At 41.2% G+C, this 140,105-nt stretch overlaps 2 protein-coding genes across 7 annotated transcripts in view; both read left to right on the top strand.

The window, feature by feature from the left end:
• The window catches only part of dcaf5 (ddb1 and cul4 associated factor 5), a 19,663-nt gene extending 14,553 nt beyond the window's left edge, over nucleotides 1–5,110 (top strand). The window contains exons 7-9 of the mRNA XM_034195001.1: nucleotides 752–818; nucleotides 1,760–1,887; nucleotides 3,034–5,110. Of these exons, the coding sequence (XP_034050892.1) occupies nucleotides 752–818; nucleotides 1,760–1,887; nucleotides 3,034–4,350 (1,512 nt within the window). The 3' untranslated portion in view covers nucleotides 4,351–5,110. The remainder of the gene's footprint in view (nucleotides 1–751; nucleotides 819–1,759; nucleotides 1,888–3,033) is intronic.
• Nucleotides 5,111–36,500: 31,390 nt separating this feature from the next.
• On the top strand, nucleotides 36,501–139,726 carry actn1 (actinin, alpha 1). Of its 6 annotated transcripts, none has more exons than XM_034194993.1 (22): nucleotides 36,501–36,794; nucleotides 94,940–95,054; nucleotides 96,874–96,993; nucleotides 103,724–103,810; nucleotides 104,355–104,442; nucleotides 107,543–107,621; nucleotides 109,574–109,655; nucleotides 111,824–111,909; nucleotides 117,568–117,660; nucleotides 121,407–121,637; nucleotides 125,488–125,635; nucleotides 125,760–125,910; nucleotides 129,064–129,172; nucleotides 129,542–129,682; nucleotides 130,012–130,194; nucleotides 130,747–130,881; nucleotides 131,226–131,405; nucleotides 132,408–132,554; nucleotides 134,144–134,224; nucleotides 134,513–134,578; nucleotides 134,907–135,065; nucleotides 139,160–139,726. In XM_034194993.1, exons 1-22 carry the CDS (start codon nucleotides 36,696–36,698, stop codon nucleotides 139,316–139,318), a joined length of 2,739 nt encoding a protein of 912 aa, XP_034050884.1. In that variant the 5' UTR covers nucleotides 36,501–36,695; the 3' UTR covers nucleotides 139,319–139,726. The 6 variants fall into 6 exon arrangements, with proteins under 6 accessions (XP_034050884.1, XP_034050888.1, XP_034050887.1 ...); XM_034194992.1 differs by lacking the exon at nucleotides 111,824–111,909 and adding an exon at nucleotides 110,713–110,798 and having other exon boundaries at nucleotides 36,696–36,794; XM_034194995.1 differs by lacking the exons at nucleotides 36,501–36,794; nucleotides 111,824–111,909 and adding exons at nucleotides 78,626–78,718; nucleotides 110,713–110,798.
• Nucleotides 139,727–140,105: the final 379 nt, after the last annotated feature.

Here is a 140,105-nt window from a genome sequence, read left to right as displayed (position 1 = left end):
ACTGTTAAAAATAAAGAGCAAAACTTAAAATCAGCAGGAAATGTCAATGCTTTAAAATTTATTTCACTGATTTATTCGAAATGTGGTTCCAGATGATCCAGAGACTTTAAAAACGTTTAGTCATTGTAAATCTGTTAAGAGGCAGATAAAAAAGAGAAGGATAAAATGTAGAGTGAGGATGGAGGTAATTAGGGAAGAGAAACACTCGTTTATGTTGGTGGTGTTCATTTACTAGAATTTACTTGTGAACATCCACAATTAGGTTTGTAACACTTGTAAATGTGTAGCAAAATAGATTTGTTTGTATGCATTTACCGGACAGTAACCATTTGGGAGGAAGGGAGATGAGGTACAACCAAAAAAAATGCTTTATCAAACAACCAAGTGTCCTAATCTGGGAAATAACTACTTGTTTTGAGTCATACAAAATAAATAAATAAATAAAATTTAAAAAGCAACTTCCTGTTGTATTTCTTTTTCACTTCCACTTTAAAACACAGTTGTGTACATGAATCAAGACTTTCCCTGGTTTGGACTCAGTAAAAACTATATTTAGTGGTGGGTTTAAATGGAACCATCTGCTTACAAAGTCTAATAAAGCTGTGATGTGGAGTCTGAGCTCTGTTTGGGTTTGTGATGCATCTTCAATTGCACACTTTATGTGCCTGTGCAATGATAACATCTGGTAGTATGCTGACTCCTCTAGGGTTAAATATGTTAACATCCTTTTATTTTTCTCTTTGCCACTTAGTATATCCTGTCCGGGTCGGATGACTTCAACCTCTACATGTGGAAAATCCCAAAGGATCCAGAAGCAGGTAAGTTGTTGCACATCGACTGTGGTGTGTGTGCATGTGCTGATGATATACAGAGTGGCGATACGCAGATGTGGGTTTCCACATGGTCAGGGTAGATAGACACTTTATTGCGCAGAGTTCGGTGAAGTGAGTGTCCCACGGCAACAGTAACACTGTTTGCTTAAGTTCACATTGTTCAGCAGCAACTCAGGGCTTATAGATGGATGTATTAAAAAAAAAAATCTACACTGCTTTTAGAGTTGTGGCTACATCACTTTCCAAGGTTAAAGATTTTGGCAAAACAAAGCCTATTATTCACAGATGATCGTCAGCCCAGACTGTGGTTTGCCCCCTTATTCATCTGGTCACCAATATAATATCCAGACATGAGTCAGTGTTGGCTGTTGTGTATCAGGATCTGTCTTCGTTCTATTTTACACTTATGAGCACGGTGACTTAGTGGTTAGCACTGTTGCTTCAGAGCAAGAAGGTCATGGGATCGATTCCCTCTTGGGGCTTTTCTGAGTGGAGTTTGCATGTTCTCCCCGTGCTTGCATGGGTTCCCTCCAGGTGCTCCGGCTTCCTCCCACATCCAAAGACATGCAGGTTAGGTAGACTGGAAAGTTTAAATTGGGTGTGCGGGTGTGAATGTGTTTGTTTGTCTATATGTGGTCCTGCGACAGACTGGCATCCTGTCCAGGGTGTACCCCTGTACACCATCTCACACCCTGTGACTGGTAGGATAAGCTCTACTCCAGCTCCGTGACCCTTTATTGGAGCGAGCGGTTGAAGAGTGATATATTTTTAAAATTGTTTGTCATCTTGACTATTTAAAAGCCTATGTGACATTTTCCCCACTTGCCTGTTACTGTGAAATGGTGGTGGTGGGGTTGCTTTTGATCTACCGTATTCTGTTTGTAAGTTTCATTTTAAAGAACCTTTAGCCTCTGTCTTTCCTCCAGGAGGCCCCGGTCGTGTGGTGAATGGTGCTTTCATGGTCCTGAAAGGTCACCGCTCCATAGTGAACCAGGTTCGCTTCAACCCTCACAGCTACATGATCTGCTCCTCCGGAGTGGAAAAGGTCATCAAGGTGAGTATTGCAATTTTTAATTCAAAAGTAAGATAAATTATTGCGAAGATTCAGTGAAATTGTTCCATAATTGGACAACCCACTTGTCCTCAGATGTTGTCATTGTACACGCAACCCTTCAGGGAGACATTGATTTCCAATGACACCACTCAGTCGCTGACTGAGCTTTGTGGAGTCGGGCAAAGGAAACATGGATTTTCCCCAATCAGGGACTGTCGTCTGAAGCACACTGTGGCAACCAGTCGACAATATGGTTCTGCTGATGCTCTATTTTTGACACTAAACCCAGACTATGGTACACTGCTAAGGTTATGTTCTTTGTATTACCAACAACACGTTAAGGTTTTTTCCTGATGGAATGACAAATGAAATGCACATTAGCTCCATTTTATAAAAATCAGTTCAGTTTTCTGAGCAAGGATGGCTTGCTGTGCTGTTCTGTTCTGAGCCTGTTAAATCTTTATATTAAAAGCACAAGTGTAAGTGCATATAATTGTAAATACATTAAAAATACATGGATGACACAAGAAAGTGAAAACACTTATTTTCATTGTGGTCCATTTAAAAGTCAAATGACAAAATAGAAGTAATAATAAAATAAAAAGAATAATAATAATAATAATAATAGTGTATATGATAACAACAACCTAAACAATTTATAAATACATTAAATTAAATTAACAGTAAATTAACATTAAACATTACATAATTAACAGGAAATAAAGGGTTGAGTTCCTCTTCTAAAAATTGTTGAGGTCTAAGGTTCTAAAAACATTCTGGCCTCACACGCCATTCCAACTCATTGCTTAATTTATTACCACCCTTGAAAAACGTCAGCTACCTATTTTATAAACGCTACCCAATCTAGGGCCCGTGGATCCCCACGGGCAACACGCTGGTATAGTACATTTAGTCGGGGTCACTTTTGGATTGTTTGGCAAGAAGTGAAACTTTTTTCTTTCTCTTCCTCTTTTCCATTCATTTTTAATTCCACCTTTCCATGTTCATATTTGTCCCACTTTAAATTGTTGCCTTGATATTTCTCTCCATCACTCTGTTTCCCTTTGTTTTTTCCTAAATTATTCTTTCTATGCCCTCATCCGTCTCTTTTTTTTTTCTTTTTTCTCTCCATTCTCTCGTTCTCAGGTGTGGAGCCCTTACCAGCAGCCTGATAGTCTGGGTGACCTGGAGGGCCTTGTGGAGGACAAGTCACGTAGCCTCTACACACACGAGGAGTACATCAGCCTAGTGCTCAACAGCGGCAGCGGCTTATCACATGACTATGTCAGCCAGTCCATCCAGGAGGACCCGCGAATGATGGCTTTCTTTGACTCGCTGGTGCGGCGAGAAATTGAGGGCTGGAGTTCAGACTCTGACAGTGATCTCAGTGAGGAGGCCATCATGCAGCTCCACGCCCGAGGACGTCGTACCACGCGGGTCACCCCACCTGCCCCCACCTCAGCCTCGGCTGCAGGGAACCACAGTGACGCTGACAACTCCTCATCTTCTTCCCTGGCTGGACCTGAAGCCTCGGGAGGAGAAGAGCAAGCCGGAGCGGAGGGAGGAGGTCAACCAAGAAGAAGAGGAAGGCATCAGTTTGGCTTCTTGGTGAACGAGGACTCTGACTCAAGCGAATTTTGGCTCGACCCCATGCCCCGACCTCGTTCTCCGAGCCCCAGGGACAACGCCACGCTATCCAGCCCCTCCTCCTCCCCTTCACTTCCTGCTGTAGCGTCTAGCTCCTCCACATCCACCTCTCCTTCCAGCAGCGACGATGAGGAGCGTCGCAGTGCAGTGAGGCGGCGGAACGTGATGAGGCGGCGACGCATGCACGTGGTCTCCCGAGCCGGGGACCGGCCTGAGTCCTTACAGACTTTGTTTTCAGCAATTGACTCCTGCACTTACCCATCAATCTCCATTGATGACCTGTCTTCTTCCACGTCAGACGAAGACCAAAATGGTCCCAAAATCAAGCCCGATCCCAGCCTCCCTGAAAACGAGGAGAAATGTCTGAGCCCTTCAGACTTTGTGTGTCCCAGCCCTGTCATGTCTTCTGAGAGCCAAGACAATGAGGAGGACAGTGAGAGAGTGGAGCTAGAAACACATCCAGCTGTGTCTCCCCTTCCTGCAGATACAGCCAGGACAGAGTCCCAGAGCAGAGGAAAGGCTGACCCGGAGCCTGCTGTGGACGGATCAGACAGCGCAGACGAGTGCAGCACCTCCCTGGCTGTGGACACCAGCTCCCCAAACCACCGTAGCCCTGGAGTGAACGGGCAGCACAGGACTGTGGCACCAGTCGGAGGTTACGTGTGTGGTAGCGCCTGCATTTCCTCCGATTCAGAGGAAGAGACTTGCGTTACACCTGAAGGCACCGGGTCACAGAGCGCTCTGAAACGGAAACACGTGGGATCAGAAGAAGCAGAGTCGCGCTCCTCACCCCTGGAAAAGAAGCTGAAAACATAATAGCACATCTTTTTCAGCCTAGACAGAGATTAACAGACTCCATGAAGGGTGTGGACTTTTTTGTTTGTTTGTTTGTTTTTAAATGGGTTTTTACAACTCAGCTTTTTTTTTTTTTTTTTTTTTTTTTTCTTTTTCTTCATTTTGCATCTCTCTTGTAGCCGTATAACACATTTGGACTCACGCAGCTTAACAGCAGAAGACATAAAACAACTCAAGTGTTGCTAATTGGTTGTTTCAGAACAAATCCACTGAACAGTGTCGTCTGTCTCGAGGTCAAACCACAGATGACATTAAACGATGGGAAATAAAACATAAGCTAAAAATGTGTTGGTAATTGTATTTGAAGTGTCGTGCATTGGCTAGTTATTTTCACGCAGCATCACACAGGATTTGGATCCTCTTCAACAAAACAAAAAGCCCTTACGGAGGGTTTTATTTTTCTTTTTGGGGGCCGGTAACTGATGCTTGTATTTTTGTTCCACACCAAGGTTAAATCAGTTTTTGTCATTTTTAAATGATTTTGTGTTCTAGTTGAAATTGCCTAGAGGTGCCTGAAGAATTGACTGTTTCCACAGAAAGCCATCTGAGTTCCATTTGTTTAAGATGTGCAGTGAAATGATGGCTTTCATTGTCTTGACAGATTGGATTCCCCCCCCCAACTCCCTTGTTATCGAGCCCCTGGCTACCGTTTGAAGCAGCACTTGCTTTTGTTTTCATGCAATTAAAGAATAATTTGTTCTCTATTGACAACACTACAACTTATTGATGCACCTTTTGTAACGACACTAAACTTTGATTCATGACATGATAGTGGGGAAATTTTAATGGGTGATTCTCATTTGTAGTTTTGTTGCTGCCACTACTAAATGCTAAGTTGCCATGGCAACACAGCCTTGGCGGATGCAAAAGAAATATGAGGTTCCTTTCACTGGTCATATTCCTGTGGAACTATTGTCTACCAGAGTGGAATATTTTATCAATGAAGCCAAAAGACAAATCTACTTTCATTCAAAGTGTAGTCCCTTAACATTTTACACAAAATTGACAAAATTTGAAAATGTAATTATCATAAAGCACCTTTATATCTGTAGTATATCACAAATTTGCAGCCACTTTTATTTTTAGGAAAGTTTCTTTTTTGGGGGGGATTCCATGGCAAATATAGGGAGATCTTGCAGATGACATGCAATCTGCAAAATCTCCCTATATTTGCCATGTTTGAAGATTGTGCTGCATTTGACACAAACTGGCAACTCATAATTTCTGACTTACAACTACAAAAAAATAAAATGGTGATAAAATAGTGTCACCACTGACAAATTTTGGCAAACCAATTAAAAAATTGTAACTATAATGTTGGTATTGACAGCTGACACAGCAGACCTGTGAGTGTTGTCTTATCTGTCCAGCAGATGTCCAGCAAAGCCTTTATGACAGTAACAAAAGTCTTCATTGATGAAACTTTTGCCAGGTTTAATGTCTTTTTATGCAGCTCTACAGGAAATAATTTAGCTTGTTTTGTAGTGAAATTAAAAATAATGTTTTTAGGATTTTTGTTTAAATGTCTTTTCTTTTATTAGAAACAAGTATCACAGGTGCAGTCTTCTTGCAGGGACTTTGAAGTCCTCTAAGCTGAATCAGCATGACAAGCAGAATTCTTAAGAGTAGCTGGTAATTTTTACTCACCCACAAGTGTGTGAGTAAAAATTCAAAATTACCCAAACCAAAGCTGTAAATTTCAGTTTCCCGAAAGTAGACGTAGTATTGGAGCCATTTAATAGCCTTAGATGGACAAGTATCTTTTCAGCAGTTAATTGGGCCACGCCCACTCAGACTGCATTCACATTCCTCAACAGTGTAATGAATGTGCATGAAGCGCATGATGTCATATGTCAGGGAGACTGCAACAGCGACAGTCTTCTTTCTGACACTTGGTAAGCTATATTCTTCTGCCAGACAAAGCTCTCAGACAGCACAGCATGATGGGGAAAGTTTTAAAATAATACACAAGGCACACAGCACAGTGTTGTCATAGGCTGTCAGGGAAATGATCATCTGAAAGCCCCTGAGTCAAATTTACTGCTGTGTTGTCAAAATAATTTCCTCTGCTTGGTGCGGCTCAGAGCTCTTGCGTGTGACCGCCACTTATCGGCAGGAAGTAGACACCCTCCATTTAAGCGCCGCACTTCCATTGCGATGAGTGTCCACACAATCGCATGCTTCAGGGATGTTTACATTTGAAGTGCGTCTGTTAGGTTACATAACTTTAATATCAATTTACAGGCTGTAGGTGGCGTAGTGTAAAACTTAAAAGTTTATTTTTTTACAATGTTTAAATCTGTATGTCAAAATCTTGCTCTGAATTGAGCGATGTTTGTTCCCTTACTGCTCCCAGATCTTTTGACCAGTTTTCACCAAACTTCATGTGTGGCTTACAGCCCGTGAAGAGTTTATTTCAGCAATGGTCAAAGTTACTGAGTTTAGATTAAATTTAGATTTTACATATGAAGAGGGCTTCTATAATTGGCCTGGCAAGATCAAATTTATCAAAGGTCAATCATTGGGGTCAGTGTCACTGATGTCAAAGGTCACAAATTTAAGTTTTTCCCACCGATTTGTGCCGTAAATGATACACACACATGAAGGTGGGTTACAGAATTGACCAGCAAGGTCACATTTTTCAAAGGTCAGTATTTGGGACCGGGTCATATTTTGTTGACCTCCTCCCAGGTACATTTGCTGATTTCTACCAAACTTGGTATGTCAATTAAGGTTGATCCTAAAATGACCCTTTTAATTTAAAAAAAAATCATTTTGGTAGAGGTCAAGGTAAAGTAATCTGATTTTCAGCCTGACTTGATTCAAGAATTGCCCTGGCAGTGTCAGCCAGAGGTCAATCATTTGTGATTTAGAAAGTGAGTTGTTACACCTTTCACAGCTGCTAACTGAAATGATCAGTTTTCAGTGAACATTTTATCATTGAATAGACATTTAAAAATGCTGTGGTGGAAATACATGAAAAACATTAAAAAGTGAGTTTTATCTGAGCAACTATTTATAGAAATTAATTAAAAATCACATTTAGATATTCCATCAGGATTTACATTACCAACTTTAAAATGGGAAATATTGAGTTTTCCTAGATAGTGTTCAAAATGATACACTGTTATTTGCGCATTGTAGTTTATGAAAAATATAATTCATGAAAATTGTGGTGAAAAACGATACATACGAATGTTCATTTAATGTCCACAAATAGTTGGAGAAAAAAGTTTTAGTTTGGCACAGAATTTTAATGTCTTTATAACTGTGATGATAACTACTTGAAAGCATCTTTTGAAAGGACAAATGTTCACTAGGAACTTAACAATGGTCTTAAAATCTTTATTTAACGGGAACGTTGAAAGGTCATGTATGGCCTTTAGCAGGAACTCCCATCCTCTTGGCCAGTCTTCACTCTGGATATTGATGACTTCCACTGAAAGAAGTCTTTATTTTATGACTGCCTTCTTCATATGGTATAAGAGAGTACACAGTGAACTAGTACATTTTTAAGTCAGATTGACCTGAGTCTCCAGTCCAATGCTTCTAAGGGTAAGTCAACACTGACTGTTGAATTTTCTCACAAAACTCCACTGAGATTTTTGCACTTTGTAAAACAATCTTCAGTTGTGATGTAGATATTCTTCATCTTGCATGTGGCCCTTTTAGTTTTAAGGGACGTAGCCCAAACTCCAACATGTACAGTATTTGTATCCCACACATGGCATAGATTTTACAGTATTCAGAGCTACAGTATTTAGGAATTCCACTCCCAAAATGACTGAAATACTTTGGGAACTTGCCAGAGCCCCAGCTTCCAAATGTGCCAACATGTCACATGACCTGCACTTCAGGAAGCAGGCCTGACTTTCTTTGCTTAAGTGACTCTTCAGAGCGTTTCCTCTGATTTTTGTGGTACAATGATGTTGGCTAAACAAAAGCAGTGATACACAAACCTCCAGTCCACTCAAACGAAACTACAGTGATGAGAGCAGGTGACCATAATATTAACACTTCACTAATAGATTTGTCATTCAACTGCAGAAAAATTTCTGACATCCAACATGTTTAAGAAAACATCTACATAAGTATTCACACCCTTTGCTCAATACTTTGTTGATGCACTTTTGGCAGCACATTACAGCCTCAAGTCTTCTTGAATATGATGCCACAAGCTTGGTGCACCTATTTTTGGACAGTTTTGTCCGTTCCTCTTTGCAGCACCTCTCAAGCTCCATCAGGTTGGATGGGGAGCATCGGTGCACAGCCATTTTCAGATCTCCCCTTACCAAAAAATAGTACTGATAAGTATATAAAAAGTAAAGTGGAAGTATACTTGAAACATACTTGCATGTACTACTTTTTGGTAAGGGTCTCCACAGATGTTCAGTCAGATTCAGGTCTGGGCTCTGGTTGGGCCACTCAAGGTCATTCATAGAGTTGTCCTGAAGCCACTCCTGTGTGCTTAGGGTCATTAGGTCTGCTGAAAGATGAACCGTCACCCCAGTCTGAGGTCAAGAGCACTCTGCAGCAGGTTTTCATCCAGGATGTCTCTGTACATTGCTGCATCCATCTTTCCCTCAATCCTGACTAGTCTCCCAGTTCCTGCTGCTGAAAAACATCCCCACAGCATGATGCTGCCACCACCATGCTTCACTGTAGGGATGGTGCCTGGTTTCCTCCAAATATGACACCTGACATTCACGCCAGAGAGTTCAATCTTTGTCTCATCAGACCAGAGAATTTTGTTTCTAGTGATCTGAGAGTCTTTCAAGTGCCTTTTGGCAAACTCCAGGTGGGCTGCCATGTGCCTTTTACTAAGGACTTGGCACACTCTCTGTCCTGCAGAGGAAGCTCATGTGCTCCTTGTGTGTCTCTGTTCTCCCCTCCAGCCAGCTCCGTCGTCAGGCCCTCAGTCTCTCTGCTTGGTCCCTTCTGATGCAGAGAGCCTTAAAAAGGTCGATCTTTTTGCCGTTATTTTAATTCCTTATTTTAATTTAATTAAAATTTCTGTATTTATTTATAGGACAAATCACATTCATGTACATGATGTGAAAGTGACAGGACTAATCAGAAAGATAATTTACACCCTTCCAGCAAACAAAATAAAATGTTCCATTCAAACAAACAAACAAAATCACTCAGTTTTTGGTGCACACAGAAACCTCTGTCATTCAGTGTCATATTATCTGTTTCCTTCACTGGTGCTGGTCTCATGAAGAGACTCATCATTTGAAGTGTTTTTGTTTTTATGGAGGTTTTTTTCAGTCTTTATACTCGTATCACAAGTCAAACACTGAAAATAATGAAACGGTAGTAAATATCTAATTTATTATGATCATTGTTTTTCTTATGATAATCACAGAGGATTAGTGGTTAGCACTGTTGCCTCACAGCAAGAAGGTCATGGGATCAGTTCCCACCTGTGGCCTTTCTGTGTGGAGTTTGCATGTTCTCCCCGTGTTTGTGTGGGTTCCCTCCAGGAGCTCCGGCTTCCTCTCACATCCAAAGACATGCAGGTCAAGTGAACTGGAAACTTTAAATCATCTGTAGGTGTGTGCGCAGGTGTGAATGTCTTTGTCTGTATGTGGCCCTACGACAGACTGGCGTCCTGTCCAGGGTGTACCCCGCCTCACACCTTACGACTGCTGGGATTGACTCCAGCCCCAGCGACCTGATATTGGAAAAGCGATTGATGAGTACGTGTGAATGTTTTATTTCATTGGTTGATAGTATTCATTCATTCATACATTTTCTATACCTGCTTACTCCAATTAACAGTCACAGGGGGCCCTGGACAGGATGCCAGTCTATCACAGGGCCACATACAGACAAACACACACATTCACACCCTCAATCACAACTACAGCTGAGTAATTGTTGAGTATTAGTGACTATATTTAGATTAGTTGTGGTTCTGCTTGATGACACAGGTTCACTGCAGTGCTGCGTTCACTGGACTGGTCATTCTCATCACAGTTTCCTGTTCAAACCACAGCACCTGCAGGCAGCAGGCTGTTTTTAATGTCCTCAAACTGAGGGAGGATTTGTACGACTCTAAATCACTGTGTGAACACTGGACCAGGATGGACCCCGAGACAAATCTCCAACATCTTCTTGCTGAACACCAGTGATAGAGAGTACTGAGAACCAGAGCAAGTGCCACTGAATCGAATTTTTCTTAGAAATTTACAGAATTTCTTTACATAATCAGATCATTTTAGTTTCTTCTTGCAATTTTATAAGTTTAAACCAGCTAACTGTTTCATCCTGGGATTTACTGTCAAAAAATGCAAGACATGCCAGTTTAAATTTTAGATATTGCAAAGTTCAGAAGCACTTCAAATTTTGTCCAGATTTTTTTTAAATTACAGAACATTTCAAATGTACATTTTCATCAAATGCCACCTTGGAGATAGAAGAGAAAGAGAAATTGCAGATGTCCTTTGGTTGTTTTCAGTCACAGTAACTGCAGAAACAGGTGAAGCCACCTTAGAGGCAGGAACTGGTGAGGTGCCCCAACCTTGGGAGGTCTCAGGAGGTGATGTGATCAATAGAGGAAGACTTGATGTGGCTGCAGTGGGCTGATGATCAATCAGTGGTCAGTGTGTTCATCCGTTCACTCACTGCAGGCTGAATAAAGGTCTGCTGGGTTTGGAACTCCTGAAAAGTTTCACTCATCATTTGCTCTCAGTGTTCTGTCAACCAACTGGTTATGATGTTTGTCTTTCTGCTGCCCTGTTTTGTTCAGTGTCACCACAGTGGAGCCAGTGAACACCCCCACTGAGATTGGACACAAGATTTACACCGGATCACAGGGGTGGGACCAAGTCACCATCAAGTCACTCTCAAGTCATGAATCAGCAAGTCCCAAGTCATAATGACCACCAATTATTTGCAAGCTGACTTGAGACTTGACTTGGGACTTAGAGTTACTGGTCTCAGACTGTCAACATGCCTTTTATCCTAATCCAGTTTAAGGACCAAAATAATCAAGAGAGAGATCATGACATCAAGCTCAGAGTCAATGTTCATTGATTTTATTGCTACAAATAAAAAAATAAAGACATTTGTCCACCTATTTACATTATTTTGGCTTCACAAAAACAATATATTTGGCATTTTTCCAGAGGCTGGATGTCTGTTGGTCAGATGAACCTGATGGAAAAAACACAAACAGAAGATGTTCAGAATCACAGACAGTGAAATCTGGGGCAGATTTTTTTATATCACATAACATTTCAGATGTACATTTCATCAAAATGTCATTTAATAGTTCGTGCTACAGCTTTTACTACTAATCCTTCACTTTTACATTGTATTATAACTGAGTAAATACTGCAGGTTGTCAATCACAATTTGACAGTTGCTGCTTTAAAACTTCACTCCGTAACAGACACTATTAATAATAATAATAATAATAATAATAATAATATTAATAATAATAATAATAATCCAATCAGACAGTGAAAAAAAAATCACTCAGGTGTTCTTTGCAAAGTGCTTATTCCAGAATAAAAAGTGTTACATAAACTGACCTGGAGCTTGTCCATGGTCTGTCCCAGGCTGGGAAAACCTGCTGGCTGCTCTCTGCCACTTCCTGTTCAGGAGTTTCATTCTAGAGGTAAAAACAATAACATTTGCCTTCAGTTTTTTCATCAACAAGGTTGAATTCCTTCTGAAATGTGCTGGTTTTACTTACCGTGACAGTGCAGTGACAGCAACTACAGCAGATCGAAATCGAGCGAGGGGACTGAGCCTGGAGATCCAGTGAGGTGAAGGTCGTGACACCATTTCAGCGAGGAGATGTCCTACCTCTTGTTCATGCGCCTGGTGTTTTTTGACCTCATACTGCAGGAAGCTCTTCTGATGAGCCAGAGCTTTCTTGCGGCTCTCAGCACGGAGATAACGCTCATACAAACGCTGCATCTGCAAACCAAAAACAGAACTGGTCATTGTTTTGTTCCTCTGACAAATAAACGTGAGAAACTATAGTTTCATTTTAAAGACTCAACATAACTGCTAAAAACATAACTATTAAAAAGTTTTTGGATTCCACATGAACTGCAAATACTCTGTGAGCTGCTGTTTTAACTGGTGGGACACACAGCGGATCAGCCCCCTGAGACCCACCAGCAGGAACCGACTGCTGAACAAACAAAGACATATAAGACGGCAGCACAGCCCATCAACATCTAACAAGTCTTTAGCAGCCAGTGAAGAGAGGGCACTGGGGTATTGACAAATTTCCAGATTCTAATCAAAACTGGAGCCGTCAGATTTTGAATCATTTGTAGACATTTCATGCTGTTGTGCCGTAAACCAGAAAACGGTGCATCAGAATAATTAATTCTGGAGGACACAAAAGCACAAATCAAGGTCTCAGTATCTGTCAGAGATGGGATTAGTCTAATTCCTGCAATTTTAGGAAAATAATGGGCGGTTTTAGCAGTCTCTCAAAACACACTGATGGGGGGATGTAAAAAAACAGTGAGTGTGCTGAATGTGTGACAGCTTACCTGGTCACTGTTGGAACTCTGATTCTGTTCCTTCTTCTCAATCCGCTCCTGCATCTCCATCACTCTGTCCTTCAGCATGTGTACCCCCTCCTTCAGCTGTAACAGCTCTCTGCCTTGGAGGTCCGAGTGTTCTCGCTCCTCCTCCAAATCCCAGCTGACTTGCTCGTTCTGCTCCTTCAGTGTCTCTATCAAAGCACAAAGTTGGATTTTGGCCTCCTGCTCCCTGTTCAACTCGTCTTTCCACTTTTTCTCCTCCTCTTCCCACCTCCTTCTACTCTGCAGTAGATCAGCCCTTGTTTTTTCCACCATGTCTGCTTGTTCCTCCCGCTGCCTTCGCTCCTGTTCTAACTGGGCCTTCAGGTCATCCAGCTGCCTGCACAAACTGTCTCTCTCTTGACCCAGTTGTCTAACACCATCACTAAACTTGGACTGAATGTCAACTATGTGACATTCACCTTCAGTCAGGTGACCCTTCAGCTGACGCATCTGATGGATCATCTGATCCTTTTCACGAGCTGAATGTTGCCGTTCATATTCCAGCTCTTTCTTCGTTTCGGCAAACAAGATCAAGTGGATAACGTAACGGAAACAGAATACATTACATTACATACATTATGTAACGGCGTTACATAATTAGGATACAAAAAAAGGTAACTGCATTCCGCTACAGTTACAGAAAAAAAGCCGTATTCAGATTACAGGTATATTTAGTAAAAATGGGGATTACTTCGCAGGATTACAATTTTAATGCATTTTATGATATTATCTGCATATAATTTTTTTTTTTTTCTTTGAAACGAAAACGTCCCTTCATGGACAGCGACATGACGTCTCCTAACAGGGCAAAATATTGATGAAGTACTCGGATGTTAATGCATTTTCAATGGAGATCCGCGACTGGACACACTCAGAAAAATGCTCGCAAAATACGTGTTAAAAATGCCATTTTGACCTGGATATTGAGCCAGTAAAATTAAATTACATTAAATTATGTCAGAAAAGTATTAAACTTAGTCTGACACACACACACACATTCCCAAATATTAGTGTTGAAAGTTCCTCGGATCTGCGCTGTTCCAGCTGCTGAGCTGAGGCGTCCTGCTGCAGCAGCTGTTCAACGCATTATAATACATTTATATACATATTATATTTTTACACAATTATCCTTTATTGACCGAGTTTCATTCATGAAGTCAGTGGGGTGTGTACACATCTCTATGTGTGAGTGTGACTGTGAGCGGCACAGTGCACGTCATTATAATCTCATTATTTTAAGGTGCAAATTAAACAACAACAAAAAAAATCCCCAGTCTTGTTGAACAATTTTAATCACTAACGACAAGTATTTTATCTAGACATTGGTCTAGCAGTGGAAAATATCAACTAGACATAAGTGAAGAGTTAATGGTCCGTGTCATCGGGCGACACAGGTACGGCAGGAGACATACAGCTGTTTATCATCCAAATGTCAGGGACAAAGTGACAAGAAGAACCAAAACCACTTATTTATGGAAGGAAATATTGTCTCCCTTCTTCCTCCGTTTCTGGCTTTGCTAACATGCGCAGATTTCCAGCATATTCCACCTATTTCTTGAACTTCTATGCACGCAGAGCACTAACTTGCCCGGAATTAAAATGGCGACCACGCCTCCTTACTGACAGTATTTACTGAATGGTTTTCATTATGCTCTTGTTCTTATTTTGAAAGTTCAATAAGTGGACTGATATTTTAAACATGGTGCGAATTTACTGAACAAGTAGTAGACTTTTTTTTTTGTTTTGTATATTGTTCTGCAAGCCACTTTTAATTACACATTCATCCGCACACGCCTGAGTTTTCATTATCCTTCATTTGTTTGGCATTTTTTGTTGAATATTTAGCAGGTGAAGACTGGGTGTGTTTAAAAAAATATTGTGGGTGCTCTTAATTCATAATGTGAAGTAAAACATTGCATTGCCATGTAAAAGAAACAGTTTTATTTTTGCTTAATAAACTGTACTATGTAGTCAAGACTATTTATATTTAGTTTCTTTTGTCTGTATTAGCATATTTGATATTGGAGTAATCCAGAAGTAATTGAAAGTAATCAAATTACATTACTTTAATATTATGGTACTTGGATTACGTTACTGATTACATTTTTCAACAGGTAACTAGTAACTGTATTGGAATAAATTTTTAAAGTAACCCTCCCAACCCTGGTGGCAGATGTGCTGCAAAAACAAATCCATTATATATTAAACTATCCTGAGATATCAAATAAGTCATTGTTTCTTCTAATCTATTGTTTTTTACTGAGCTGACTCAAAATATTTTTTCTCTGTGTTATTTTGAGCACTGGTTACTATGGCACCATTTTTTTTTAGTGCATCACAAATTTAGTTAATTATGGGATATGCAGTGCATCTGGAAAGTACAGAGTGGTGGACAAATGGTTAGTGCACTTTGTTTCAGTGCAGAAGGTTCCTGGTTCAAACCTCACCTCAAATTTCTCCATGTATCATGGAGTTGCATCAGGAAGGTCATCCGATGTAAAACTTCTGCCAGTTTAACATGCAGATCCACCTGGGGTTTGCTGTGGTGACTCCAAGGGAAACCAAGGGAGCAGCTGAAAGGTCTTACGTACATTAATCCTTTGAAAGTCACACTATTTTGTGAAATTATTACACTATTTATTGCCATATTTTCACCCCTGTTTGTTTGTTTGATTTTCTGTCTGCTGGTGAACAGCCTGTAACCCACATTTTTTTTTATGCCTGTAGGAAATTTTTTACAGAGGATTCATGTCGTGATAAGCAACAACTCAGTCAATTTTCAATGTTAAACTTAGGAAAAATCTTGGAACACTGGAAAAATTCCAATCCTTTAACATTGAAGAAATTTTCAGGAATTCGTACCTCTGTTAAAATAGATTGGGTTTCTTTCAGATTTGAGAGTTCTATGTAGGATGGTATCATTTATCGACTGACAAAGTTTCATCCCAATGTGATCCAGATTGTGGATTTTGTGGACATTTGAATTTAATATTGAAAAGCCCATTTGGCATACGTTGCATTATTTCTCAATCAAAAGTGCCTCAATCTCTCTCATTTGTATCAATGAGGTGCAAACACGCACTCTCAATGAATAGACTAAAAGTGCCCTGACACTTGCATGACTTTGAGCCATGCACTTGCACACACTCTGCCATGCAGGAGCGTTAACTCATTGTAAACCGCTGTAAACTGTGTGCAGCTTCATGCAAAGTGTGCAAAGAAAATTTTGAAATGTTCAAAATCTCCATCATGCACACAAACTTCACATGAACATTGCGCAAACAATTCAAAAACAGTGTGTGTGTGAGTGCGAGTGATTGCGTCAGCGCACCACATCAAAGCGCAGCTTGTCTGAACGATTATAATGAGATGTTAAATCTATCATAAATGTACTTTTACGGAGCTGGTCACAAGAAGGAATGAACATGCAACTGGTTTACCAAGCCATTAACAATATAAACATGACAAATAATTACTTTTTTAGACGGTTTCAAATGCTTTCTCCATCTCATTAAGCGCATGAGAGAGGGAGAGAAAAGCGGCTGCTGGAACGGTCCTCTGTGATTCCTGAAGCAATTAGAGGAGTTTTCAACAGCCAACTCAGAGAGAAAATGATTAATCCACTATTAAATAATTATTTTATATACGCAGGGTCCAGCGCACAACGCGGGACATACAGTGGAACAAAGTATGGCGTCCAGCTGGGAACACAGTGCGTGGGATCATCACAAAGAAGTGCATGCAAATGCGCGGATCAAAGTCATGCAAGTGTCAGGGCACCTTAAGTTTGATCCTCATCTGATCCGTATTGAGGATATTTGATTTTAACATTGAAAAATGCTTTTGACCTATATATTGTATTATATTTTATCTTATGAAAAGTCACTTCTAATAGGACTTTCACCTTGAAACATTTTTTCCAAGGTAAAAATTTTTGGAATTGGAAACTATTGTTGGCGGAGGTTTGCGTTCTACGAGTGCGTCACTCTACCTGTATTTTTAATTTTTACAGGAATAAAGTTTTGAAATAAAATTATCAAATTAAATATTATTTGACGATGTCTTAATTTTGTTTTCAAGTTAATTTCTTTAGACTTTGTGAACAATAAATCTTGACTGTAATGTCTCTGAGTTACTTCAACTTGAAGTCATTTGTAAGTTTGATCAGATTACTTGTTTGTCTTTGAGGGTTGTTAGTGATGGATGTTGTTGTTTTCCTCCTCATGTCTGTGTGGACGCGTGCAGTCGGCACACATTAGTGTTAATCTCTGTCATTTCTTGCTGTTCTCTGTCCTGCAGAGGAAGCTCATGTGCTCCTTGTGTGTCTCTGTTCTCCCCTCCAGCCGGCTCCGTGGTCAGGCCCTCAGTCTCTCTGCTTGGTCCCCCTCTGAGCAGTTCTCTGGGGCTCGGACACACTGGTCTGCCTGCTGACCTCCTGCTCTCCTCATGGAGCCTCGGTGGTCTGGGAGGTGGGCGGTACAGAGGTGACAGAGGGGGTCCTGAGCAGGAGAGGAGCAGATTCTACAGCAGCAGCAGCCCCCTGAACCTGAGCCGGGAGCACTGGATGGAAGGAGAGCAGTTCTCCTGTAAGGTCCTCCATCAAGGGAACTGTCAGAGTCAGTTGCTCCTCAGGAGCCAGTGTGAGGGTTAGAGGAGCAGCCTGAAGGTCAGGACAGGAGCTCTGTACAAACGAGCTGTCACTGTGCTGAAACACTGTCATGTTGATGTTTGGATAATAAAGATTGAACTGATAAACAACATGATGATGTGTGCTGGTCTCACATTTAATAAAAATAACTCAGAATTTATTCAGTTTTCTCTTTTCTGGTGCACAGAGCCTTAAAAAGGCAGATTTTTGTGTCGATGTGTCAGAATCAACCAGACATAGAACTGCCACTTTCCCAGTTAACTAAATTAAATGTTTTATTAAACTCAGTTCAAGCAAACTTAAAAAAAATCACAACATCAAAGGTATTTTTTCAGTTTTAAAATAGTTCAAGCAAAATTTAAAACTGGAGACATTTGTCACGAAATGCCCCGTGCGCAGTACTATTTTCCATGTAAAGTGCAGTAATATGTACATGTGTGAGGTAGGTATTTGGTTGAACCCTCATGTGTTTGATGTAAACTGTGATACACAGTGGAAAAATTGGAGATTGACATTATATTTATTTAGAAGATGTGGCCAACAGTAACCATAAAAAGTTGGTAGCCTTTGAACAAATGCAACTATTGGTAATTGTTTAAAAGTAGAACAAGGTCACCGGCCTTTGAACCCATGCAAAGTACTCCTCCAAGGCATGTACCCACCAAATATGAAGTTTTTGTAAGTAATAGGTGCCGAGGTACATTGTGGCAAACAAATTTCAGGTGAAGGATTTGTCAGTTGTGACCATTGGTGACCTTGAAAAGTAGGTCAAGGCCACCGACCTTCGAACCCATGCGAAGTACTCCTCCAAGGAATGTACTCATCAAATGTGAAGTTTCTTCGAGCAATGTGTGCTGAGCATTGTTGTGGTGAAGGATTTGACAATTGTGGCCATTGGTGACCTTGAACCTCTTGCAAAGTACTCCTCCAAGGCAAATACCCATCACATATGAAGTTTCTGTGAGCAAAAGGTGCCGAGCTATGTTGCCGTGAAGGATTTGAAAGTTGTGACCACTGGTGACCTTCAAAAGTAGATCAAGGTCACCTGCCTTTGAACCCATGCAAAGTGCTCCTCTAAGGCATGTACCCACCAAATATGAAGTTTCTGCGAGCAATAGGTGCGAAGCTAGATTGTGGCGAAGGATTTGACAGTTACCACTGGTGACCTTGAAAAGTAGGTCAAGGTCACCAGCTTTCAAACCCATGCAAAGTACTCCTCCACGGCATGTACCCACCAAATATGAAGTTTTTGTGAGCAATAAGTGCCGAGCTACATTGCGGCGAACGAATTGCGGCCTGCCGGACGGACAGACAGACAACCCGGATGCTACATGCTGCGTCTTGCGGCGCATAAAAATCACTACATCAAAGGTACAAAATTCAGAGAATAACAATCATCAGAAACAAAAATCACAAAAACAAGATACGGCATAATCCTACACATTTTACAGCTTTAACAGTGTTGCTGTTGCTTTATGACTTCAGAAATGTCTGATGAAATGTAAAGACTTGTCTTCTGAAAATGTGATGGAGTAATTTACTTTGTAACAAATGACATAAACCTTTTTTTTTTTCCAGTTTCAGGAAAATGAGTTGGCCCCAATTTGGCTTATTTTCAGGTTTGACAATTATGATAAAAACTAAAATGTTTAAGTGAACACAGTATTTTTTCTTTCTCTCTTTTGGTCAAAATGGTTACTTTGAGAACATGAACCAGCTTTTGCTAGATACATGAGCAGCAACTTCAGAACATTTTTGAATAATTGAACAAATTGGGCGAAAAAAAAAATGTCCTGGGGCACCATTATTGTCCAGGTTTTGACAGAAAATCACCATGGTGTCTAAAAACTGATGAAACGCTTACTGAGTGTTGTTAGAAGGAACACAGTTGTAAACATACTACTGTCCCAGTTTTTTTGAAACATGTTGCAGGCATCCATTTCAAAATGAGCAAATATTTGCAAAAAACCCCCAAAGTTTATCAGTTTGAACATTAAATACATGTATCTTGTCTTTGTGGTGTGTTCAATTGAATATAGGTTGAAGAGGATTTGCAAATCATTGTATTTTGTTTTTATTTACATTTCACACAGCGTCCCAACTTCATTGGAATTGGGATTGTAAAAATATAAACTTGATAGTTTTTACAGGAGGACTTTATGGTAATTCAGCTCCAACTGTGTTCGTACTGCATAATGACTTTATGGACTGAAGGCATCTTGTGATGTAAATCATAGAAACATCATTATCAGTAAATATCATTCTTGCAGCCATAATGTTCAGATTATTGATGTGATTATGATGTCTGTGCTTGCTGACTCGAGTCTGTGTTCAGTGGTGTGTGTCTGTGTGTGTAATGGCCCAGAGGCTCTGACTGAGGGAGGTTTTTGTATGACTAAATCGCTGTGGGAGTTCTGGGATAAAAACAGCAAGAATGTTGACAGAGGTCAGTTTCAGTTTGTACAGCGGTCAAAAAGCTAACGTTACTCCAATTTTGGTCAAAAGTGATGCAAATTATTAGTTGAGTTTTTATAATGAATAGTTTGAACTGTGTATCGTGCTTAGTTATGTTATGGGTTAGCATATGTCACATGTCATAGAATCCAATGGTCATTGACCTTATTTGACCTTTACTTTGGAAACCAAGCATTCAACACTGTCAAAACTATTCCATTTATTAATCCTATTAACTCAACCAATAATTTGCATCACTTTTTACCAAAATTGGAGCAAGTTTAAATTTTCACCCTGCTGTTTTTACCCCATAACTCCATAACATTCAGTCACAGACAGTCCAAACTATACCTTTTTGGAATCTTTATGATCAGACAAATAATGTGGTGCAGTTTTCAATTTTACTGAAGCATTTTTAAATTTTGATCCCTAAAGAGTTGCTCTGTCTGGTCATTCTACCATACAGGCCTGATTGGTGGATTGCTGCAGAGATGGTTGTCCTTCTGGGAGGTTCTCCTCTCTCCACAGAGGAATGCTGGAGCTTTGGCAGAGTGACCATCAGGTTCTTGGTCACCTCCCTGTCTAAGGCCCTTCTCCCCCAGATCACTCCATTTAGACAGGGGGCCAGCTCTAGGAAGAGTCCTGCTGGCAGGGTTGGGTAGTGTTGGGAAAGTGTAGGTACACGGACCCACAACAGGGGGCGCAAATGAACGGACAATGGAATAGGTCAAATAACAACACTTTACTGTTGTGAATGTGCACAACAAATACAACAGATTGCAACAATAGACAATAGTCAATTCACAAGGTGTCGTGTGGGCAGGCTCGAAGATAGGAGACGCCTGTCCAAAGCAGAACTGGAACCACACGATTTCCTCCGCCACCAGACCCCGGGAATACTGGAGCCGCCAAGTCCCGAACTCCCAGGTGGCCACTGCCTCCGCGTGTCGGATCTGGTACTGCTGGCGAGGAACAAAAAGCAAGTGAATGAGGATGCATTTGCACCCAGGAATCAGCACGGCAGGAAAGCTACCTCCACCTCTCGTTGGAAAAACAGTCCAAAAGATAATGCACAAAAGTCACAAAGGATATTGTCAAGCAGACAGCTGAGGTACGTTACCTTCCAGGTAGAACGATATCTCGGCAAAGAGGTGGAGACGTCGTCCTGCTGATATACTCCTGCCGATCAGATGATTGGTAACAGCTGTTGCAGGTGATGCGTGACAGCTGTCACCCTGGCTGCTCCTGTGAGGCGGCTGCGCCCTCTGGTGCCTGGAGCCCGCACTCCAGACAGGGCGCCCTCTGGTGGTGGGCCAGCAGTACCTCCTCTTCTGGCGGCCCACACAACAGGACCCCCCCCTCAACGGGCGCCTCCTGGCGCCCGACCAGGCTTGTCCGGGTGGCGGCGGTAGAAATTGGCCAGGAGGGCCGGGTCCAGGATGAAGCTCCTCTTCACCCAGGAGCGTTCTTCAGGTCCGTACCCCTCCCAGTCCACCAAATACTGGAAGCCCCGGCCCATCCTACGGACATCTAAGAGCCAGCGCACAGTCCAAGCCGGCCCGCCATCGATGATCCGGGCAGGAGGTGGTGCCGGACCGGGAGTACAGAGGGGTGAGGTGTGATGGGGCTTGATCCGGGACACGTGGAAAACGGGATGGATCCGCAGTGAGGCCGGAAGCTGAAGCCTCACTGCGGCTGGACTGATGACCTTGATGATCTTGAACGGACCGATATACCGGTCCTGCAGTTTAGGGGAGTCCACTTGAAGGGGTATGTCCTTGGTAGACAACCACACTGCCTGCCCTGGCCGGTACGTAGGGGCCGGGGTCCGCCGACGGTCTGCATGGGCCTTCGTCCTCATCCGGGCCCTCAGCAAGGCAGAACGGGCGGCACGCCACACCCGACGGCACTTCCGTAGGTGGGCCTGGACCGAGGGCACACCGACCTCTCCCTCAACCACCGGAAACAAAGGAGGTTGGTACCCCAGACACACCTCGAAAGGGGAGAGGCCGGTGGCTGCCGACACCTGGCTGTTATGGGCATACTCGATCCAGGCCAGATGGGTACTCCAGGCCGCCGCGTGCGCGGCTGTCACACAACGCAGGGCCTGCTCCACCTCCTGATTGGCCCGTTCTGCTTGCCCGTTGGTCTGGGGATGATACCCGGATGAGAGACTCACCGTGGCCCCCAGTTCCCGGCAGAAGCTCCTCCAGACTTGCGAGGAGAACTGGGGACTGCGATCGGAGACGATGTCTGTTGGAATCCCATGCAACCGGACGACGTGGTGGACCAGGAGGTCCGCTTTCTCCTGGGCCGTCGGGAGCTTCGGGAGGGCCACGAAGTGGGCCGCCTTGGAGAATCGGTCCACTATCGTGAGGATGGTGGTGTTGCCCTGGGACGGCGGGAGGCCCGTGACAAAATCCAGGCCGATGTGGGACCAGGGACGATGGGGCACGGGCAGCGGCTGGAGCAGTCCCGAAGCCCTGCGATGGTCAGCCTTGCCCCTGGCGCAGGTGGTGCAGGCCTGGATATAATCCCGGACGTCGGCCTCTAGGGACGCCCACCAGAAGCGCTGCCGGACAACTGCCACGGTTCTTCGCACCCCTGGATGACAGGAGAGCTTAGAGCCGTGACAGAAGTCCAAGACTGCAGCCCTAGCTTCTGGTGGGACGTAGAGTCTGTTCTTCGGCCCAGTTCCGGGGTCCGGGCTTCGTGCCAGGGCCTCCCGGACGGTTCTCTCTACGTCCCAGGTGAGGGTGGCCACGATAGTGGACTCCGGGATGATGGGTTCCGGTGGATCCGACAACTCCGTTTTGACTTCATCTTCATGTACCCGGGACAAGGCATCCGATCTCTGGTTCTTGGTCCCGGGACGGTAGGTGATCCGGAAATCAAAACGGCCGAAGAACAGTGACCAGCGGGCTTGCCTGGGGTTCAGCCGCTTGGCGGTCCTGATATACTCCAGGTTCCGGTGGTCAGTGAAAACCGTGAATGGCACGGACGTTCCCTCCAACAGATGTCTCCACTCTTCAAGAGCCTCTTTCACCGCAAGGAGTTCTTGATTGCCGACGTCATAGTTCCGTTCGGCCGGGGTCAACCTGCGGGAAAAATAGGCACACGGGTGAAGGACCTTATCGGTCTTCCCGCTCTGGGAAAGCACAGCTCCTATCCCTGATTCCGAGGCGTCCACTTCAACCACTAACTGGCAACTAGGATCGGGCTGCACCAGAACGGGTGCAGACGAGAAGCGCCGTTTCAACTCCTTGAACGTGGCATCGCAACGATCCGACCAGGTGAAGGGGACTTTTGGTGAGGTCAGGGCTGTCAGGGGGCTAACTACCTGACTGTAGCCCTTAATGAACCTCCTGTAGAAATTAGCAAAGCCGAGGAACTGTTGCAGCTTCCTACGGCTAGTGGGTTGGGGCCAGTCTCTCACCGCTGCAACCTTGGCCGGATCAGGCGCGACGGAGTTGGGGGAGATGATAAACCCGAGGAAGGACAAAGAAGTGCGGTGAAACTCGCACTTCTCGCCCTTCACAAACAGTCGGTTCTCCAACAACAGCTGCAGGACCTGACGTACATGCCGAACATGGGTCTCAGGGTCCGGAGAGAAAATGAGTATATCATCCAGATATACGAAGACGAATCGGTGCAGGAAATCCCGCAAGACATCATTAACCATTGCTTGGAACGTCGCGGGGGCGTTTGTAAGACCGAACGGCATGACCAGGTACTCAAAGTGACCTAACGGGGTGTTAAATGCTGTCTTCCACTCGTCTCCCTTCCGGATCCGAACCAGGTGATACGCATTTCTAAGATCGAGCTTGGTGAACATTTGGGCTCCATGCAGGGGCATGAACACTGAATCCAACAAGGGCAATGGGTATCGGTTACGAACCGTGATTTCGTTCAGCCCCCTGTAATCAATGCATGGACGTAGTCCGCCATCCTTTTTTCCCACAAAAAAGAAACCTGCACCCATCGGGGAGGTGGAATTCCGGATCAACCCGGCAGCTAAAGAGTCCCGGATGTAGGTCTCCATTGATTCGCGCTCAGGTCGTGAGAGGTTGTACAACCTGCTGGACGGGAACTCAACGCCCGGAACCAAATCAATGGCACAATCGTACGGACGGTGGGGGGGAAGGGTGAGCGCCAGATCCTTACTGAATACATCCACAAGGTCATGGTACTCCACTGGCACCGTCCCTAGATTGGGCGGGACTCTGACCTCCTCCTTAGCCTGGGAACCGGGAGGAACCGAGGAACCTAAACATACCCGATGGCAGGTCTCGCTCCACTGAACCACTACCCCGGATGGCCAATCGATCCGGGGATTGTGTTTTAACATCCAGGGGAACCCTAAAATCACACGGGAGGTAGCAGGAGTCACAAAAAACTCGATCTCCTCCCAGTGATTTCCTGACACCACCAGAGTTACAGGTGGTGTCTTATGTGTGATTGGAGGGAGTAGGGAGCCATCTAGTGCCCGCACCTGCGCAGGCGAGGTAAGCGCCACCAGAGAGAACCCTATCTCCCTGGCCCATCTGCTGTCTAACAGATTCCCTTCAGAGCCCGTGTCCACCAGTGCTGGGACCTTCAGGGTTAAATCCTCATAAAGGATTGTAACTGGGAGTCGTGTGGCAATGTGGGTGTGTCCCACGTGAATGTCTCGACCCACCCCTAGCCCAGTTTCTAGGGGCGGGCGTTGGTGTTTAACCGCTCGGGGCAGTCTCTTACCTGATGCTCTATCGAGCCACAAACAAAACACGCTCCGCGGGCCAGCCTCCTCTGTCTATCTGGTGCCCTAAATGTGGCCCTGCTCGTGTCCATAGCTTCGTCAGCAGGGGGAGCTGTAACCACACGGAGCGCAGGGGCCGTGGAGCGTGGGGAGGGCGGAACGCGGTCGGAACCGGAAGGGAGAGGGACGGCGCGTGCCCGGCCACGCCCTTCGTCTCGTTCCCGACTGCGTTCTTCTAATCGATTGTCTAATCGTATAACGAGATCAATAAGCCCATCTAAATCCCGCGGTTCGTCCTTAGCCACCAGGTGCTCCTTTAGAACCAATGACACTCCGTTTACAAAGGCGGCGCGGAGGGCAGTGCTATTCCAGCCGGACCTCGCAGCCGCGATGCAGAAGTTGACTGCATAGGCAGCTGCGCTCCGGCGCCCCTGTCTCATTGACAGCAGCACGGCTGAAGCGGTCTCTCCTCTATTCGGGTGATCGAACACTGTTCTGAACTCCCTCACAAACCCATCATATGTCAGAAGGAGCCGTGAATTTTGCTCCCAGAGCGCTGTAGCCCAAGCGCGTGCCTCACCACGAAGCAGGTTTATTACATAAGCTATCTTGCTGGCATCAGTCGCGTACATGACAGGACGTTGTGCGAAGACGAGCAAACACTGCATAAGGAAGTCCGCGCACGTCTCCACACAACCTCCGTACAGCTCTGGAGGGCTTATGTATGCTTCCGGGGAAGGTGGGGGGGGGGGGTCGTTGAACGACCTGTGGAACGTCACTTGTACGCACAGGGTCGACAGGAGGGAGAGCCGCAGCAGCGCCCTGAGGGCGCGCTTCCACCTGCGCGGCGAGAGCCTCCACCCTGCGGTTAAGGAGGACGTTCTGCTCGGTCATTAAATCCAACCGAGCCGTGAAAGCAGTGAGGATCCGCTGCAACTCACCGATCATTCCTCCTGCGGACGCCTGTGCGCCCTGTTCTTCCATTGGCCGTTCAACAGCCGGTTGACGCCCCTCGGGATCCATGACGATGGCCGAGATATCCTGTTGGGAAAGTGTAGGTACACGGACCCACAACAGGGGGCGCAAATGAACGGACAATGGAATAGGTCAAATAACAACACTTTACTGTTGTGAATGTGCACAACAAATACAACAGATTGCAACAATAGACAATAGTCAATTCACAAGGTGTCGTGTGGGCAGGCTCGAAGATAGGAGACGCCTGTCCAAAGCAGAACCGGAACCACACGATTTCCTCCGCCACCAGACCCCGGCAATACTGGAGCCGCCAAGTCCCGAACTCCCAGGTGGCCACTGCCTCCGCGTGTCGGATCTGGTACTGCTGGCGAGGAACAAAAAGCAAGTGAATGAGGATGCATTTGCACCCAGGAATCAGCATGGCAGGAAAGCTACCTCCACCTCTCGTTGGAAAAACAGTCCAAAAGATAATGCACAAAAGTCACAAAGGATATTGTCAAGCAGACAGCTGAGGTACGTTACCTTCCAGGTAGAACGATATCTCGGCAAAGAGGTGGAGACGTCATCCTGCTGATATACTCCTGCCATCAGATGATTGGTAACAGCTGTTGCAGGTGATGCGTGACAGCTGTCACCCTGGCTGCTCCTGTGAGGCGGCTGCGCCCTCTGGTGCCTGGAGCCCGCACTCCAGACAGGGCGCCCTCTGGTGGTGGGCCAGCAGTACCTCCTCTTCTGGCGGCCCACACAACAGGGTAGGATTACTTTGAAGGAATACATGTGGATTACATGTATGTATGTGCATACATTTGGATTACTTGTAATCTGATTACTTTTGGATTACATTTCAAAGTAATCCTACCCAACCTTGCCTGCTGGATCCCAACTTCTTCCATTTACTGATAACAGAGGACACTGTGCTTATTGGGACCTTCAAAGCAGCAGAAATGTTTCTGCACCCTTCCGCAGATTTGTACCGCAAGACAATCCTGTCTCAGAGGTCTACAGACAATTCCTCTGACTTCATGCTTGGTTTGTGCTCTGACGTGCACTGTCAACTATGGGTTTTGGTTTGTGGGCTTTTCTTTTTTTATATGATGACTGCTGATTCATTTGATTATACTTCTGTGCAGGAATTACAATCTTTTCAGTATGAGCACCATATACAGGATATGGAATATGAGATAGATCCAGATAATCATTTCTATTCTTTTAGAAACAGTAATTGTCAGTATTACACAGATGAACAATATAACAACCTCATTTCAAATGATGGGAAATTATCAGTAATCCACTTTAACAATAGGAGTATGTACAAAAATTTGGGGAATATCAAAGATTATTTAAACAATTTTGTTATCCCTTTAATTGCCATATTGGAAACTTGGCTTGCAGACGTTGATGATAGGAATTACGAATTGGAAGGGTAGGAATTTAAGCATTTGAGGCAAAATAGAGGAGGGGGAGTAGCACTGTATGTTGACAAAAGGCTTAAATACAAAATTAAAGATAATTTGACAATGGCCGTGGAAAATCTGTTGGAATGCATGACAACTGAAATATGCATGGAAAAAGGTAAAAATATAATTATTAGTTGCATATACAGAACTCCAGGCTCTAAAATTGAAGAGTTTCAAAAATGGATTGAGAAATTCTTTTCACAGATGTATAACATAGGAGTATTTGTTTGTGGAGATATAAATATAGATGGATTATATATAGACTGGATTAAAAATGACTTACAAAACCGGATACAAGTTTGTTAAATTCAGGGATTGCTGCTCTTCGTATCTGGACATTGTTTGTGGGCTTCCTCAGGGTTCTGTTTTGGGACCAAAATTATTTATTTTGTACATTAATGATTTATGTAAAGTTTTGGATCTGTTTAAGGCAGTTCTGTTTGCAGATGATACAACCCTGGTTTTTCAGGAGAAAATTTGCAGAAATTATTGTCTGATTTACATACTGGAATGATAAACTTAAAGAGATGGATATCACTAAATTTGTCTAAAACTAAAATAATGTTATTTGGGAATTACAATAAAGACGTACAAATTCAGTTAAATATACAAGGGGTAATCATAGAGCATGTCAAAGAAAATAAGTTCTTAGGTGTTATTATTGATGAAAGAATTAATTGAAAAGCTCCTATTCAACATATTCAAAAGAAAGTGTCAAAAAGTATTGCAGTATTAAATAAGGTAAAGCATGTTCTTGATTGCAAAACACTTCATACTCTGTATTGTTCATTGGTTGCACCCTATTTGGCTTACTGTACTGAAGTGTGGGGTAATACTTATAAAACTACACTGCAATCATTATTTATTCTCCAAAAAAGAGCATTAAGAACAATTCACAATGTAGGTTATCAAGCTCACACCAATTCATTGTTTATTAAATCTAAAATATTAAAACTTGAACGATATGATTACGTTTAAGACTGTGCAATTAATGTATAAAGTGAAAAATAAGCAACTGCTCCTCAGAATTCAAGAATGTTTCAAGGAGAGAGAGAGGGAAAATATAATTTAAGGGGCTTGTATCATTTTGAAATTGCTGGCGCTCGGACGACCAGGAAAGGTTTCTGTGTTTCTACTTGTGGCCCAAAAATATGGAATAATCTGACGAAGTAACTCAAGCGATGTCCAAATGTCAAACGGCAATATAAGGAACTGATGTTTTCTGAATATGTGACAATTGTGTTGTGTGGGCCGCCAGAAGAGGAGGTACTGCTGGCCCACCACCAGAGGGAGCCCTGCCTGAAGTGCGGGCTTCAGGCACGAGAGGGCGCTGCCGCCACGGACACAGCCGGGAGTGACAGCTGTTACTCATTATGTCCTGACAGCTGTCACTCATTCTTCATCATCTCACTCCATAAAACCCAAACGTCATCTCCACCTCATCGCCGAGATATCGTACTTCACTGGAGGTAATGTCCTCAGCCGTTTGTGTTGCAATATATCTGTATATTGTGAGTGTTTGCAGGAGTACCAGTCCCTCTTTCTGTGGAAGCTGAGTGAGTGCAGGACGACACTCTTTTCCCCTGAGGAATCACTGCGGTACTCTTCAGCATATTGAGTGAGAGGTGGAGGTGGCATTCCCACCGTTGTTGTTACTGGGTGTACACACACCCACACTTGACTGTCTTTGTTCTTCGCCAGCAGTACCAGATCCGACAGTCGGGGACGGTGATCACCTGGGAATTCGGGACTTGGCGGCTCCAGTATTCACCAGGTTCGGTGGTGGCGGAAATCGTGTGGTTCCGGCTCTTCTCAGGACAGACGTCTTCTATCCTCGAGCCTGCCCACACGTCACCTTTGTGGATTGACTGTAATCACATTCTGAGATTGTCTGTATGTTCGTTGTGCACCTTCACAACATTAAATTGTTACTTTTTGGCTCATCTATTGACCATTCATTTGCGCCCCCTGTTGTGGGTCCGTGTCACTACACTTTCACAACAAATTGTCTGAATTCTCTGAAAATACAATTCATGTTGAAGGACTGTTAGTTAAAGTATGGACAACGAAGTTATTGATTTTGTGTATGTATATATATATATATATATAGAGAGAGAGAGAGATTATGCGATGTGTGCCTATGATGAGGAATTTGAGTTTATTGATTATTTTAAGATATCTGTGTTTTGCTGTTCTGCTCACTTTGTTTGTTTTGTGGTTTTGTTGCGATAAGTATAAGTTGCTGATGTAAAAGGGGTTGGGGTATATAAGCTTTGCTTCTACCTACACCCTTTCGGCTGCATGGGTTGACTGACTGAGAAATCAGTTCTATCTATTTTGTTTTATTTATTTTGTTGCTAAGTTCTTTTTTCCTTGAACCGAATAAACGTGAAACTTGAAACTTATATATGGACAGGTATGTGCCTTTCCAAATCATGTCCAGTCAGCTGAATTTACCCCAGATAGATTCCAATTAAGCTGAAACATCTCAAGGATGATCATTGGAAACAGGATGCACCTGAGCTTCATTTAGAGCTTCATGGTAAAGGCTGTGAATAGTTATGTACATATGATTGCTTAGTTTTTAATTTTCTAAAAAAAAAAAAAAACTTTTTTCACATTGTTATTATGGGGTATTGTGTGTAGAATTTTGAGGGTAACAAAAAAAAAAAAAAAGAATTTGATCCATTTTGGAATAAGGCTGTAGTAACAAAATGTGGAAAAAGTAAAGCGCTGTGAATACTTTCAGGATGCACTGCATCAGTCAATAAATACAAACTGTATGGCACTGCATGATAAATCTGTCTGCTGTAGGCAGTTCTCAAAAGCTGGGTGACCCTTCAAGAAGGAGAGTAATGAGGGAAGCCATCAAGACACCCATGACAAATCTGAAGGAGGTATAGGCTTCTGTGGATGTGATTGGTGAAACTCTGGATAGGACAGCTTTTGTCTGTTGCATCATCAATTATATATAGTTGTGAAGTTGAAGGGCTATTCTAAATCTGAACCTTCCATGTGCTTTCTGGAAAACTGTAACTGAAATTTCAAACCTTCTTTCATTTAAAGAAAATCCTTCTCTTCCTGTGTCACTGGTTGTGCAACACAAAAGTTACATGATGCCCCCCCCCCCCCCCCCCCTTTTTTTTTTTCAGTCACAGCCACAGAATCCTGTAACTCCTCAGAGTTGTCACAGCTGGTGGCTTCCCCATGAGTCTCCTAATTGTACAGCTCCTCACTTTTTGCAATCTGCCTATTCCAGACAGATTTACCATACAGTACTATGCTCTTTGTATTTATTAAAGCAAATGTGTGGGATTTAGTATCCTCTAGTGGTGAGGTTGTGGATGCCATTATGTCATTTCAGATCAAAGTTTGGTTTCCCTTCACTTTGTTTTGTTGCTTTTGCGTGCTTGCCTTCTCTTGTGATAAGTAATATGTACAAACCTCTAATTCACAAAAATGATGGTTCTCCAACTTGTTAGCCTAGCTGTGCTAGATATCAGTAAACATTGTCCTGGGGAACAACCACTGATTCATCTTCTTTTTTCTGCAGTCTTTAGGTCGCACGGCATAATGCAAAAGGCGGAGTAAATATGTCCCAATTGGGCTACTATATTAATATGGTGGTGCGACATGGTGGCCTCCATGAGGGGGCCCGCTCCCCTGTCGATATGAAGGCCTCATTCTGTCATGAAAACACACTGATTCATTGCTACAGGTAATTATATAGAAATGACCAGATGATGGCGAATGCAATACTCCATTTCTGCTTATAAATGCCTCTAAATCCTACACACTGTAGCTTTAATGATTGATGTCTGTAAAAGTTATAATTTACTGTAAATTCATCAATGTGCTGTTATTACCACTCATTTTGTCTTTTATTTTTCTATACAAAATCATTTTTGTTGTTGTTTAATAACAATGTGCACATTTTATTAAACATTCTGATTTTCATTCATGTGCATTTATTTCTGAATATATTTTTCAGTCTTTCTTGGAGTTCCAGTCATGCTGAGCGGGTCGGAATAACTCATGCACATAAATTAATTAAATGTCTGTATATTAAACAATGAAAAAGTCTATCATTTTCTCAGCACGGCCCATCCGGCAGCTGTTTGGTGCTCCTCGGTTGCACCCTCCTCCTTTAACTGAGGACTTTGCAATGAGCTGGCAGTCTGCTCTCTGCCCGTGACATCACTTTCCCAAACATTCACCCTTGGAAGTTTGTCCATATATGGAAGAGTGCTCAGCTTTGTTCTGCCTGCTGGGGCTATCCTGTGTCAGTATCTCTCCTGGTGTGTGTCTGTGACAGGGAGAGAGAGTCGGTTTACCTTACAAGGCTCACAGACCTACAGATGTTTAGAGGAGCTGTGATGTGACTCACCTTTCCTTCTCAATGTGACTAGAAGTCTGTCGAGTGCACGTGTGATGCAGGAAAACTGTTAGGAATGTGTCAAAAAGTGTGCAGAAAATGCAGCAGACGGACTGTCCCAGGGGGTCAGTGACACCTGAACACAAAAACACACGGCTCCACAGAATGAGGAGACAAGACCTAAAGAGAGCTCATATACATGTGCCGTGGACACAACATTAGACATCACAGGGCAAGAATGTTCAAGGATGAGGCCAAAGGAAAACCTGTTTTCCATGTTGTCCCACCTTCCACTGGACGTCATTATCAAGTCGTCTGATTGATATGAAACAGTTTTTTTTTCTGTCTGAAGCAGTTGTTTCATTCAGCGTATTGATTAAGTGGTTGATATTTGAAAGAACACAACACAGTGGAATCACAACACTCTCCAGGAATCTTTCAGTTGCGTCTTCATTTGAAAGTGACCCTGCCACAGGTACAAGCCCACTGACATTGTGGAGGACCCCTGCCTCTGGTGCTGATGCCTGTGTGGACTTCTCATCTTCTTTATACGAGGGCTGTCAGTAAAGTATAGGTCCTTTTTAAAAAAAAAAAATTAAGCTGGTTTTCAGTGAAAATTTTAACGGCTGATGAGAGATTTTGAGGTGATTCTGTCGCTTTAAGGACTCCTTAAAGCGAAGTCCTTAAAGCGACAGAATCACCTCAAAATCTCTCATCAGCCGTTAAAATTTTCACTGAAAACCAGCTTAATTTTTCGAACCGTGTCCACTTCGATGTGTCTCACAGGTTTAGAAAAAATTTTGATCAAACAAAGCGCCAGTCTCTCAGCAACTTCTCAGACAAAGGAATTCCGACGAGGGGCTGGACGACTCCTCCCACAAGGAGTGCTCACAGGCGAATGACGTCACCGACAGGCGTGGAAAAACTCATGCATGCGCATGAGGGTTCAAGCATGTCTGACGTAAAACATATGAATGAAATCCATATAGTTTTTGAAAAAATAAAAAGGACCTATACTTTATTGACAGACCTCGTATTATGTTGTTTGATTTTCTGTTTTCTGTTTCTTCAGCTTTATAAAACTTTGTAAAAACCTTGTAACTGTTAGAATGGCCTAAGCAGTGGGTCGCCCCTTTGAGTCTGGTCTGCTTGTGGTTTCTTCCTCAACATCATAAGAGGGAGTTTTTCCTTACCACTGTCGCCTGTATGCTTGCTCTACGGCAGGGGTCACCAACCCTGTTCCTGGAGGGCACCTGCCCTGCATGTTTTCTAACTCTCCCTGATCCACTTCCAGGCATTTAACTCTCAGGTGTGCTCAGGCAATCAACTACGACTGCGTTTTAGGGCCACATAGAATTTTTTTTTTTTTTAGACTTCGAGAATAAAGTCGTAATTTTAAGACTTTGAGAATAAAGTCGTAATTTTACGAGAAAAAAGTCGTAATATTATGAGAATAAAGTTGTAATTTTATGAGAATAGTCGTAATATTACGAGAATAACTTCGTAATTTTACGAGAATAAAGTCATAATATTACGAGAATAAAGTCATAATATAATATTTTGACTTTTTTCTTATAATATTACAACTTTTTTTTCGTAAAATTACGACTTTATTCTCCTAATATTACCACTTTTTTTCTTGTAATATTACGACTTTATTCTCGTAATATTACCACTTTTTTCTCGTAATATTATGACTTTATTCTCGAAGTCCAAAAAAAAAAAGAAGAAAAAAAAAAAAAAAGAAATTCAATGTGGCCCTAAAACTCTGTCGTAATCAACAGCTGGAAGACACCACTTAAAAAAAACAACAAAAAAAAAAACAGGTGTGACTTGAGTAGGTTGATGTGGAAAACATGCAGGGCAGGGGCTCTCCAGGAACAGGGTTAGTGACCCCTGCTCTAGGGATTGGTAAGGTTAGACTTTACTTGTGTGAAGCGCCTTGATGCAGTTTTGTTGTAATTTGGCACAGTATAAATAAAATAAACTGAATTGAAAATTGAACTGAATGTTTTGGTGCTTTAATGTGTGTGTGTGTGTGTGTGTGTGTGGGGGGGGGGGGGGGGGGGGGGGGGGTCATTTTCTTTCAACTTAAAGTTCACATCTTAAAAATTTCATCAGAATCTTTCACTTTTAAAGTCATCATACTATAGTTTGAGCAATATTTGTCTGTTTCCTTACTCCTCCCAAGTCCTCTGGATGATTTGCACCATACTTGATATGTGGATGGTGGTTGACCCCAGAATTTCCGTTCTTGAACGGTTTGCTAACTTTGTATGACAAAGGTCAAAACTTAGATTTTTCACTCTATGTCCACCAAATTTAGCACACATATGAAGGTTGATTCCAGAATTATACAAGATCAAATTTACTAAAGGTCAAGCATTGGGATTAATAATTTCATTCCAATTTACACCGAAGTTGGCATGCATACGGAGACGGGTTACAAAATCCCAGTGAACACAAGACATAATTTCAACATTGAAAACTGGTTATCTGTCTGAACAGCTTTTCACCCACTTTTAAACCACCGAAAATGCGGCTACATTATCACCATGTCACAAAATGCAAATTTATTTTATCAAATGGGTGATTCATTCAGTTCAAGCTTTAAACATATATAAATAGACAATGAAAAAAAACTTTCACTTTTGGACCATTTTTGAACGTCTTTTCAACGGTGGGCGTAGATGTTTTTTAAAGGTCTTTTCAATGTAAAAATGGGATTGAACAGGAAGGTGATATTTGCCAAAGGAGAATCACTGGTGCCAAGGTCATATCTGCGTGTTGACCTACTCCTCCCAGATCCTTTTGGTTATTTCTACCATACTTGATATGGTCTTGAATTAGGACCTTGTTGTTCTGGAAACAAGCACACCGCTTAGCCACCACACTGTCCTTGGTATATCAATGAAGGTTGACCCTGAAAATACCCTTGAAGAATTCATCTTTAGTAAAGGTTAAAGTCAGCTTTGCCGACAGTCACTCACTGCATCCAAGGTCATATCTGCATGTCTGTTTTTCCTTGACCTACTACTCCCAGAACTTTTTGTTGATTTCTACCAAACTTGGTATGTCAATGAAGGTTGACCCTAAAATTACCCTAAAACGATTTATTTGAACAAAGGTCAAGGTAAAACAGTTTGATTTTTCAACTCCATTTGGGCCAAATGTGGCACAAACTTAGGTGGATTCCAGAACTGCCCTGGCAACTCCAGCCAGAGGTAAATCATTTTGATGAAGGTCAGGGTCACAGGGGTCAAATGTCAGATTGCCATAGCCTTTGCTATTTTCATGCCCGTGGGTACTATTACCCAGTAGCATCTAAAAACAAAACAAACAAGACAATACACAGAGTTCCACACCAATACCTTACCTGTTAAATACTGAGTATGCCATTTAATTCCTTGCATTCCAGTGATACCAGAATTTATGGCCACGAGAGTTCTTGACGAAACTCTGTTGTACCTTTATTAATGATAAATGTCCACCAGGTGGAAATATTGTTCCATTTCAAGAACACTGAATATAGACTGATGTGGGACGCCAACAATGACCAACCTGTTGCTTATATTAGTAGATATGTGGCCTTGGCTTTATCCTTGACTAAATCACAACCCTGCCATCATGTCTAATCCATGTTTCAGTTTAACTTTTCAAGGTCACCCAAAGTGGTCATGTGGCCAAGAAGATGCTGATATGACATATTAGTTTTTCATGGTAACCATATGTGTATCTGTAATCAATTTCTTTGAGTAGCTATGCTGTGCAAATACCCGCTTTATATAAGCACTGGACCAAAATTTTGTCCTTGACTTTTAATAGATATTTCTCAAAATCATATACTTTGTCCTCGATTGATGATTAATTGTTCCACCAAGTTTGGTCTAAATTGAATCCAAACTCCTTACGTCATGTCCCTTCTTATGCTTGGTAGTAGCTGAGTGAGTGACAACAATAAAGGATTTATATTGTATGTATTCTTGCCATTTTGTACGTACAACATGGACAGAAAAACAATACCCTCTGTATATGCTACCACCATTATAACCACTCAGAGTTAACCAGTGCACATATCTCCAAGGGGAACAGTGGTATTATCAGGGAGCAGGGGTGCAGAAAAGGGGAGAATAAGGAGAAGGGGTTCATGATTGACAGGGGCCCTAAGAGGCCCTTAATACAATTATAATACTGACAAAATAATATTGGGGGGCGGGGGGAGGATTTCTTTTCATGGGCCCCAAAATCCCTGGCCGTGCCCCTGTCAAAGAGTGACTAAACATCTGTTTCATGAAATCCTACCTCTGTTGCTAATCGTACTTCTCAGGCAGGAAAGAGAGAATAACTGGAGAGACTGCAGACCTTAACTTTCAGTAGCATTTGAGATTTTACTTTTAGCATTTACTTTAGCATTTGAGATTGTACTTTTTGAGATTTTTTTTTACACAAATACGTTTAAAAACATCATCACGTTACGTGCGCCCTCTGTTGGTAAGTGGAAGCAGTGCTTAGGATAAGTGGAATGAAACTATTCTGAACACTTGGGTTTGTTTTTTCTTTATTTTGTTGAAGGTTGAAGCCTTATTTACAGACACGTCTTTTTTTTTTTTTTTTTTTTGCAGTTCTCATTCTTTTTGTTTTTTTCCCCCCCAAAACTTTAATTTACAGACACGTCGAGTTAAACAGTTTTGGATCAGTCAACCTTGGTTAAGCCGCCAAACAGACAGCAGAGGCAGCCAATTAGCTTCGAGGAGGCGGGCTCTACAGAGAGGTGGAGACCAATCAGATTTCTCCGTTGGTTATCGATTTAATTTGTTTGAAGTGAATTTTTTTTTTTGGCGACGGTCGCCTCCTCTGCCGCACAGTGACTCCTGCTGAAGAGACAGAGGAGGAGGAGGAAGAGGAGGAGGACAGTGTCAGGAGAAGAAAAGGAAGAGTTTGAAGGAGAGAGAGAGAGAGAGAGAGAGAGAGAGAGAGAAACCGGGGGTGGACCAGCAGTTTCATCCACGCAGCGTCTTGAGCGCGTGTGTGAGAGGAGACGGTGTTCTGCCACTGCACGGAGCGTCCGCGCGCACAGCTGCACGAACACTTCTGGAATATGGAACACTATGATGGAGACAACGATTATATGCACCAGGAAGACGACTGGGATCGAGACCTTCTTTTGGATCCCGCGTGGGAAAAGCAGCAGAGAAAGGTGAGCCAGTCCAGGTGCGCCTTGCCGGGTCGATTTATTTATTTTAAACACATGATCGTTTATCTCTATCGCTGATTGGTCCGATCGCTTCCGTAATCACCTGTGCGCCGCTGTCCTTTTTTTTTTTTCAAAAGTGCAGTTCTGCCGAGAAAAAAAAGGAAGGAAAGAAAGAACTTTTGTGGCATCACGTCGCGCCGATAAGCAGCAGCTGGGTCACCATCCACGCCACTGTGCGCGCGCTGGGACGCCCACTTCAGCGCAACAGATGGCAGTCGATCACTCGAGTGGGCACGCTGCGTGCGTGAGCGTGCGCAGCACCTCCAGTCATCTTGTGACGCGACGTGGAGCCGAGGATGGATTGCTTGCGAGAGTTAACAGAAAAAGCGCACTTCACGCACGGATCCCGCTTCTTTATTTCGCCGTTAAACATGTGCGTAATTCTTGTTGGCGCGCGTGCTGATCTGTGACGCGCCCCGCGTATCCACACGCGCCTCACCGAGCTGCTTATGAATGGTGTGTTTAGACGAGGGGGTGCTGCGTTTCCCTTCTTTTCTTTCGCTCCCCACACTTTTTTTTTCCTGGTTTGAAAAAAAGGGGGAAGAAAAGCGCTGTGGAATCTGAGTAAGCGCTGTGTGGTTTGGGCTGGGCTTGGATGGGAGCAAGCGTGCCCAAAAATGGTAATAATCGGCCCCTCTCTCGCCGCTGTTGGAAAACTTTCCCCCCAGTTTCTCTCCCTTCTGCATTGCTCGACTCCTCGTTTCCTGGATTATGTCACAGCGGGTCAGGCTGCTACCTGCCCAAAGGTTAAAAAGTGTCAGAGTTGTGCAGAGGAGTCCTGCAGCAGGACCTCACGGCACTGCCATGTATGAAAACCACTCACACACCAGAACCAGTTCGTTTTTTTTTTTTTTTACGGAAGGAGCCAGGACAGAGTAAACATGATTATATGCTGGTGCCTTTCCACAAGGTCTGTGATAAAAGCCTCTGTTGACACGTGATGAGTGTGTGTGTGTGTGTGTGTGTGTGCACAAACGGCTCCACGGCTATTCGCAGGGTGCCTGCCACTGCTGAGACTGACCCATTCTGGAATTTTGCACATTTGGGCTGGTAAATTGAAGGACGCATTTTAAAAAAATGAAAAAGAAAAGAATGAAGTTACACTAAGTGGTGATGCAGATTTCATTTTGGCAGATTCCAAAACACAGGATGAGATGTTGATATCCTTGTGCAAGCGCACACAGACAGATATCTGGTGGACTTGTTGGTGGATTGCAGACTTGGAGAAGATTGGGAGAAAGTTGAATTTATAATGGCGCGCATCATCAGTTCTCCTCTGGCTTATGACATGTTTTGGCTTTCAACACACCCTCACCAGAGGCGGCCAACTACAGGCTGATCAGACCTGAGCTTGCGTCCCATGCCAAATTAGCCATGAGCGTAGCCTTGTTGGCAAATGGCAGACATCTCATGGGACTATGCGTGGCAGGGGTATAAAATTATTTGTAACATTCATTCTAAAGGCTTTTTTCCAGAGAGAGAGAGAGACACACTACAAAGGTCACCCACAGTGGGACTCAAACTTGGGAATATTGCACACCGTATTCTGCGGCATGTGGTAGACCCCTTAACTTGTTAGTCATGAGAGCCAGGGCAGCACTTTGCAACCGAAGACTTTGCTGTTGACAACACGACTGATAACTGAGGCAGTTAACTGCAAAGCCCACGTGTCTAGCCTTCTAAATTGAACAAGCAGAAGGGAAAGTTTCTGTGTCTAAGTTAACAACTTGACACACCACAGCTAATGCCCGTAAAACGAGAATGAACTCTAACTGAGGCTAAGCATCCCCTGCCAGGGATTTGGACCACGGCACTCAACTGACCTGCTGTTGGCTTGATCAGTGCTAGTGTCTAGTTCTACCTTGATGCTGGCCTATGGGTGAGCAAGGCCTGTACTGTTTTGGTGAGCCCAGCTGGGCTCATTTGATGGCAGTGTGTGTAACCCAAACAAAACGGGCCTGCTTCCCTCAAAGGGCCAGTGAAGTAGGCCTTGGTCACTTATCAGCACATAGGCTCGTTTCACTTGCAGGCTTGGCCAGCCAGTTCAAAACTTGATCACTCTGGTAGCCAAGTTAAGGTATATTCATTTAATTATTTCTGTGTCGCTGATCTAACCACACCATCACATTAGGATTTGGGTAAATGGAATATCGGAAGTTCTGTTTTCAAATGTTAAACCAAATATTGTTTATTTGTTGTTGTTGTTGTTGTTGGCTTTAATGTGGTTGGTTAGGGTAAGGGATACAGCCAGTTGACTGGCACATACACACACACACACACACATGCTCTACAGCTTTCCAGGGATAATAAATTCCAATAATCATTCAGTGAAGTGGGTGGTCCTTAGAGGGTCTTGGTCAGCAGTGTGTTATGAAGGGCAAACATGGGTCAGGTTTTTCTTCTACCTTTTCACAGGTTTCTGGAAACTCTAATGAAAAACTGTCAGAAAATTTAACTTTACAGTGGTAACAGCTAAAAATGACATTTTGTAACCACTGAGGCTCGACAGCAGATCTTGGGCTTGAATTCATTTTTCAATGAATTTCATTTATGTAGCGCCAAATCACAACAAAACTGTCTCAAGGCGCTTCACACAAGTATGCTCTAACCTACCAACCCCTAGATCAAGCACACAGGCGACAGTGGTAAGGGGAAAAACTCCCTCTGATTATTTGAGGCAGAAACCTCAAGCAGATCAGACTCAAAGGGGTGACCTTCTGCTTGGGCCATGCTACTGACACAATTGACAATACAAATATGCATGAAATTTTGGGAGTCCATGATGTATAGGATAGGAGGCTTGCAGAAGAAGACACCCACTGCCATCTCTGGGTGGAGCCGCACCTCAAACAGAGAGAAAAAACAGAAACAGGCGGCAGAAAGATGACAAATAAGGTGTAATTTGTCAGCATTAAGGTGACAAATTATACCTTGTGGAATTACTGCGAGACCCCAAGTCTCTATTTGATCACAGTCAACATTTCTTCCTGAAAATGACTACAGACGGCATCTTGACCCCCATGCATGAACGGGCCTCTTGAGTTTTATCAACAGGTCAGCAAATGTGTTCAAGAAGAGTTACCTAAGTGTCAGAATGAGCTGAATACTTATCTTGGGGCTGGCTGATATGGCTAAAAATTGATATTGTGGGATGGTAATGGTATATATCATCAGATCTTTGTTTGAAGATTTCAGCATAAAGGATTCTGAAGCAGTAAAGTACTGCTATGGCAGCTATTGCTCATCTGTGTTACTGGGACATATTTAATATAATATGGATGGGTTTTCAAGCATTTATTCTGTAACACTGGAATAAATGGAAACAGACAATACAAAAACCTCTGCTCCAGCCTACACACACTGTACAACACTCGAATTACAAAATAGACTAATGATCTTTGGTTACTGTGTTGCAGGAATAGGCCTGCATAGTATTAAAACAGGGCTCTTATGGTGCTGTTGCTTTTTAAAGTTTCTTTTTCCAACTCAGCAAAGGTGCCCAAATTCTTTCCTTTGAAGGGCCATTAATTAAACTGGATGGAGAACTATTGGCCAGAAATAATCTTGTGTGAATTACATGTATACACCAGCATTACAATTTAATGCATATCTATCTATAAAGCAAGAAACGTCTGTGTGTGGGTATGTAGCTCACCTATCTCTCTGACTGTTTTTCATATCAACTTCAAGCTTTCAGATATGTCTTGTGCATTGCACGATGATGTGCATCCTTTATTATGAAAATTTTGGTGATTAATTTTCAAAACCTTTATTTTGAAACCTTTATTTTGATTAACATTGTAACGTTTGTACTTCCAAGATGATATGGCTCGTTGATATTACTTGTAGCAAAGTTAAACATCATCAGATAGTTCATGTTGCTCATACTGTTTCACAATAAAATGTTTAATGCCAGCATCCCAGCAAATACTTTTACCGACTTAGATTAACTTGATACTTGACAACACTGAGGAGACATTAGTTAAAATCCGGTCCCACTGTTGGTACAATGTTTCATTAAGTACATAAGCTGAATAAAATATTTTATTAAATGGCTGCAGACACTATGTGTGCTCTGATTGGCTGATTACCGGTCGGATATTTTCCCATATCGGACCGGTTACCACGACAATCGCTTTGAAACGCGTATTTTCATTACAAACCAGGAAGATGAAAACACGATTAGAAAAATCAAGTCGGACATAAATGTACTCCATAAATATCTAAACAGCGTTGGGAAAAACACAGATTGAAAGCTTACGAGTTAACGACTGGACCATCTGTTAAGCTAATGGAGGTGAAGAAAGGGAACGGGTCTGACTACGAGCACATCACCATCAGCAGCACCTTTCATATTTGCGCGATACTGTAAGTTTGCGTGTTTATATGTAAAATAGCCATATATTAAACAAATTATTAACCTCGCTTGCTTGGTCTGTATGGGGATGTCAGACCTCTGAGTTTTTCGCACGGACTGTGCGCTAACCCCTTGGTCTGATATTTCCCTGTACAGACCTTTCGCTCTGTTAATAATCCTTTAATATTTTCCCACAATTTGCACAACGTTTCATTAAGTACATAAACTGAATAAAATCTTATATTTGCTGTGAGTTCAAGTTTAAATAAACTGTATTCAGGAGGTGGGGTACTGATTTGCTGTTTCAAATATTCTAAATGTTCTGTTTAATTTTGTCTGACTTTTCCAATAACCTGTTTAATAGGAATCCTTTTATTTTCATATAATTGATAATAAAACTGTTTTTTTTTAAATATGAAATAGTATATTCAAATTATACTACAACATAAGTATGCCTCTTTCTACATCCCACCTTCAAACACAGCCTTGTACGACCATCCATGAGAAATTTACTTTGCTCCCAATTTTCTATAGGAATACAAACTTCCTGCGAACACTGCACTAGTTTTATAGAAAACTAACATTCCAAATCGAAGCTACATGTTCAAGATAATAAGATTAAAAAACTACTCTTTACCCTTCCAAAGACTAGTTGATTAATTTTCAGAGAATTTGTCGACTGCTGTGACACGCCAAAACAGGCACGAGGACCATATGTGGCCTGCGGGCGCACGTTGTGTAGCCCTGCTTAGACATGTTGCAGCCACAAAACAGGAGAAGAAACTTGCACTGCAGTGTGATGTTGATGTATTTTTATGCTTTACAACGTAACTGTCATGAAGCAATCGAGAAGTGTTGATTTTCTTTGATTAACTGCTTTGTCTTAGTGGAAGACGGTCGCTCTGTCCATTGACACCGTAACTTGACCACCCCTACGTTCCTTCTGTCGCACACTGTTGGGCTGTTGTCACAATTTAAACAAGTAAAAAAACAAACAAACAAAAAAACAGGAGAAGCCAAAAGAAATAAATTTCTTTCTTGGTAGAGGTCTCACAGACTGGACGCTGCTCTGCTCTGATGTTTTCCGCTTTGTTTGCTCGCACAGACAAGAAAACGTTAGCTTGGCATCATCAAAATCCATATCACATGACAAATTCACATTTAGCATTTATACCTCTAAAAACCTGACAAATGCCTGTGATCTTGTTGGTCGAGAAGGAAAACGTGGCCCCTGACAGGCCCTCTCAGCCCTGAAGGAGACTAAACTGTCACACATGCTTCCACATGCATATGTGCACAGACACAACCACAGCCCACATTCCTCGCAGGCAGGTTTCAGCAGTCGGCTCTGCTACTGATGAACAGATATGTGAAGTGTTTCCATGTTTTCTGTATCATTTTCTTTCAAACAAAGCAGTATTTTGCAAATAGTAGAACATCATGTTCGTACAGACAAATGTCAGTTGTTGTATGTGTGTAACTACTGCTGCATCATTTTGTAGCCTGAAGATTTAAAACCAGCTGGGACAGAAGGGTGGTGAAGTAATTTGTTTTTTATGTAACCGTAAATCCATTTGATTTCATGACTTATTTGTACAGTGAGAGAAAAAAGGCACCATGGTGATCAAAGTACTCTTTTGATGGTTTCCATTTCGCAGCACTCCATGACGCACACGGGCGCAGCATGTCGGTGGTTGCTTGAAATTTTTTGAATCCGCTGCAAGTCTTAACCTGACCCCTGAGCACTGAGGAGCTGGTCTCATCTCACTGTGGAATCTTAATGTCTTTGCAGCCCCAGGTGTCTGCACGGTGCACTGAGCCCGTGCAACTCTTACACGTTTCCTGATAATAGTTTTTCTTTTTTCTTACGTCCTGCAGTGGTTTCAGAGGGTATTGTCTGGGATAAATGGTGAACTGGTCTGTTAAACCTGGGTGGATTGGGTCTGATTTGTCCTTATAAGGGTATGAGAGAGCTGTCAGTCAGCTCGGCCTGTAAACCTCTCACTTCTCGTCTCCCACGCCCTGATCTCTGTTTCCAAACACTCCCAAACCCACACCCACATTCCCCTGCTCAGACTGTACTTGCCACGTTAGATAAGATCATCTGATTTCACCATTTGCTCATTTTTGCCAAAGGCTTTGTCTGGTCTTGTAACTGCATTTTCTGAGTTCTGAGGGAACGAAAACAGATTAATTATATATCCGTGTCACCTACTGGCCAAAGAGATGGATTTTTACACCTGCATGTGATGCTGTGATGGAGCCATCATCTTTGCTTGTCTTTTTGTGTGTATATGTGGTGTACACTACAAATCTGTTTTGATCCAGTTTACATTAAATCTGGTGAAATGGTTGAAGGTGATCCTGGTTATAATAGCTTAAGAAGTACTGGTCAAAGGGCAAGATAACTCAACAAGATCAAAGTTTTTGTTAAACTTATATATGCCGGTGTATATGTTATCCACATGCAAATGCCTGGGTGCGTTGTACAATTTTGGTGTCAAATTATTCCCAACATGCAAAACTACAGTATTTCACTGTATGTTCACTGTTTATGTTGGTGAGTTACACCAACGTAAACAGAAATACAATCAACTTTGATACTTTGCATTCTGTCAGATTTATAATTCATAATTCATTTATTTGTGAGATTGAACAGGTGTACAATAGTACCATAGTTACCAGAGTATAAGTTGCACCTGTTAAAAATGCCTCTTTAAGAGGAAACCCGTATACAAGTCACACTGGTGTATTGGTAGGACCTTTTTCTGTGTCATCAACTCTTTAATTTGGGATTTTTGTGCATTATTGTAGTGTACTGTAGTAGTGCATCTGGAATGTATTCACAGCAGTTCACTTGTTCCACATTTTGTTGTGTTACAGCCTTGTCCTGGGTCACTCAGGGACATTCACAGAGTTGTCCCGAAGCCACTCCTTTGATATCTTGGCTGTGTGCTTAGGGTCATTGTCCTGCTGAAAGATGAACTGTCACCCCAGTCTGAGGTCAAGAGCGCTCTGGAGCAGGTTTTCATCCAGGATGTCTCTATACATTGCTGCATTCATCTTTCCCTCAATCCTGACTAGTCTCCCAGTTCCTGCCACTGAAAAACATCCTCACAGCATGATGCTGCCACCACCATGCTTCACTGTAGGGATGGTGCCTGGTTTCCTCCAAACATGATGCCTGTCATTCACTCCAGAGATTTCTTTGCCTCATCAGACCAGAGAATTTTGTTTCTCATAGTCTGAAAGTCCTTCAGGTGCGTTTTGGAATTTTTATCCATTTTGGAAAAAGGCTGTGTGACATAAAATGTGGAAAAAGTTAAGCGCTGTGAATACTTTCCAGATGCACTGAGTGCGTGAGTGTGTGTTTACACACTCTGTCTGTCTGTCTCTGTCTGTCTGTCTGTCTACACACAATATATAAGAGAATATTTTGCATTAGTTGCACTGAATGTTTGACTGTCAGGAGCATTTTCAGTGAATCATCGCTTCAGGCCAGTCAGCTCTGCAGCAAAATGTCACTTTCCTGACAGATATGCAAGAATTGTTTAAGTTCAGTTGTTTCTCCAGTTGATCAAACCTGCAGTCAGTGCTCCCTGGGCTGGGCTGTCACTGTTACTGGTGGCATAAACAGAGCATCATGACCTACGTTTAAGTGAGATATCACAGCTGCTAGAGAAATGAAATATTTTGTATCTGCAAAAGCAATTCTTTCAGGATTTTTGTTTTTTTTTTCCTTTTCATTTGTTATCAGGCACTTCTTATCAAGACCAAGGACATGTCTGGTTTTGTTCTAAATATCCAGAAATTCTTCAAAGTACACCTGCTGGCAGATTCCGTGTGTGAGACTGGTGCAACTGACTCGACACAGACGACACAGTAACATTTTAATTTAAACAAACAAAAACAGCTGCTTTTCCATCGCTCCAGTCATTTGCTGGATTGCATAATTGGACGCAAATGTCAGCTGTAGCCTGTGAGCCAGCTCACAAGGGGCTTCCCATCATCACATTCTTCTGTTCCCATTGGACACCTGCTGCAGACCTAAAGAAAATGGTCATAGATGAGCTGTGGCAAAAGCTGAATGTCAAGAGTTAATTTCCCCCATCTGGTTGGTTGCTTGGCCTTCCACCATGGTGAAGCCCTCATGTGCCAAAATGTTTCATCACATCACTCCATAAAATATAAACATGCTGAAGTGTGACGCAGTCATTCCCCCGTTCCGTTCAGTAAATATCTGCATGTATTGTGGTCTTTTCCTCTCTTCAGACTGGGGTTGTATGATAAAACGTTTTTAGCAAGTTGTTATAGGTCAGCAGAGGTCTTAAAAATAGACATGAGTAAATAGCCCAGATTACCCCACAAACATTTCTTCTATACAACCTGAAACTATTCTCAACTCTCTTTCTGTGTTTCATTGATTTGCTAGTGCGGTGCCCGTAAGAGGTTTGTATTCCTATAGAAAATTGGGAGCTTAAGTAGATTTTTCAAGGATGGTCGTATGAGGCTGTGTTCGAAGGTGGGATGTACAAAGAGGTCTACTTAGTCTTACATAGTTTTGACAGACAGTGTGCGTTTAAGACATGGTTGACATTGAGATACAAAGAGACACTTATTTTAAGAAAAAAGGCTTGACATTGATCCATCATGGTCAGATATAGTACGTACATAAAGACAAGATATTTAATGTTCAAACTGATAGACTTTTTTGTTTTTGTGCAAATATTTGCTCATATTGAAATGGATGCCTGCAACACATTTCAAAAAAGCTGGGACAGGGGCAACAAAAGATGGAAAGTTGATGAATGTTCAAAGAACACCTGTTTAGAACATTCCACAGGTGAATAGGTTAATTGGAAACAGGTGAGTGTCATGATTGGGTATAAAAGGAGCATCCCCAAAAGGCTCAGCCATTCACAAGCAAAGATGGGGCAAGGATCACCACTTTGTGAACAACTACATGAAAAAATAGTCCAACAGTTTAAGAACAATGTTTCTCGATGTTCAATTGCAAGGAATTTGGGGATTCCATCATCTACAGTCCATAATATAATCAGAAGATTCAGAGAATCTGAAGAAGTTTCTACATGAAACTTGGCTTTCTGCAAGGCCGAAAACCAACATTGAATGCCCGTGACCTTCGATCCCTTAGGCGGCACTGCATTAAAAACCGACATCATTGTGTAAAGGATCTTACCACGTGGGCTCAGGAACACTTCAGAAAACCATTGTCAGTTAACACAGTTCGTCGATAAATCTACAAGTGCAAGTTAAAACTCTACCATGCAAAGCAAAAGCCATACATCAACAACATCCAGAAAGGCCGCCGCCTCCTCTGGGCCCGAGGTCATTTGAAATGGACAGATGCAAAGTGAAAAGTGTGCTGTGGTCTGATGAGTCCACATTTCAAATTGTTTTTGGAAATTATAGACGTCATGTCCTGCGGACAAAAGAGGAAAAAGACTATCCAGATTGTTACCAGCGCAAAGTTCAAATGCCAACATCTGTGATGGTATGGGGGTGTGTTAGTGCCATGGCATTTGCAACTTACACATCTATGATGGCACCATCAATGCTGAAAGGTACATCCAGGTGTTGGAGCAACATATGCTGCCATCCAAGCAATGTCTTTTTCAGGGACGTCCCTGCTTATTTCAGCAAGACAATGCCAAGCCACATTCTGCACGTGTTACAACAGCGTGGCATCATAGTAAAAGAGTGCAGGTACTAGACTGGCCTGCCTGCAGTCCAGACCTGTCACCCATTGAAAATGTGTGGTACATTATGAAGCGCAAAATATGACAATGGAAACCCCGGACTGTTGAACAAGTGAAGTCGTGCATCAAGCAAGAATGGGAAAGAATTCCACCTACAAAGTTGCAACAATTAGTGTCCTCAGTTCCCAACCGCTTATTGAGTGTTGTTAGAAGGAAAGGTGATGTAACACAGTGGTAAACATACCATTATCCCAGCTTTTTTGAAACGTGTTGCAGGCATCCATTTCTAAATGTGCAAATATTTGCACAAAAACAATAAAGTTTATCAGTTTGAACATTAAATATCTTGCCTTTGTGGTGTATTCTTCAGGTTGAAGAAGATTTGCAAATCATTGTATTCTGTTTTTATTTACATTTTACACAATGTCCCAGCATCATTGGAATTGGGGTTGTACAAATTGTGGGAAATTCGTCGTGTTTAGCAAAAACGTATTTTAGCTAACATGTCCTCAGTGCTATCAAGTTAAACTCAGTCGCAAGGAACACTGACATTATACCTTTCACAGCAAAAGTATTTGATGGGATGCTGGTATTAAATGTTTTATTGTGAAATGGTGCGAGCAACATGAATGATTAAAATCAGATCAAATCAATTTTATTTATATAGCGCCAAATCACAACAAACGGTTGCCCCAAGGCGCTTTATATTGTAAGGCAAAGCCATACAATAATTACGGAAAAACCCCAACGGTCAAAACGACCCCCTGTGAGCAAGCACTTGGCGACAGTGGGAAGGAAAAACTCCCTTTTAACAGGAAGAAACCTCCAGCAGAACCAGGCTCAGGGAGGGGCAGTCTTCTGCTGGGACTGGTTGGGGCTGAGGGAGAGAACCAGGAAAAAGACATGCTGTGGAGGGGAGCACAGATCAATCACTAATGATTAAATGCAGAGTGGTGCATACAGAGCAAAAAGAGAAAGAAACACTCAATGCATCATGGGAACCCCCCCAGCAGTCCAAGTCTATAGCAGCATAACTAAGGGATGGTTCAGGGTCACCTGATCCAGCCCTAACTATAAGCTTTAGCAAAAAGGAACGTCTTAAGCCTAATCTTAAAAGTAGAGAGGGTGTCTGTCTCCCTGATCCGAATTGGGAGCTGGTTCCAGAGGAGAGGAGCCTGAAAGCTGAAGGCTCTGCCTCCCATTTCACTCTTACAAACCCTAGGAACTACAAGTAAGCCTGCAGTCTGAGAGCGAAGCGCTCTATTGGGGTGATATGGTACTATGAGGTCCCTAAGATAAGATGGGACCTGATTATTCAAAACCTTATAAGTAAGAAGAAGAATTTTAAATTCTATTCTAGAATTAACAGGAAGCCAATGAAGAGAGGCCAATATGGGTGAGATATGCGCTCTCCTTCTAGTCCCTGTCAGTACTCTAGCTGCAGCATTTTGAATTAACTGAAGGCTTTTCAGGGAACTTTTAGGACAACCTGATGATAATGAATTACAATAATCCAGCCTAGAGGAAATAAATGCATGAATTAGTTTTTCATCATCACTCTGAGACAAGACCTTTCTAATGTTAGAGATATTGCGCAAATGCAAAAAAGCAGTCCTACATATTTGTTTAATATGCGCATTGAATGACATATCCTGATCAAAAATGACTCCAAGATTTCTCACAGTATTACTAGAGGTCAGGGTAATGTTGTCCAGAGTAAAGATCTGGTTAGACACCATGTTTCTAAGATTTGTGGGGCCAAGTACAATAACTTCAGTTTTATCTGAGTTTAAAAGCAGGAAATTAGAGGTCATCCATGTCTTTATGTCTGTAAGACAATCCTGCAGTTTAGCTAATTGGTGTGTGTCCTCTGGCTTCATGGATAGATAAGCTGGGTATCATCTGCGTAACAATGAAAATTTAAGCAATGCTGTCTAATAATACTGCCTAAGGGAAGCATGTATAAAGTGAATAAAATTGGTCCTAGCACAGAACCTTGTGGAACTCCATAATTAACCTTAGTCTGTGAAGAAGATTCCCCATTTACATGAACAAATTGTAATCTATTAGATAAATATGATTCAAATCACCGCAGCGCAGTGCCTTTAATACCTATGGCATGCTCTAATCTCTGTAATAAAATTTTATGGTCAACAGTATCAGAAGCAGCACTGAGGTCTAACAGAACAAGCACAGAGATGAGTCCACTGTCTGAGGCCATAAGAAGATCATTTGTAACCTTCACTAATGCTGTTTCTGTACTATGATGAATTCTAAACCCTGACTGAAACTCTTCAAATAGACCATTCCTCTGCAGATGATCAGTTAGCTGTTTTACAACTACCCTTTCAAGAATTTTTGAGAGAAAAGGAAGGTTGGAGATTGGCCTATAATTAGCTAAGATAGCTGGGTCAAGTGATGGCTTTTTAAGTAATGGTTTAATTACTGCCACCTTAAAAGCCTGTGGTACATAGCCAACTAATAAAGATAGATTGATCATATTTAAGATCGAAACATTAATTAATGGTAGGGCTTCCTTGAGCAGCCTGGTAGGAATGGGGTCTAATAGACATGTTGATGGTTTGGAGGAAGTAACTAATGAAAATAACTGACAGAACAATCGGAGAGAAAGAGTCTAACCAAATACCGGCATCACTGAAAGCAGCCAAAGAGAACGATATGTCTTTGGGATGGTTATGAGTAATTTTTTCTCTAATAGTTAAAATTTTATTAACAAAGAAAGTCATGAAGTCATTACTAGTTAAAGTTAATGGAATACTTGGCTCAATAGAGCTCTGACTCTTTGTCAGCCTGGCTACAGTGCTGAAAAGAAACCTGGGGTTGTTCTTATTCTCTTCAATTAGTGATGAGTAGTAAGATGTCCTAGCTTTACGGAGGGCTTTTTTATAGACCAACAGACTCTTTTTCCAGGCTAAGTGAAGATCTTCTAAATTAGTGAGACGCCATTTCCTCTCCAACTTACGGGTTATCTGCTTTAAGCTACGAGTTTGTGAGTTATACCACGGAGTCAGACACTTCTGATTTAAAGCTCTCTTTTTCAGAGGAGCTACAGCATCCAAAGTTGTCTTCAATGAGGATGTAAAACTATTGACGAGATACTCTATCTCCCTTACAGAGTTTAGGTAGCTACTCTGCACTGTGTTGTTATATGGCATTAGAGAACATAAAGAAGGAATCATATCCTTAAACCTAGTTACAGCGCTTTCTGAAAGACTTCTAGTGTAATGAAACTTATTCCCTACTGCTGGGTAGTCCATCAGAGTAAATGTAAATGTTATTAAGAAATGATCAGACAGAAGGGAGTTTTCAGGGAATACTGTTAAGTCTTCTATTTCCATACCATAAGTCAGAACAAGATCTAAGATATGATTAAAGTGGTGGGTGGACTCATTTACTTTTTGAGCAAAGCCAATAGAGTCTAATAATAGATTAAATGCAGTGTTGAGGCTGTCATTCTCAGCATCTGTGTGGATGTTAAAATCGCCCACTATAATTATCTTATCTGAGCTAAGCACTAAGTCAGACAAAAGGTCTGAAAATTCACAGAGAAACTCACAGTAACGACCAGGTGGCCGATAGATAATAACAAATAAAACTGTGAGACGCCAATTCCTCTCCAACTTACGGGTTATCTGCTTTAAGCTGCGAGTTTGTGAGTTATACCACGGAGTCAGGCACTTCTGATTTAAGGCTCTCTTTTTCAGAGGAGCTACACATCCAAAGTTGTCCTCAATGAGGATATAAAACTATTGAGATAATCTATCTCAAATGAATGAAATGAAATCAAACTCATCTTGTTCAACCAGAAAGGGTATGTTGGCAAGGTGGATAGATGGGAGCGCAGCCCTCACTGTCAGTTTCACTGCATCTTTGAACAATCAAGTCAAATGGCTTGAACAAGTTTCATTGTGACACTTAACTCTGGAAGTGTTTCCTAATGCGAAATAGTTCATCCAGGCCTGAGGCGTCGGCTACATCTGAGGCTAACAGCGGCTACGTCCGAGGCTAGCAGCGGCTACATCCGTGGCTGGCGGCGGAGGCATCGGTGGAGGCGGTTCATTCAGGCCCGAGGCATCGGTGGCGGCGATACATCCAGGCCCGAGGCGTCGGCTACATCTGAGGCTAACAGCGGCTACATCCGCGGCTAGCAGCGGCTACATCCGGGGCTGGTGGCGGCTACGACCGGGGCTGGCGGCGGCTGTGAACGAGGTTAGCAACGGGGAGGGTTGGGGTGCGGCTACCGGACCTGTGGTGGTGAAGGCTACTGGTGAGAATTGTTTTTGTAATCAATAGTGGCCATACTGAGCCACGACAGTCGGCATGGCACCACCCAGGAAAACAGATAAACTCGAGGAAGATATAGAGGAGATAAAGACCTCATTAAACCATATATCAAAAGACATGTCTAATCTAGACAAACTGATGGTGGAAATTAAAGAACTCCAAAATCTGGTTAAAGAGAAGGACAAGATCATTAAGAAACTTGAGCAACGTGTAGATGAACTTGAACAATTTACTAGAAAAGATGACGTTATAATATCTGGACTAGAAACAAGGCATCGGACATATGCAACGGTGGTGGATTCTGGTGGAGCCAGTGGGGAGGATGCACCACCTGAAGAAAGACAATCATTGGAACAACAAGTTACAAACTTTTTATATCAAAAAGGTGTTGTCACCCATCAAGACACAATATCAGACTGTTATACTATTCCAACTAAAGATAGAAAAAATAAACTATCTAACATTGTTATACGATTTACAAGCAGAAAATATAAAAATGAGTTATTAAGACAGGCAAAGAATTTGAAAGGAACGAGTGTCTATATAAATGAGCATCTAACAAAAAAAAAAAAATGCAGATATTGCTAGGGAAGCAAGACTACTAAGAAAACAGAAACATATTGTTGCTACATGGGTCTGGAATTGTAGGGTATGGATTAGAGTGAAAGAAGGAACAAACGGTATACAAATCAAAAACATGGAGGACCTTACGAAATACAGACCTGAATAGACAATCAAATATAACATCTGTTGGTAATTGGACCAACAAAAAATCAGATCAAACATGGAAACAGAGGATAAAATATATGACATAGACACTAATATTGATGAAAGTATATTTGACTTAAAAACGATTGGTTGTGAGTATTATACAGTAGAACAGCTGAATAGTGAAAAAATTGCAGAAGATACCCTGTCACTCATACATATAAACAGTCGAAGCTTGTATTGTAAAATGTCACAAATAAAAGATTATTTAAATCAGTTTAAAAATAGATTTAGTATTGTTGCAATCACTGAATCTTGGCTTAAAGATGATCTCATGGATGAAGTTCAAATGGAGGGATATGAGCTGTATTTTGTAAACAGAAGATATAAAAAAGGCGGTGGTATTGCTCTGTATACAAAAACAGATCTGATGTGTACAATTGTTGAAGAAATGACAATTATGAATGATGTCATAGAAATTGTAACAGTGGAACTTGTACATGAAACATCTAAGAATATTTTAATCAGTTGTGTATACAGAGCACCAGATTCTTGTGTTGTGAAATTTACAGATAAAATAATTGAATTATTCCATCAAATTAAAAACAAAATGCTTTTTATGTGTGGGGACTTTAATATTAACATAGAAAGCTCCACCTGCCAAAGATTAAGTGATTTTGTGAATTCAATGTATAGTTTGGGGTTATTCCCCTTGATAACAAAACCAACCAGAATTACATCGCAAAGTGCAACGGTAATTGATAATATATTTACAAACAGAACAGATGAAATTATCAAGAATGGGATCTTCATGACAGATATTAGCGACCATTTACCAATTTTTTCAATATTTAAATCTAAAAATAGGTACAACAAAAAAACTGATATAAACTTTAAAAGAGATAAGTCAGTAAAAGCCTTAGAGGCATTAAAATATGACCTTAAAAATCAAAACTGGGAAGAAGTTTGTCAGTGATGTTAATGTAGCGTATAACTCATTTATGAAAATATTGATGAAATCATACAATAAAAATTGTAAATTAATTGAAATTAGTAAGAAAAGAGTAAATAAACCATGGCTGACAAAGGGAATAAAAAATGCTTGTGCAAAGAAAAACTGTTTATACAGGTGCTTTTTAAAATAGCAAACAAAGGAATCAGAACATAAATACAAAAAATATAAAAATAAACTATTAACAATAATTAGGAAACAAAAAAAAAGATTATTACAGTGAAAAACTAAATAAGAGTAAAGATAATATGAGGGTAACATGGGGAATTATAAAAAGTGTGATTGATAGTGATGGAATGAAAGAAACTATTCCAAATTACTTTAAGGAAAATAAAGAGATATATGATATAAAAGAAGTTGCAAATGGGTTTAATGATTATTTTTCAAATGTAGGGTCAAGTCTGGTGGGAAATAAACCAATAATAGAAGATAAATTATGTACATTGGTAAATACGGTCAATAGTATTTTCCTGGACAATGTGGAAAAAGATGAAATAAGAAATATTGTAAAAAACTGTGTAAGCAAAAGATCAACTGACCATGAAGATTTAGACATGGTGACTGTAAAAAGTATAATAGAAATTGTTATTGAACCATTTACTTATATTTGTAATCTGTCTGGGGTTTTTCCAGATGAAATGAAAATTGCTAAGGTAGTCCCATTATATAAAAATGGAGACAAACGTAATTTTTCTAATTACAGGCCAGTATCATTGCTTCCACAGTTTTCTAAAATTATGGAAAAGGTTTTTGTAACAAGATTGGATAAATTTATTGAGAAACATCATATTTTAAATAATGCTCAGTATGGATTCAGAACAAAACATTCGACAGCTATGGCAATTATGGAACTAATAGAGAAAATATCAACAACAATAGATAATAAGGATTATTTTGTAAGTATTTTTATTGACCTGAAAAAGGCTTTTGATGTTATAGACCACTCAAGATTGCTCCACAAGTTACAACAATATGGAATAAGAGGTGTTGCACATCAGTGGGTAAAAAGCTACTTAGAAAATAGAAAACAGTTTGTTCAGATAAATAATACCAAATCAGAATTGTGTAACATTATTTATGGAGTACCACAAGGATCGGTACTTGGACCCAAATTGTTTATTTTGTATATCAATGATTTTGTGAATGTATCCAATGTGCTTGGCAGCATTTTATTTGCTGATGATACAACGCTGTTTTACTCTGGATCAGATATACAGGAAGTAGCACAAGTGATAAATACAGAGATGGAAAAAGTTAAACATTGGTTTGATATAAACAGATTGTCACTAAATATTAATAAGACAAATTTCATATTGTTTAATGATAGAGCGAAAAAAAATAATGTGTCATTACAAATAGATGGAATGGATATACAAAGGGTAAAAGAAATGAAATTTTTAGGAGTCATGATTGATGAAGATCTTACATGGAAGTCATACATAAAAGGAAAAATAGCGAAAGCCATTGCTGTTTTGCATAAAGTAAAATATTCATTAAATAGTTATGGTTTATTAACATTGTACAATTCATTGATTGTCCCATATTTAACTTACTGTGTAGAAATCTGGGGATCAACATATACAACCTATATACAACCTTTATTTATTTTGCAGAAAAGAGCTTTAAAAGTGATTAGTAACAGTGGTTTTAGAGATCCATCTAATCCATTGTTTATTAAGTATAGGGTACTTAAATTTCATGATTTAGTCGATTTGAAAATATTACAAACGATGTACCAAGTTAATAAAAATACTTTACCAACAAACATTCAAAATATGTTTGAAAAAAGAGTAAGTAGTTATAAATTGAAAGGAATAGAAGTCTTTAAAAAACCAAGATTTAGAACCAAAGTAAAGGAAAGGAGTATTGCAGTAAATGGTGTCAAATTATGGAACAATCTTAATAAAGAAATTAAAGAATTAAGGTCGCTTAAATTATTTTAAAAACATATTAAATTAGATGTATTAAGTATGAAACTATGAAGTAAGTCAGTGGGCTGCAAGAAAGTAAAAAAAAAAAAAAAAAAAAGTAAACTTAATAATGTTTGGAGTGTCTTAAGTTTAAATGTAACCTATCAGTGATGTAATCTATTAATTAATGGTCATAATTATGAAATGGGTCAGTGGTATGTGACAAGTTAAAGAAATGCAATCTGTTAAATAATGTTGACTATGATGCTGTATATTGAAAGATTGTATTGTTAAAAGGGGCAGAAATCATAAGACTTGTTCTTCTTTCTGCTCCTTTTCATTCTGGTATTGTGGTGCTTTTGTTTTTTGCTTTTCTGTTTTTCTTTTAAATGAATGAAATAAATATTAGGAAAAAAAAATGAAATGATCAGACAGAAGGGGGTTTTCAGGGAATACTGTTAAGTCTTCAATTTCCATACCATAAGTCAGAACAAGATCTAAGGTATGATTAAAGTGGTGGGTGGACTCATTTACATTTTGAGCAAAGCCAATCGAGTCTAACAATAGATTAAATGCAGTGTTGAGGCTGTCATTCTCAGCATCTGTGTGGATGTTAAAATCGCCCACTATAATTATCTTATCTGAGCTAAGCACTAAGTCAGACAAAAGGTCCAAAAATTCACAGAGAAACTCACAGAGAAACTCACAGTAATGACCAGGTGGACGATAGATAACAACAAATAAAACTGGTTTTTGGGACTTCCAGTTTGGATGGACAAGACTAAGAGTCAAGCTTTCAAATGAATTAAAGCTCTGTCTGGGTTTTTGATTAATTAATAAGCTGGAGTGGAAGATTGCTGCTAATCCTCCGCCTCTCTGAGGCAGTATCTCCGCATTATCTGATGTTGTTTAACTTTGCTACCAGTAACAGCAGCGAGCCACACTTGATATTATCTGCAAACAAATGTGAAAAGAACACGTTCAACTGACTGCTGTTCTCAAATCTCATTCTCCTGCAGTCTGTTTGTTTTCTTACTTTATCCTGACATTGAAGTTTGCAGCGATTGGTCAGAGTTAGTTTAGAGTCGCGTAGGTGGTGGAAGAGTAGGACAAACACCATGGAGGGCACCATCTTGGAAGTACTAATGTTATAATTAATCAAAATAAATGTTTCAAAATAAAGATTTTGAAAATTAATCCAAAAATTTTCATAATGAAGGATGCACATCATTGTCCCATGCGCAAGCCATATCCTAAAGCCGAGGCCGATCTGACAAACAGAGATATATGCCAACCAGCCACACACACACACACACACACACACACACACACAGATTTTTCTTGCTTTATAGATGGATTCATTTCCTATACCCGCTTACTCCAGTTAAGGGTCAGTTGTTGCTTGCCACACCCACTTGCCTTTATGAAAGGTGGCATTTCAGCCATTCTGCTCTAGAGCATATGTGCATGTTCTAATGAGCATTGCCCTGATATTGGGCATGCCTCACAAAATGAGTAGGAGCCTGGATACATCACTGGAATCTAAAATGATCCATTCCATGACCAACCTTTGTGTTTAGGAACAGAGTTTGTACATATACAGTCACAGAACTGTGAGACTTTGGGATATTTAATATGGAAACCTGGCCGTATTTAACATAAAAATTATTTTTTTTACAATATGATGCCTTTTATAGTTGAGGGTGAGGGCACAAACACAAGATGAAGTGGTTAATGTGGCTAACATGCATGTTATAATATAACCACTAGAACACATTCCATTATAACCAGTAGATTTGAGTTCATGACTGTTTCCAGTTTGCATAGCGTTGTGGGTTTATAGTGCAGGTTACATTTTCTCCTCCCTGAAATGCAAATGAGCCCTGAAGCAAGGCAGTAAAACCCAAATGGCTTTTGGACCAACAAACTGTAGAATAAAGTGGACATTTCTCTGAAGCCTTTTGCTACATTTAAAGAAAAAAAAGCTGAAAGTTGTGTTGCAGTGATGCTGCAGGGACCTGAGCAGCTGTGTGTGATTGGACAGGAGCCCGGTTACTGCGCATCGCGAGCGGCGCTCTGTGAAACAGTCGAAGTGCGCTGATGATTCCCCTGAAAGACGTCTTAATGACTGAGTGCTGCTAATCCTCGCTGTCGTGCTCGCTGCACAGCTGAACTTTTAAAATCCCCCCAGGAGCTCCTAACGCGATCTTCCTGCCCCCATTCATCCTTTTCTTGGCCCCGCTTATTTCATTCTGATTGACTGGGGTCACCAGAGGCCCTAAGGGCAGACATTTGTCCCATGGCAGGAAGTTTTCCAGTTTCCTCTTCAAGATGCATCTGCTGTGTCCTTTAAATCAGCGTATAACTGACACTGGATGGACTTGCTGTCACTGACACTGTTCTCTCTTTCTGTCCCCCCCCCCTTCCACCTGGTTGTAAGCTGATCCCCTGTGAACGCAGTCAGGGTTTGACCGATTTGTTTGATGGATCATAATTAAGCGAAACTCCTTGTTATCGGTGGCCAATAAGAAGCTGTCCATCAAGTGTAAACTCTCTTGTCTTTATACCCTGAAGCTTCTCGCTGATATATAGGGTGTCAGAACCGGATTACTCTGGTAAAACCTGACTCCATGTCTCAGGGATGAGTATTGTTCTCTGAGAAGGTGTATTGTGGTCCTCTTCTTGTAGCTGGTGAAAGTTTACCCAAAGAAAAATTAGTAAAAATCATAATTTTTACTGTCAGTTTTCTTTAGACAGGTTACACGTGTCCATCTCTGTTCATGGATACATGAACATTTCCAAATCATTAAATCTGTTGCATAGAGCAGGTAGCTCAGTGGGACAGCAGTTGGGCTACCAATATGTAGACCTGGGTTTGATTCTTGTTCGTGTTACCTGTCTGTGGTCTTGGTAGGACACTTCATCTGAATTCTCCCAGTCTACCCAGCTGTGAATAGGTACCAGCCTTGGCTGGGGCAGTAACCTGCGATGGACTGGTGTCCCATCCAGGTGGAGTTGTAGACTTTCATCTGCCTCATGCTGTGGAATCCCAGGATAAGTTCTAGCACCAGTGGGGGATCAGGGCCAATGTCGGACTTGTCCTTCTCATTGGTATATTTCATTGCCACATTTAAGACATGAGTTGCTTTTTAGGATATCTGTGTATCACGTGAAGAACACCTCCTTATTTCTTCTTGATACTTTTACAACCTAATTTTTAGGAAATGAAATGAAGTTGAGGGTAGACATTAAATAATATATTTGACATTTTTCAACCATGGATATTTTTGGGATTTATCTCCTCACTCGGGCTAAAAATGAAATGAATCTGTGCATTATTGATTTAGAAAGCGAACACCGTTGCGGGCTCTTGCTAATTAATGTTGCTAGACGGGGCAATAAGCTAAGCTCAGAGCAAAGTGCTTTTGGTCTCCACTGAACAGACGAAAATGTCATTAGAAATATCGGTTGCACGGACAAGTTTCCTGTGGAGCTAAGTGTGCACGTTTACCTCACTAAATTTAAATAAACATTAAGACGACATATTATATAGTTAGCCCCTGAACTTGGTGTCTTAGGTGCCGGCTGGCGCAGTTGTTCACTTGGTGAGAGGAGAGGCTAGTTCTTGAAGACTGTAATCTGTCAAGTGCATTTTCACACAAACACTTTGCAATGTTTTTAGAAGAAATGCTTAATGTTTTCTTCTCATTGGGGAAATGTCATCTTTCATCACAATTGTAGTACGTTGTGCTTTTTTCATACTGTATGGTCTAAGGTGACTGACTGAGAGAGGTGATCCCAGGTCTTTGTGTCTGAGAGGAGTTTGAACATCAGTAAAACCTCTCATACTGGTGGTTATGGAAACATTTTGCTTTCCTGCTTTTGTTGACTCCCTGAACAGTTTCATTCCTTCAGGAAGGCAAAAGCCAATTCATCATCCAGCTGGACGCTGCTCAATTCACAGTTTGAAAAGTCAAACGTGAGCCATTACCTCTTATCTGACCAGATTCCAAATGCCAATGCCATGATGCGCATTCTTTAGCTTATTTTCAGTCTCAGGCACCAGATTTAGAGAGTAGTCCAGGAAGGAGCCCTCAGCTCTTGGTTCCATCTCATTAAAAAATATTTTCAAAATCTACTGTGCAACAAATGTTAACGACTGAGTTTGATAGACTTGATTATGTTTGCTTCATTTGCCGTTCTATAAATGAACATTAATACCACAGATGGTGGACATTTGCGGATTGGTGGATGTGGAGGTGAAACTGCAGATGGGGAAGTGTGGAAATGTGGGGGTCAAGGTGCACTTCCTGTGGAGCAGATCATGCAGGCAAAGCAACCTGCTCAAGTCACAAATCTTGAACTACAACATACTTAGGGTCACATGTCTTCAATCGGGGATGACCTTTAGTGGGGTTTACGGGCAATCTGTCTCCATGTTTCCAAGGAATTTTCCTGCACCACATGGGAATTGTGTAGCTGAGCTACACTAATGCTATAAATCAAAGCACATGGCTGCGCTGGCGGTGCAGCCTCTCTTTGAAGTATTATCAGGAGGGTCGTACCGTACTTTTAAACTTCCTGAACCTGTGAGTGTATTAACTGTGCTCAGAGAAATGGCTGCATTGTGTCTCACATAAGTGGAAGCAGCTTTGAGTAAACATATACCGTGGAAAAACAGGCAGCAAGCACACCTTTCCATTCAGTAGCCAGGCAGGTGGAACTCAGGAGGACGGAGGGAGGCGACAGGTGGAACCAGCGACTCAGACACAAAGAGGGCGTGTCCAGGAGACCGTCCTTTGTCACACTATTAATAATTCATCATGACGAGGCAGCACTGGCTGTACACTATCAAATGACCTGGTTGTTTTCAAGCATCTAATGGGGTCATATGGCACATAATCAGTTTTTAGCCTTTTATTTATTTATTTATTTATTTGTTAATGCAGTGGTAATTTTATTAGAAACACAAAGTTCTACAATTTCAACATTATACAACCAAAATATAAATTTTTATGACTTGAAAGGCATTAATAAGAGACTGCATGCATGAGACCCCTGAACACTTGGTAAAACAAATATTCCAAATATTTTGTGTCTTCTACCTTCAATCTGCATGGAACTTCATAAACGCAAACCGAATTTCAGGCATCTTATATATATTACTCTGGAGCAAACTGCACAAACAATGTTGTAAAGCAGTTATTCTCAACCATGGGGCCGCAGCCCATCATTGGCCCACCTGTGGGCTGTGAGGGCTGTGGGACCCCATGTAGTTTCCCACCTCTTGGTGGCAGTGAGGCATCATTCAGTTGTTGAACACACTCCATTAAGCAGTAGCAGAAGATGCCAGCTCCAAACTTTGATTGAAGCTATGGAAAAGTTTTTAAAATGAAAAAATGAAGATGGAAGTGATGCCACCCCCTCCGCAAAGGCAAAATTTGTGCACAAGTACAGCCCTGACTTTAATAAGTTTGGTTTTGTAAACGGAGGTAGTGAGGCACAGCTGAGAGCCCAGTGTGTTGAGTGTGGGTTAATGCTAGTCAATGGAGCACTGAAGCCTTCAAAACTAAGGCGACACCTCGAAACCAAACATTCAAAGCTAGTTGGGAAGCCGGTGGACTTTTTTCAAGAGAAAAGAAACTGGGCTACAGATGCAGAAAAGATATATCGTGTCACTGACTGGCGACTCTTAATGTGCTTTAAAAGCAAGCTACCTCATAGCCAGATGTGTGGCGCACAGTAAGATGGCGTTCACCATAGCGGGGGAATTGGCTCTACTTGCCGCTGAGGACATGGGCCGTGAGATGATAGGAGAGGCTGCTGTCAAGAAGCTGATGACCGTCCCACTCTCAAATGACACTGTGAGTCGCTGTATTGTTGACACGGAATCAGACAAATTGTCAAAATCACCAGCAGTTTATAAGGTAATATTTTCAATTGCACTTTATTTAAATTTTATTTACAGTTTATTTAATTTTATTATTTTGACTGTATTTATTTTATTACCATAGAATTTTATTTATCAGAATTTTAGTATCAAAATAAAATAATAAAATCAAAATATTTGTGTATTTCTGATTTTTTTTTTTTTTTTTTTTTTTTTTTTTTTTTTTTTTTAATAAGCTTGGCTTGAGCCTTTATATTTGTCCTTGAAGTAACTTGATTTTTTATAATTGCTCACCTCTTCAGTGTTGTTGTATGTGCAGGTTTACATACACAATATAAAAGAAATGTCTTTGAGATGATCACAGTGTATCATATCATTTATTTTACAAGGTTTTAGCTTGCTAAACTGTAAGTGGACTTGATTTAGTTATTGAATTCAAATTAAGCCAAAACTCGGATCAGTTGAAATGAAAGTATTAATATTTAAATCAGCCCCGGGCAACTTTGTACTGGGAAAATTTGGCCCCGAGGTCAAAAGGGTGAGAACCCTATGTAAAGGACAATAAGCAGGGCGTTAAAGAGCAAACTTCACTTTCCCCCAGAACGACATGAACAGCAAGCGATCGCGGTCATGGCAGTTCCCACTATAAATAACAGTTAAATCACTTGAGCTTCTCACATGTTTACATAAAACAAACACAATACAATGTCTAAAAACCCAGATAAATCCAGTTTTTCCATGTGGCACACCGGTCCTGAGTCAGTGTGCGTCCGAGTTTTTTTTTTTTTTTTTTTTTTTGTCACCGACCAAACGGTCCCCCCTAAAAATTGGTCCGCCCTGCGTTCACTGCGCATGCGTCATTTGGGACCACAGCAGCACGTCTGAGTCTGACTCTCTACATGCAAACTGATCAAAGGGAATAATATGATTATTAACCATCAGATGACAAAGTAAAACCTCTTAAATCATTCTAAAGTCAGTTTTAAGCAGAAATGAGGCTGTTTTAAGCAGAAACAAGGCGATAATCGCCTCATTTCGCTACTGACCTACCGAAATCGTGTAGGCGCAGCATCGCGTCAACGTATGCTGTGCTGCTGTTGCCCTCTGATCTGTCTGCCATCTTTTATTATGAAATAATGCTGAATTTATGTGGAAATGATTGTTGTACAAAGCTTCAGATATCTGTTACTGAGATAGATGATGGCTGGAGTGTAGTTTGAAGCAGAAATGAGGTGATTTATCGGTGGATCGCAATTGACGCACAGAAATGATGATGCTGATTCTGCGAAATGACGCATGTGCAGTGAAGGCAGGGCGGACCGATTTTTAGGGTTGGGACCGCTCAGTGTGCGACACCAGCCAACGATCATGTGACTTTCTTTCAGTCCCTGCAATGGCTCTCTCTTGTTTTCCAACCCTAGAAAGTCCAGTGAATGACGGGAAAAATGTGTGCACTCACGCAACATACAGCACCACATGCAGGCCTGGCATTTGTACTACAGCTTTTTTTTTTTTTTTTTTTTTTTTTTTTTGGCCGATTTGAGCATTTTAGTGTGGACCCAGATAACACTAATTAAAAACGACTAAGAGAAAAAGATAATTTTGTTTCTATGTGGAAAAGGCCTAAGATGAGGTGTATCACAGTGATACTCCTCCCTCACAATATCTGATTTTGAGTGCCACCTTCAACATTTTGGCCATGCAGGGCATATTTCTGTGCATGATCCAGTGCACAGGTGCCTGAGTGTTGAGGACCCCAATAACTGGAGAAGGCCAAGGGAACGCCCACGTTTCACCTGGTTGTGGCAGATAAATGGTTATTTTTATAGATGTGGGAATGGGCTAGTTGTCTGCCTGGGTGGTTGCCATCCAGGACCCATGGCGGTTCCCTGGTGTCATGAATGTGGCGAAGCGCAACAACAGCACATGCTCCCAGAACTGACATAGAAGTTTGTCTATGCTTGTGCTTGCTGGTCCTACATTAGCAACATTTCTTTTCTGTGTTAATCAGCAGCCACAGAAATGGGCCACTTCTGAAAAAACCTGAAAATGTTTTTAGGCTGTATCACATCTGTGTCTGCAGAGTATTTTTGGCTACTAAACGTAATCAGTCACCTTGTGACTTACAGTATAGTAAATATTCCTTATGCTGGTCACAAGGGCTTGGACACCAACAATGTAGACTTAGTGAGTTATTCCATCGCTTGTCTAAGTGATCACTTTTCATCTGGTGATTGATGCATTAGATCGATTTATTTAATTATTATTATTTTTTTTACGCCGTATCCCAAAGATGTGTGTGGTGATGGAGTAGACACCTGGTGGAGGCTTAGTGGAAGCATACCTACACTTACCAATGTGGGAAACCCATGCAAGGTGTAACTGGGGGGGTCTGGGGGCATATCCGGACCCACACAAATGCGGGACAAATGGGCATCCAGCACACACCCATGTGGGATACAGATAAATACAGAGAGTGTCCCTCCCAATGCGGAATGGTTGACAGTGCTGGTGGATGTTGGATAGATTATGAAGAATTAACTGTTGTACAACCCCTGGCAAAAATTATGGAATCACCGGCCTCAGAGGATGTTCATTCAGTTGTTTAATTTTGTAGAAAAAAGCAGATCACAGACATGACACAAAACTAAAGTCATTTCAAATGGCAACTTTCTGGCTTTAAGAAACACTATAAGAAATCAAGAAAAAAATCTTATGGCAGTCAGTAACGGTTACTTTTTTAGACCAAGCAGAGGAAAAAAATATGGAATCACTCAATTCTGAGGAAAAAATTATGGAATCACCCTGTAAATTTTCATCCTCAAAACTAACACCTGCATCAAATCAGATCTGCTCGTTGACATTGACCCTGTGCCATGACATTGACCCTACGTGTCTTTTTGCAAGGAATGTTTTTGCAGTTTTTGCTCTATGGCAAGATGCATTATCATCTTGAAAAATGATTTCATCATCCCCAAACATCCTTTCAATTGTCCAAAATATCAACGTAAACTTGTGCATTTATTTATGATGTAATGACAGCCATCTCCCCAGTGCCTTTACCTGACATGCAGCCCCATATCATCAATGACTGTGGAAATTTACATGTTCTCTTCAGGCAGTCATCTTTATAAATCTCATTGGAACGGCACCAAACAAAAGTTCCAGCATCATCACCTTGCCCAATGCAGATTCGAGATTCATCACTGAATATGACTTTCATCCAGTCATCCACAGTCCACGATTGCTTTTCCTTAGCCCATTGTAACCTTATTTTTTTTCTGTTTAGGTGTTAATGATGGCTTTCGTTTAGCTTTTCTGTATGTAAATCCCATTTCCATTAGGCGGTTTCTTACAGTTCGGTCACAGACGTTGACTCCAGTTTCCTCCCATTCGTTCCTCATTTGTTTTATTGTGCATTTTCGATTTTTGAGACATATTGCTTTAAGTTTTCTGTCTTGACGCTTTGATGTCTTCCTTGGTCTACCAGTATGTTTGCCTTTAACAACCTTCTCATGTTGTTTGTATTTGGTCCAGAGTTTAGACATAGCTGACTGTGAACAACCAACATCTTTTGCAACATTGCATGATGATTTACTCTCTTTTAAGAGTTTGATAATCCTCTCCTTTGTTTCAATTGACATCTCTCGTGTTGGAGCCATGATTCATGTCAGTCCACTTGGTGCAACAGCTCTCCAAGGTGTGTTCACTCCTTTTTAGATGCAGACTAACGAGCAGATCTGATATGATGCAGGTGTTAGTTTTGGGGATGAAAATTTACAGGGTGATTCCATAATTTTTTCCTCAGAATTGAGTGATTCCATATTTTTTTTCCTCTGCTTGGTCTAAAAAAGTAACCATTGCTGACTGCCACAATCTTTTTTCTTGATTTCTTATAGTGTTTCTTAAAGCCAGAAAGTTGCCATTTGAAATGACTTTAGTTTTGTGTCATGTCTGTGATCTGCTTTTTTTCTACAAAATTAAACAACTGAATGAACATCCTCCGAGGCTGGTGATTCCATAATTTTTGCCAGGGGTTGTAGTTGAACTCTAATGTAGATTGTTTACCACGTGGTGAACACTGTGGATGTCCTGTGCCTCTCACTGTGTGGAGGCGACCCACACCTGCCTTCAGCTAGCAAGTTAAGCTAGCAACCATGGGGAGAAACACGATGCCCACTGTGTGGACACATACAGTTTGAGATGAAGTATACAACAGAAGGGAGAAGGTAAAACCAGAATTAAAGAATGGATAGCATGTGTGGCTGGGGATGATGCCAGAATTTTTCATCAGTACTGCAAATTATTGATGGCAAATTTGAAACACTGTTTCAGAAATCTTTATCAAAAAGAAGTGCGTTAAGTGGGGCTTCATTACATTGCCAACTGTTTAAGAACATTAGTTGTAAAGCACTTCACCAGATTTGTCCCCCTCTAGTGTTGAAACATAACAAAACAAGTGAATGAATGGCTACAGTCAGCTCAGGTTATGTGCGAGTACGTACGTTGTTTATTTGAACGTGTAAAATGTGATCCTTTAAATGCCTCTCCTGCAGCCTAGGTTTTATTTATAATAAGAGCGAAGTATTATTTTTCTTTCCTCGTCTCTGTTTGTCCAGATCGATTTTGTCATACCAGTGCTTGATCGTCCATGTGATTTTCTGTTCACTGACATCGCTGCTGTCTTTAAACATAAATAAATAAAAGTACCAAGCTAAAAAGGTACAGTCGAGGAGGAGATCTCCTGTGATGCAAGTTGGCGAGAAGGGAACGAGAGGAGAAAACCTAAGATGGCAGGCACCAAAAACAAACTGCCAGTGAGCATAGGAAAGTCCACAAATGTGATTAATGAAGCCACGTAAACCAGTCTTTTGCTTGTGTAAAGATACAAATTGAAGAAATAATGTTTATGACATTATGACTTGTATGCGGCAGTAGATAGCGGCTGCACTGGGCACCGCTGCGGTTTCGAATTCTCTGCCGTACTCCAAGGTTCTTTGGCCGGTTTCCACCGGAGTTGATATGTAGATGGTATAAACTCCAGAATTGCCCTTTAAAAAGTTTGTTTTATCACTGGGGGCCGCACGGCTTCACTGGTTGACATTGAGACAGCCTGTGTGGCATTTTGTTTCTGTGTGGGTTACACCTTGATGTGCATGTGTATAGTTAATAGTTATTATAAATGTTATTATAGTTATTGTCAGTGCTCACACTAACTACACAGGACTTTGTTTACCCAAAAACCACCTGTTGCCGGAAGCTTATCAGTGGATCACTTCCCATTTTGGATTGTTCCTTGTGAGCCAAGCGAGCGTCGTGGTTGTTTTTTATTTTATTTTATTTTTTTCCCGTAAAAGCTGCAGTGGCGCAGACTGGGCTGGAGATGCAAGTGAAGCCATTACTTTTTGTTGTCTTTCTCTCTTCTCTCTCTCTCAGCTGTCAGTCTGTTCTGGAAGTTATTCGTGAGTGGGAGGTTGTGGGTTTGAGCAGGTTTTTTCTGTTTTCTTTGCTTAGTTTGAGGTAAAGCACGTTGAAGGTGAAGATGTTTGCAGTGTTGCTTCTGCTTCCTGGGTGTGCCTTTAATAATCCAGGACAACTGTACCGACCAGAGGCTGTTTGTTCTATTGTTGTCTTTTCTAAAGTGGGTCAGCTATTGAACGTCTACATTTCAATCAGCTGCTGTTATTGATCTCCTGCTCCGCTGGCCCTAACGGTCAGTTGGAGACCCTCTGATTTGATTATGACACAGTCTGATTTAATTGTTCAGCAGCAAAAAGCCGATCGGCTGTTTTGTGCAGGGAGAAACCAACTGCTTGCTCTGCTTAACCATTACAGACTGGAGGATTAGTCTGCACGCTTCCGACCTCACTTTACGTGCCACAGTAAACAGATGCACTTGCTGTAAAGAGTTCACTATGGATCTCATTACAAGTTGGCTGCTCGGTGTAACAGACACCGCCCCTCCACTGGTAACTCAGCGCACGGGGAGTGCCAGCGAACTACTTGTTGGTGTGTAGCGGAGAGAGCAGCAGAGCGGTTTGAGCTGTGTGACGGGCTGGTAGGAGTTGTGGCTGGCGGATGGACACACGGGAAGGAGGGAGGCCACTCTGCCAGTCCACAGCTGATTCTACACTTCATAAGTCATTTCTAGGATGCTGAATCCCAAAAGTAACAACTGCTTCTTCCAGATAGACATGTTTGCGTCCTTTTTCTTCTTACTATTGATGATTCATGATGCTCAGAGCGACAACACCATAATATATTTACTTCTAATTCAACAGGAAGCAGGAACAACCTGTTTTCTATCATATTTACTGTATCCCCGCCAGTGATGCTGGTAACATGTTACTCTAATCTAACCATTTTTTTTAGTAACAAGTAATCTAATGCATTAATCTTTCCAAATCAGTAAACAGATTAAAGTTACTTCTCCAAGTCACTGTGCGTTACTATTATTTTTGCATTGTGGGTCGATAGCAGCATTAAACTTGGTCCGTGGGCAGGAGGTCGGGGTTCGACTGAACTGCCCACTTTAAGCGAGCTGTGAGCTTTTCATCCGCAGTTTTCTGCAGCAGCTACGACTTGTCCTCACCTTTTAAAGCGCGGTGACAACAGGACACCTACACTGAGCTTTACAAAGACATTTTTATGCTTTGTTTTCTCCTTTATTTAGAATTCTGAGCTGAGCCGCTCCGTATCTGCTCGTTAAAAACAGCTGATCCTCAGCGACACATCAACAACTAACACTATTTTCCACTCAGATGCACCTAAACTCTCTTTCTGAGGACCACATGATGTGAAAACGCAATAAAACTTTCTTACCTGTAAATCTGGTCATGTTTTCTGCATAAATAAATGTTATCCATTCTTTGTGCTCAAACGCCAAAGCAGGGGCGAATCCAGATGGAATGGGGGTGTGGGGCAGGGATGTGCCCCCCCCCCCAACACGCCTAGATTAAAGGTCCAGTTTTAAAGTCTTTTTTTACTACAACTACTTATACTACTTATAATAATAATAATTTCAACAAGTAAAATGTTTAGAGAGAATTTAAATGTTGGAAATAATTTAATAGTTACATTTATAAACAGTGTATGTTAGAAATTGCAAGTTTTCTGTTACAGTGCTGTCAACGGTTAAATATGAGGTCAAGAAACAGGTCTTTATTTTATTTTTTATAAAACAAATATTTATTTTCATTGAAGTCAAGAAAGGTGACTATAAAGTGAGTTTTGGCAAAACAGGTATCATTGTCATGTTGAGGTGGCAGAGGGTTATTGTCAGGAGCTGGGAAAAGTAACTAGTAATCTAACTTAGTTACTTTTACAATTGAGTAATCAGTAAAGTAACTAAGTTACTTTTTCATGGAGTAATCAGTAATCAGTAATTGGATTACTTTTTCAAAGTAACTGTGGCAACACTGATCCCCACCGGCAGGAAGGCCAGAAGTGTGATATGGAATTGTTCTACATCTGTGATATGTACCTTGAAAAAAAAATTCATTTTTTTTTTTTCATCAAATTTGAGCTGGACATCCTACATGAGGGATGTTGAATGAATTTAAATTACAATATGATCAGATTTCACCAAGAGCAGCAGAATATTTGTTATTAGGCTTTATTGTCCCCAGACAGCCGTACATCCCCGTCCCCCATATGTCCCTTCAAGAATCAATCAGACACTCCTCTTCCACCTCTAAAACAAACAAAAATATAAAACAAAACCAAAAGTTAACATTTTGCCAACATGAATTCCTTCCGGCTTTACATTTTGGAAGGAGAACTGTGGCTAAGAGAGGCCATAACACTAACAAATACTTTTTGCAGATTGAGAAAATACTAGCAAACACAGAGAAATCAAACACAGTTCACACAACAGTTTAAATTCATAACATGCTTGTGCAATAAAACAGACGTGTTGCTAATATCCACAACACAATGGAAGCACTAACAACACAAAAAAAGAGATTTCTGCCCAGAGGACTTTAACTGACAGGCTGTTCAGTGCGTCGTGGTCATCTATTATGTTTGTGCTCTAGGACATACTCGACGAGCTCAGTACTTTTTTATTTATGCATTTATTTTTTGAGTTATTGAATATGTTGCTAGTAATATTTTATCTTATTTGTGATGCATTAAACAGTCCACCAGTAAAAGTCTCTGTGTAGAAACCTCTTTTTGTGCTGCTGGTGCTTTTGTTTGTGACTATTTGCAGCATGTCTGTGTTTTTGGGCTCTTTTCAGCAGACAGATTCTGAAATTAAATTGTTGTATGTGCTGTCGGTTGTTTGTCTTCTGTATTTGTAAGAATTTCTCAATTTGCAAGACATGTTTGTGATGCAGGTGTTTTTTTTTTTTGTTTTGTTTTTTTTTTTTGCATTTGTTAGCCTTCTCTTAGTGTTGTGGCCTCTCTTGTCCACCGTACTGAAGACGTGCTTCAGTTAATATCTTATCATTTATCTGGCACAAATTACCGGTTGAGTATGGTAAGTGAACAATTGTGAGCATTTTTTTTTTATTTTTTGTCTTTAACAAAGGTGCTGTTTGAGTCAGAATTTTTATCTTTAAAAAAAAAAATATTTTTGCAGTTGCAAAAACTGCAGTTGGAGAATTTTTGGTGATTCTCCTTGCTGGACACTCACACACTCCTCTTCAAACTGCTTATGCAAGATCGGATCATGGGGGGATGGAGCCTATCCCAGCAGTTGTGGGGCGTGAGGCGGGGTTCACCCTGAACAGGACGCCAGTCTGTCGCAGGGCCACATATAGAAAAACAAACACATTCATACCTGCGCGCACACACTTACAGTTTCCAATCCACCTAACCTTCATGTCTTTGAATGTAGGAGAAAGCCAGAGCTACAGGTGGGAATTGATCCCATGACCTTCTTGCTGTGAGGCAGCAGTGCTAATCACTAAGCCACTGTGCTGCCCTGCTTGATGCATAATTTAAGTAATTATTTGACTGCAGATTGACTGCAAATTAAGTCAGTTTGCACAATCATTTATAGAATTTTTCAAGGCTATTCACGAAACATTTTCTGATTCCACTTTCACCACTGTGAAGACCTGCTGCTTTTCTCTTTTTTTTTTTTTGTTTTTTTTTAATATCGGTGTGGGCTGAACACCCTTCAGTTTTGGGCTGTTGGCTGGAGAAATGAGACGTCCAAAAACATTACTATTTCTGGTTTATTTGCTGAACTGAAAATGTCAGTTTTTTTTTTTCTTGCACGTATACATGGAGCAAGATACAAGATGACTATTTTATGTGACTGTGCACTGTTGCATCTCAAAAGATTTGCACATAGAAACCAAACTGAGGCCAATAAAACAAAAGGCAGTGATTACCTTCATATCAACTTATCATGCATTGTAATTTTATCACATCTTTGTCAAGTAAAATGGATACAAATTAGTTTTAATTTTTCAATGATGTGTAAACGTGAATAGTTGGTATTTCCAAAGCCAGTGACCTTGGCTTTGGAAATTCAAGAAACTGACCAACAAGCTCATCTCAAACTTCATGTAACTTTCACTACACCTGCTCCTAATTTCCATAATGCTTGTGATGAGAAGATTAGTTCCTGCCACAATCCCAGACATGTCCAGACACCACACAGGTATATATTATATAAGCAAAACAACCTTGATTTGTGCACTGACCTTCTTTTCCTCTTAGCTCCAGGTGCCACACGAGTTGAACTCTTCATCTACTGCTGTCTTGTGCCTAGATTTATTTAGTTTTTTTTTGTTTAAGTGTGCATGGAAGGCCAACCTAGTTAATTGTTTCTCTGAGATGCTACAGTAGCACAGAGCGGCACCCTGACCAAGCTGCACACAACTGCAGGAAACCTGAGCTGGAGCTGACTTATGACTCGGGTGAAGCAGGTGCACTGGACTTCTATCACAGTTTGAATTGGAGGTTTAACTGCTGTCAGAACATCGGTGGCTCAGTAATGACTCCAGAATTATGGCTGTGCTGAGTTACTGTTTATTCCCATGGAGCCCAAAGAAATTAGTTCTTGTCTGCAGAGTAGACCAATCATGCAGAACCTTGAGTCAACTTCTCTTAAAATGATAAAAAAAAAAAAAAAACTTTCTTTATGAACTTATTTGGAATAAATATTTCTTGGCAAGAACCAACCCCGATTTGTATTTTAATCACAAAAGCATTTTGTGTGTGTGTGTGTGTGGGTGTGGAGGTGCTGTCATTGGTATCCCGTGGCTAGCTGTAACCATTTTAAGTGGCGTTAAAACCAAGCTGCAGATGCAGTTTGAACACAGAACAGGATTCTCAGCACGAAGTGAGCTCTGTGCAAGGGCACATCTACTGTACTGTGCTGTACTGTATGTCCACAATGGACAGATGACTGATCGCTATTTGAATAGCACATGGATTTGCATCCAATTTGTGTGCAGTGAGGTCACAAGATAGAAGTGCATCTTTCATACCTGTTCAGTTTTTCAGTTGAATGGATGCTTTTTATAATTACTGGGAGAAAAAAAAGATAACGAAAGAAGAGAATGCAGATTCAGAGTTCATCACAGACCTTACTAATTAATTACCAGATACAACCCCAATTCCAATGAAGTTGGGACGTTGTGTAAAATGTAACTAAAAACAGAATACAATGATTTGCAAATCCTCTTCAACCTATATTCAATTGAATACACCACAAAGATGAGATATTTAATGTTATAACTGATAAACTTTACTGTTTTTGTGCAAATATTTGCTCATTTTGAAATGGATGCCTGCAACATGTTTCAAAAAAGCTGGGACAGTGGTATGTTTACCACTGTGTTACATCACCTTTCCTTCTAACAACACTCAATAAACGTTTGGGAACTGAGGACACTAATTGTTGAAGCTTTGTAAGTGGAATTCTTTCCCATTCTTGCTTGATGTACGACTTTAGTTATTCAACAGTCCAGGGTATCTGTTGTCATATTTTGCACTTCATAATGCGCCACACATTTTCAATGGGCGAAGTACCTGCACTCTTTTACTATGAAGCCACGCTGTTGTAACACGTGCAGAATGTGGCTTGGCATTGTCTTGCTGAAATAAGCAGGGACGTCCCTAAAAAAGACATTGCTTGGATGACAGCATGTGTTGCTCCAAAACCTGGATGTACCTTTCAGCATTGATGGTGCCATCACAGATGTGTAAGTTGCCCATGCCGTAGGCACTACCACACCCCAATACCATCACAGATACTGGCTTTTGAACTCTGCACTGTAACAATCTGGATGGTCCTCTTCCTCTTTTGTCCGGAGGACACAATGTCCACGATTTTGAAAAACAATTTAAAATGTGGACTCATCAGACCACATTTTCCATTTTGCATCTGTCCATTTCAAATGAGCTTGGGCCCAGAGAAGGCGCCAGCGTTTCTGGATGTTGTTGATGTATGGCTTTCACTTTGCATGGTAGAGTTTTAACTTGCACTTGTAGATGTAGCGATGAACTGTGTTAACTGAAAATGGTTTTCTGAAGTGTTCCTGAGCCCATGCGGTAAGATCCTTTACACAATGATGTTGGTTTTTAATGGTGCGTGAGGGATCAAAGGTCACGGGCATTCAATGTTGGTTTTCGGCCTTGCTGCTTACGTGTAGAAAGTTCTCCAGATTCTCTGAATCTTGTGATTATATTATGGACTGTAGATGATGGAATCCCTCAATTCTTTGCAATTGAATGTTGAGAAACATTGTTCTTAAACTGTTGGACTATTTTTTTCATGCAGTTGTTCACAAAGTGGTGATCCTCACCCCATCTTTGCTTGTGAATGGCTGAGCCTTTTGGGGATGCTCCTTTTATACCCAATCATGACACTCACCTGTTTCCAATTACGTGTTCTTTGAGCATTCATCAACTTTCCCATTCTTTTGTTGCCCCGTCCCCGACATTTTCAGGATGTCATCTTGGGTTTAGGAAGCACCGATTGGCATTTTTCTCCACTTTATGGACCAAACATTCAATTGATTAATACTGGGGAAGAATTGCTAAATTAAATGATGATGAAAATAATCATTAGCTGCAGCCCTATAAAATATGTCAGTTTTATCTTTTGTGATGTTTTGTGTTTTAGGAAGAGGCAAATATTTTTATCATTAACTCTCCCTTTATAGATGGGGTGGCAGCACATCCATGGACCTTAGAGTGGAAAAATAGGGGAAAAATTGTAGTGCTGGAAATGCTGTTGAGTGCAAACCCCATACAATCTCTTCCCGCAGCTTGATTTGTTTTTATTAATTCATGCACTTGAAATAAATAATTTTATTTTTTTGTGTATGTAGCAATGAATTGGCTCAAGTGGCTTCAGAGACGGGAGCGGCCGTGCTGTCCAGTCTGCAGAGCTTTGGTATACAGGGACACTTGGAGTTAGTTACTGATACAGATCTCCAAGAGCAGAATCCCCCCCTTTTTGTCATTTAGAAAATGTATCGGTAATCATACTGTATCTTGTCTCTAAGTGTAGTGGAGTACAATTGTATGGGGTTTATTTGTACACACATTACATAATCTCAATACATATAATCTGTTACTCCCCAAGTTGGTGTTTAGGTCTTTTGATTAAACCCTTAAATCTGGAGTCTGTTCAGTATTTTATTAGCCATATAAATAATAAAAAGAAGCCTCAATATGCTTTGTAAGGCAGTGGATAATTGTCGTAGCAGCAGCTTTAAAATAAACAGAATAAAACAGTCGTGCTGTTTTACCGAACAGATGTGAAACTGCCTGAAAGCTTATGAAAAGGACTTCAGCGTCCTGATGATCGGATAGGAAATGGCACGGTGAGGCTTCACCATCGCTGTTTTTGTTGTGGTTGTAAACTTGTGTTGCGTGGGATATGTGTGAACGTACGTGCTCGTGCTCACATGTTGTTTGTGCTCCAGGAGCCTCGGTGCAGCCAAGCTGTTTGTTTGCGGTTCTCCAGGCTTTTGTGGCTGCCATAGCAACCTCTCTGTGTTCATCGCTCTGCGGCGATTCTAGAGACGAGCCGCTCTTTGTTAAAGGGACTCAGCTGAGGAAAGAGCGATCGGCACACTTTGACTTCTCTTTGTGACACACACACGCACTCATGAATATGCAGCAGCACCGCTCTGGGCCATCAGAGAGTAAATAACGGTGGCTTGGACACAATAACTGTTATTCTTTGTCAGGTTGCAGTTTTTTTTTTTTTGGCTCGCTTCCTTCTCTCCCAGCATGCACATGACGAGAGTAAAATGTGCATTTGTGCAAGTGTTAAATCACATTTGATGCCTTTAAAAAATAATAAATAATTACTATGAGAATATTTTATGCGTTTGCGTTATTGCATGCACGTGCTTTCATGCACAAGCACACATTTCTTGCAGTAGTAGCCTCAGTGATGCATTAGTGTAAGGGGGGGGTTACTGGGTGCTGTGCTGAGTTGACAGTTTGCAATAAAAGCCTGTTTAAGTGCCTGGTTGGATGGAAGCTGTATCTGTGGCGGAGACTCCTGTCACACTCCATCATGACTGCAGGCTGCAAGACGGCGTTTTTAGTAGTACGCAAATGCAACACCAAGAGGTTGCGATTGTAGAGAAAGGGAACGCGACGAACTTCATCAGTCCAAAACGGCGTCATTGCAACTTATGTCTTCATCCTCCAGGGAGCTCGAGAGGAAGCAGTCAGAGCAGATGAACGGTGACCTCTGACCATCTCAGTGCACTCACCATGCTACTTGGCAGGTCACCAGTTTCCTGTCCTTCCTCTATTAGTCTGAGTGTGAGATATGAGAAAGGCAGTGATTTCCCCTTCGTCTCTCCCCAGGTTCAGCAGCCATAAAGGTCACACTCTTCTTTCTGTGACTGTGCAGAATGGATGGAGCAGTGCCTCTTTATGTACAGAAATGTTTGTTTCAGGTCGTCTCTGGAGCTCTTTGTCAATATTTGCCTTTTTGCATATTTGCCTGTTGTTGGGTCAGTTTTACTGTGTAGAGCATGTGCACTAAACAAACGGACTGTAAGCTTCTTTTAAGACTGCTGCCAGAATTATATGGAGCTGGACGGACGTATTCAGCGTCTTAACACTACCATGATTTTTCAAAAGTTAGGTGCCGGCATTATTTTGTTGGCGTATTTGCCTACAGTGAGTTTGGTAACTCCTTTTCCTGACAATACAGTACATATTGCAAGGTGATACAGTGGCTGAGTGGTTAGCACTGTTGCCTCACAGTGACAAGGCCTTGGCTTAGTTTATGACCTGGTCTTTTCTGCGTGCAGTTTGCATGTTCTCTCTGTGTTTATGTGGATTTTCTCTGGGTGCTCTGGCTTCCTCACATGTCCACAGACATGTAGGTTAGGTGAATTGTGACCCTTAACTGGGTATAGGGAATGAATGACTAGTATTTTCCCATCAGAGGGCCCAGGGTCAAGCATCACCCCACTCCCTTTTTTTGAAGAAAGTTGGTGAAACACCCACCTGATTTTTATGATGAAATTAGACTCTTTTTTTTTTTTTTTTAAATTGGCATTCCAATGGACATGATATAGTCCATGCTCATGCATCAGCTCACCCTCTCTTCAGGCAGAGTTTCACATGGAGAGCCATGGGCCCTCTAATGAGAGAACCGAGTGTATATTACATTCTAATTCAGTTACATTTTTTCCATGAATCTGATTGGTTAAGTGTGTGAGATTTCAGACCATATAATATCGGGATAACAGTGGCAAAATATTCAACCGTTTTACATTTGGATGTATTAGTCTGCGCCCTGACCGGTGTTCTGACGAGATGTCATTCCTGTCCTCCATGCAACTGCGCATGTGCACGCATGCGCAATATTGTCGGGACGCGGAATTATCGATTTATGCAACGAGACCTACAATTTGGCAGAACACCGGCTGCGGGCTGCTAGCTGTTAGCGCTGTTAGCTGAGAGCGAGAGAAAGTCGCGTACTGACGCCGCCACCGCCGACATGGGTGAATTTAAGCTACCATACAAAAGTATTGATGTGGATTCTGATACAGAATTACCGTTTCATATTTAATGGATTTGATGGATTTTCACATTTGATGGATTACGCCGCGCCCTGACCACTGTTGGAGCAACACTGCCTCGACTCAATGGTTAGCCTCACCGAACAAATTACCTACAGAAAAATAAACTGTGCAAACGATGGAATTGAATTAGAATGGGAATAACCCCCTTGTGTCTGATGACTTGCGGACGTTCATGCTATTATATGGTTGCAAATATACTTTTTACGGGTCCGCTAACGTGTCGCCGGTAAAGCTTGCGACCGTATAACCAGCATGAACGTTCGCAAATCATCAGACACAACAGGGTTCTTCCCTAAATGTGAGGAAAAAAAACTTGGAAAAAATCTTTCTAGAATGATTAGCATGATTGTTTCCTGTAATGCATCTGCATTGAAAAGAAAAATGATGGGGTTTTTTTGGTCAATATAATCCTTTCCATGTCCAAAATAATGCTGTCATTGATTTTACTTCTGCAACAATATATTCCACTTTGTTGTTCTCCAGTTTCAGTCATTTTCAGGACAGTTCTGATGCTTCCACAAAGAAGAGTTTCTGTTACAGTAAAATACAGTGACAAGAAAAGATGCACTACTTTCATTCTGACCTTTCACAATAAATGTCCTAAACATACGCTGCTGCTGACCAGCAGGAACTCTACTTAGACCATTTTGTTAAGAAATAATGCAATAAAATAATTATCAACATCATACTTTTGAAGTTAGATTTGTGTGGTGCTCGGCAGCAGTTTGTGTCAACTGTGGTTAACCCTGAGTATGCAAGAACCCTTAAATCGGGTTAAATTATTTTATATTAGACAGAATTTTCTTGTAGATTAGTTATGGAACATGAGAACCATGCCAGGTAGACCCCAATTCCAATGAAGTTGGTATGTTGTGTAAAATGTAAATAAAAACAGAATACAATGATTTGCAAATCCTCTTCAACCTATATTCAATTGAATACACCACAAAGACGAGATATTTAATGTTCAAACTGATAAACTTTATTGTTTTTGTGCAAATATTTGCTCATTTTGAAATAGATGCCTGCAACATGTTTAAAAAATGCTGGGACAGTGGTATGTTTACCACTGTGTTACATCACCTTTCCTTCTAGCAACACTCAATAAGCGTTTGGGAACTGAGGACACTAATTGTTGAAGCTTTGTAGGTGGAATTCTTTCCCATTCTTGCTTGATGTACGACTTCAGTTGTTCAACAGTCCGGAGTCTCCGTTGTCGTATTTTGCGCTTCATAATACGCCACACATTTTCAATGGGTGACAGGTCTGGACTGCAGGCAGGCCAGTCTAGTACCCACACTCTTTTACTACGAAGCCACGCTGTTGTTACACGTGCAGAATGTGGCTTGGCATTGTCTTGCTGAAATAAGCAGGGACATCCCTGAAAAAAGATGTTGCTTGGATGGCAGCATGTGTTGCTCCAAAACCTGGATGTACCTTTCAGCATTGATGGTGCCATCACAAATGTGTAAGTTGCCCATGCCATGGACACTAACACATCCCCATACCATCACAGATGCTGGCTTTTGAACTTTGTAACAATCTGAATGGTCTTTTTCCTCTTTTGTCCAGAGGACACAATGTCCATGATTTCCAAAAACAATTTGAAATTTGGACTCATCAGACCACAACACACTTTTCCACTTTGCGTCTGTCTATTTCAAATGAGCTCGGGCCCAGAGAAGGCGACGGCGTCTCTGGATGTTGTTGATGTATGGCTTTCGCTTTGCATGGTAGAGATTTAACTTGCACTTGTAGATGTATCGACGAACTGTGTTAACTGACAGTGGTTTTTTGAAGTGTTCCTGAGCCCACGTGGTAAGATCCTTTACACAATGATGTTGGTTTTTAATGCAGTGCCACCTGAGGGATTGAAGGTCACGGGCATTCAATGCTGATTTTCGGCCTTGCCACTTACATGTAGAAAGTTCTCCAGATTCTCTGAATTTTCTGATCTATATATAGATGATGGAATCCCTAAATTCCTTGTAACTGAACGTTGGGAAACATTGTTCTTAAACTATTGGATTATTTTTTTCACGCAGTTTTTCACAAAGTGGTGATCCTCGTCCCATCTTTGCTTTTGAACGGTTGAGCCTTTTGGGGATGCTCCTTTTATACCCAATCATGACACTCACCTGTTTCCAGTTAACCTGTTCACCTGTGAAATGTTCCAAACAGGTGTTCTTTGAGCATTCATTAACTTTCCCAGTGTTTTGTTGCCCCTATCCCAGCTTTTTTGAAATGTGTTGCTGGCATCCATTTCAAAATGAGCAAATATTTGCACAAAACTAAAGCGTCTGTCAGTTTGAACATTAAATATCTTGTCTTTGTGGTGTATTCAATTAAATATCGGTTGAACAGGATTTGCAATTCATTGTACACACATAGGGATGATGATACTCAAACATTATATTGTGCAGCCTTATGGGTGGGGTTATAGAAGAGTGGACTTATTCTATCACAACAGGCGCTTTTTTCCCATGTGATTCTCTTCCATTCTGTTAAAAACAGACAAAAGAGCAAGAAAAATGTCAAATGTTGTCCCTCCGATTACATTTCGTGATGCAAACTGAGCGTGTCACTAAAATCTGCAAATGTGTTATTTCTCAATTATTCACTTGTAACTGAACGGGCAGAAATGTTAATTTAAAAAAATAACAGTGCAGCAAAAAATAACATCTGAAATAAAATAGTCGCAGCTGTTTTTGTCTCTGGATGTATAGTTGGTCAGGTTTTTCTAACTTTGCCTCGTGTCTCTCAATTCTTGTGCCTCCCACTCAGCTGCTGAGGTGGAATTTGTCTTCCGCTCTCTCAGCTTGCCAGATGCACAGAGCTGCAGCTCATCAGCCTGCAGCACATCCAGACATTAGCACGGACAGTCCCACGTGACCATTCTGTCCACTGTGCGTTTCACTTTGACTCTTATAATCAAGGTTGGTTCTTTTTTGTTTTTTATCCCCCTCTGCTGTACCTTCACATGGACGGCAGCAACAGGAATCTCATTTAGTAAATTCTACAGGGGTGTTGTGTGTGTGTCAGCTTGACAGAGTGTGCAAATACTGTCCGTGGTTAGATTTTTCCTTGGCTTTGTCATGAGTTCAGGCTTGTACCCTGTAAAATGCAGTGAGTGAATCAATCGATAGAGTCCATCCCCTCATGTTTAACACAGTAGAAAAACAAATGCTGTTATGTTGTCTAAATTAAAAGGACATATAATGAGGAGGCACTGAGAGATTTGTTGAACTTTCATGCACCACATCAGTAGAAAAAGCAACTTTGCTTTAAAAAAAAAAACATCGAGGTTGATGGCAGGAACTGACCTTTATCTCATGCAGTGCTGTAGCAGAACTACTTTTTGTGTGTATTTCAGGTTCATATCTTAATTAGACAGCATTTCTCAATTACTGCTTTTTCTTGTTTTGGCTGCTTCCATTATGGGTCACCACAGCAGATCACCTGTCTCCATCTCAATCGACATCTTCTGTGACCTGCATGTTCTCCCTCACTGCTTTAATAAAGCTCCTCTTTGGCATCTCTCTTCTCCTGCCTGGCGCCTCCATCCTCAGCATCCTTCTCCTGATGTAGCCTATATCCCTCATCTGTACATGTCTACACCATTTTAGTGTCACCTCTCTCCAAACTGCTGTCTCTCTGATAAGCTCACACCTGAACTTGTGCATCCTCGTCACTCCCAAGGAAAATTGCAGCATCTTCAGCTTTACTTTTCCCCAAACATTTCACAAGTACTGCTATAGTTGAACATTAGATTTGTTCCGGCTGCAAAATGGCATGCATGCTGTGAAGAAACTTTTCCTTGTGTGTTGGGGGAGTAGGGGAGTACACATGACCCTAATGAACCCACTGTATGAGGGTCAGTTTGTCATGAAACAACACTGTGGGTCTTCAGTAAACAGCAGAATGAGCAAATTGCATATACAAGTAGATTGTAATGTCAGAATTACAAGAAATCATTGTATTTTGTTTTGTAAATGGGTTTCCTGACTAGGAAGTGCAATCTAAAACCCCCATTACACAGGAACAGAGTCTGTTCTGTGTCCCTTGTGAGATCAGAAAATCAAGAAGGATGCCACAGGACACTGAAGGAATCCACAGCTGTCGCTAAGGTCGTACAAGGCATGCTTAGCTGAAGCATACAGGACGCAATGATTGCCACGGTTGCTGTATAGTATGGGGTATGTTCCAAACAAAAGCAGAAAAGACACTGAGGCTGGAGGACACTCAGAGGATGCACAGACAATACATAAAGAATATACAGACAATGTCATGGTCAGCCGACAGCCACTGGATAAACGCACAATGATTGGGGCTGTTTGCTATGATTTTTAAGAATAGAGTTAATTTCATAAAACGCAAGCTGATGTTCCTCAGAAAGTTTTGTGTGTGTTCAGAACTTTGAGCAGAGATCAGGTAGAGAGCTTTGTCTTGTATTTTTCCTGTGGCTGTCCGATGGTTCATTCTTGGCTTCTGAAAACTCCGGTGTCAATTTAGCACAAGCAGACGTGCAGCACAGCTCCATGTTTTGTAGAAAAATACAGTGCGGTGAAGTTTGATGTCCTGTCTTAGTGAGGAAATATGACGTCATGCTTTTAGACCAAGGCAAACTCTGCTCAAATCCATCATATATGTCTATAAACCAGGAAAATACTTCTGCTAAGTGCAGATCTCCATGGAAATGTGACGTCATCTGTAGTTCCCCAACGGCACACAAGGGATGCTGAAGTTATTACACAGGTGCATTGATGGTCGTAGGTAACCATAAAGTTAGTTTTGATACTCATTAATCCACAAACTGAAAAGTTACATTTTATAACACTAAACCGATAAACCACTAAAAAAAAATTTAGCAGAAGATACAGATAACTGCTAACCGCTAACTTTTAGTCTTGACTCCGGTACACTGTCAGCTACTGACAAGACAGTTTTGAGTTTTAGCACTGCCAATGCTTCTTAGTAGAATCAAAGATGATCACAAACACAACACAACCAATGAGTCAAGGCTTTTGTCTTTATGCGCCCTGCCCACTGCTGTAAGGAAGAGTCATTTACATTCAACATACAGTCCCCCAGACATGAGGCAGAAGTCATGTAAAGCAAAGCAGGTTTGACTTATGGTTTTGATTTATAAACCAAATTAATCCAGATAGTTTATCTACATTAATGTCAACTCTGTCATTTTTACAAAGTGAAAATATAACACGTCTTTTAATTTTAAAATAATGTACTAAATGTCTCAAAGTGTGAGACAAAGACAATTGCAGGTGCATTGCTGTATAGTGGGAACATACCCGGAGGGACATGAGGGAAAGTGAGAACTATGAACAAAGGTAAAATAAAGATTTAGGGCAGAATAACATATAACCAAGAATTGGGCATGAACATGAGAACTGATCAGGAAAAATGGAGCATAAATACTTAAGCAAAACTAAACTGGTGACTATAGTGATAACAGCAAAATAAACAAGTGATAACCTAATGAAAACTACATGAGAATAGAGATAAATACTAAAACTAAACTAAACAGAAACTAAGAAAACAAGGTGGTAAAACAAACCATAAGAAAAACAGTGACTAAACAATAACAGAAAACAAAGCCTGACATTAAAGCACAACAGATACTACAAATGAGAGGAACTAGATAAATTAATGAACAATAAATGAAAACACAACTGACTAAAGAAAACTAGAACAGAACTGAATGAAAGACCAAAGTAAAAAGTAACAAAGAAAACAAAGTGACAAAGCAAAATGGAACATAGAATAAACACATAATGTAAACAAGCAACTAATAAATCAAAGCGGGAACAGAAGATGAGAAAAAGAAAGAGGTAAAAATTGAATCAAAGCCCTGATCAGGGTGAAAATGTGAAAACTTGTGTGTTGGTTTTTACAAATAAATAAACCAACCAACCAGTGATGAGCCGAGGCTCATTTTCCCATAATGCTTTTTGGCATCTGCATGTTAATGTTGAAACCTTCAGAATTAGCACATTATTTTAAAATTAAAAGATGTTATATTTTCCCTTTTGTAAAAATGACAAAGTTAACATTAATGTAGATAAACTATCTGGATTAAATTGGTTTATAAATCATATAATTTTTAATTCAAATAATTTTACTTTTATGAATTTATTATATCCCTCAGACAAAAACTTGGTGGTTTGGTGTGCTGATTTTGAATCTAATTTGACACATGCCATGAGGTCATCTGGATGTCTTAGCAGCAGCGTGGTGCTGTAGGCCGTTATAGCTGCTCTGTTTTGCTGGCACCGCAAACTTTCCACCAGCACTTTCTGGCCCCCACGAGCCTGAGTGAAATGAATGCAGCAGAAATGAACTTAGCAGAGAGAAACAACACTTTTACCTCTGTGGTGTCCACAAATCACCACAATAATAGCTGCTTTGTGAATTTGATTATAAAATAAATGTTTCCTTTTTGCTTCAACTCCCTGTGGTTCCTTTCTCCTGCTTGGTTAAACATTATACAGGAGATGTTGGAAAGACATTTTTTTCTCAGCATTTTTCTTGTAGTTTTTGGGCTACATTAGGACGTGAGAGGCCCTCTGGTACCCTGACTTGGAAACAGAGGCTTGAGAAACTGACTGTGGCGTTGAAAACCACCTTCCTGTGTGAGACGCCCTGCCAGCAGTACCCCCCCCCCCCTTTAATTTGTGTGCCTTTGTATTCGGATACGGCAGCACCTCTTACTCATGAGCTGGCTTGTTTCAGGAAAAGGACTGTACTAATATGGGCCTGGCAGAAAAGCAGGAAATAGTTTCCTAACTGAGGCTGATTAATGGGAGGATGGACGAGTGGAATGTGGTGGGAGTGATGAGAGATGGCAGTCTCTTAAAGGAGTCATATTGTATACCATCACAAAGTGACAGGTCACCAGATTAAAAAAAACAAACATGTATACTGTATATTTTGGCACAGTTTTAGAATTCTTTTTGGATATGCTGCTGAAGTATAATGATATGCCAAACTGTAAGCAGCTTTTGATAGCTCAATTGGGGTTATGGCACAGATTCAATTCAGTTTCGAAAAATACCGTTCACTTTTTTTTTTAGCTAAATTTTACTTATTTACAATGTTGATCGTATTAAGCCATTGTTAGTGTGACGAAGGCCAGCAGGAGTCGCTGTACATATGGTAGTCAGTAAACCTCACTCCCAAACCCCAAAAGAAGCTCTGGCCACAGTGAAGCATGTGGTGGCAGCATCATGCTGTGGGGATGATTTTCAGCAGCAGGAAATGTGAGACTAGTCAGGATTGAGGGAAAGATGAATGCAGCAATGTACAGTACATCCTGATGAAAACCTGCTCCAGAGCGCTCCTGACGTCAGACTGGGGCAACATTTCATCTTTCAGCAGGACAGTGAGCCTTAACACACAGCCAAGATATCAAAGAGGTGACTTCGGGACAACTCTGTGAATGTCCTTGAGTGACCCAGCCAGAGTCCAGACCTGAATCTGATTGAACATGTCTCTGAAAATGGCTGTGCACCGACGCTCCCCGTCCAACCTGTTGGAGCTTGAGAGGTGCTACTAAGAGGAATGGGCAAAACTGCCCAAAAATAGGTGCACCAAGCTTGTGCCATCAAATTCAAGAAGACTTAAAGCTGTAATTGCTGTCAAAGGTGAATAAACAAAGTATTGAGCAAAGGGTATGAATACATACATATGATTTCTTAGATTTTTTTTTTTATATATAAATTTGCAAAAATTAAAAAAAAAAAAAACTTTCATGATGTCATTATGGGGTCTTGTGAGTAGAATTTTGATGGGAAAATATATTTACTCCATTTTGGAGTAACAAAATGTGGAAAAAGTGAAGCACTGTAATTGAGAATAACACGTGCCAGATGTTATCATTTCTTCTTATCAATGTGGACAATGACCTGTTGACTGCTAACAATATTTTAATGATCAGAGTTGATAAAAAGGTGCATTCTTTAATAAAATACTTAATTACCTCCACCAAGGAGGTTTTGATTTCGGTCGTCCGTTTGTTGGTTGGTTTGTTTGTTAGCAGGATTACTCAAAAAATCCTCAACTGATTTCAATGAAATTTTTACCAGGGGTGTATCTTGGCCTAACTTATAAGTCATTAAATTTTGGTAATGATCCGGAACACGATCCGGATCCAGTAATTTTTTTTAAGGATTCTTTATCATTGCAGGATTTCAACATTTTTGCATCTAACTTCATGAAGACGGGTCACAAAGGCTGAACAAAAATTAAGTTACGACACAACAATAATTTAACATTTGTTTCTCATTGAATAAACTTTTTATTAGAAAATAAAAAACTTGTGTAGTTCATGCAGTTTCTCTTTATAAATACATTTGCTGAAGATCTAAGGGTTTAACCCTCTGGGGCCGACGCCGTCGTATACGATGGCTGAGACCAAGCTTTACTAAATTCTAAAAAACTTTTTAATGACATGAGATCTAAACTTCCTTTTTTTTTTTTTTTTTTTTTGCTGAGACGTTAACTTTGCGGACTTTCGAGCCACCATCTTTGTACTCCTCATAGAAGCTGTGTGATGACATGAGCAATGTGAGTGTCCATTTGGAATTGGTTCACCGTCACATGGTTTTCCAAAATCCAATCGTAGGGCAGGTTCACCTCACGTGACACACCAAAGATTGTTTTTAGGAGTGATGTGTTAGTTTATTATAGTTTGCTGTGTGTTTTGAATAAATGTGTGTGTAAAATTATTTTCCACTTTACTTTTTCCTTTCTTATTTCTGATTGTAAACCTTTATTACACTTATAAAACATAACTATAGCATATATACTTTGAAAGTACAGGTTGTCCTGAAAAAAGAGACATAAAACTTGATTGTGGGATGCAGGGAGAGCTGTTAATGGCAATAATAAAACATTTATACGGGGCGAGTGAACTGTCCAAAAAATGCCCTCGGACCCCAGAGGGTTAACCACTGAAACTGAGACATGACGGTAGATGTGTGAAACGACGTGGAATAAGTCTCTTTGCCAAATGGTGTTCCATGTGACGTAAGTGACTATATGGCCTTGGCGGAGGCTTGCGCTCTCCGAGTGCTTCTAGTTTAGCATTGTTAACATCTGTATGCTGCAGACATACGATATTTAACCCTTGTTAAACTAATGATGCTGAACAATCCTTGTGACACTTAGTTTTTTCAGTTTTTCTCCAAGTATGTATTTGAAGACTTTGTTTTCCCATGCCTGTGCTGTACTGAGGTGCATTGGAGAAGCTTGCATTGATCACCACAGACGGCTAAGTGCTGGGCAGCATGCTGGCAGCCACGTTTACACAATGTCTGTAGGTGCCTTAATGAGACACTGTCCAAATGACAGGTTTCTGCCCAGAAACATTCTCGTTGGACAGTGGGTATATCTGTCCAACAGACACTGTGGGCAGATCACACAGAGCAGACAGTACTGGAAGGTGTGCGCACCAGGACTTCTGTGACGTACTTCACAGAATTGTAACTTCTGCCTATAGTAGAGAGTTTTTACATTCACAGTCAGAGAACTGTAGGCCTTTAAGGATATTCAACATGAAGCCCCAACCATATTTAAAAGTAAAAGCTGAAACCAGATTTTGCACAGTATGACCCCTTTAAATACAGAAGCCAATGTGTTGTGAGTTTGCAGGCTCCTGTGTTGTTTCATGAAGCTCTTTCTTGCACGTTCAAGCAGGTGGATTTGTAATCATCAGCTAGAAAAACTGTTCCAATCCTATCACAGAGCAGAGTACCCGTGGTGACTCGCATTGGCTGAGCTGTGCATTCGATGGTTGTCATGGGGAAAAATGTTGCACCTAATGATGCTGACTGGCAGCTTTCCTCGATGCGGTGCAGATTCCTACAGCTCTTGACCCCCGTTGTTTTTACAGCTCGCCTCAGTTCTGGGAGGCTGAGAGGGGTGGGAGCAGGGGAGAGGAATATTTACAACCTTCCCCCTTCTTACCCGGTTCCATCTGCAGACAGTCGCTATTTCACTTTTATACATTTCACACAGTATCAATACTTAGATGTTTTGCATTTTAATCAGTGTCTGTCTGTCTGTCTGTCTCTCTCTCTCTCTGGTGATACACAGCATGTAATTTTTGTGTGTGTGTGTGTATGTTTTGAGAAAAATGGAAATCTTAAAAAAAACCTCTCCCCAACTGCTTTTTCTTGGTGTATTTTCCAAATTGAGCACTCTGTAGTGCATTAGTGCTCGATAGAGTTGCTGTCAAAAGTTAATGTTTTATTTATTTATTTTTTTTTACGTGTGTGTGTGTGTGTGTGTGTGTGTGTGTGTGTGTGTGTGTGTCCACTGGTTGGGTATGATAGTGCTGGGATAGGCTCCAGTCCCCTATGACCCTTAACAAGAACAACTGGGTACAGGAAATAAATGAATGTATATATGGAAACATTACACTTTAATTTCAGGTTTTAAAATTTTGATAGAAGGTTCAGGAAGGTCCTAGGCAATTATCAGATAACAAAGTGGGCCCAGGAGTTCTTACTTTTGGGAGTGACTGATATACAGGAAAATCTCAACATTCTGGAGGAGAGCGACAACAACAACAACAAAAAAAACCTTGAAAACAAAAACAATGAAAGCCCACAGCCTTGATAGTGCAAGAGGTCAGTTATTTTAGATGAAGTGTACATTGAAACACTGTTTTTCTTTCATGGAAATTATTCAGATTTAAATGTTTGTTCCATCTTTCACATGAAGAAAAATGAAAATCATTATTATTCTGTCAACACCGTGATAATGTTGAGGAAGATCATGGTGATAATAAGACGAATCACTGTGTATGTGATTTCCAAAGCACAAATAATTCCCATGAAATAAATACAGTATTTACCCAGTTTTAAAACGGGAGATAACAGAGCGGCAAAAAGTGAAATTTAGTGAAAAAATAAAATAATTGGCTTAAAAGTCTTTGAATGTACAAGTATATGCAAAATTGCAGCAAATCATATTATTTACATTTCTTTTTTTTCTAGTGGAGGACCTCCTCCTTCTCTACTCTAATTGTGATTTTTATCTTCTGTGACACTCTTGTACATACAGTGTACGGTATATGTTGAGCTCTTTACTTTCTGCACTAAATGACACCCAAAAAAACCAAACCTTTTTTTACTTGAAAAACTATTTTTCTACATCTGTTAGTTTAATCTTTAGAGCCAGAATGACATCCTGGTCAACGTTTCACCATATATCTCTTAATAAATATTTTCTTTCTTTTGTGTTAAAGACAAATATATAACACATTCAGAAAGCTGATATTGTTCTAAACATTTTGATATGCAACACATGGGTGTTATACTAAAAGGTAATAAAGTGGAATTTTTTTAAAGTTATGGTAAAATTCAGAAAATATCCTTCGGACTCGAAGGCTTTAACAGACAGGTGATTGCTGCTGGCCACGCCTTCTCTTCCTTGAGAAGAGGCATTTCTATGTCTCTTCTATGTGACACTATAGAAGTATATGACACCGATTGGACTGACTCCATGTGTGTGCCTGTTTTCTGGCTTTCTACAAGGAGAGACATGGAATCATAGGGGGGAGTAAACAGACCTGGAAAAGAGTTTTGGTTTGAGGTTATAAACCGCTGGAACACTGTGGAACAGTGTTGGTCAACTCTGAATCAAAGGTTAGTCATCAGATATTAATGATGACACCTGAGCCTGTTTACTTAGTTTTTGGGCTCAAGTGTTATCTTGTGAGTTTGACCAAAATGGTTTGTGCTGACAAGTAACAAAATCAGTAAATGAGCTGGTTCCCTCTTCTCTTCTATAAATGGAGAAATATTCATTTTTCAGTGATGAGTGGGAGGTTTGGAGACATGCCCCTTTACGTTAATTGTCCTCATTCGTCCTGGGAAAATGCAGTTATGCCGCCTGGACTCTCTGCACCTCCACAGTGACCCAGAGAGGTTAATGCTTGTTGTCAGATTCAGGCTAAAACCAACAAATCCTCCTTCACCAACAGTTAACAAACTAACATTCCCTTTAGTGAACCTTTAGTCTTTTTTTTTTTCTTTTCAACTTTTGTGTGTTGACTCAAAACATTTTGACATTTTGAGCTCCTTGTTCCTGTTGAAGCTGCACCAGGATGGCATTATGTATAAAAATACACCCATTTATCTCATTAAAGCATGTCGTGCTGTGAGACAGTTACTTTCCTCTGCTGGCTACCAAATTTGCCGTTGTGCTGTTGTGTGTAATTAGTACATAAAATGCTGACTCAACACCTCTGAGTGCTACATTGATTTTAATCTTTTAGAGTTGAACTTGTTTGGGGTTTCATGTTAAACACCCTTAAAGTCCCACCGTTGTACATCTGTGCATTTTAAGACTCCTTGCCATAAACAAAATTTACTTGTGGAACCGCTCATTTTAGACGCCTGTGACATTTGTAACAGAAATCTATATCTGTACACCCGTTTGCTTGGAGGTACGCTCATTGAGGTGATATGTGGGAAACAACCCACACAATCTGTGGGACGGAGAAAGAGAAACACCTCTGTCTAAAGGTGATGGCCTAACAGGTTAGCTTTGGCTTTGAATGTTTGAATAATACATAGGGGGAGGTGATGGTCTGCTGGTTAAGGCCTTGGGCTTGAGACCAGAAGATCCTCAGTTTAAATCCCAGCCTGACTGGAAAATCACAAAGGGGCCTTGGGCAAGGTCTTTAATCTCCTATTGCTCCTGGTGTGTAGTGAGAGCCTTGTATGGCAGCACCCTGACATTGGGGTGAATGTGAGGCATTGTAAAGCGCTTTGAGCATCTGATGCAGATGGAAAAGCACTATATAAATGCAGTCCATTTCCCATTTACATATTTTTTGTGGGTTGGACAGTGGTTTTTGCAATGGAATATTTGTGTGTCCACACCGCTGGACCAATAAAGCTGAAAATTGGTGTGTATGTTCCTACCCATGGGACACCAAAGTTAGTTTGAGGCGTTCCAATCAGATATCAAATATGGCCGCCATGGTGGTCATCTTAAAAAAAATATATAAATAAATTAAAAAAAAAAATATGTATGTATATGTATGTGTGTGTCAGCATTTGAGCTGACATTTGCTACATGGGTAGCAATCAGCAAGCCCAGTAATGAAATCTGATTTGTTTTTGTGAATTTTTAGCTCACCTGGACCAAAGATTCGAGGGACTTATATCGTGGGTCGCCTGTCTGTTGGCGGTGGCAGCATGTGTAAACATCTTCTTCAAAACTGCTGAGCCAGTGAAGCTTAAACGGCATAAATGTTCCATCCTATAAGGCCGCCAAAGTTTGTTTGAGGCATTCCAGTCCAGTGTCAAACATGCCTGCCATGGCAGCCATATTGAAAATGCCATCCAAGGGCCACTGGTCAGCAATTATTAAAGATATTGAGCTGAAATTTGGTACAAGGGTAGCTAGTGGGTAGCTCCAAAACATATATGATTTTTTTTTTAATATTCACCTTGAGATGACCTTTGGACTTTGGCCATGCCCACTTTTGTAACTGAAACCGTGATTATCCACGTGAGCTACGGTGCCCGTAGCACTATTTATTTATTTTTTACAACATGGTAGAGATGACCTTTCCTGGTAACCTGTATTAGCTTGTTTAAAATATGACTCCTGTTAAATATGTTAAAATTAAAGCGTATTAACAATGACTGTGGCTGCACAGTGGCTTAGTGTTTAGCACTGTTACCTCTCTGTAAGAAAATTCTAGTTCAAATCCAACCTGGTACTTTCTGTGTGGAGTTTGGATGTTTGTGTTTGTATGAGTTCCCTCCTGTGACATTTAAACTGGACTCAAATCAAATCAATTTTATTTATATAGCGCCAAATCACAACAAACAGTTGCCCCAAGGCGCTTTATATTGTAAGGCAAAGCCATACAATAATTACGGAAAAACCACAACGGTCAAAACGACCCCCTGTGAGCAAGCACTTGGCGACAGTGGGAAGGAAAAACTCCCTTTTAACAGGAAGAAACCTCCAGTAGAACCAGGCTCAGGGAGGGGCAGTCTTCTGCTGGGACTGGTTGGGGCTGAGGGAGAGAACCAGGAAAAAGACATGCTGTGGAGGGGAGCATAGATCAATCACTAATGATTAAATGCAGAGTGGTGCATACAGAGCAAAAAGAGAAAGAAACACTCTGTGCATCATGGGAACCCCCCAGCAGTCTAAGTCTATAGCAGCATAACTAAGGGATGGTTCAGGGTCACCTGATCCAGCCCTAACTATAAGCTTTAGCAAAAAGGAAAGTTTTAAGCCTAATCTTAAAAGTAGAGAGGGTGTCTGTCTCCCTGATCTGTATTGGGAGCTGGTTCCAGAGGAGAGGAGCCTGAAAGCTGAAGGCTCTGCCTCCCATTCTACTCTTAAAAACCCTAGGAACTACAAGTAAGCCTGCAGTCTGAGAGCGAAGCGCTCTATTGGGGTGATATGGTACAATGATGTCCCTAAGATAAGATGGGACCTGATTATTCAAAACCTTATAAGTAAGAAGAAGAATTTTAAATTCTATTCTAGAATTAACAGGAAGCCAATGAAGAGAGGCCAATATGGGTGAGATATGCTCTCTCCTTCTAGTCTCCGTCAGTACTCTAGCTGCAGCATTTTGAATTAACTGAAGGCTTTTCAGGGAACTTTTAGGACAACCTGATAATAATGAATTACAATAGTCCAGCCTAGAGGAAATAAATGCATGAATTAGTTTTTCAGCATCACTCTGAGACAAGACCTTTCTAATTTTAGAGATATTGCGTAAATGCAAAAAAGCAGTCCTACATATTTGTTTAATATGCGCATTGAATGACATATCCTGATCAAAAATGACTCCAAGATTTCTCACAGTATTACTAGAGGTCAGGGTAATGCCATCCAGAGTAAGGATCTGGTTAGACACCATGTTTCTAAGATTTGTGGGGCCAAGTACAATAAATTCAGTTTCATCTGAGTTTAAAAGCAGGAAATTAGAGTCATCAATGTCTTTATGTCTGTAAGACAATCCTGCAGTTTAGCTAATTGGTGTGTGTCCTCTGGCTTCATGGATAGATAAAGCTGGGTATCATCTGCGTAACAATGAAAATTTAAGCAATGCTGTCTAATAATACTGCCTAAGGGAAGCATGTATAAAGTGAATAAAATTGGTCCTAGCACAGAACCTCGTGGAACTCCATAATTAATCTTAGTCTGTGAAGAAGATTCCCCATTTACATGAACAAATTGTAATCTATTAGATAAATATGATTCAAACCACCGCAGTGCAGTGCCTTTAATACCTATGGCATGCTCTAATCTCTGTAATAAAATTTTATGGTCAACAGTATCAAAAGCAGCACTGAGGTCTAACAGAACAAGCACAGAGATGAGTCCACTGTCTGAGGCCATAAGAAGATCATTTGTAACCTTCACTAATGCTGTTTCTGTACTATGATGAATTCTAAACCCTGACTGAAACTCTTCAAATAGACCATTCCTCTGCAGATGATCAGTTAGCTGTTTTACAACTACCCTTTTAAGAATTTGAGAGAAAAGGAAGGTTGGAGATTGGCCTATAATTAGCTAAGATAGCTGGGTCAAGTGATGGCTTTTTAAGTAATGGTTTAATTACTGCCACCTTAAAAGCCTGTGGTACATAGCCAACTAATAAAGATAGATTGATCATATTTAAGATCGAAGCATTAATTAATGGTAGGGCTTCCTTGAGCAGCCTGGTAGGAATGGGGTCTAATAGACATGTTGATGGTTTGGAGGAAGTAACTAATGAAAATAACTCAGAACAATCAGAGAGAAAGAGTCTAACCAAATACCGGCATCACTGAAAGCAGCCAAAGAGAACGATATGTCTTTGGGATGGTTATGAGTAATTTTTTGCCTAATAGTTAAAATTTTATTAGCAAAGAAAGTCATGAAGTTAAAGGAATACTCGGCTCAATAGAGCTCTGACTCTTTGTCAGCCTGGCTACAGTGCTGAAAAGAAACCTGGGGTTGTTCTTATTTTCTTCAATTAGTGATGAGTAGCAAGATGTCCTAGCTTTACGGAGGGCTTTTTTATAGAGCAACAGACTCTTTTTCCAGGCTAAGTGAAGATCTTCTAAATTAGTGAGACACCATTTCCTCTCCAACTTACGGGTTATCTGCTTTAAGCTGCGAGTTTGTGAGTTATACCACTGAGTCAGGCACTTCTGATTTAAGGCTCTCTTTTTCAGAGGAGCTACAGCATCCAAAGTTGTCCTCAATGAGGATATAAAACTATTGAGATAATCTATCTCACTCACAGAGTTTAGGTAGCTACTCTGCCCTGTGTTGGTATATGGCATTGGAGAACATAAAGAACGAATCATATACTTGAACCTAGTTACAGCGCTTTCTGAAAGACTTCTACTGTAATGAAACTTATTCCCCACTGGGTAGTCCATCAGAGTAAATGTAAATGTTATTAAGAAATGATCAGACAGAAGGGGGTTTTCAGGGAATACTGTTAAGTCTTCAGTTTCCATACCATAAGTCAGAACAAGATCTAAGGTATGATTAAAGTGGTGGGTGGACTCATTTACATTTTGAGCAAAGCCAATCGAGTCTAACAATAGATTAAATGCAGTGTTGAGGCTGTCATTCTCAGCGTCAGTGTGGATGTTAAAATCACCCACTATAATTATCTTATCTGAGCTAAGCACTAAGTCAGACAAAAGGGGTCAAAAATGAATGACTGACTAACTGTGAAAACTTATCTTATGTAAACTGAACATCTTTAGCTGGTGGCATGATGGTGTTTGGTACATAGAAACATTGTTCGCTACAAAGTGTAAGTCTGCAGATCCAGTCGCGTTTTTAACTTGTCTGCCCCTCTTTGATTAAACTGTTAACGGCTGACACCACCGCTTTGCTTCTTTGGCAGTTGTCTCAACGAATTATTGATTAAGTTTAGTTGGATTATATTAATGGCACTTTGTGCTTGATTGAAATCAAGAGGAGCTTTGCGCAACCGTCTGTTATTTGTGCAACACATTAGTCTTCAGTGGCAGTCTTATTCTGTCACTTAGTGATTAAAAAAACCATGTCTGTCATCTTTACAGTATCAGCAAAGTTTCTTTTGGGTTTTTCATTGGTTGAAGCTCCACCACATGCCATTAAACGCACGCGCATCTGAAACCTGGTGCGTCCCCATTCTAGTTTATTGATAGCTGCGAAAACCTCATGTCACTCCATTTAAGGGTGATCTCATTGCCGAAGTTCCAAAAGCACTTCGAACAAACTCTCCAGTGACTTTTAAGTGGCTTTTGTTCCGTGGCAGTGGTAGACAGTGCTGCCTTTCATAAAGGCCTGGCTCTGTTCCTGCAGGTCCTCCTTCGGCTCTCCGCTGGAAACATGGTGCCTGAGGTCTGTGCCTCGGGTGTAATTAACCCGGGAACTTGTAAAGAGGCGTGCACAGCGGGGTGCACACCAGGCTTACTGCTCATGCCAGTTACTGTTGGGCTGCTGAGATCCTGGTCCAGATTTTTTCCATTACATTGCTGGCACAGAGGCAAACGCCTGGGAATCCCAAGCCTGCTACACCTACTGTATACAGTATACAATGCTGCAGTGTGCTACTGCTCTGAGGATAAGTGGAATAAACCACAAAGACATTTCTTCATTATAAACAGACTTGTCTTCACCAAGGAGGTAATGATTTTGTCCAGTGTTCTTATATTGAACGAGCCGAGTTACCCTTTCTACCCACGGGTAATGAATTTAAGCCATGTCATTTAATATTTCATGTCACTTATTTAAGGAGTATGTGTTTCATTCTGTGTATGTTGTCATCATTAATTTTCATGGAGCAGTTTGTGAGTTTCATAAGATTCGAGTGAATGATGATAAAAGGTGACAGCATGTCAGAGCTCTGTACACAGCAGGTACATTTTAATTTAAAAAATGCACGCTTTAACTGGTACACAGCACGCGCTGGCCTGTTTGGATTGTAATTAAAGCCAGCCGCTACTACGTAGTAAGTAAAGTGTGATGCTTGCTACCTGACCTGAGTACCACGTGAACTGCAAAAAATAAGGGCTCCACTGAGCGGGTAAATGGTAAATGGACTGCATTTATATAGTGCTTTTCCATCTGCATCAGACGCTCAAAGCGCTTTACACATCAATGCCTCACATTCACCCCCATGTGAGGCTGCTGCCATGCAAGGTGCCCACTACACACCGGGAGCAACTAGGGGATTAAGGACGTTGCCCAAGGGCCCTTAGTGATTTTCCGGTCAGGCTGGGATTCGGACCGAGGATCCTCTGGTCTCAAACCCAACGCTTTAACCATTAGACCATCACCTCCCTGGGTCGTGATTTAATATATAAGGCTGACCCTGTGTGTGTTCGCACACGTATGCTTTCAGCCTAAGGGCCCCAACAGTAACCTCCCTCTTGGTGCCACCAGTCACTGTTTGGTGTTGATTGCTTAATTACTGTGGCTGTGCATAGTGAACACACACACATACACACACACACAGTCAGCTTTATATATTAGAAACACCTGATTTCAGAGAACTTTGGTAGTGAGAGAGAGTTTAGGTGAAGGATTGATTCGATTTTGAGGCAGTGACAGTGACGCCAGGATCATTTTTGAGAGGTCAAAGGTCTCCTGATTTACCATCTTGGATTTACTTCATACTTCACAAAAATAATTTTGCTGTACCCAACAACTAATTTGCAAATTGAAGGCTTAAAGTGTTTCTAAAAATTGATGAGTTCCATATGTCATTACTGCTACATTCATGCTATACACTCGCGTTTTCAGAGATAGATGTCTGTAACTCCTAAAATGGTTGGCCTACAGTTGCATAATGAACAGCTTATGGTTTGTTTCTGTGTAGGCTCTCAGTTGTCCAGGTGGTTTCCATAGTAGAGAAGCTTGAATCTTCGACTGGACTGGGTTGCTTGACAAATTGCGCATTGTGAATTGCAGGACGTTTTAGCGAAATGTCCTCACGTCAAGCAACCCAGACCAGTCGAAGATTCAAGCTTCTCTACTAAGCTTATGGTTTGCTGCATATTGTATCAGGTGTATTCAAAGCTGTAATTTTGGCCTGATGGTCTGCTGCAGGGTTTTGTACTCCAGCAGATAAAGTATTGTATATTTTCTTGTCTTTGCAGACGTTTACAGCTTGGTGTAATTCCCACCTGAGGAAAGCGGGCACGCAGATCGAAAACATTGACGAGGACTTCCGGGATGGATTGAAACTTATGCTGCTGCTGGAGGTCATCTCAGGTAATCCACTCATATTTCAACTGGATTAAGTGAATGAAAGCTGTCAGGATAAATGTAGACTTATTTATTTTTTTTTTTTTTTTTTTTTTTGGTGCTGGTGGTGTGGGGTTGGGGAGCTGGGCTAGCATCAGAGACCACAGAAGCACTTGGAGTGCATTGCTCTGCTGAGCTGCAAAAGATGCTTGAAACATGTCAATTCCTAACTCATATTCCAGTCATTTGACCATATGTGTAAGTCATATACAGACCTGAGGTCCATTATTGTACATAGGTACTTATTCCCAAACTGTAGCAGATGATGGTCTATATTTCACACTGGATGGGGTGCTAGTCCATCACAGATTGCTTCCCCAGACAGGGCTGGTATCCATTTCTATCTGGGTGGCCTTGAACATCACACGAAGTGTGATGTTCAAGAGCACGGACAGGTAGTGTCACTTTGAATCAATACTACATACTAATAGTCCACTGGCCTGCTCTGCAACATATTTCAAAATTGAAAAAAAAAATGCTTAAAAAGAAATTTCTTGTGCAATGTTCTTCTTGTTGCACATGGATTCAGATCCACACAAAAATCAATCAATCAGTCAATCTGTGTTACTTGGCCCATGCCACACTTCTAATGAAAATTGCTCACCAAAATCTCAGTGACCAAACTGACATGGGGTGAAATCTTTATTGCTTTGGCAGAAGTAATAAACATGTCATCTAAATGTGATTTCATGAAATCTTTGTGAATGTGTCTTATTGTATGCCTTGCAAACAAATGTTTTGCTAGTGGTTTATGTAGGAAGCAAACAATCTGTCTGTCCATGAGTCTCACAAGTCCTCCTAAACCAGTTGGTGGATTTCACCGAAATTTTCAATGGCAGCACACGATGTGAAGGAAAAGAATTCCTGTTCGACATCTTCAAGGGATGATAATTGGGCTTTTGTTGTTCTTGTTTGTATACATCAGATTTGTGAATTACATGTACAACCCCAATTCCAATGAAGTTGGGGCGTTGTGTAAAATGTAAATAAAAACAGAATAAAATGACTTGCAAATCCAGGACTCTGAAGATGTGATTTGCACATCAAAACTTTAGTCTTTATCTATGTTTTCAGCACCTTATTAAACTTTTCAGCACCTATTCTCTGTTGCACCAGCTGCTTTCCTCCTCTTCAGCCTATATTTCATTGTTCTTAAACTGTTGGACTAATTTTTTTCACTCAGTTGTTAACAAAGTGGTGATCCTTGCCCCATCTTTGCTTGTGAATGGCTGAGCCTTTTGGGGATGCTCCTTTTATACCCAATCATGACACTCACCTGTTTCCAATTAACCTGTTCACCTGTGGAATGTTCCAAACAGGTGTTCTTTGAGCATTCATCAACTTTCCCAGTCTTTTGTTGCCCCTGTCCCAGCTTTTTTGAAATGTGTTAGAGGCATCCATTTCAAAATGAGCAAATATTTGCAGAAAAACAATAAAGTTTATCAGTTTGAACATTAAATATCTTGTCTTTGTGGTATTCAATTGAATATAGGTTGAAGAGGATTTGTAAATCATTGTATTCTGTTTTTATTTACATTTCACACAATGTCCCAACTTCATTGTAATTGGGGTTGTATAAACAGACCTGTTGGGCTCCTCGATGCAGAATTTGACCAGTTTAATTCAGGTATTTCATCACAAAGTGTTTACTTCCACTGATGTATACTGTATAAAACATACAGCTAGTATGACACAGTGGGTGGTATCATTTTGGGAGATTTCTGGTTTACTGTACTGCTGACTACAACATAGAGTACCTGTGTGGCTTTCCTGTTTTCTTGTCTAGGTGAACGTTTAGCCAAACCAGAAAGGGGAAAGATGAGAGTCCACAAGATCTCCAATGTCAACAAAGCGCTTAACTTCATCGCCAGCAAAGGAGTGAAGCTGGTTTCTATTGGAGCTGAAGGTGAGCCAGCAGTTTCAAAGTTCGGTCTCATGGCGATGTTTGTGCTTGAAAACTGGACACGTTAGCTTCAATAAATTTGTACCTGATTGATATTAATCCTTTTGTGGTCAGCTCAGCCATTTTTTTTTAGAGGATACGAGGTCTGTTAGAAAAGTATCAGACCTTTTTATTTTTTGCAAAAACCTGATGGATTTGAATCACGTGTGCTTGCATGAGCCAACCTTGAACCTTCATGCGCATGCGTGAACTTTTTCACGCCTGTCGATTGCGTCATTTGCTAGTAAGCAGCCTTTGTGTGAGGACATGTGTTGCACTTTCGGCGGATTTTCATTGCAAGGAAAATGGCGGAACAACTGGAGCAGCGCCACATCAAATTTTGCCAGAAACTGAGCGACAGCCAGGTGGAAACCATTCGGAAGATTGAGACGGCTTTCAGTGGCTTTTCAGTCGTGTGACTATCCGAGAAATTGTGGAAGAGGTGGGCATCATTTTTCGGAGTCCAGTATGTCCTGTGAGACTTCAACACGAAGGTGCTTTTGCTCCGCCGTTAGCTTCAGCACGAATTTCACCGCCACTCTTTTCATGGCCAAATCTTCTGTCACAGTGGAATGTGCCAAAAAAGTGCTGATGTCCACCTCTTCCGCAATTTCTCGGATAGTCACGCGACGGTCCCGCATCACCACAACGTTCACGTTGGAAATTATCTGGTCATTTCAGCATGTTGATGGCCGACCGGAGCTTGGCTCGCTCTCCACCGTTGTGTGGACGTCTTTAAACCGGTTGTACCGCTCCTTAATCTGTGTGATGCCCAGAGGATCATCACCGAAAGCCGTCTGAATCCTCCAAATGGTTTCCACCTGGCTGTCGCTCAGTTTCTGGCAAAGTTTGATGCGGCGCTGCTCCAGTCGTTCCGCCATTTTCCTTGCAATGAAAATCCGACGAGAGCGCAACACATGTCCTCACACAAATGTCACGCATGCTCACGAAGGTTCAAGGTTGGCTCATGCAAGCACACGTGATTCAAATCCATCAGGTTTTTGCAAAAAATAAAAAGGTCAGATACTTTCCTAACAGACCTCGTATTGAGCATATATTCTATTGAAAAATGTGACACAGTTAAGGGGTTAATTAGGCTACCCATCAGGTTTCCCAAAAAACCTGCTGTAATAAATGTGTATGATGTAGTGTGACTCTCTTGTTGCCAGAGCGGTGCTGCTGGTTGCTGTGTGATTTAATGAGCTCCTGATTCCAGATTTTTCCGGTGCAGGTTTGCTTTGCGGTGCATTTTCTGAGAGTAGATAGTAGCATCAGCAATCCCCTCAGGAACTGAGGCTGTTCAGTGTCCAGCACAAAGAACTTGACATTGTTCATCTTCCTCAACAATAACTCTTTAGCTGAGGAAACACCTCAATTATTTCTCTTTTCATCCCCTTTGATCCGCCATTATCACATCCACAACTACAGAAGCCCAGTTTACACCAATGTAGTGTGAAAAATGTTTTTCTGCTCGCTGATATCTGAGGTTATGAAACTTCTGCAAAGGAGTCAAATCCAGGTTAAAAACAGAGGATGTGATTCTCCTGAGGGCGTGGCCTCACATTTTATAGGCCACAAATAAGGTTAACACCCACTTGATATCGGGGCCTTCTGTTTCATCCAATAGTACCTACTTTCTGTCTTTACCTTCAGTAGTGAACCCTATCAGAAATCTGAGTTAAAATTTTTCATTAAAGGGTCACTCCATTTATATTAAAACCATATTTTCTTACTTGAACAACAATGAGAAAAGTCTGACATATTTGTGTCTGTCTCTGCTTGTTGCAAAGCTGAGTCGATGCGCAGTTGTAGCCTTTTCAAAAGTAAAAATAAAAAACAATTGCAAAATGTAAATACTACGACAGCAGTTTAGGGCCACATAGAATTTTTTTTTTAGACTTCGAGAATAAAGTCGTAATATTACGAGAATAAAGTCGTAATATAATATTTCGACTTTATTCTCGTAATATTACAACTTTATTTTCGACGTCCCCCCCCCAAAAAAAGAAATTCAATGTGGTCCTAAAACTGTCGTAAAATACAAATCTAAATAGCAGAAATACTGCCCACTACTGGCTTACTGGCTACTACTGTTCTTCTCCTTCCCGTCCTCTGTCTTCTTGTTACGCCTTCCCCTGAATGAGGAGTTGTACAGTCTGATTATTTAATGGCACTGTTGGGGTGCATGAAAAAACCTGATCTTTATTTTTTAAAAAGTATTACATTTCATTTTAAATATATGTCTGAAAATCATAGAATGTGTGTGTTCTTTACACCATGGACAACATGCCCTGTCCTTCAACCCTGAAAATTACATGATGAGAAGTCCAAGGACATGTGTAATAGTGGCACAGTTACACAAAAAGTATAATTAATCCACTTACACCTCCATAAATATGCTGCGTGAGGGTGAGCACATGCGGGAACCCATGTAAAAATGCGTAAGCCAGATCAGCATTCCAGACAGATTAGCTGGCTGGATTCCCCTCTTGGATGAAGCCGTGTTGTCCAGCTCCCTGCTATTGTTGTAGGTGGGGGACTGAGTAGACACACACACATTTAGGACAAAACAAAACACTCCATATGATGCATCAGAGGGTGTTATTGTTGGGGGATGCCCAGGGGGAGCAGTTTAAATGCACCAACATGATTTATTTCCCTCTGCCAGCTTGCTCCATCATGTTCATCACAGTTGATCAAAGCACCAATCTGCATGTCACCCTGAATACCTGTGTCACTCCTCCCTCCCCTTCCTCCTAATTCAATCTGAGCTGTTTTTCACTCCAGGTTACAAGCAGGGAGATCTGACGGACAGTTCACTGTCCAGATTTGTCCGTCACACTTGAGCAGCTCTGGTGCTGCCGTGTCTGATTGGATTAGACCGAGAAACAAATGATCATTGAAGGAGAGACACAGGGTGACTCGTTGAAGGGGAATTTCCATTATTGAGAACATGGAGAGGCACTCCATTCACAGCTTCACACGTTATTTACACATGAACAACTTTGCCTTACTGTTATTGAGGCCACTCTACGGGGTCCCTTGAGGGAACCTTTGGCCTCAATAACAGTAGGGTTCTCATCAAGCACATGAGCTTAGTGGTTGTGTCTCTGGGAGTAGATCAGCACTGGAGGTGCCTGTCTGAAGACAACGGGGCATTACCCTTTGCTTGGCTGTCAAAGATCTAATCCATATAATGCTTCTAGGTAACCTACTCTCCAACATCCACAGTGTACATGATGGGCCCAGTTCTTGTTTATATCCTAGAACGTGACCATTTGTCTCCCCCGTAGTCTTTTGCCAAGAATTCCTGTCCAACTGCAAAGCATCTTGGAGACTTTGTTGTCAAGTGGCTGAACAGTTTATTTTTACTCTTCTTTGCATTGTTGGTTTCAAAAGATCTCTCCGAGATCAGAAATTTTGGTTCATGAACAGCATCATAGGTATTCGGTTTGTTGTAGCATGAACAGAGTTACGTAGCTGAAGAGAAAGCTGTCCACTTTGTGCTGAAGGGACATGTCCTTCTTGACCATAGCTGTAATGAACTATTTGAAATTTGGGACAAACCTCTCGGCTAACCTGTTCGTTGCTGGATCATATGGTGCTGATTTGAGGTGTTTGATGCTGGTTTTCTTCATGAACAGACTAAAGTTTTCAGTAGTGAATTGTGGTCTGTTATCACTATTTGTTCAGGTTGGCTGTTCCTGGAGAAAATAGTTCCCAGGGTAGCTGCATTTGTTTCTGAAGTGGTTGAGTTAAATCTCTATCACCTCTAGCCACTGCAGTCAGAAACATTGAGTTCATAAATGCTGATATGCAACGTTTGCTAGGGGCCGATGGCCCTCCTACACCTTTGGGAGCGACCATCTTGGTGTCTGTGGTGGCTCATTTGGACCTTTGTGACACCCTGAACAGTTTCCAGTGATGTCTTTGATTTGTTTGTCTATACTAACCTAGATGCAGCTCTAGGTTAGACTCTTCATTTTAACTGTGCCCAGGTGTCCTTTATGGTGTGTCTCCAAAACTGTGGTGCGTAAATTTGATGGAACAACCACTGGATACTCGCACAGTAATGTCCCTTGACACCCTGATATTTGGTTACATCTGACTGAAAACTGAAGGGGCATGTAGTTACTGTGAGCTGGCCATCCTTGCATTGTCATGTCGTAGATGTTCGACTAGTGGGGTCAAGCTTTGTTTGTCTTTGGATTTCAATATTGATCATGGGCAGCTGGTTCACCACAGTTATATATATGTACTGTATATGTATAGTATACCTCCGCTGAATCGGGGAAAGGAAACTTTCTGTCTGGTGTTGACAGTAGTAACCTTGACAAGCTCTCAGCTTTGCAGTGGTGTTTAGTTCCCTTGTATACAATATCATAACAGTTGTCTTCTAGGAATAGCACCCACTTTGTGGAGGTTAAAAATTGTCACAAGGGGTTGGTTGACTGTCACAAGCTTAAACCATCTGCTGTAAAGATATTCCAGCCTATTAGATTGTGTTGGTCATAGTAGGTTATCAGTCTTTTTGTTTCATTGAACGCTTTCCAGTGGAACAGTGGCTTAGTGCTGTTGTTTTACAGCAAGAAGGTCCTAGGATCACTTCCTTCCCACCTGGGCCTTTCTGTGTGGAGTTTGCATCATGTTCCCTCCGTGTCCAAAGACATGCAGCTTAGTTGAATTAAAAACATTACTCTGACCGTGTTGTATGAGTGAGTGTGTGGGTTTATATGTAATGCTGTGTCCTGCCCATCATGTACCCTACTTCCCCCCCATGACTACTGGGACACGCTCCATAACACCCCCCACCCCCTGACCCTTGATTGGAGTAAGTGGGAATAGAAAATGAATAAATGCCCACAGTATGACATTTCACTCCTGAAAAAGCTCACACTTGTTTTTTTTTTTTTTGCATAAGCTGTACTCACCCCACCACATAAGCACCTTGAGGTAAGTTTCTGACCTCTGTGACCTCCGAATGAAACATCCTACATTTTTATTTTCAAATACATAATCAAGCAAACATTTACTCAGTAGGTGCAGGTGTTCAGGGGCTCACAATAAAATCCACAGTGTTTGCTGGTTTTCACTAGAAATGTTATTTACTTTTTTATAGGCTGTATAAATAAACCAACAATGAGAAGCACAAGGGAGTATTTAGTCACTTCACTGCACCAGGGCTGAATTTGGCACATTAGCTGTGTAGCTGCCACGACCTGGTCCCAGATAAGCGGTTGAAGATGAGTGAGTGAGTGAGCTCTGTAGCTCACCACTGCAGAAAACTGCCCAACGGTGCTTCTTCAGTTGTTAAGAAGTTATGGACTTTTTTAAATGGTTGAACAAACTATATGCAGTCCATTTATTTTAATGTCGCTGTTACACTTCATGCTAATCTGGCTAAGGTCCCACCACGTGCCGCAGCGCTGCCATTTAGCATCTGCTAGCAACTCTAATTATTTCTGCAGGATATACTGTGTGCGCGCGCACACACACACACACACACACACGTGCATGCAGAGAGAAAAAGAGCAAAGAGCTGGCTTTAAGGGAACCACATGCTGTATACTGTTGAAATATGGGATTAATTAGGATTTAGTTTTTCTTTTTAAAATAAGTAGGACACTTAGAAGGGTATGTTAAATAGGCGATATTTAATACATACTATATGTATGTATTTATTTATTTATTTTAAGGATGATTGGAGAAGAGTGGTAATCCTTGACTACTTCTGCTCCTTGGAACCTAAAATGAATGAAATAATTTTAAAATAAACAATCGAATGAATAAAAAAAATCTTTGGAATCAAAATATGTAAATCACATCTGTCATCTTTGAAATCGGTTATAATTGTTTTGTTTTTTTGTCATTAGAATAAATGTGCAATCATGGCACCTACTGTTGGTGATTCTGCTGCTCCGTAATACAATGTGTGGCTTGTATCGGTTTTAATTTAGCCATCAATTTTGGATTAATTATTTGACCCAAACATTAATTTCACATTCTTGGAACATCTTTTCATTTTAAGAATCTCTATAAAGTGATAATAAGAATATTTTATAGAAACAACTGCACACGTCGAACAAACATGAGATTGTTAGCCGACTGGGACACGTGTGTGTGTTTTTGGTTTTGCATTCCACAAAGTTGGATTCTCACAGATCCTGTCATCACAAAGACACAAAGTGAAAATGACTTCATAATAGCACACATCCATGAAAACAGAGATCAGTGGTTGTTGTACATACACACACACACACACATACACACAAATAATCTCTGCTCTACTGTGCACATTGAATAGGACAGTAAAGAATGCAGCCGAGATTCTTAATTGAGTGAAACTGAGATATTCCTTGATTTTTAGTAGCAGTAGCAATCCTGGAAAACCTGACACCACCTTGTTTTTGGAGCACATACTGTATCTGTTTTAGATAAACTTCAGAAAGTGCAACATTCACCAAAAAAGGGGAAAAAAAAATCAGACATAGTATCACTTTTCTAGTTGAGAGAAATAAAAAAAAATGCTGCTGTATATGACCTTTTTATAAAAACATGGCCATTTTAATTTAAAAATCTGTTAATCTGCTACCTGAGAGCAGCTGTCATATATTTGAAATGCAAAATTTAAGAGTTGTGTAAAATGTGTAATTAAAAAATGTTTTATCTTATTTTTTTGTATCTCTTTTTGCAGAGATTGTTGATGGTAATGCTAAAATGACCCTGGGAATGATCTGGACCATAATCCTCCGCTTTGCCATCCAAGACATTTCAGTGGAAGGTACTGTGGGTGTTTACACACTCCTCTTAACAATTCATTTATTGCCTGTGGCCACTGTATTAATTTGTTAAAGAAAATGCATTTCGCTGACCGTGTCGCACCTTTAATATCTGTCTCATTTTGTAAAATAGCAGATACAGTCTTCAGATGATGTGGAGTATGTTCCATCTAGATGTTTTTGAGGCTTGTCTTTTCCTATGCAGATGGAAATTGTTACTATTTCCAGACCTCATTTCCCTGGTTACCATATATATAACGCACTTATGGTGTAATACACTTTGAATGACACAGTTTATCTGCCTTTGATTTTATGCAGTGCATTAGTGATTTATTGCTGCTGTTCAGCTGCATCACAATACCAGATGCCTCTTGGTGTCTGTCCAGGAAAGAAAAGAGAGCAAGAAACGTCTCGGCATTCACACATGCTCCCCATTCACTTCACCTCCACTTAATCCTCCACTAAACGGGATTATCTGTGAGTTTGCGCCTGTAAAACCCTGAGAGTTTCTCAAACTACACAATGATTTTTTCTTTCCTACTGCAGAGACATCTGCCAAAGAGGGCCTCCTGTTGTGGTGCCAGAGGAAGACTGCACCTTATAAGAATGTGAACATCCAAAACTTTCACATCAGGTAAGACTAATGGAAGTAAAACATAACATATATTCAAAAAGAGGATATTCTGCTCACATGCAATTGCAGTCATGCCAGACTCTCTATTTTACCAGTTGATTTATGCTCCTATGCTCATCTACGGTCATGACATTGGGGAATGACCCAAAGAACAAGGTTGCAAAAACAAGCGGCAGAAATAACGTTCCGCCATCCGGTGTTTGGACTTACACTCAGCAACAGGGTGAGAGGTTTGAATATCTGGGAGGGACACTGAGTAGAACCACAGCTTCTTAGCACTGAAAAGAGCAAGCTCAGGTTGTCTCCCTAGGAAGGTCTTCAGGCACATCCAGCTGGGAGGAGCATAGGTGTTTTCCTGACTCCAGAAGGGGCAAAGAGGCTGCAGGTTTCTTTGTAACCACCAACTCCACCAGGTGATTTCATTGATGAACTCATCCCATCTGCTGTTAATCAGTGTTCCTGAGGACACGCTGGAGGGATTATATTTTCCATCTAGCTTGGTAACACCTTGGGTTCCCCCAGGAAGAGTTAGAGTAAGAGTAGAAGACTACTGTTGCACATCTGAAGATGTGTTTGCAGAAAGAATGAGACAAAATAACACCTGAAATGCTTTGTTGATTGGTATCCTCGACATTAAAACCTCTTAAATGTTGTGAGAAGAAATGGCATCCTTGTGAATTGATAAATGCTTTAGTGTCCCAACTTTTGTTTTTTTTTTTTTTTTTTTAGGAATATGTTGCAGGCCTGAAATTAAGGAATGGATGTATATTAACAAATGAAATGAAATGAAGTTGGCCACACAAAACATGAAAAATCTTTGTTTTATAGTGTCTTAAATTAAGTAGAAATCAAAGTAAATCTGATTTGGAGTTGTAAATCACAACTTCTAAACATAATTTTAGGTTCCTATCATCCCACAGGCATGGAGGATTTGGTGGAGGGATGTTAAAGCTACAGTATGTAGGTTTTAGTTTTATTAGGAGAAATGTAATATAGCATTCATAACGAGTATAGAATAAACCAGAGTGCAAAGTACCTGCAAGAATGAATTGATGTACTGTCATATAGTTAGATGAGTGTGTCATATCTACATGGGAGAGGGCTCGTCATGGAAACCAACATGTTGCACCACCATGCTGATACAGTAGCCCAAAAGGAACATTTATAATCAATGGCTGCTCCCCTATAAACTGTCCGCTAGTTACTAGTGCAGCCTAACAAGTGTGAGAAGCCTCATTGTTGTGAAATGGGGGATCATACATATTAGTTGTCACAACAGAAGGCAAGGAATCAGGAATCCCTGATGCCCTTCGGCTGCTCCCTTGTTTTGGCTCCGGGTCACCACAGCAGATCTGAGGTGGATCTACATGTTCGATTGGCACAAGTTTTACGCCGGATACCCCTCCTGACACAACTCCACATTACATGGAGAAATGTGGCAAGGGTGAGGTTTGAAGCGGGAAGCTTCTACACTGAAACCAAGCGCACTAACCACATGGTGACCGCTAAAAATATGAAAAACAAAATCATGACTGGTGACAAAATAAAGCAGTCTGCAGCCTTAACCACTGGAAGACACTGAATCTTAAACACTGTAGGTTTAAATCAAACATCATTTTACTTCAGCATGATAGATGTGACCTTTCCAGTAATTCACCCTGTTTCATTTTATTAGCAGTTAAATATACAATAGTTGAAAATGAGCATAACTCGCAGTCTGAAGTTGCTCTGCTAATTATCACTCATCTCTTTCTTCATAGGTACAAAATCTGTTTTTGATCTCATGGTCAGTCCTGATGATTGTGAGATATATCATGTTATAGATGATGATGATGCACAGCAGCAGCACTCAGTACTCTTCTATTCAGGTTCAAACATTAATAGATTTGTTACATGCAAGAGTTAAATATGAGCTTGTGTCCTGTGCATCCACTCATGTTTTATAGCTGTGGGAGAGCCACTCTTTGACTTGAGTGCTTTTTATTTGGAGTAAAGCCACATGTTGGTGTTGAGCTGCTGAAATTGAACCAAAGTGAGCCTCAGATGTGGCTGAAAGCCACTGCAGGAAGAGAGATGGAAGGGAGGTCACTTCAGGAGAAGGAAGAGGGAGAGGTTTGACGCTCCCAGTGCAGAAGAGAGTGAGCATCAGTATCTTTGATGTGGCTTCTTTGAGGAAGATGACAGTGCTCCCTACAAGTCAAAGGGTGAGAGGAGAGATAAGCCCTGCCCCAGTTTTTAATTCTTACCACATGTGCGACAAGATGGAAGAGTAGCTTTGTAAAAGCTGGATTACAGGCACATTTTATGACAAGTAATGCATTAAAATATCCCATGTCACTAATTTACCAGAAGATGGCACCACTAAATCCATGAGAAATACTTCTAAAGATTACACTGTAACCGTATAACTACTTTCTGTTTGAAAGTCATTTGTCATCAGAACACCTAACACCAACTAAGAATAATTTTTAAAAAGTACAGGTAAAATGTGATTATTGTATTTTCCGTACTATATGTCGTGCAGGAGCATTAGTCACATACATCAAAAAATAAGTCATAAAGGGGAAAAAACACCATCTTATAAGTCACATTTATTTTTGAAAGTGTGCTGTTGCTTCATACAACAAGAAACAAAATGGTCACATTATCCATAATGCAAACACTGTTAGCGAGCAGAAGGTAACAAGCTAATTAATGTTACTGTACAACGCACAGTAGAAGTGGTAACATCAGTGTTTGATGTTATATATTTCTCCAATAGCATCATCTGTGGTTAATGTGGCGGTGGCTTAAATATCTGTGCAAACCAAATCCAGTAATATCTGGATAACGTCCATGACTGATTAAGCAACAGGCACAGAAGTGGATTATTATCATTATTATTATTATTATTGTTATTATTGTTGTTGTTATTAAGAAACTGTGACTGACCATGTTGTACATTCGATCACTCTCAATGGCGTGAAACCCCACGTTTGGAACTATGATGCTCCATGATAACTAGACAGAGTGAGAGCAAACAACCAAATGTTAAAATAAAATTTGTTTTCCTCATTGTTTTTCCACAATCATAACTGATCTTCCCTCTTTTTGCCTTTAGCTGGAAGGATGGTTTGGGTTTCTGTGCACTCATTCATCGACACCGTCCAGAGCTCATTGACTACGCCAAACTGCGCAAGGTGAGTTGCTCACGTGAAAGATAAGCCTCTAAGTCAGGGGTGCTCAAGTTCGGTCCTCGAGAGCTACCTTCCTGATACTCTTAGTTGTCTCCCTGCTCCAACACACCTGAATCCAACGAAAGGCTCATTAAAAGCCTGCTAATGAGTCTTTCATTGGATTCAGGTGTGTTTGAGCAGGGAGACAACTCAGAGTATCAGGAAGGTAGCTCTCAAGGACCGAACTTGAGCACCCCTGCTATAAGACACAAACTGCTTGAAATTTTTAACTCTTGTCAAAATCTGAACAAAAAACGCTTAAAGTGAGCAAGATAGTTGTACAAACTGGACTTTCGGTTGATCAAATGAACTATTCTGATTGAGTGTATTCAAACATAATACGTCAATCAAGTTTTATTTCTATAGCATTTTACAACAGTTTTCACTGAACCAAAGTGCTTTCCAATAGCACCAGCTAGAGATAAAATAAAGTATGAAAAACACAATTCAACACAATAAGAGCATCCAAAATAGAATAAAAATAGACAAAAAAGTGTCAAAGCAATTATGTGCAAAAAGCTGCCCTGAACAAGTATGTTTTTAACTTAGCTTTAAACAGAGGCAAGCTATTAATGGACCTCAGTTCAGGAGGTAATGCATTCCACAACTTAGGACCTGCTACTGCAAAAGAACGGTCACCCCATTGTTTGGACCTGGACCTGGGAGCAGACCGAAGTGCTCTGACAGGGTTGTGTGTTTTTACAGGTCACATAAATAAGAAGGTGCAATGCCATTTACAGCTTTAAAAACAAACATTAACAGTTTAAAATCAACTCTAAAACGGACTGGAAGCCAGTGCAGGGAGTAAAGTACAGGAGTGATGTGACTGTGCTTCCTGGTATTGGTCATCAGGCGAGCAGCAGCATTCTGGACCAGTTGGAGTCGGTTTAGAGAGCCTTGAATGATACCAACATAAAGTGCATTGCAATAGTCAATCCGGGAGCTGATAAAAGCATGCATAGGTCCTTTTGGCTTAGAAAGGGTTTGACTTGTGCCAGGAGTCTCAGCTGGAAAAAACTGGCTCTTACCACACTGTCAATTTGTTTCTCAAATTTTAAACAGTCATCAAACCGCACACCAAGGTTCTTTACCACAGCCCTACGATAAGGAGCCAGGGAGCCAAGATATGAATCAGTTAGTTTTAGCTCCAAACAGAATACACTCTGTTTTGGCTTCATTAAGGTGCAGAAAATTCTGAGCCAGCCAGTCCTTAATATCCTTAAAAAAGCTATGTATGGAGTCCAAAGTACTTGTATTATTAGGCACAACTGGCATATAAATCTGGAGGTCATCGGCATAAAAATGAAACTGAAGATTGTGTTTGGTGATGACTGAACTCAGTGGAAGCATGTACAAAGAGAACAAGAGCGGTCCGAGGATACTGCCCTGGGGCACACCAGTGGTCAGAGGAACTGTGGAACTGTACGTAAATGTCAATTGGACATAAATTCCCACAGTGTTTATTCACAAGCACTGGGGATGAGGGTTTGCTGCCATAATGTAAGATGAAAAATAAAACAATACTAATTACCTCCTTAAGTGATAAATCAAGACAATGTTTAAAATGGTAAATGGACTGTGTTTATATAGCGCTTTTCCATCTGAATCAGACGCTCAAAGCGCTTTATAATTATGCCTCACATTCACCCCGATGTCAGGGTGCTGCCATACAAGGCGCTCACTACACACCGGGAGCAATAGGGGATTAAAGGCCTTGCCCAAGGGCCCTTAGTGATTTTCCAGTCAGGTGGGGATTTGAACCCATGATCTTCTGGACTCAAGCCCAACACCTTAGCCACTAGACCATCACCTCCCCGTTTAAAATTAATCATTGCTTGTTTGTAATTTTAAACATCCTTATTTGTCACATTTATGCTGATGGGCTGCTATTGATCATTACCTGTGTGTAATAACAGGATGACCCCATGACCAACCTGAACACGGCCTTCGACGTTGCAGAAAAATACCTGGACATCCCCAAGATGTTGGACGCAGAAGGTAAGCAGCCATAGGAGAGACAAGTTAAATTTAAACAAAGACTTTACTTGCTCAAATGTGGTGATATGTGTTTTTATATATAACATAGATGTGTGTGGGATTTCATGTCCATCACCCCCCTCCCCCCAAATAACATAACATAAAAATGTGTAATGCTTTTTTTCCCACAGCAATTATCCAGGTACACACAGATGTCAACTTTGGCATTCCCTTTTTTTTTTTCTTGCCATTCCTTACTTTCATACTTATCTTTCCATATGTGCTGGCTGGTGGCTTCCTGAACACTGATGAGAAGAGTTTGACCAAAATTGGAATGAAACAGTGCATAACATTTTGAACAGATCTAGTGACAAATTGATTCTCCATTTAGATTCTGCTTAGTTTGGTTTCTGAATTGTTGGAAGCAAAACAAAAAGCATTATATCATCAACATATGTGGAATTTCTCCCCGTTGTTAAGTGAAGCTTTAAAATTTTTTTGTTATCACTAGAGTAGACCTGGGATGGGGGGGGGGGGATTTCTGTAGTGTGTTCATGCTAAAGGGATTTTTTCTTTTTTTTTTACAACCTGCTCATTCAGATTGCTGTGATATTAGACGGTCTCTTACAGTGACGTGGTTTTTACTTGGGAGGCTTATCAGCCCTGTGCACATCCTGCACTCTGCTCCTAAAAACATCCCTTCTCCTGCAATTTTTGGTACCCACCCGGGATTTGACCTTTCAGCCTGCAAAGCCAAGTCTTCAGAGGTGGTGTTGTGACATTCACAGTCAATCCATCTGTACATCTAGTTGTCCTTTTGTCATCCTTTACTTTCCACATGTTTTGTGGAAAACAGGTTGACTGATCAATTTGAAATTTTCAGTATAAGTTTGAATATGGTCAAAGTCACTGCAAGCATCCCCCCCCCCCCCCCCCCCCCGACTCCGCAAATGTTATTTTTCTTGCCAGTGTTTCTACTGAGTACAAATTTGAATTGTTTAATGGAAGCTGTTAATCCCAGATGTATAACAACCACAACTCCTCCTCTATCCTCCCTGACCTCCTCTCTTCATCACAGACATTGTTGGCACTGCCCGTCCGGACGAGAAGGCTATCATGACCTACGTTTCTAGCTTCTATCATGCCTTCTCAGGCGCGCAGAAGGTATCCTGGATGCAGCGTGACCTTGATCTCCTCCTCCTCCATGTCTTCTTCACTCCCCTCATTTGTTGTTCCTCTTGGCTTGTGGATTTTTTTTTCTTCCTAACGGTGTCCTTCTCTCTCTGCAGTGCACACCACACTTCCCAGCGGGTCACTATTTTTCACTTTTCGCATGGTACACTCCACTGAGTGCATGATGGGACGATGTCGATGCTCTGTTCTTACAGGCAATGTGCACAAGTGTGTCTCCAGTCTACCTCATTGTAACCAAGCAGCAGGCACACTGATTAGGGGTCTGGTTTCTCTGAACAGAAGCTGAGCAGAGTGGGAGGTTTGTATTTTCCTGTAATAAAAGCCATGGTTTTTGTCAGGCCAGCAAATTAATTGATGTCTAGCACAATGGGAGAAATGTAACTACTTAAATTGATAGCTGTGTTAAGCCTTTAGAATAACTGCTTAAATTGAGGGTGGAGGAATGAAAGGTTTTAAAAGCAGCATTTAAAAAGCACACGGCAAGCTATTAAATTTATTGTTTGTGTGCAGTCTGACCAAAAAATGAACAACTGACTTATAGTTTAAAATGTGATTTGGACGCCAGCAGGAATGCAGGCGTCAGATTTTGCATTGCCAGACGAAGCATGGTGAAGCAGCAGTTACAAAAAAAAAAAACAGGACCAGTGACTGTTTAACTGCAGCTGTGTTTAAGTAACTTGAATTAGAAAAAAAATTCTAAGTGGAAGGAGAGAAGTGGAATAAGCTGTGAAGCTGCAGCTGAACTCTGACTTCCTTCTTAGATCTGACAGGAACATTTTCTTCTGTAATCTTATTTAGTTATTTATTTGTTTTTATGGGAAAATCGATTTTGAAAGAATAAAACTGTGCTTTATTGGAAGACTGGAGATCATTTGTGCCCACTGCCTTCTCCTCTCGTAGTTATGCCCCCTGCTGGCCCCTTTTGTCTCTGCACACTTTTACTCGTGCATTTTTCTCTCCTCTGTCCTCTCCCCTTTCCTCTGTTCCCTGGACAGATATCATTAGCACCTTGAGGCCAGATGAGAAGGCTGTCATGACTTATGTGTCGTGTTACTACCACGCATTCTCAGGCAAGCAGAAGGTGAGAAATGAAAAGAAGAAAAAAGAGCAGATACCCGTCAAAGCAGCTGGTGCAGAATGACAGATTAGCTTTAGTGTGATTGGACAGAGCTGCTGACTTTGACACCACCACATGGCAATTACACCATCAGTGACACCATAATGTGATGGCTAAAATACCTTTTAATGAAGAGTTCAGAAACAGTTTTAGTGTTACCAAATGCAGTACTTTAATCTCCTGCTAGATTGAAGCTTTTACATCAGTTGTAAATATTTTCCTTACAATGGTACTGGTACGGCTTCCTGCTGAGCCAATAAGGACGCTCACTGTGCTGCAAATATTTCTTTAAATAACTCCAGCGAAAGATGACGCTCAAATCAGTACTGCAATATGTGGAATGAATGATCAGTATTCCTTTTTTCCAGTTATACGAGGTCTGTTAGAAAAGTATCCGACCTTTTTATTTTTTTAAAAAACCATATGGATTTGAATCACGTGTGATTGCGTCAGACAAGCTTGAACCCTCATGTGCATGCGTGAGTTTTTTCATGCCTGTCAGTTGTGTCATTCACCTGTGAGCAGGCTTTGAGTGAGGTGTGGTCCACCCTCACGGCGGATTTTTATTGCGAATAAATGTCTGAATGATTTGGAGCTTTGCTGCATCAATTTTTTTCCAGAAACTGTGGGAGACCTCCAGGTGGACACCGTTCGAAAAATTAATATGGCTTTCAGGGACGATTTTATGGGGACTAAACATTACGGAGTGTTACGCGGGGTGGAGCAGCTTCTCTTTCCATGACAAAATCTCCTGTAACAGTGAAATGTGCCGTTCATTTTTAAACTGGACGCTGTCTTGATCCGGTATGTCATCTGACTAGCACAGGAATTGTGAAAAGACGTGGACATCAGCACTTTTCCGGCACATTAAGACAGACGTGCGAAGGAGTTCCGCGCGTCGCGGTGCAGCTGCTCGGCGCAAAGCAACGCCGTGATGAAGCCTCACGGGACAGGTTCTGGCATGTCCAGCTCATGCACAATCACAATCGGATATTCACACGACTGGAAAGCAACCGGAATCCGTCTGAAATCCACCTGAAAGCTGTCCTGAGAGACCAACACCGAGGTGGTTTTGTCCCGCATAATGAATGGCTCCGTGGCGCGTCCCTCCGCTTTTCTTTCCATGAAAAAAACTCCTGTAACGGTAGAATGTGCCGGAAAAAGTGCTGATGTCCACATCTTCTGCCTTTTTGTGAGTCATACTACGTCCCGGATCAACAAAGCTTTCACGTTGGAAATGATCTGGTTGTTTGTGCGGGGTGTCAGCCTGTTGAGCGGTGCGCTCTCAGCAGTTGTGGGCCGTCCTTAAAGCGGCAGTAACACCCCTTAATCTGTTTAATCCCCATAAAATCGTCCCTGAAAGCCATATTAATTTTTTGAACGGTGTCCACCTGAAGGTCTCTCACAGTTTCTGGAAAAAAATTGATGCAGCAAAGCTCCAAATCGTTCAGACATTTATTCGCAATAAAAATCTGCCGAGAGGGTGGACCACACCTCACTCAAAGCCTGCTCACAGGCGAATGACGCAACTGACAGGCATGAAAAAACTCACACATGCGCATGAGGGTTCAAGCTTGTCTGACGCAATCACACGTGATTCAAATCCATATGGTTTTTTAAAAAACTAAGGTTGGATACTTTTCTAACAGACCTCGTACACACAAATCAAAACATCTATTAATCACTTTTGTTATGGATGTAACTCGTTGTAAAGTAATTTTCCCATGAGGACATAACTGAACAGTCATAAACCCATGGTTAAAATGTGATTCTAATCCAATTATATTTTTTCCGCAAATATGATCGTGTGAGATTTCAGACCGTATAATATTGGGGTAGCAGTGGCAAAATATTTGACCTTTTCACATTTGGTTGTATTACTCCGCACCTTGATCTGTGTTCTGATGAGAAGTCATTCCTGTCAAGAGGCCAGCCCTCCGCGCAACTGTGCATGCGCATGTATGTGCAATACTGTCAGGATGCACAACTGTCGATTTATGCGACAAGACGCATATCTCGACAGTATACCAGCCGCACGCTGCTATGCAAATGTCATAATGGAGCTAAGAGTGAGAGAAACTTGCGTACGGCCGCTGCCGCCGAAATGGGTGAATTTAAGCTACCATACGAAAGTACTGTTGTGGATTCTGATACAGAATTACTTTTCATATTTAATGGATTTGATGGATATTCACATTTGATGGATTATTCCGCACCCTGACCGCTGGCTCAACGGTTAACCTCACCAGCCAAATTACCTACAGAAAAATAAACCGTGCAAACGATGGAATTGGATTAGAATGGGAATAACCCCCTTGTGTCTGATGATTTGCAAACCTTCATGCCGTTATACGGTCACAAATATCCGCTAATGCGTCGCCGGTAAAGCTCTTGCGACTGTATAACCAGCATTTCTCGGATAGTCACACGACTGAAAAGCCACCGAAAGCCGTCTGAATCTTCCGAATGGTGGAAGAGGTGGGCATGTCACAACAACATGTCATTTAAAATTCTAGTACTGACTTTTAGAGCTCTGCATGGTCAAATGCCATCTTATATCACCGAGCTATTACATCCATATGTGACAAGCAGGTCTCTGAGGTCTTCGGACCTGGGCCTATTGGTTGTGCCTAGTACAAGACTGAAGACCAGGGGAGACTGTGTTTTCGAGGTGGTGGCACCTAAAATATGGAATGCACTGCCTTTGGACCTACGCTCCGTGGACTCTGTTGAAACATTTAAAGTGAAGCTAAAGACCCTTTTGTATAGGTTGGCTTTTACCTAGTTTTATGGTTCTATGTTTCTGCTGCTTTTAATTTCTTTGTTCTTATGTGAAGCACTTTGTGATTTCTATCTTGAAAGGTGCTACATAAATAAACCTTACTTACTTACATGTCCTGTGAGACTTCAACACGGAGGCGCTTTTGCTCTGTCATCAGCTTTGTGCCGAAGCCATCGGCATGAATTTCACTGCAACTCTTCATGGCCAAATCTTCTATCACAGTGGAATGTGCCGAAAAAGTGCTGATGTCCACCTCTTCCGCAGTTTCTTGGATAGTCACACGACGGTCCCGCATCACCACAGCGTTCACTTTGGAAATGATCTGGTCATTTCTGCATGTTGATGGCCAACCGGAGTGTGGCTCGCTCTCCACCGTTGTGTGGACATCTTTAAACCGGTTGTACCACTCCTTAATCTGTGTGATGCTCATAGCATCGTCACCAAAAGCTGTCTGAATAATCCGAATGGTTTCCACCTGGCTGTCGCTCAGTTTCTGGCAAAATTTGATGCAGTCGTGCTGCTCCAATTGTTCCGCCATTTTCCTTGCAAAGAAAATCCGATGAGAGACTCCACCTATCCTCACACAAAGGCTGCTTACAAGCAACTGACGCAATCGACAGGCGTGAAAAAATTCACGCATGTGCACAAATGTTCAAGGTTGGCTCATGCAAGCACACGTGATTCAAATCCATCAGGTTTTTGAAAAAATAAAAAGGTTGGATACTTTTCTAACAGACCTCGTACAGTTAAAGTTCATTAAGGGGGGCTACAAATGCATTAACATATTTGAAAGTAAGTTGTCCCACAGCAACATTAAAATAGTGTAGTGTAGTTACTTTCCCTAGTAACTAATTACTTTTAGAATGCTTTAACTCAATTGCTAACTCAGTTACTTTTTGGTAGAAGTGTAGCTAATGACTTTTTTTTTTTTAAGTAACGTGCTCATCGCTGTACAGCGTTACAGCACCGTGCAGAATGAACCTGCCAGTTTTTCCATAAACACCGTCGCGCTCACTTTTCCTTTTTGGCTGGACCTGACAGGAATGGAAATCAAAATGAACAGGAAGATAGTTATTGTCTTAATCATTTTTTCCAGAGAGCATTGTTGTACTCCTTATGATGTTGTCAAAGTAATTCACAGAAGCCGAGTCTCTGCAGCCCGGCCGCCTGGGCTCGCATTAATCAGACGCAGCATGCAAACATTTGCGTTTGCTCACAGACGCACGACCTGCGTGTTCTGGCCGTCCTTTTAAGGGAGCTCGCCTGCTGCTGCTGAAGCCTTCAAAGAACGTCTGAATCTGAGCCAAATTCCCCTGCCTTCCGATGGTTGGTCAGTTAGACAAAGACTGCAACAGTCCTGTGTGGGATGCCAGTCTCTGAGCCGTGAAACGAGGTGGGAGGGAGATTCTACACTCTTATTGTGACTTTTCCAACCAAAAACATCACTGCTGCGAGGGTGTTGTCTTTAATTTCACTCTTAGGGTTTAAAATATGCATTATAAAATCCTGGTGGAAAGCTCTAAACTGATGAGACGCAGCATATCTTCATGACTTTGTGCATGTTCTGTCGCTCTGTTTTTGTAACTGCTGTGTTTATTTGGACCTTCTGTGGGTTTTTCCCCTCACATTTAATTAACTTGTGAATTGCTAGAATACATGTTGTCACAGTAACTCTACTTTGCCCAGTGGCAGTCCAGTTATGGTATCGGGTAAACTATAAGATGGAAGTGCTATTATCTGAGCCTTTCTGTCCGTAAACATAGTGTATGCTCTCTGTATGCAAGTTTCAGAAATGCAAATGAATAAATAAAAAAATATGGTATGTCTATGTATGTATGTATGTATGTATGTATGTATGTATATATATAATTGTAAAAATGTAAGATCTAGTACTGCACAGTGTACTTAATCTACCTAAAGCAAAATGCTGCTAAGTATCACGTAATATAAATAATATTCAAATAATGAATGTTTGAATGCAATGGTAAGAATATTTCATGAGGTAAAAGATGGAACATTCCATCTTTTACCTCTTGAAATATTCTTTCCATTGCAGGAATGGAAAAAAACATACATTATTTGTTTCATATAATGCCTTGATGTAGTCTGTACCTGATGCTGTGTATTGAGTTCTTCATGTACAGACTGCCGCGAGAAATCATGACAGAAATTTGTCGAGCTCTTAATCCAACAGCGCTTGTACCTCAGGTAGAGGCGTCCCAGCAAATACTGCAAATGCCTCCACATGGTTTACGCCATACTGGATTTTTTTTTTTTGTGTGTGTGTGTTACAAGAATAAGCACCAATAATATAACAAACCCCGCCACGTCTGTTTTTATTTAAGTGCTGTCGCTGCTCGTGTGAGCGCGCACTGTGGTTGTGGCGTGCAATAGCACAAAACGTATAGCACCAAAGTTGCACGTAAATGGAACACAATGGCAAATGGTAGAAATATTCCATATCACATGACATACAAACCACCAGTCAAATGACCAGGATTTATTTAGATGTTATATAAAATGAAATAATAAGTACTATTCACTTTAAACATGAATAATTTATAAGTGATAAAACTACATTTGTTTTTGGTGATATCCTGCAAGGTATTAGAATTTTATTTCTTTAAAATGTAAATTTGATTTAAAAACAGTACATTGAACAAAATCTATTGGGTGTGTGTGTGTGCAGATATACCTGTTGTCATGGACGCCACAGTCATATTCTTACTTTGATACAGAACAGATAAACACATTTTGGATAGTATAGATGACAAGAGCAGTGAGTGCTTTCAAACTGTGCTTTCACCAAAATGTGACCCTCGCTGTATTTCGTCATCCAGGCAGAAACGGCAGCCAACAGGATCTGCAAAGTGTTGGCCGTCAACCAGGAGAATGAGCAGCTGATGGAGGACTATGAGAAGTTGGCCAGTGATGTGAGCACCCCTACTTTTTCCCCCTCTCATGATGTTCCTGCACTTTCTTTACCCTTCTCTGTTTTCCACTCTGTCGGCCCTCCCGTGTCACTCAGCCCTGGGGGATTTGTGCTCCATATGAATGAGGCCTTAAACTGTTTAGGTGGCCAGACAACCAGTCCCAGCGTGATTTTAACACAACTGAATGTGAAAGTCTTTTACAAATTCTTTTAATTTAGAGATTTTGTTAAAAATTTTTATAACCTGTGAAGCTAGTCCTCAATGCGCCACACACACACACACACACACACACACACACACACACACACACACACACACACACACACACACACACACACATTCATTTTAGATTTTGAAAAATTTGTTCCAGTTAACGTGTGATAACATCGGTACGTTAAGTTCAATTATGTCCTTGTAGTATGAGGATTTTGCACGAGTTTTGAGAAAATTCTGAGATTGTGTGTTGATATACAGTGGGGAAAATAAGTATTTGATCACCTACCAACCAGCAAGAATTTTGGCTCTCACAGACCTGGTAGTTTTTCCTTAAGAAGTCCTCCTATTCTGCACTCTTTACCTGTATTAAAGCAGATAGAGAATCAAAATCATCTTTTTCATGTTTTTGGTGTTAGTTCAGAGTCTCCCCGCTGTGGGGAAAACATACGAAGTGCCAGCAAGTTTCAGAACCTCTGTTTCAAGTAATTCTCCTTTTTTGAATTGCCACCAGAAAATAGGCCAATTCGTGTTTGAGGGAAACATTGCGTCACATTTTCACCAATAGCCCCCCCCACACCCACCCCCTTTCACACACGCCCCTTCGAAATTAATTATTCATAAGGTTGTGCCCACCCATTCCTACCACTGGAAGAGGAGCAATGGCGAGCTACAGGTGTGCCTTCCCAGGCTGTCATAGCGGACTACGATCTTTCCATATTCTTCCCACGGAAAGCAATGTACGCTATCACTGGCTTTTATTCATTTTTAACCACATCCCCAGGACATACAACCGCCGACTATTTCTTTGCTCTGCGCATTTCATGGAGGACTGTTTCACCAACCTTGCTCAATTTCGAGCTGGCTTCAGTCGGCGTTTAATACTCAGTAGAGGGTCAGCTCCGACTTTACGACAAAATCAACCCCAGCAATCAGTACAGCCTGTAAATATCACATTTTCTTTTGTTTTAAATTTGTGTTGCGCTATATTCCTGTTGTTAGAATGGCATTTTAGCTCTGGTTTGTTCCTCTAAAGGGAATGAGCTAACCCCTTAGCAGCTAGCTATTTGCATTATTATGTGGGCAGCAAGTAAGCCTGCAAAGGGCAGCTTGCTTATTTCAATGCATAACCATTGAAAGTCACAGTAACCGAAGTAAAACAAAACAAATGAAATTTCGCGGATTTGTTTTAGTCCAATTTTGCATGTATTTTTTTTATTTTATTTTTTTACGTCCTCATCAAGCAGCCGGTCGTGGCACCACGAAGGCAGAGCACGCGCATTGTGTTCTGCGTGTGTCTGTTTATAAGAACCTTCTCGCCCAGAAGAAAAAAGAGCGCCAACAACTACCACTGATGCCGGTAACGGCACTGAGCTTTACAAAGACATTTTTATGCTTTTTTTCTCCGAGCCGCTCCACATCTCTGTTAAAAACAGCTGATCCTCCGCGCTTTCTTTACAGTGAGAGCAAGGGCAGCCAGTCAAACAACGGCAACCGATCAGCGCCAACACCTACGTGCATTTCATAATGAGGTTGCCAAATAAGCTCCGAAACGACGTTATTAAGGGCAAACGACGCATTCTAAACCCAGCATAGTAACATAGCTTTTTCAGAGAGCCTTTTAGGAAGGTTCTGAGCCATTACAGACCCAACCAATTTTTTTTTTGGGCTACATATCACATCACAGAACAAGGATTAATGCCCCATTCAACCTCTCTCTATCACCTTTAATTGCACCTGTTTGAACTTGTTACCTGTATAAAAGACACCTGTCCACACACTCAATCAATCACACTCCAACCTGTCCACCATGGCCAAGACCAAAGAGTGTTTAAGGACACCAGGGACAAAATTGTAGACCTGCACAAGGCTGGGATGGACTACAGGACAACAGGCAAGCAGCTTGGTGAGAAGGCAACAACTTGTTGGCGTTATTATTAGAAAATGGAAGAAACACAAGATGACTGTCCGTCCTCCTCGGTCTGGGGCTCCATGAATGATCTCACCTCATGGGGTAAGGGTGAGTCTGACAAAGGTCAGGAATCAGCCCAGAACTACACGGGAGGACCTGGTCAGTAACCTGAAGAGAGCTGGGATCACAGTCGCAAAGATTACATTAGTTACACACTACACCGTCATTGTTTAAAATCCTGCAGGGCATGCAAGGTCCCCCTGCAGCACATGTTCAGGCCTGTTTAAAGTTCAGTTTGCCAGTCACCATCTGGAAGATCCACAGGAGGTATGGGAGAAGGTCCAAATTTTTTTTGGTATCAAGTCCACTCGCTGTGTTTGGAGAAAGAAGGATGAGTACAACCCCAGTAACACCGTCACCACCATGACGCATGGGAGTGGAAACATACTTTGGGGGTGCTTTTCTGCAAAGGGGACCGGACGACTGCATCGTATTGAAGGGAGGATGGATGGGTTCATGTATCATGGGATTTTGGCAAACAACCTCCTTCCCTCAGTGAGAGCATTGAAGATGGGTCGTGGCTGGGTCTTCCAGCATGACAATGACCCGAAACACACAGCCAGGGCAACTAAGGAGTGGCTCCATAAGAAGCACTTCAAGGTCCTGGAGTGGCCTGGCCAGTCTCCAGACCTGAACTCAATAGAAAATATTTGGAAGACGCTGAAACCTGAAAGATCTGGAGAAGATCTATATAGAGGAGTGTACCAAAATCCCTGCTGTGTGTGCAAACTTGGTCAAGAACTACTGTACACGTCTGAAAGTTTTCTGTACCAAATATTAAGGTCTGTTTTTCTATTGTATCAAATACTTATTTCTTGCAGTAAAATGCAAATTAATTATTTAAAAATCATACAATGTAATTTTCTGATTTATTTTTTTTTATTTTAGATTCTGTCTCTCACAGTTGAAGTTTACCTACGATAAAAATTACAGACCTCTCCATTTTTTGTAGGTGGGAAAACTTGCAAAGTCGACAGTGTATTAAATACTTATTTTCCCCACTGTATCTGTGGAAAGATGTTTTTATTTCAGAGGCTGATATCTTGGATGTCATTTTCTTTGGCATCAAAATTATTATTCTTACTTTTCTGTTTTATTTTTACAAACGTTTTGTTCACTGTGATGGAAAAGCTTTTTCAACCAAGTTAGAAAAAGACTTCAAGTTTTCATCTTGGATTCAAACAAACTGAACACATTCACAACCCGTGAAACCAGTCGTCAGTAATAACACAGCGTGCTGTTAACTGCCCGACACATGTAGAAACATATCAGTGGTTAATTCCGAAAGCTACAAGAATTTAATCACAAAATGGTTAGTTAACTAATTATCTTAATGTCTACTTTTTTCTCCCTTGCATTTCACACACTGTAACATTACATTTCCTCTCTTCCACCAAATTTCTCATTTTCTTTTATTTACCCGGACTTTATTTACCTGCTCGATTTCTTACCTTAACTTCCACTAATCTTTCACTGCATCCTCTTTTTATATATATATATATATATATATATATATATATAATATATATACACACACACACACACCCCTCCTCCTCCCCAGCTGTTGGAGTGGATCCGTCGCACCATACCGTGGCTGGAGAACCGCATGCCAGAGAACACCATGCAGGCTATGCAGCAAAAGCTGGAGGACTTCAGAGATTACCGCCGCCTCCACAAGCCGCCCAAAGTGCAGGAGAAGTGCCAGCTGGAGATCAACTTCAACACCCTGCAGACTAAACTGAGGCTCAGCAACAGGCCTGCCTTCATGCCCTCAGAGGGAAAGATGGTTTCGGTAGGTCACAGAAGTCACAAAATTGCAGACTCGCCTACACAATATGTCATCATTCTTTTCTCAGCTTTTTTCTGTCAGGACAAAGCAAACTTTTGGAAAGCTCTGAGGGCCAGAGTTACACATTCTGAATTATTTCAACACATTTCTCCAGGGGACTTTTGAAAATGTTGTTAAACTTAACATGTCCAGTTGTGTTAACAAAACAGAGCTGAATAAGTATCGGGACTTTAATGGATGGAGACACCACAGATGTTGCAACAGTTCACAAAACAAAATCCACTGAAATTTCACATGGTTTCTCTTCAGTCTTTAAATATTTAATTTTGTAAGTGTGTGAAATGAATGTTTGCACATGGACTCTTTCACTGGGGGAATTGTTTAATTTCTGGAAGTCTCAAAATAATAAAAGAAATATTTCCCTTTACATTTTTACATTTTTTTTTTTAATTCCCAGCACATTTAACAACCCTCATGACAACCAAATAAATGCACGATGTTCCACCTGGCTGTCCATCAATCTGTCCATGTTTATAATGTCAAATTCTAGGAAACAGTGACTGTATGGTTCTATTTTAGTCTTAAATTTTTTGCACGATACTGTAATGGAATAGAAATTGTGTCAAGAAGGGTATCTGGCAAACTTGGGCCAGATCCCTATGTGGCTCTGCTGTGGTGACCCTCTACAAAAAAAACAAACAAAAATCCAAAAGGCAAACAACAAAAGTCAAACAAAGTGGATCTGAGTGACCAAATGGACTGGAGAGCAGAACTTCACCGTAAATTGCTACAAGCCCCAAGTTTAAATTTGGTCCAACTGCAGGTTTTCCCTCAGAGACTGGGCATTCCTGCTTTGACCTTTGACCCCAATGAAATGACCCACTGCTGTATTTCAGCAAAATTATTGCATTGAAGCAATGAACTCAACAGAATGTAAAGTATCAATGCTAAATACAGATGTTTTATCTTATGGTGGTGGAACACAGAAAAAAATAAAGGAAATAAAATGACACAAAATCAAGATGATGCTGCCATTCTGAAAGCATGCATGTCATGGTGTGGTCAGTGCAATTTGTCCATTTCAAGATTAATTCATAATTCAAAAATGTGTATTGATAACAATTCTATCCTTACACTTTATTTAGAGGATCTACTTTTAATTAACATTTTCAAAGCAGGGCGTTTGCTTGTGATGGAGTATTTTGATAGTGTAGTACGGGAAGCCGGGGCACAGTGGATCAAAAATGTTGTTTTGTGGCAGCATAAACACATTATGCATAGGTTTAGGTCATTCTATTCTGGATGTATTACAGCAAGTTATTGTTTATTAGGCTGTGTTATTTCTGTTATTTCTCTATTTGTTATGTCTGCCTAAGTGTAAATTACAGGTATTTAAAATCGGTTTTAAAATTTTTGATTCACTGTGCCCTGGACACTAATTCACAGGGCACAGTGAATCAGTGTCACGAGGTACAGTGAATCAACTTAGAATGTAATGAAAAAACACATGATTATAAAGATTTCTTCTAAATTATTAAATATACGTATGCTGGTGCATCTACAAACTATAATCCAGCAAACCAGCTATGTAATGTGTAAGTGTCTTATGTAGTGATATAAGGCCTTTAGAAACTATTATAAAAACAACTGTCGTAATTTCTGTTCAAATGTGAAAACATTTGTTTATATACAGAATATATAGAAATAATTTATGGAAAAATAAATGTATTAGCTTCAACAAGTAATATTTGTCATTCATTGTTACTGGGGCTTAGTAAATCATTTTCTAGACTGATTCACTGTGCCCCGATTCACTGTGCACCGGGTGCATGTGACACACGAGTCATTTTATCAAATAGCTGATAGTCTGGAGAAGACATAACACATGCTCATCAGTTGGACGAGATAGTCATAACAAATAAGTTTTTTGGGCCACCTTTCCTTCATTGTGAGAAATGAATACAAAGACACTGACATCCACAAAATTTACTTTTGATTGGAAACAACTGACTTCACTTGCCACTTAGTTTTACCCTTAATGTATCTGCAAACAAAACACTAATTTATAAGGGAGGTGTCTTTATGCATAAAAATATGGCATGACTGCTGCAAATATATATACGAGGTCTGTCCATAAAGTATCGTACCTTTTTATTTTTTTCAAAAACTATATGGATTTCATTCATATGTTTTTACGTCAGACATGCTTGAACCCTCGTGCACATGCGTGACTTTTTCCACGCCTGTCGGTGACGTCATTCACCTGTGAGCACGCCTTGTGGAAGGAGTGGTCCCACCCCCTCGTCGGATTTTCATTGTCTGGAAATGGCGGAATGAAAAGGACTTTTTTTCCATCAGAATTTTTTCAGAAGCTGTTAGAGACTGGCACCTGGAAACCATTCAAAAAATTTATCTGGCTTTCAGTGAAAATTTTACGGGCTTCACAGAGAATAAGGACTTTAACTACAGGTTTAAGGACCCCTTTAAGGACGGTCGGTGCGCCGCGCTGCGAGCTGCGACACAAACCACTGGATCATTTCTAAGCTGATGGCTCTGTGGATACGAGACCGTCGTGTGCTCTTTCTCTGGTTATCACAAGACCTGGACATCAGCCATTTTCCGGCAGATTTCACTTTTAACAAGAGATTTTGTCATGGAAAGCTGCGCGGAGGCTTCGCGCGTCACGACCGATTCGCTGATGAAGCGAGACAAAGGAACACCTCCGTTTCGTAGTGTTAGAGGACAAGTTGGGACATGTCTATCTCGGCTTTCAGTGCTTACCAGTCGAGTGAGTATAAAAGAACTTGTGGAGAGCTGGACATGTCCCAACTTGTCCTCTAACACTACGAAACGGAGGTGTTCCTTTGTCTCGCTTCATCAGCGAATCGGTCGTGACGCGCGAAGCCTCCGCGCAGCTTTCCATGACAAGATCTCTTGTTAAAAGTGAAATCTGCCGGAAAATGGCTGATGTCCAGGTCTTGTGATAACCAGAGAAAGAGCACACGACGGTCTCGTATCCACAGAGCCATCAGCTTAGAAATGATCCAGTGGTTTGTGTCGCAGCTCACAGTGCGGCGCACCGACCGTCCTTAAAGAGGTCCTTAAACCTGTAGTTAAAGTCCTTATTCTCTGTGAAGCCCGTAAAATTTTCACTGAAAGCCAGATCAATTTTTTGAATGGTTTCCAGGTGCCAGTCTCTAACAGCTTCTGAAAAAATTCTGATGGAAAAAAAGTCCTTTTCATTCCGCCATTTCCAGACAATGAAAATCCGATGAGGGGGCAGGACCACTCCTTCCACAAGGCGTGCTCACAGGCGAATGACGTCACCGACAGGCGTGGAAAAACTCACGCATGCGCACAAGGGTTCAAGCATGTCTGACGTAAAAACATATGAATGAAATCCATATAGTTTTTGAAAAAAATAAAAAGGTACGATACTTTATGGACAGACCTCGTATACTGATTCACTGTGCCCCATGATTCACCATGCCCTGGTTTCCCCTACTTGCACTTCAGTAAAATCCTGAAATTCTTCCACTGTTGGATACAAACCAGTTTGTTAGCAAAAATATGCCAAGCCGGCTATAATTCTTCAGATGTTGTACTATTAATGTGCAGATGATAAAAGCAAAACTTTAGCAGGATTTCCTTGCTATTTTGATTGTACAGTGGGTTTTTGTAACTCATGCTAAGGTTGCCCCTGATTACTTCTGAAACTGGTTTGTTCAAAAAAGGATTTCTCAGTAGAGTGAGCTAGAATAGTAGATGACTGGAGTGTAAGAGTACATGACTGGAGTGTAAAAAAGTGAATTTATCTTTGTCGTAATTAAGTTTTTTCATTTGCCTCTTACAGGACATTAATAATGCATGGGGGAATCTTGAAGGTGCAGAGAAGGGTTATGAGGAGTGGCTCCTAAATGAGATACGTAGGCTGGAAAGACTCGACCACCTGGCGGAGAAGTTCCGTCAGAAAGCAGCCATCCACGAAGCCTGGACAGAAGGTACTCCAAGTTTTGTAACTGCTCTGTTGTGGTTCTGCTTTTATATGCCCCTCAGGTTGGCTGATTAAGGCCACAGTGAAGTAAAATGGTGCCTGCATTCTATTTTCTGTCTTGCCCCCTGCAGGCAAGGAGGACTTGTTGCAGAAACAGGACTATGAGACGGCTTCTCTGTCACAGATCAAGGCTTTGCTTAAGAAACATGAGGCCTTTGAGAGTGACCTGGCTGCTCACCAGGACCGCGTGGAGCAGATCGCAGCTATCGCACAGGAGTTAAAGTACGTACAGCGGCTGTATGCCATGTCTGGTCTTTTCTTTGTGTCTCTTAGTCCATGGTCCAAGCAGGTTTGCAGTACCACCTAAGGGGACAAAACGTCACTTAGAATCCAGCCTCAGTGTATCATGGCCTACACAAAAATGTATGATAGCCATCCCAGGGTGGTAAAATGCTCCAATCATGTTGAAAACTATATCACATTACTTGTCTGATCATAACAATTTCAAAAAGGTATAGTTTGGACTATCTATGACAGAATGTTCTGGAGTTATGGGGTCAAAACAGCAAAAATGGTGACAAAGGTTAATTTCAGTTTGTACAGGGGTCAAAAATTAAAGTTGCTCCAATTTCAGTAAAAAATTATGCAAATTATTGTTTGGGTTAATAGGGTTCTAAAAAGGAATAGTTTGCACCATCTGTCATGCTTAGTTATCATGTTACAGGGTAACATGTCACATGTCATAGAATTCAGTGGATGTTGACCTTGTTTGACCTTTACTTTGTAGACAAAGCATTCAAAATAGTCAAAACTATTCCATTTATTGATCCTTTTATTTCAACCAATAATTAATTAACCATGGAAGAGTTTGGAAAAGCCACTGACTGCCTTGCTAGTGGGAAGGCCCCAGGGAGTGATGGCATCCCATCAGAAGTCTTAGAGTGGGAAACCTGTGCTGCTAAAACACCTGCACAATCTTTTCTGCCTCTGCTGGGAACAGGGAGACATTCCCCTGGACATGTGAGATGCGAGCATCATCACCTTGTATAAGAACAAAGGAGACAGAAGTGACTGCAATAATTATCAAGGCATCTCCCTTCTCAGCACTCTTGGGAAGGCCTGTGCCCGTGTTGCCTTAGCGCGTCCACAGATCTTGGACTCACGCGTTTTCCCAGAGTTCCAGTGCAGCTTTCTAGCTGGGAGGTCTACCATGGGCATGATCTTTTTAATACGCCAGCTGCAGGATAAGTATCAAGAACAGCAAATGCCACTCTGCATTCCCTTCATCGACCTGACCAAGGCTTTCGACTTGGTCAGTCGAAGCGGACTCTTCAGGCTCCTGCAGAAGATCGGCTTTCCCCCAAAACTCCTCGCCGTGGTCTCTTCATTCCATGAGAACATGCACAGTACAGTTTGCTTCAATGGCGTAACATCAGGTTTTTCTCAACATCGCCCGACTTCGTGCCAAGACCAAGGTTGTGGAGGTACTCATCCATGAGATGCTGACAATGCAGCCTTGATATTACACTCCAAAGACAGTCTGCAGCAGCTTGTTAATTGCCTCTCTCACACCTGTAAGGAGTTTGGACTGACCATCAGTCTGAAGAAGACAAACGTCATGGCGCAGGGCACAGTTGCTCCCCCCAACATTGACATTGATGGGTACAGCTTGGAAGTCGTGGAGCACTTCACATACCTTGGGTCAGCCATTTCAAACTGACTCTCCAGTGATGCAGAGATGAACAGCAGGATTGCGAAGGCAGCAGCAGTTATGGCAAGACTAAGCCACAGAATCTGGAACAACTCCAGTCTCACTGAGAAGACAACACTGCACATCTAGCAGACCTGTGTGCTCAGCACAGTCCTTTACGGTAGCAAGGCATGGACCGCCTATGCCAAACATGAGAAAAAGCTCAACAGCTACCATCTGAGGTAGCTGCATATTGGATGGCAGGACAAGGTGCCCAACACAGGTCTTGGAACGCGTCAACATGGGCAGCATGTTCACCATTCTTGGCAAAAGGCACCTCTGTTGGCTTGGCCATGTCAGGAGAATGGATCTGGGCTGCCTGAAGATCTACTGTATGGCGAGCTGGCAGAGAGCACTTGTTTGGCTGGTTGACCACACCTGCACTTCAAGGATGTCTGCAAGAAGGATATGTAAATGAGTAGCATCAATGTCAACATGTGGGAGCAGTGTGCAGAGGACCGTGCAGCCTGGTGCCTTGCTGTCAGAACAGGTGCACAGAAGGCTGAGCAGGAGTGGAACCAATGCCTTGCTGAGCATTGAGCTAAGAGGAAGGAGTGACAGTGGCAGCCTCAGCAGGCATCACAGTACACGTGCAACAAATGCATTAGAGATCCTCACTCGCGCATTGGACTGATAAGTCATTTGTGCAGGTGCAGATAGAAACAAAAGACAAAAATTTCCTGTATATTTGTATTGTCAACTGTCAGTAGCATGGCCCAAGCAGAGGATCACCCCTTTGAGTCTTGTCTGCTTGAGGTTTCTTCCTCAAATCATCAGAGGGAGTTTTTCTTTCACTCGCCTGTGTGCTTGCTCTAGGGGCTGGTAAGGTTAGACCTTACTTGTGTGAAGCACCTTGAGGCAGCTTTCTCATGATTTGGTGCTATATAAATGAAATAAATTGAAATTGAATGGAAAAACTGTATAAAAACAAACAAACAAAACAGCAAAAAAACAAACTGGACGCTACACCATCATCTCCTGCAGATGGACAGATGCCTGGAAACCAATTAAAAATGATCATCAACCCACGTAGTTGGTTGCAGAGGCACTGCATTTAGCACATGCATGAATGTCTGTCTCTTTTCTCTTCTCTGGCCGGGAGGGGGGAAAAAACAATTTCCCATTTATCATTGGTGGAAAAATGTATGACGTAAACCACCAACTCCACATCCCCACGTGGGGGTGTTGCTGAGGGGGAAAAAAGGCCACCAAAGAGGAACTGAGGTGCCAACACTGCCTCCAGGTGGACAACAGGAGGAACGACAAAGTGTCAGGCCTGTGACATGTCCAACACAATACCTCTGTCTTGTGTTGGACAGGAATTGTTTTTCTGACCAGCACAAATAATTTGTGAGGGATCTTATTGTTTTATAAATAGTTGTACAAAAAAACACCTGAAATATTTACTGCATTTTAATGTAAATAGTTGTATATAACTTTGTTGTTTGTTACATTTGTACATATGTTTTTGAAATTTACAAATTATATTTGCATTTTAAGTTATAAAAATGGTTTGTTAAACATGTTTGCGGTTTTCACAGTAAAAAAATGTTTAAGAACATTTAGTAACAGAAGCAATAAATTAAGTTGAACAAAGTAACATAAAGAAAATAAATAATTTGGTTTACAGCAGGAATTAAAAATCAGTTGGTGCAGAGCACAGTTAATTTCTTTTAATCTTCCAGTGAACTTGACTACCACGACTCGCCGAGTGTGAATGCTCGCTGCCAGCGGATTTGTGACCAATGGGACACACTGGGGGGACTGACTCAGAAACGCAGTGAAGCTTTGCAGGTGAGATTTTGGTATATTTAAAAAATTAAACCTTAGATAACCCCCTTTTTGTCTGATTGAGAAGAGAAGGTGTCCAAGAGTAAAAGCTTTAACAGCTATGATCACTTGCACCGATTTTAGGCGCCCTCTGCGCCTCTTTGTACTTCGTACAGCAGCTATAAATATGCATTTAAAGATAAAAGTGTTATGAGAGGCTGTTAGGACACAGTTTGAGCCATCCGACGTTTTGATCCATTATAATTCACAGATCTGTCAATATTCTGCAGCTCTGTGGGAGATCATGAATAAATCTGAAGCTGCGTGAATCAAATTTTACTCAAGACTGATCATCAAAGTCTGTGATTTCCCCCCCCCCTTTTTTTTTGATAGAGAACTGAAAAGCTGCTTGAAACCATTGACCAGCTTTACCTTGAGTTTGCCAAAAGAGCCGCTCCGTTCAATAACTGGATGGAGGGCGCCATGGAGGACCTGCAGGACACCTTTATTGTCCACACCATAGAAGAAATCCAGGTGAACAGTCCTCTAGCAGTGTTTAAACTAAGAATAACCATATCATTGTTCCACATATTGACTGAAATTGCACCTGACTGTGATGGGATGTTTATGACTGAGAGGTTTCATTGATATGTGAGACCTGCTAAAGGACTACAGACGTAAATCAGCTTGTAGCTTACTGTGGCACAAATGGCCCCTGTACATGGCTCCCATAGACTGATGGTTCCTGATGAATTAATATACGTATAAGAAGATCGCTTTGGATAATGTTTGTGTATTTACTTTTCATTCATTCAGTGTGGGCAGTAAAAGTTTCTGTTTTTGTTCTTCTTTCTGTGTTTCAGGGACTGAGCACAGCTCATGAGCAATTCAAGGACACGCTGCCGGAGGCTGACAAAGAGCGCATGGCCATCCTTGGTATCCACAATGAGATCGCCAAAATTGTGCAAACCTATCACGTGAATATAGCGGGCAGCAACCCCTACACCACCATCACCCCACAGGAGATAAACACCAAATGGGATAAGGTGAAGTGAATACATCCTTTGCAAAAAAAAAAAAGCCACCTAACAAGACACAAAATTGTTTTAAATATTATTATTAGAAATGGCCAACTGTGACTGCATGTGATGTAATACATCTGCTCACCATTTTGTGCTCTTACACACGTTTTCAGTGAACATCTCAGTGTAGAAATATGTAATTTAGGGCCCATCATCAGAACAAATCAATAACTTTTGATAGCATCAGAACTTTAAATATTATCTTGCTTTAAAAAAGTTTTTTTTTTTTAAGTGTAATGTTGAGCAGGTTGCTTCAGCAGGTAATGACTGTTTACCAATAAAACATAGATTTGGGTTTGATTCCCAATCATACTGGTGGTCTGTTTCCTTGAACAAGACATTTCATCTGCATTGTCCCAATCCACCCAGCTGTAAATAGACATCAGCCTTGACTGGAGAAGTAACCTGTGATTGTAACACTCAAGACTCATTTAATTGGGTCTTGATTCAGACTGAAACACTGAGGAATCAAGACTCTAGTCAGACTTGAGGGTCTTTTCCATCTTTGTCCTGTAGGTCAGACAGCTGGTGCCGCAGCGTGACCAGGCTCTGATAGAGGAACACGCCCGGCAGCAGAACAACGAGCGTCTGCGCAGACAGTTTGCAAACCAGGCCAACGTCATCGGACCCTGGATCCAGAACAAGATGGAGGTCAGTTGAAGAAGAGGTGACAATGAAATGAAAGCTTTGTACTGTATGTAAACCTGTATGTTTAGTTCTACTACTGTGTTGGCAAAATTTTAATCAGTTGTCAAGATGAAAACAAGAAGTAAAAAAAAAACATTCTGACTTGAGTTTGTGTCACTTGCATTTTGACAAAACTATAGCTTTGTATTTTGAAAAATAGGGTGTAAAGCCCTTTCACAAATCAAAGTCTATCTGAACACACGTGTCTGTGTAGGCGGTGTGACGGTGCTTTTTTTTTCAGGACATTTTTTTTTATTCAGACTTTATGATGTTCACTTTGTTTTGGCTGAAACTGTGCATCTCTGCAGGAGATTGGCCGCATCTCAATTGAGATGCACGGCACGCTGGAGGACCAGCTGACAAACCTACGTCAGTATGAGAAGAGCATCATAAACTACAAGCCAAAGATCGACCAGCTGGAAGGCGACCACCAGCTCATTCAGGAAGCACTCATCTTTGACAACAAACACACCAACTACACCATGGAGGTACAACCGGGACCTGAACTTCAAATGCAGGACAACATATCTGCTGATCAGTAATCAGTGTTTCCACTTAACCTTTGGCAAATCAACACGATCAATACTGGACCTGCTGTGGTGACCCGAGCAACAGCAGGACCAGCCACAAGAAAGTTGATGCTTCTGGCTGTGGTGTGCCCCACACAAGGTGGCAGTGAGGCATAGGCATCATGTGGTCTTCATATTGCCTCTACCTTTATATATAACTCAAATAGAAGCAGCAGTGACCTAGGCTTTGTAAATAGCCACGACCCCCAGGAGTCGAGAACATAGCCCGCAGGATGCGTTCCATCTGGTCAGGTAGGATCCCCGGTCCTGACCTTCTTGTAGGAAAGATGGTGTCAATAGCGTTCAGAGACCAGCTGATCAATTCCATGGTTAATCCAATAGTAGTCCAATAGAACCAGTATCCAATATAATTTGAGGAATTAACAGACTGGTGAAGTAGGGACTTGAAGGTTAAAGCAGAGAGCAGAGATAAGGGAGAGTGGAGGAGACGCGACCGCCCTCGTTGGAGTCCCAAGCGGAGTCCGACAGCTCTCTGGTATTTTACAAAGGAAAAACAAATTTGCTTTTCGGATTGATTCGGTGCATCAGAATTAATCAAAATTTAATGAGTTTATCCTTGTTATATGCCTTTTTAATATGCTGGGTTACAGAAAGGTAACATTTACTGTTTTTGAGTTATTGTTTTAAAAAAACTGGATGCAATGGACTCATCTATTTACCTGTCCACTCACTAATATTACAGGGCACATGTCTAGGCCTTCAAAGCACATATATGGTTTCAGTGTTTTTGATGCAGAACTGCAGTCATTATTATTTGTTCATTGTCAAAGTGTGCAGTGCACTGAACACGCTACAGCTGTTTTCATGCGGCTTGAATTATTTGACTGAGGTTTGCAAAAAAAGCCCAGTCGGGTCCTGATTGTAATGATTCCTCTGCCTTCCTCTCTGCCTACTCTGCAGCACATCCGTGTGGGTTGGGAGCAGCTACTCACCACCATTGCCCGCACCATCAATGAGATCGAGAACCAGATCTTGACACGAGACGCCAAAGGCATCAGCCAGGAACAGCTCAATGAGTTCCGCGCTTCCTTCAACCACTTCGACAGGGTCAGTACTCCTCACGCCACAGACGGGAAGCGTCAGGAAAGGGGAGGGGTGTGAATCTTTAAGTCAGATGTGTAGATTTGGATATGATGCTGTGCACTGAGGAGTAGAAAAAGAAGGCATGAGATTGTTGACTGTGATTGTCACGATGTTTGTCTCCTGCACATTTAGACGGCATCGACAACACAAAGAAGCCGAGGTGAGAGGTTGTGTCATTTTGTGGTTTCGGAACATTAACGTCCCATAATGCTGTGTAAGATGTGAATATTTCCTTTTGAAGCAGAATCAGGTGTACAGAGTGTGTGAATGCATCATGTTGTGCAGTGACTTTAACACTTGGCTGCAAAGGGACTTACGCTTCAGTTTATCATTTAGATGTTTTCATTAAATAGGAACGTTGGGTGCTTCATGCAGCAGCTTAAGTTTTTTTTTATCATGAAGTGTTTACAGTACTATACAAAAGCTTTCAGCACCCAACAATTAATGTGACAGCAGTACTGCTTTTCTTTGTACTTTTTTTGTTTTGTTTTTTTAGAACTTTTATCATTGTGATCCATAAGTTTGCAGCCAGTCTGCTCTGAGCGCATCTGATCTCAGAAGCTAAGCAGAGTGGGGCCTGGTTAGTACTTGGATGGGAGACCTCTTGGGAACACCAGGGGCTGTGTGTGGTTCTCCAGGTAAAACTGGAGTTGCATCAGGAAGAGCATCCTGTGTAAATTTGTTTGCTAAATCCCAAATGCAGATCTGTACTGGATCCGCTGTGGTGATGCTGAAAACGATATTTCACTTTCCACTTCTCAAGTTTAGTGTTTTTATTTAGAGACTCCAGCATGACCTGCAGTTCTGCCTTGTTGTCTGTTGATGGTTGAAGACAGGAGCCACGTTCAAGGTCTTCTGTATTCCTCTGTGATGTTTGTGGGTCGATGAGGACACTATCTGCCAAATGCGTTAGAAAATATTATTCATGTTTTAACTCAGATTTTTGCTTTGATCCTTTATTGCATTAGTGTATGAGACTGTAAGTGATTTAAAAAAAACAATTGCATCCTGTTGGTTGGTGAAGGACTAAATGTGAAGATGTTTTTGTTTAAAATTTTTTTTTATTATTCTTTATGAACCATTTTGCACTTTGTCTGTAGAAAAATGGTAAAGATGTACAGTAAGTGCATTAGCAGCAGAATATAATATGTTGAAGTCCTTGTGCCCCTGGCGTCATGAATAACCTCACCACACGGCCCTGTAGTCACCCTGTAGTCTGCCTGCAACACTGCACATTAACGCCTCTGAATGCACTCGCCCAGCAGCACTGCTGCCACCGTGTGTTCACTTGTCAGATCCTAATCAATTTGCACTGTGTTCTCTGTTTTCTGTCTCTTGTGCATGGCCCCCTCCCTTCACCCCTCACCTCAAACCCCCACCATCACCACCCAACCTGTGCATGGTGCACTCTCACCACCCCCACCCACCACACTGCCTCACGTCCCTCCCCTGTCCAACCAACCCCCACCCCACTGTCACTGACACTGCTGTATGTGTCGCTGCATGGCCTGTGGCGCCGACGCCTCGCCTGGCACTGGCCTCCCACACCCCAGGACCACTCGGGCACTCTGGGCGCAGAGGAGTTCAAGGCCTGCCTGATAAGCCTGGGCTTCGATATTGCCAACGATGCTCAGGTATTGAACCATAACCACGTCTCCTTGACGAGAGATCTAACTTTTTTTTTTCTGTCACACTTTCCCCTCCTTATATTTCCTGCCTGCCTTCCTGTTCCTCAAATTCCCTTTGCCCCTCTGTGGTGTCTCATGTCTTGCACTGTCCACACTGTGGATTGTTGCGGAATTCTTCTTAAATTTGGATCTTTGTTCATCCTTTGCTCTTCTACCACTTTTCCTCCACACCTCCTGCTGCTCCTTCTCTGTATCTCTGCTCCTGGTTTTGTTTGTGCGTCACTGACTTTGTAGAAGAGAACAGGAATCATGGATGCTGAAGACTTCAAAACCTGCCTTATCTCCATGGGGTACAACCTGGTAAAGCCTCGATCACCCTTCAGATATGCACGTTTGATAATATGTGAATGTTAGAAGATGATGATGTTTTTTTTCTCTTCTCATTTCATTTTGGATCTAAAATATTATTCCTTTCTTATTTGCCACAATTATTACTGTTAGAATAATAAACTACTATTTAGTGATGTGAATTGAAGATTTCGGTAAAATGGCACATCGAAATAATGGCAAAGATGTGCTCAACCCCCACATAAGTCATACCAAAGTTTGTCTTCACGTGCAGTGTTTTATTTTTTTTAATTTTACTCTGTAGCAGCAGACCGTCATGCTTTCTCTCTTCTGACATTAGGGTGAAAATGAGTTCTCTCGCATCATGAGTATAGTGGATCCCAACCGGATGGGCATTGTCACCTTCCAGGCCTTCATCGACTTCATGTCCCGCGAGACGGCCGACACGGACACTGCTGACCAAGTGATGGCATCCTTCAAAGTTCTGGCAGGGGATAAGGTACATGTACAGTTTGACAAGTGTCCACTTTGTAAAATGAATATTACTCATAATAAGTCAAAATGATGAAAAAGGAAAATAATTCTGCCTTTGCATAGCACTTTTATCAAAAACACCTTACTTTCACCCATTCTGTCTCACTCAGCTGTGCACCAGAGGCAGTTTAAGGATTACGGTCCTTGCCCAAGGGACCTTAGAGATGGTCCGGTCTGACAGGGAATTGAACTGAATATCCTCTGACTTTAAGATCACATCTTTAACCACCAGAAACTATATGACTTGACCAAGTGTTTCTGGTTCTTTTGAGATGAACCAGATGATTAAATTTCTGTCAGACTTGATCGTGATGTCATCTGATGTCACTTGTGACATGTTGTTGTTTTGCCTCAGCCAGTTGCCACATTTGCACAACCTTGGTACATGATGGGAAACACTCAGCTTTTGTCGCATCTTAATCCTGACTGGCTCACATATATTTGATCAATTTTACTTTTATACAAACTAAAGATTTAATTGCCCTTAATTTCATTAGTGTACATTGATTTGTTCTGAGAGCTATTATTTCATGCCATTTTTTGTGCAAATTTACAAAACACATGGAAAAGCACCAAAAAAAAAAAAATGCTGACCTACGAATTTGCATAACATCTGGCTGGAGGACATGGACACACCTGCTGATAATCTAGTGGCTTAGCTGCTTTGTGCATTTTTGGAAACAAGTATCAAATTTTGCATGAAGATCGATATCACCAAGGTGATTAGTTCTGGCTATAGACGCACTTTCACAGCATCCCTGGAGGCGGGTGGCGCCACCTACATGGAGCAAAGACTTTTTTAGCATATATGATTAGCTTAATTGTCATGTTGATCTGCTTGTCTTAGACTCCAAAGATATAGTTGATGCTTCTGTGGTAGAAACTGTCAGGAAAATAGAACAGACTGGTAAAAAACAAAACAAATCAACCAAATACATCTTAGATCCTGTGCCAAAACAACTGCCACTCTTCAGCAGACTCAAAACTCTCTCGTTCTAAGCTACAGGTAGCTGCTCTAGAAGTTTATCGTGACCTCATGTCATGACTCTATGTATCATGCCATAATTTGCAATGCTTTTTCCACCCAACCTCAATGATTACCCTTTGATCATGTACTTTTGGTTTTCAGGCAATATGTTCAAGAAGAAAGTGCTTTTACATTAAAATATGTATTTTTGGTAAAACATTGGGTTTTTCTTTTAAAAACAGTAATTGAGAAATGCATCATGATGTGCATGATAATAATGTATGAGAAATACATGATTTGTTTGTGTATTTATAAAGATACTTGTGTGTGTTATCTTAAAATAACAGCAGCGTACATGCTAGACCACAAGATTAGCACAGTGATTTTTCAGGAAATGTTTACAAAATTATGGCAAAAAAGACCTTCTTGTGGAGAAAAATATTTGGAATAGATTTTCCATAAATTTTATGTTACATTGAGATATAATTTATAAAATCAGAATGAAAAAATAAATTAAGATCAAATCAAAATTAATGACCAGTTGTTTCATAATATATGATAGAAAAGTCTGCTACAAAACTGGGAGCATGTGCTGGTGCTGTGGCTCACTGCATCCACGAAATGACAGAGTGCCTTGGATTGTGAATGGCAACCACCTGAGCAGAAAACTGGAACATCCCCAGTTCTCGAAAGTAACAGTATATCTGTCACAGCCAGGTGAAGCATGTGCATCCACTTGGCCTTCCACAGTCACTGGGGTCCTCAGCACTCATATATCGATGTACTGTATCAAGCATAAACAAAGGGGCCACATGGTCAAAATGTTGAAACTGACTCTCCTTCAAAGTGCAAGTGATACTCCTCATCTTAGTCTTTCTAAGTAATTGCTTGTTTGATACAGTCTCATGCCAGTGGTACCCAAGGATCCTCCAAAGAGACCTGGTACCAAAGTTGTGGCCTTAGGTCACTTGCTGGTGTATAAGTCTCACAACCCTACAGGAAGCACCAGGATCCCTAAAGACTTAGACCTTTGTTCTCCTGCAAAGATATCAGCATCACCAAACACCTCTGTCCAGCGATCTCATGACGCCATAATCTCTTCCCAGGTGTGCCTCAATCTCAGACTGAGGACCCAAAGACATGAATGTCATTGCCGAGACAAGTGAATGTCTCCAAGTTCAACACTTTCACCACCATACAGATACACTTCTGATGGCTGAGTCCAGGAAGTCATTTAAAGTCTGGATCTTGATCTTGATCCTGGACAATCACATACCCAGACACTCAGAGTTTCACTCTGCTTCTGAAGTTCTGCAATCAGAGCATCCATTGACTCTGCAAAGTCAAGGTCTATAACCTCTCCAACAAAAGCACCTACTTTGCTCATTTCCACAACACTGTGTAAGCATTGAACAGCGTAGGAGCCAAAACACATCCCCGAGGAATGCCAGCATTCACTGGGGAAAACTCAAGAATCCATTGCCAAAAATGCATTGCAATGTGATATAGGTTTGGAGCAAGAAAGTGCTTTGATTCCTCTGTAAAACGTTCAAGAGTCAGCTGATCAGTTTCCTCTAACAAATGCCTCTATGTCCTCTCTCAGGGAGATCACAGCCCGTTTTCTCAGCATCCTGGACAGCTTAGAGTTTCTATCAAGCCGTGCAAAACTATTCCTCTGGATGATATTTGGAGTACCTTCAGATATGCAACACCTCCTCCTTTGAACACTGATGTCTCCAATACAATGCTCACTAACTTTGAAGTTGTGGTGGTGGAAGGACTCCCACAATCCATTTGGCTTACCAGTTGTGTCCAAGTCTGCAAGTCCTCCACTCAAACTGCACACAGTTCCTGAGAAACATTTGAATCTTGAATTCTGGCCAGATTTAATCTTGTTCACTGAGCACACAGTAGTATGTGAGACTTCAACTGAATCTTTGAGGACGTTACAGCACGATTGTAGCCAGAATTCATGAACTGTGCACTTCTTCCTCTATTAAATTTTAAATATTGCATACACTCACGACATTGGCATCCTTTTGCTGTTACAGAACCAGAGTTGCTTCAATACTTTTTTAACAAGAAAATGTATATTAAAAATATATGCACATATGCTGATATATACATATGCTGGTACACACATACATAAATGAATAAAATGTAAATAAATTTGGGAGGGGAGAAAGAGAGGATAAGGGAGCCTGCAGTTATCGAACAATGGAACAGGATTGCATAAAATAATACGTTCTGCACCTTTATGGGTTATAATTAGCATCTTTTAAAATAATAATGCAGTTAGGTCAACAATCACACCATACTCATAGCTGTAGAACACAAAATGGCACGGCTACAATATGTCTTGTCTGTGGCAATATTTTTTTTTTAAATACATTAGATCTCAGCAATCTGTGTTCTTCAAGAAGGAACCCCATTTTGACCATATCTTTGTGGATTTATCCATCTGTAAATTAAGACGTATATAAACTGGGCACTTCTGCAGACCCTCAAGCTCTGCAGAATTCTCCAGTGTTTTCTCACAAGGACATGGTCAGTCTCCTTGGCAACACCGCTGATATTAGAATACCATGTCCAGCAGTGTACCTCTGGATGTTGATTTTGGGATCCAGCTACTCTTAGCCCAGGACTTTTTGCAAAGTCAAAGGACAGCGAGCCATTTTCACCACTGTTGCCAGATGCATGTGGACCAATGCCGTCCTTGTAGCCATTGAAATCACCAATGACCAATAAAGTGCCACCACTGGGCCAGCCATCACTCAGTGAGTGAAGCTGTGAATAAAAGTTCTCCCTGACCAAGACATCGCTCACCACAGTCTGAGCATAGACTGAGATAACAGATACAACACCCAGTAAATGTAATATTTTCAATGCTGGGCTTTTACTTCGAGCATATCTACAGTATGGTATTACTACTTGTACTTAAGAGATCTGAGTACTTGTTCCAGCTCTGTTAATCAGTGAATGAAGCACCTGTTACTCTTCTGTAGATACATTTTATGTCCTTTCACCATTGATCTGAGGCCACAACTGTTCTAACAATATATAAATGTTTTTGTGTTTCTCCCCATTGACAGAATTATATATTAGCTGATGAGTTGCGCAGGGAGCTGCCTCCAGACCAGGCAGACTACTGTATCGCTCGCATGGCCCCTTACACCGGGCCCGACGGCGTGCCAGGAGCCCTCGATTACATGTCCTTCTCTACTGCTCTGTATGGAGAGAGCGACCTCTGAACACTGTCAGGTGTCCTGACTTGGGACCACCAGCTGACCTGCTATATGATCACCACCTCATTTTCTGACTTCCCCGTCACTGCCACCACATTCTACTGCTCTTATTTTTTAAATGTCTCTGGCCTTATCTGTTTTTTTTTGTTTTTTTTTGTCTTTTCATCCAGCTTCTCATTGTTTCAGCCTCATCACTGCTCCATCACATTTTTGTTAAATTTGCTTCCTGCGCGATGCAGCAGCTCTCCAGGTTTACCGAGAGGGAGAGAGAAAATGTTTTTTATTTTCTTGTTATTGTTTTTCTTCTTAAAATGAATAAAGTTAACATATTTTATTATACTGAACAAAAAAGGTATTTTTCTTCACCTGACTGAACATAAATCAAAAATTGTAATAAAGAAAATTGCTCTACTCCTCCTCCTCTTCTGCTTGACACAGGCATTACCTGTGATTTACATTGATTGGTTTTGCATTTAGGTGATTTTATCCAGAGTAACGTTTGACTGAATGGACAAAAGTGGGAAGGTGGGGGATCATAGTTCACAAAGCAGTACATCTCCAAAATGGTTCTGGGGAATATACAAAGTAAACATACTAATGTTCTTGAAAATGGGAAAGCGGTCTCAAGATTATAATCACAGAAAGTTGGCAGTGTTATTTCTGAGGATATTTAACAAGAAACCTCAGATAAGTGTAAAAATTGGATTAAAATTAATTTGTACTGTATGACCCCTATTACTGAAGAGGAAAAAAGGGAATGGGGACTACTGGCGATGTTGTTAAACTTAAAGTA

The sequence above is a fragment of the Thalassophryne amazonica genome, chromosome 19 (assembly GCF_902500255.1).
Source record: "Thalassophryne amazonica chromosome 19, fThaAma1.1, whole genome shotgun sequence".
NCBI classification, from domain to species: Eukaryota; Metazoa; Chordata; class Actinopteri; order Batrachoidiformes; family Batrachoididae; genus Thalassophryne; species Thalassophryne amazonica.
This window is presented reverse-complemented; position numbering and strand designations above follow the sequence as displayed.

Bases quoted from the DNA above. Each gene is read 5' to 3' on its own strand.
- actn1 (XM_034194993.1), top strand. From the start codon at position 36,696: ATGGAACACTATGATGGAGACAACGATTATATGCACCAGGAAGACGAC. The intron at 109,656-111,823 runs GTAAGCAGCCAT...TTCCCTGGACAG, and splicing joins CAAGATGTTGGACGCAGAAG to ATATCATTAGCACCTTGAGG. The intron at 131,406-132,407 runs GTACAACCGGGA...CCTACTCTGCAG, and splicing joins ACACCAACTACACCATGGAG to CACATCCGTGTGGGTTGGGA.